A 144,179-nucleotide genomic window follows, 5' to 3' on the forward strand; every position below is an offset into this window, starting at 1 on the left:
TGTAGTTCAATGCACAGTAATCAATTGGGGTGATCTGGATGCAGGGTGTGCTCTAAGAAAGATGGGGTGCAATGCACAGTAATAATTTAGGGTGATCTGGATGTAGGGGCTTTGGCATAGAAGGAATATCTAGGGGGACAGACGTTTACAATGATCCTCACTTTAAACTCATGTTCTACAGGTAAGATGATATTTTACACTACGGAGTCAATTAGAAGAATTGGTTGTCTTATCTTCCTTAAATTGATCTTGCCCGTTGCTCTCAATTCCTACAGCCTTGTGCAGGGATTGTTATAAGGGGGATGTAGTGCGATGCATGGTGGTAATACATTCGTAACAAGACAAAATGCTCAATGGTAACAGACGTATATTGTGGGAATCACCAATCTTTATTGACAATGTGAATGAATAGTGTGCAAGCATTTAACACCAATTATAAAACATTATAATACAATATAACACAGTGCAATACAATATTACACCATCCAGAACATTCTATTATAATAAATTACAATACAATATTATACCGTACAGAACATTCTAATATAATAAATTACAATACAATATTATACTGTACTATACCATACAGAACATTCTAATACAATATGACACATTACAATACTATATTATACCATAAAAACATCATACTACAATATAACCTCGTGCAATACTATATTATACCATACAAAACATCATAATATGATATAAAACTATGCAATCCTATATTATACTGTTCTATAATATACAAAACAGTGCTATTTTAGTCTATACTTCACAGTGCAATATACAATAATATAACCGTGCAATATACAATAATATAACAGTGCAATATACAATAATATAACAGTGCAATATATAATATAACAGTGCAATATACAATATATAATAATATAACAGTGTAATACATCAAAACACGTATTTCCAGAGTAAGACCTTTATATAAAGTAGAGGGGAAATGGAAGGGGGTCGGTTATTGGGAGGGGGTCTGTTACTGGAAGGGGGTGGGTAGCACAACATTGCAAAATACTGGGAGGAACATTGACAGTGTATAAAACAAGGGGAGAGGGGGGCTGGGTGGAGCTCTGATTCTGGGAGGAAGGGGGGAGAGGGTGAGAGGGCTCTCTCTTTTAAGGACCTGGGGAGGGAGCTCTCACCCTGGGAGGACCTGGGGAGGGAGCTCTGTCTCTGTTAGGACCTTGAGAGAACCTGGAGAGGTAGCTCTGTGGGAGGAGCTGGGGTGGAGCTCTGTCTCTGTTAGGACCTGGGTAGGGAGGGAGCTCTCACCCTGGGAGGACCATACAGAACATTATAATACGCTCTGTCTCTGTTAGGACCTTGGGAGGGAGCTCTCACCCTGGGAGGACCTGGGGAGGGAGCTCTGTCTCTGTTAGGATCTGGGTAGGGAGGGAGCTCTCCCCCTGGGAGGACCAGGGGAGGGAGCTCTGTGGGAGGAGCTGGGGTGGAGCTCTGTAATCTGGGAGCGCCCAGGCTCGTCTCCTGTAATATGAGCACAGCTGATAATATAAACTGAGATTCCTCTGAAGCCGCATTCCTGGACCCAGCACCCTCAGCCATGGCGGATAACAGAGAGAGCGAGCTAAAGCACAGGACGATAACTGACTCTCAAGGTAACAGCCATCCCCCGGGCTGGGAAGGGTTAACTGGGGGGCTTCTGCTGCAACAGTTATCTCTCAGCTCCCGAGATGGATACATTGTAACCATTCACCCCCTGATCTCAGAGACAGCCCCTTCATTAAATAACCCTGGTGCCCTGAGCTGGGGTAAACATGGTTATTATTACTCTGCCCCTGATGGACACTAGAGCTCACAATACCCTCAGCCAACCTCAGTGGGAGCCAGTGCTAGTCCATAGATGCTGTAGTCTCATACTTTGTCTAAACATATGTGTGAGACTTTTTATCATATTGCTATTAACCCCTAAATGATCAGTAACATGTCACCCTTGTCAGAACATACAGGGATTTGCCTAACCGTTGGTCACTTTCAATGGATTTAGTATTTATGGTTTTTATTTTAATTTAATATTTATAATATAATCCAGTCTGTCCTGGCACTACCAGGGCATTTGATGCAAATGTATTTTATCCCCCATGGTACCTTGTGAGCGCAATAAAAGCAGATGCCCAGGAGTGGAGTTTGAGAGTGCGCCCAAAGCACGATTAGGTGATGCTATCCTGGTTAACCCCTTAAGGACCAAACTTCTGGAATAAAAGGGAATCATGACATGTCACACATGTCATGTGTCCTTAAGGGGTTAAACACCTTGTTTTTATTATTTACACAGAAGTAAGTGTGTTTTATACTTACCTCTGCTGCACTCCGCAACCCCATAAGTACGTCAATCGCATTACCTGTGGTTAAGATACAGGAACTGATTCTCGCATAGAAGTGACATTTTCGCCTTACCAATAACCTGCAGTCCTGCACCTGCTTCATACATCATCATTATTTTTATTATTGCCATTTATATGGCGCCAACAGATTTCGTAGCGCTTTAAAATATGAATGGTAGCAATCAGAAACCGTACTACTGATAAATAATAATTATAATTTAAAAGTGGAACTGTCTTTCACTGACGAGAGGACAATGGCCTCCGCTTAATATTTTTGGATAAACGTCTACATTTATTTTTTTCAAGATATCTAAATATATATATATATATACAATGTACTATCTTCATAAAGACCTAGGAGGGTCAAAACGTTGACGTAATTTAATACCATCCTGAAAATGACCAGGGAGTGCTCCTGTGTTTACTTATATACTTTTATTTATTTTGGGGGCTGGGAAGCACCCAGCTAGTTACAGTTAGCTTTGCAGCAAAGGGTAAATGGCTTTTCAAACCCTTCTTCCACAACTAAATTGATTTAAAATCGCAAAATTGAGGCTAAAATATCTATCGCTGAGTTGGAGATTTATTTATTTTTTAATCCACTATTTAGCTTAAATTTTGCCACTTTGATTTAATTAGGTAAGAGTTTTGTGAATAAATCTGGGACTGATTAATATGACTTTTTTAGTTTAGGTCATTATATGAATGGTTAAAAGATAACATTATTTGGAGATTTTACATAAATATTAGTTACATGACTGGGTTGCGAATGTGTGTTTAATTTATTTCATATAAAGCGTTAATGTGGCATATTAAGGGGTTAACACAGTATATGCTTGTAGTTTGTGGCTTCTAATTAAACATTTGCCAGCTCTAATGTTGTGGGTCTAGCTAGCATTTCATAATATTTATGCCTGTCTGGAGGTACTCTATGGTACCTGCGCTATTGCAGAGCCTGGCTGGGGTACTCTATGGTACCTGTGCTATTGCAGCGCCTGGCTGGGGTACTCTATGGTACCTGTGCTATTGCAGCGCCTGGCTGGGGTACTCTATGGTACCTGTGCTATTGTAGCGCCTGGCTGGGGTACTCTATGGTACCTGTGCTATTGCAGCGCCTGGCTGGGGTACTCTATGGTACCTGTGCTATTGCAGCGCCTGGCTGGGGTACTCTATGGTACCTGTGCTATTGCAGCGGCTGGCTGGGGTACTCTATGATAACTGTGCGATTGCAGAGCCTGGCTGGGGTACTCTATGGTAACTGTGCTATTGCAGCGCCTGGCTGGGGTACTCTATGGTAACTGTGCTATTGCAGAGCCTGGCTGGGGTACTCTATGGTAACTGTGCTATTGCAGCGCCTGGCTGGGGTACTCTATGGTACCTGCGCTATTGCAGAGCCTGGCTGGGGTACTCTATGGTACCTGTGCTATTGCAGCGCCTGGCTGGGGTACTCTATGGTACTTGTGCTATTGCAGCGCCTGGCTGGGGTATTCTATGGTACCTGCGCTATTGCAGCGCCTGGCTGGGGTACTCTATGGTACCTGTGCTATTGCAGCGCCTGGCTGGGGTACTCTATGGTACCTGTGCTATTGTAGCGCCTGGCTGGGGTACTCTATGGTACCTGCGCTATTGCAGAGCCTGGCTGGGGTACTCTATGGTAACTGTGCTATTGCAGCGCCTGGCTGGGGTACTCTATGGTACCTGTGCTATTGCAGCGCCTGGCTGGGGTACTCTATGGTAACTGTGCTCTTGCAGAGCCTGGCTGAGGTACTTTATGGTAACTGTGCTATTGCAGCGCCTGGCTGGGGTACTCTATGGTACCTGTGCTATTGCAGCGCCTGGCTGGGGTACTCTATGGTAACTGTGCTCTTGCAGAGCCTGGCTGAGGTACTTTATGGTAACTGTGCTATTGCAGAGCCTGGCTGGGGTACTCTATGGTAACTGTGCTATTGCAGAGCCTGGCTGGGGTACTTAGTTCCATTAGTGATTTAATCATGGTGTAGATAGCACCCACCTAGCAGCATGAGCCACACAGCTTGGACCATAAAAACAAGGGAATTCAGGGGTAGAGTTACATGTGAAAAGAACTCCTGCCTGGCCTCAAGCTTCCTGTTTATCTGAAAGTTTGGGCATCTCTCCAGGCCATTAATCCACTTCTGGATCCTTGCTGTCCCTTCCCATTAAATCGCTTTTAACAGCCACCACACAGTGATACGATTTGCACATTAAAAAGGCATTCTATGTATGTTCCTGTGATTTAAAGGACCAGTCACCTCAAACATAGTTTTAATATAATAACCATTTTGTCAAGCATTGAACGGAAATAGATTTTTTTTTTTTTAAATGAAGTATATGATAAAAAAAAAAAAAGAGCACTCACCTACCTTTAGTATAGGACAGGATCCTTCAGCCATATTCAGGTACCTTGGTCAGACAGTGTTTGGCGCTCCGATGACATCATGGATCGGTTTAATAAGGTTCTGTACCTTAAAATAGGAAACAAGCCCTGTCTATTTACACTTACCTGTCCTACTTATAGTTGCCCTGTTGTGGTTCTAGTTGGTCCAGTACCGCGTTCTTCTACATTCAGTTTCTCTGGTCGATTAACCACCAGGAAGTGTCTTTAGTGGCTTTAGATTGACAGCTACTAGAGGCAGAATTAGTCTTGCAACTTTTACAGACATCGTCCCAATTTCCAATTAATTGTAACTCTTATTAAACTTGCTATAGATCTCCTTCAGATCTGCAAGATATGTAGATATAGTGTCACTTTATAAATTACAATTCAACCAAGGTGACTCCTCGGGATTATTATTACCAAAAGACGCGTTTGTTTAATGAAATGTTGTAATAATATTGTTTCAACATGTTTTGTTATGTCAACATTTGTAGTTAACTAGTTCCAGTACTGTGTACTTCAGAGTAAAGTTAGCTACAACTTAGTGTTGGAGGAACACTCAATTAAATGTTTTATTACTTTTTAGTAGATACACCCACAAAGAATACATGCATGCAATTTCTTTTTCTGCAAGTTTTCTTTTGGGGGTATAAAAAAAACAACAAAAAAACGCTTGAGCTGCAGATAATGCTGTCTGTCTGTGCAGCCTTTGCAAGTTCTCTGTTTTTCCCCGACATAGAAAAAAAAAAGTTAAAAATGCATTTTTTTTATTTTTATTTTTTTGTCTTGTAACCACTAAATTTGAGCATGAGAAGGGGAGTGTGAGACGGTGGGAGGGGTAGGGGGTTGATAAATAGAAGACATCGGAATTTTTTTTAAAAATTCCTCCGTTTCGAGGTATGTTGTATAGACTTTTGTCTTTTTTTCTGAACATTGTTATTGTTTACTTAATACTGTATATATCTTATGTACGGATGTACTCAGAAAACCAAAGAAAGATTGGTAAAAAAAAACCATAATACTGATACTCCAGACAAGCTGAAATGCGTTAAACTTGTTTTAAATGTAATTATTTTAATTTATTTATTTATGTGATTATCTGTTTTGTTGAACTTTTTTTTTTTTAAATGACCTCACAATCCAGTTTATCCCTGGCACACATTTGAAAATGTCCAGGAGAAATAGAACCCCATTTTCTTTCTCCTTATCTCTATGCAGACTAATAGGTTCAAAGAGCAGAATTTATAACAATGATTGACAGCGAGTCCAGATGGCGTCACTTCATTCCAGGATAGTCGAGATAAAGAACGGAGTGAATGGATGAATGTAATTCTATTTTCAGACCTCACAAACACATGACAGGTGTATAGTCGCCATATGGGCAGTCGTAACCTAGGACAAAAACCCCACATCCCTAACCCAATAAGACGCTGACACTAGGGTATATGGGTAAAATTGTCCACAGCTTTTATTAACCATTATAACCATTTGTTTAATAATAAGTTATCATCAATAATAACAATCATAAATATAATAATAATTTAACATATAAATATGGGTCATTGCCCCCATACTCCGCCCTCGCAACCGCATCCTTCTTTTAATATAACGGGCAATGACCCCCAACATACCAACACATAAATATATCTTTAACAATTTTCAACCTTATTCCAACATAACCATTTAAGTGCCAACCATAAATAACCACGGTAGGGGTATACCCGGATACCCCTACCCCACCAGGTTCTGAGCCACCTCCAGGACTCGAAACCTACCAACCACCAGTGACCACAATTTCCATGTCCGTGACGTTCCTCATGGGAGCCTATTTCCTCCTCCTCGGCTCCCTAACCCGCCACGGGCTCAGACCTTGACCCCTTAAGCTGTCTGAGCTCCCCCACCCCGGAGAAAGAGTGCCCTTTGCATCCCCTCCTGCAGCCCCAGGTTCAGTAGGTCCCAGCCCACAGCTGACAGGTGAACGCCGTCCGGGCGATAGTACCCTGGCAAACCACCTTCCAGTTCCACGTGTCTCACCACAACTCCCCCCAACTTCCTCACGAAGTTAGCCATCAAACTATTAACTTTGCCCCTGCATCTATCCAAAGCCGCGTGGTCCCGGGCGTGCCTCCAGCGCAGCCGCGGGACCATTTCCGACCATACCAGCATGACCCCGGGAAGCAGATCGACCAGCCTGTTAAGGTCCTGCTTCATCCACTTTACTAGCCTCCGCTGCGGAATGAGGCCCAAGTCGTTGCCCCCCGCATGTAGTACCAACATGTCGGGCCTTACCCCGCTTGCCACCTTCCGCAACACCACCCCACATATATCCCTCCAGCAATATCCCCTGTACCCAAGCCATTGTATTGTCAACTGGTCCTTCGGAAAGCCCAGCTGCTGGCCTTTCGCTCGAGCTGCAGCCCTCCTGGCGGCCCAGAAGACGAAGGAATGGCCCACGATCCAAGCAACACGACCTGGGGAAGGAGGAAAAGAACAGTATAAATACCCCCCGGGCCCAACAGAGTGCCCCCACTAGCGCCCTAGCTAGCACTCCAATAAGCCTAAACGAATATAAGAGCGAAACCTGACAGACTCCCATCTCCCAATCCTCTTGACCAGGTCGTCCCCCAATCCCAGGCGCGCAGCCTCTGTGGCTGCTCCGATGCGAAATGAGTGGGTGCCGTAGGCGCTCGCACTCAACCCCAGCCGTACCAAGCCCTTCCGGAAAACTTTAGTGAATTGGAAGCGGGATAGCGACGAGCCGTCCGCATGCACCAAGAACGACCCGTCCACTATCGGCCTCCGCTCCAAGTAGTGCACCACCGCAGCCACTGGACACAAGGCCGAACCTGGCAGAGGGCCCAGGGTCACGTCCCTGCCTGCCCCTTTCACGTCAGTTTTAGACCTGGCCAGGTGCACCACCAACTTTCCCTCAAGTACACGAACCCCCGCTGCTTGTATGCCCCCAGATGCTGACCGTGAGGCACTCACCAACTCACCAATCCTGAAGGCCCCGAAAAAGGCCAGGAGGAATGCCGCCGTAAACAGAGCCACTTCAAACCCATCGAAGCAGATGTCAGGCAAGGCCCGAATCAGACCCCCCAGCACCCGTACCGACACCGGGCGCCTAGTGTCCGGCACCCTACGTCCCCTCCCGTAGCCCTTAAGAGCCTGCCGTTTAACAAAAGTTTTTGTAAGGTCCTCCCCCCCACGGAGCTTGAACCAAAAGGCCATTGCCGCCATGGTCCTGTCCACTACCGCCGGAGACGCACCGCTTGCCAACAAATGGAAGATGAACCACAGGAAGGCGTCCAGCGGCGGCTCCCCTGACGCTCGCCTCCCCAGCCCGTCCCAGGAACGCTCCCATGCACCCCAGACCTTACTGTAGGCGGCCCAGGTGGCCGGTGCGAGCGACGCTTTCACAAGTCCTCCAAGCATGACGCTCCTAACTGCCACATCTCGTTTGGGCACGCCAGGCCCACGTCCAGCGCCTCCGGGGCCACCGTCCGGAACCTGGACCACTGAAAACGAGACAAAGCATCAGCCACCTCGTTCAGGTACCCTGGTACATGTCGCGCGCGAAAGACCACATTAAGGGACATGCACAGCAAGACAAATCGCCGCAACAACGCCACCACTGGCCTAGACGCTGCGGACAGGTTGTTAACCGCATGCACCACGGACATGTTGTCCGAGAAAAAGACCACTTTCCGGTCCCGCAAGCTAGCCCCCCACAAGGCCAACGCCACCACCAACGGGAACAGCTCCAGAAAGGCCAAGTTACGCATGAGGGGGCTCTGCCCCCACGCCACCGGCCACTTTTCTGCGCACCATTGCCCGCCGAAGTAGGCCCCAAACCCCACGCTGCCCGACGCGTCAGTAAACAGCTCTAGCTCGGCTGTCGACACGCCTTCCCGCCGGAAGAACACCGTTCCGTTGAAATCCCTCAAGAAGGTGTCCCACACGCCCAAGTCAGCCCGCATGGACGAGGACACTCGTATGAAATGGTGTGGAGACCGGGCCCCAGCCGTAGCCGCTGACAAGCTGCGGCTAAACACCCTACCCATAGGGATCACCCGGCAGGCGAAGTTGAGCATCCCGATCAACGACTGCAGTTGCCGGAGCGTCACCTTACGCGCCTGCCTCACCTCACCCACTTTGGACCGTAGCGCCTCCAATTTGGACAGCGGCAGACGGCATTCCCCCAGCTCAGAATCGATCTCCAAACCCAAGAAGCTAAGGCACCCGGTCGGGCCCTCCGTCTTCTCTGCCGCTAGCGGCACCCCAAATCGGCCAGCCACCCATTCGATGGTCCTCAGCAGGTGCAGGCAAGCCGGGGAGCCAGCCGGCCCCACACAGAAAAAATCATCCAAGTAGTGTACCACCGCCCTGTCCCCCGCCTCAACCCGCACCACCCATTCAAGAAAAGAACTAAACTTTTCGAAATAGGAGCAAGAAATGGAGCATCCCATGGGGAGGCACAAATCCACATAGTAGCCCCCTTCGAAAAGACACCCCAGCAGGTGATGACACGCTGGGTGGACAGGGAGCAGCCGGAAAGCCGCTTCAATGTCAACCTTTGCCATAAGAGCCCCATGCCCAGCCTTCTTCACCAGCTCGACCGCCTGGTCGAATGATGCATAAGAGACCGAGCACAGCTCCCTATCAATGTCATCGTTAACTGACCCGCCCTTAGGGTACGACAGGTGGTGAATGAGCCGAAACTTCCCGGGCTCCTTCTTAGGGACCACACCAAGAGGGGAGACCCGAAGGCCCTCCACCGGCGGTACCGGAAACGGCCCAGCCATCCTACCCAACATAACTTCCTTACCCAGCTTGTCCCGTACCACCCCTGGAAATTCCGCCACCGATTTTAGATTACGCGGGTGCCCCATGCTCTCCCTAGCCTGGAACGGGATATAGAAACCCTGCCCGAACCCGGCCCTGAGGAGCTCGGCGTCCGCCCTACTACCGTAGCGGCTTAGCCACGGTTCCATCGCGTCTAGCCTCACTGGGGTTAGTCCCCTGGGCAGCGGAAGCCCCTCCACCGCGGACCCGGCTCCCGACCCCCCGGACTTACCTTTCTTGAAGCAGCGCTGCAGCCCATGTGCCCCCCCGCAGCCGGAGCATTCATGCTTAAATCGGCAGGAAGCACCCCATTTGCATTGGCCTTCATTGAAAAGCCAGCAGAGTCCCTTTTGCGAGGCGGCCGACGAGGCGGACTGTCCTTTCGCGCCAGCCGCATGCTGAAAGGGCTGCGCCTTCTGCGCCATCATCAGCTTCATCCAGAGAGGCAGGTCCATCTGGTCCCACCTCATACCCGGATTAGCCGCCAACCGCTGTCGGAACTGCTCGTCATACCGCCACCATGCCAGCCCGCCATAGGTGCGGTATGCCTCCCAAATCCCGTCCAAGTAGCAGAATAAGGAAGAGCAGACGCCCGGTGACTTTTCCCCTATCACGCTGGCCAAGACACAAAACGCCCTTAACCAGTTCCCAAAGGATTTCGGTATCTTGCGATACTTCTTCCGCTTCTCCTCTTCCTCCTTCTTCTCATCTTTTTTATCTTCCTCCTTGAGGTCAATAAATTCCTCCAAGGGAAGGAGAGAGAAGATCTCTAAGTACTCCCCCTTCCAGATCTTATCCTTCACCTCCTGTTTAAGGTGGACCCCGAGCGGGCCGGCAAACGAGACGTATGCGTGCTGCCTTGCCGCATCCGACACCCCCCCAGTCAGTTCCGCCCGCTCGTTCCCAGCATCCCCAGGGCCGGGTGCGGCCCCTGCCTCTACACTGTTTGCCGGCGCCGCCGGGGGCCCCGCCCCAGGCCCACTAGCCGCTACCCCTTGTGCCCACACCTGCCCAACGCTCACCCCTGAACCACCCCCCGCCCCCAATGAGTGGAGCAGTGATTGTAGTGTTTGTATTAGCGTGTCTGAGTGCAATGATCCGTTGGACTCACCGGCCAAGCCCCCGGAACCGGAAGCGCTCAGGGCTGCGATGGGAACTGCTGTGCTTCCACGAAGGGCAACGTCCACTGAAGTCCCGCCAACCGGGGAGCTCACCCGGTGCCTCCTGAACACTGATGAAGAGCGGCTCCGTGACCTGAAACGAGGAGAAGAAGTCCTGGGCAGGGTGCACTGTTCCCCAGCAGCCCTCCCGTCCCGACCCAGGGAGCGCCTGCCGACCACCAAGGCCTCCCGGCACCCGCTGTCCTGTCGCTGCTTCCCAGGGGCCACACCCCGCGGGCTACGACTCCTACTGACACCACCTAGCACCTGCCCCCGTCGACCATGCCTGGGGGACCCCCCCCTACCTCCTGCGGACCCACTAGATGAAGATCGACGTCGCCGCCTCTCGAAATGCCTACCGGCCCTAGCGCACCTAACTGGGAAGGGACTCCCACTGCTAGACCCAGAACCCAACCTAACACTGGGCCGACCCCGCCTACGCCCCCCCCTCTCAGTCCCTGAACTACTAAGGGCCCCACCCTCCTCACCCGCACTGCGCCCTGAAAAACTGCCCCTACGCTTCCCCCCCCTAACCTCCACTACCCCCTGCCCAGCCCTCCTAGCCAAACCCCCTGACCTACCAGAGGGAAGAGCCCTCTGCCTGCCCACCTCCCCTACCTCCCCTTCTCCAGCCTGCCTGCCACTGGACCCCTGTGCCACAACAGCCCGACCACCCCCTGCCACCTTCTGTCGTCGGCTAACCGGCCCCCCCTCCCCCACTACCAGTCTCTTAGGGGAAGCCCGACCCCCCTGTACTCCTACAGCCTGGGCCCTGTCCTTCCCGCGAGTACCCTTAACTCCAGCCACATCATGGGGGGCCCCTTGAGGATCCCCAGCACTTGCCTGCTGTTTCCGGCTCGCCAGGGGCCCTCTCCGGGCCGTCCTGCCCTGGGCCCCGTCCTTCCCGGCCTCCAGTGTAGTGGGTGCCCTCCCGGGCTGCATCCCAGACGGGCCAGGCCCTGGAGAGGGCCGTTCTTCAGCCGCACGCCTCCGCACGCCAGGTGCCACCCCACCCGGTCCGGAGTGCGCACCGTCAGCCTCTGCAGCCGCCACCCGCCGGGAAGCACCTCGCCTAGGCCCGGGCCGCGCCGCGGGAGGTGGGGCCTCAACCACGGGGTCCGCGGGCCTGCTGTACGTGCCGCTTCCAGTCCAGATCCAGGACTCAGACGCCGCGGAGGCCTCCTGGCCCGTTGTGGCCTCTCTCCGCCGCCATCCCTCTCCGCCGCCGCCGTCAGGATCTGGTCCAGTTGGGCCCGAACCCAGCCCGCGTCCTGTCGCAGCGCCGCCGTCCGGATTCCAGCCAGCAACCTCTCCACGTCTTCCATGGCCCTGCAGAGGAGACAAAAGGAAAAAACCTACCCAGCAAAGCAGTGAACACAAGGTGCACACAAACTCGGCTAGGTAAGAAATTAAATGTGCTCTGCCTAAAATGGCTGCCTATTTAAGTAGACCAGCCCTATTACCCACAACCACCCAGTCCTGGCCGGCTCCTCCTAAGCCCGCCTCCTAACCCCTGTCAAGGCCCTCCTCCGCTAAGCTGCGCTTTGGCTCCTTGGGGCTACATTAAATAAACATTTCATTTAAAAATCTGGCAAACTACTCGCTTTCCCTTCTAACATGTACTTTGACATTATTGTTTTTGCTCCCGTGCATTGTCTGCGTTGTCTGCCTTTGCTCTCCTTTTGCCTTATTTATTTTTTTTTTTTTAATTCTTTATTTTGGTTGTGCAGGTTGTTACAGGATATTAACAGACGCGACAACAGCGCATTTCAAGATGAACAGTAGATAGACAGTGGCATAGGAATTTGCACATTTTTTATGTTTTGGTATCATGCTTGTCTAAACAGTAAGAGTGTAAAAGGATGATTAACCCCTTAAGGACCAAACTTATGGAATAAAAGGGAATCATGACATGTCACACATGTCATGTGTCCTTAAGGGGTTAAAGGAACACTATAGTCCCCTAAATTACTTTAGCTAAATAAAGCAGTTTTAGTGTATAGATCATTCCCCTGCAATTTCACTGCTCAATTCACTGTCATTTAGGAGTTAAATCACTTTGTTTCTGTTTATGCAGCCCTAGCCACACCTCCCCTGGCTATGATTGACAGAGCCTGCATGAAAAAAAACAACTGGTTTCACTTTCAAACAGATGTAATTTACCTTAATTAATTGTATCTCAATCTCTAAATTGAACTTTAATCACATACAGGAGGCTCTTGAAGGGTCTAGCAAGCTATTAATATAGCAGAGGATAAGAAAATATTAATTAAACAGAACTTGCAATGAAGAAATAGGGCTCTCTTTACAGGAAGTGTTTATGCAAGGCTTTGCAAGTCACATGCAGGGAGGTGTGACTAGGGTTCATAAACAAAGGGATTTAACTCCTAAATAGCAGAGGATTGAGCAGTGAGGCTGCAGGGGCATGTTCTATACACCAAAACTGCTTCATTAAGCTAAAGTTGTTCAGGTGACTATAGTGTCCCTTTAATGAAAACAAAGTATGATAAACGACAATAAAACAAAATAATCAATGCTTAACATGGAGTACATCTGCATATATGGTAGGTATTCCTTTTCTTTTTTTCCACAAGTTAAATCAAGACGTGTCAGTGAATGAGTTTACATCAGGGTTGATGGAGACATGCTTTGTAGCCTGACACTGAGTGAATAAATAAAGTAAGGCAACATGCTATTGAAACATTAAACAGGTGAACTCAAGATGTATCAGCAAGAGAATATGCATAAGGGTTAATGAAGACATGCTTTGCAGCCTGACACTAAGTGAGTAAATATAAAAAGATAATACAAGGGTAGTCCCGCTTTTGTCCGATGCCTGCTCTGCTGTGTTCGAGTAGTAGGAGGCAAGTGTCCTTCAGAGCAGGCATCAGAACGTGTTTCGTTCGCATATATTCCTGCATAGTTCGCTGGGTACTTTCGAGCTGCAGCCCTGGTGTGGTGCACTCGTCCGCAAGCTGGTGTCTGCCATGTGTGAGAGCTGGGTTTTATCCGCGGGAGTCCGCCGCTTTCCGGGTGGTCCTGTTGCAGGCTGAGTGGGTGCATGGTCGGTCCTCCGGCAAAGGTGTCACGTTGGGATGATTGCTGTTTGGAGTTCCGCCCCTCCGGTGCAGCTGTGGTCTCCCGCCTGTTCAGGTCGCCCATGCCTCTAGGTGCTGGCTTGAGTGACTGCGAGGGTTGTGCTTGCCGCTTCCCTGTGTGGCGGGATCGGGAGGTGGGAGCCGTTTTTGGTGTAATCGAGAGGAGGTAGGAGGACTTCCGCTTACTGACTGCGCACATGGCGACCGCCATTTTGGAGGCAACGGCGAGCTTCTTTGCCTTAACTGTGGAGTCACGACCAGGGTGAGGACCGGGATCACCCCCCCGGTCCATAGGGGGGGGGAACTGAGCCGGACCCGCGCCGGTCTGTACCGTTGGTCTGGTTCTGTGGTGCAGGATAGTGAGGCAGCGGCCGTCTGCCCCACTCACCGCTGATGAAGGCCCGGGTTGGGGCAACTGTTTTTTCTCCCCTGGGGGACTGAAGCTCAGTGAGCCAGCCTCTCCCCAGGTCCAGCAGTCCCTCGGCTCTGGGTATCTTCGCAGTCGGTCCGGTTTGGGGTGGCAATACGTGTTTTTAGCGATTATTCATATCATGTTTCAGGAGCTGGAACGACTTGCGACCGTCCAGCTTGGCGGTCCGGCCCCGCCCCCCCTCCTTTTGCCTTATTGAGTGATAAGGTTCCATGCATTACGAGTATGCACAATATCTGGCCTATAGCTGCTCTTTTATTGGCAAAATAGTTACGCTTTGACGACGTGCCAATATTGTTATGCAAGCGGTAACATGCAGAAAAGGCGGAAGATATTACAATTGCTCAATGTAGTTTGCCACAGCAAAAAGTTTTACATTTTGTAGTATTCTCGCAGGTCCCCTAATACACAGCTCAAGGTCACATTGTCCCTTTATTTGCTGGACCTGATGAGTAGGAAGTAAATCTGTCCAGTTCCTGTCCTCGTCTTTCCATTGCAACGTGAGACGGGCAGCTGCTTCAATCCACATCCTAATTTTGAATCCCGTTTGCAGAGCGATGTTTAGTGTTTGGACAGTTTGCGGAGTTAATAATCAGTATTTTACTGAATTCTAATTACCCTGTGTACTTAAATCGTGACTGTAAATGTGTTAGCCCTTTGTGGGCTTTGCAAACATTAGGCCGGACCTCTTCCACAGTGCTATGAGTCATACATTCCGGTTATCATGGCAAAATTGGTACTATAGAGAAATAAAATAGTCCTCGTCAGGAGAGGTTACATTTGACCTGAGGGGGGATGGGGCGTCTACAAATAAATAGCCAGGGTGAGTTCAAACTAGCAAATTCCACTTTAACAGATTTAAACATTCAATATTCTAATTTGTCTAAAATGAATAAAGACCTCCCATCCAATCAATTAAGATCGACACTCTTAGAACTACAAAAACAAATTAACCTAAAGATAGAAGAAAAAATTAGAAAAACAATTAACAAACTGAGATTAAATACTTACCATCAAAGTAATAAAGCAAATAAAAAGTTAACTAAAAGATTAAAAAAGCAAAATTCAAACAATAGAGTTAATAAATTGGTTGAAAAACAAAACACATATTCTTCACCGGAAAAAATTGGACAATTGTTCAATGAATTTTATAGTAAATTATATAATCTGGATACATCCTCAGATAACAAAGATATGAAAAAATATTTGGATAATAACGATATTCCAAAAATCAACAAACAAGACTTAGCCCAACTCAATTTATGAGTTTACGGTGAATGAAGTGGAAAGAGAGATCGATAGACTTGAATTAAATAAGACCCCTGGACCAGACGGATTCAGCAATTTCTTTTATAAAATAATGAAAAAATAAATAACTGTTCCTTTAACGGCTCTTTTTTAATGAAATGGCCAAAAAGGCTAAAACCCCAAAGGAGTTGTTACAAGACAATATTCTTCCAATATTAAAACCAAATAAAGATCCCACAGACGTTAAGAATTACAGACCAATTTCTTTAATTAATACAGATATGAAAATATATGCAGAAATATTAACATGTAGATTAAAATCATTTATCGAGAGAGTCGTTCATTCTGATCAGGTTGGTTTTTTGCCAGGTAGATCTTCTGATACTTGCACCAGAAGAATAGTGAACATTTTGGATGGGGCACTCCGTCGGGGGATTCCGCTGCTGACCCTGTCGTTGGATGCCGAGAAGACCTTCGACTGGGTCAGCTGGGGCTTCCTCGGCGAGGTATTGACTTCCTTTGGATTCACCGGTTGGATCCATGATGCCATTATGGCACTTTACTCCGAACCAACAGCTAGAACTGTAAGAGTAAATATTCAATCAAGCTGGTTTAATTTACACAATGGCACACGACAGGGCTGTCCCCTGTCCCCTCTTCTTTATATTTTAACTTTAGAACCCCTAGCAATTAACATTAGGACTAATATGAATATCAGAGGCTTTCTAACTAATAACTCGGAAGCAAAAATATCACTTTATGCCAATGATATATTATTGACCCTCACTTCTCCACAATCCTCTCTCCCTCAAGTCTTATCTGCTATAAATAGTTACTCTAAGGTATCCAATTACAAACTTAACATATCTAAATCAATTGCCGTAACCACTAACATCAATATTCATAGTTTAAAAGATCTGCGAGACCATTATGATTTCGTATGGTCTAATAATGTTTTTAATTACTTGGGTGTGACAATTTCGTCTCAAGTCAATGATATTATGGAAATAAACGTATTGAATCTCCTGAAATATACAAACACAAAATTAAAAGAATGGCGCCTGACCGAATCCTCTTGGATCGGCAGGATTAACATAATCAACGCTTATATTATGCCCAAATGACTGTATCTATTCAGGATGATTCCCCTCCAAATTTCTGATATTTGGCTAACTATGATACAATCTAGTTTTCAAAAGTTTATTTGGAAAACGTCAAGCCCCAGAATAAGCTCTAAAGTTCTCTCTAGGAAACCCCAAAATGGAGGGGTAAATTACCCAAATATCAGAAAGTGTTACTATACTGATTCATTGGTCACATATATAAACTTCAGGTTGAATCGTTCAAAACAGACACATGGTACCAAATTGAATCAGAGGCGGCTGGAAAAGATAGATTAGAAATATATTTATGGCAAAAAAAACAACAACAAAAAACAACAGAATTTTTACGTAGTAAATCATTAATCCTGTCACAAATTATTACAGCTTGGGAAATTATAAAAAAACAACAAAAAATGTATAATAAAATAATTAAGTCATCACATTTGATTGTTTTAGAAGATAATATTGAGGATATCTCTTTAAATAATTGGTCCAAATTTCAATGGACGATTGGAGACATCCTCCAGGAGGACCACATTTTACCCTTTGCTGATATTCAAACCAAACTCCTTCTCCCTAACAAAGAACTCTTTTCTTATTTAAGAATTAAACATTTCTTGAATAAGTTCTTACTAAAACGTCGCCAAAAATCGATAGTCTTATTCAAACCATCTTTAGATATACTAAGGTTAACACAATGTTTTCAAAAGCTACTAAGTTGTTATCTAATTTGGATCAACAACCTCTAAAGATACTCGATAAATGGAAAAATATCCTAAATATTGACATAGCTGAGCAGGAATGGTGTACATCTCTTAAAGATACCCGTAAATATATTCACTGTCAGAACTTAGTCGAATGTCAATATAAGATGTATAAATGGTACTTGACTCCATATAAATTAAGTAAAATCTATCCAGGTCAAATTCCTCATTGTTGGCGTTGTGGCTATCCAGAGGGAACACTCGTTCATATATGGTGGCATTGTAGTCTAGTTAATAGTCTTTGGGAATGGTCTTTTGCAATACTTAAATGTTTATTCAATATTACAATCAGTGGCGGCTCTAGACTTTATGAGGCCTTAGGCGAAACTCAAACAAGAGGCCCCCAACTATCACTCATAATAAAAAAACATATAGGGGTTGCATCTTGTGTATAATGAGCTGTAGTTATAATGTATGACAGGTTTGCAGTGCTGGATACAGAGTGCTAGTCTCTGTATTCACTGTTGGGGTGAGTGTGGCACGGTTAAAGGAGAAAGTGTGACAGGGCGAGGGGAGGTGAGAGTGACAGGATGAGGGAGGGTTATGTGACAGGGTGAGTGTGGCATGTCTAGGCACAATGAGTGACAGGATAGGAGAAGTTAATGTGATAGGGTAAAGAGGGGGGGAGTTTGACAGGGTTTTGGGTTATGTGTTGAACGGCTGGAGTAGGGAGTGTGACAAGGCAAAGGGAAAGTGAGCCAGGCATGATTACGTGACAGGGCGAGTGTGGCATGGTTGGGTCCACGTGAAAGGGTTAATGTGAAAAAGGATGAGTGTGACAGGGTTGGGGGTGAGTGTGACAGTATGAGAGAAGATGAGTGTGATAGGATTAGGGGGATTAATGTGATAGGGTGAGTGTAGAAAAGCGAGGGCCAGTAATTGTGGTATGGATGGAGGGGGTGAGAACAACAAGATTAGGAGAGGTTAATGTGAGCGAGGTGAAGGGGGCATGACAGCATGTGGGGGGTGACAGTGTGTGGGGTGGCTGTATGTGTGTGTGGAATTGTGACGGTGGGTAGGTGAGAGTGTGGGAGGCAGTGTTGGAAAGGGTGACAGTGTGTGGGAGGGGGGACTGTATGTATTGGTGACATAGTGTTGGGGGCTGACAATATGGGTTGCAAGTGTGTGAAAGCGTAACAGGCTGAGAGAGCAGTGTGGAGGAATGTGACACTTTTGGGGTCAGGGTGTGAGTGGGTGGCAGTGAGGAGGAAGATGGGGGTGGGTAGTTTTGGGGCAGTGAGGGTGGGTAGTTTTGGGGCAGTGAGGGTGGGCAGTTTTGGGGCAGTGAGGGTGGGTAGTTTTGGGGCAGTGAGGGTGGGTAGTTTTGGGGCAGTGAGGGTGGGCAGTTTTGGGGCAGTGAGGGTGGGTGGGCATTTTTAGGCACAGTGTGTGTGGAGGCTGTGACAAGCCTCCACACACTAAAATACATTTTTTTATTATATAATTACCTGGTGGTCCAGTGGTTGAAATTCCCTGGTGGTCCAGTGGCAGCAGTCCCTGGTGGTCCAGTGGTTGAAATTCCCTGGTGGTCCAGTGGTTGAAATTCCCTGGTGGTCCGGTGGGATGACTGTTCTGTCTGCAGCTCCTGCAGCTCCGCGAGAGCTGCAGACCTTGTTCTCGCGAGAGCCTGTCAGAGCGTTGCCGTGGTAACCCGCGGCAACGCTCTGTAAGTCCGCGAGAACTACATTATGTGATCTGCAGCTCTGCACTCGGCGGAGCTGCAGATCAGAGGCTGGCTCTCCCTGTGGGCAGACCATGTGGAGGGGCCACCTGGCGGCATACTGGGCAAGCCGCCGAGCCCCCTCTCACTGTCGGATCCTCGGTCATTGACCGAGGACACGACAGTTCAGTCTGCCCTGAGGCAATTTAGGCGTCCGCGAGGCCCCAGCAAGCGCGAGGCCTTAGGCGGCCGCCTAAATCGCCTAATTAGAGAGCCGCCTCTGATTACAATTAAAAAAGGCCCGGATATAGCACTGTTACATTTAAATTGGAAACTTTCTTCCACTTCTTCCAAGTGTCTCACAAACCATTGCTTTTTGGCAGTAAAGATAATAATAGCAAGACAATGGAAGTCACATCTTTCTTTCCAGAGGTGTCAGCTTGTTAATCAAATCTTGTTCCAACTCCGAATGGAAAAAGATTTGCCAGTCTCCTCCTTACTTCTTACAAATAAACAAGACCAATACACTAATTGGATCCGAATTTTGGAAAACAAATGAATTATTATTATTTTTATTTTTTTATTTTTTTAGATCTTGATATCTAATTTCACCACCGTGATATTTTCTCTTTTTACGATGTTTAGACCGACCATAGCCCAAACTTATACTTATTTTTACATCAGTTCTTTAAGATAGAATTTATCCTTTATTAAGATATCCTTAGCCGTCTAGTTCAGGAATTATCTTTAAACTTAGGACTAGAACAGTTGTAACAATGCAAGTTACATGTTCTGTTATTGTCACACTTGTCTTGTATGTATATTGCACTATTTTGTTATATGTATGATAAAAATGGATAAAACTTTTTTCAATAAATAAAATAATGAAAAAAAAATTAGAATTAATACGCACTTAGAATTAAAGATATTAACTACGCAGTTCTAAATTACACATTACTAAGCAGTTATGATCAAAGGGAGAAACACAGGAGATAAGGCCAACAGCAGAAACACACAGGACATAACACCTGTTACACGATGTACTATAACTCTTGCCTAGGGGTTTATTCACTAAGCAGTGTATATATAGATAAAGTATATTATTTCAAATAGCTGACATGCTCCAAGTTAGCCAATTTTAAACAGACTGAGCATCCGGTCATCTGTAGCTTGATCCCTGGGTCAATATAGGCAAAGTGTATTATTATTCCCAACAGCTGCCAATTGGGGAAGATTTCAGAACAACTGAAAAGTGAATAGCAGATTTTAGGTTAAAATAAGAGGATTCTGAATAATAGCTGTATTGGAGAACTTTTCTATTTTGATTTGTTTGGCCTTAAATTTGCAATCTTTGGTCAACTTTGTAGGTTTAAAGCTGTCTGGATTTTTTTTAATGTTTTTTTGCCATGATTTTCTATCTCGTGACGGTTTATTTTCTTTCGTTCTATTCTGCTTCTACCCTTTTGTTCTGCGCTTTTTTCCTGAAATGATTAATGTTGTTTTAAGTGAAATTTGCGAACATCTTCAATGGAAATTGATAAACAAGCTGAATTTTATTTTGTTTTCCCCCTCGGTCGCCTTTACATCCCATTGATTAACTTTGATCACAACAAAATTTACTGCTCATGAACACACTCTCCTAAATGTTCAAAACAGACCATGAACCTGTAGTTTCCAGAACGGTTTCACTATATAATTATCTTGTTTGTTTCAGATCTGTTGTTGCAGCTATGCAGCCAAAGGATATAAAGTACCATACTGTTCTTCAGGCAGTAAATATCTTCATATATTGAGCTGGCAATGTGCCTGTGTGTATATGTATCTGTAACGTGATATTTGTGTTAGCTTGGCTTTTAAAGGCTGGAGCTGATTCCCATCTTAATAATGCATTATTTTAATAAATCGTTAAAAAGTGCAAAAGAAAAAAAGACATACCAATGGCATTCTTGTTTTTGCAGCACATCTGAGATTTGCAGCTTCTGCAGTGAGCTCTGTTAGCCAATCCTCACCTTGCTGAGAATATCCATAAACCTCTGAGCGGTTCCACTCATCAGAAAAAACCATGCGTACTCCTGCCCGAGCTTTCTCTGTGGTTCCAATCAACGCTTTTATGAATGGAACTATAGATACAACGAAGTTTATTCCCAGCTGTCTGTTATAAGTATTCGTGTAGTGACCCTTGGACGACGCTGCTATTCTCACTATATCGTATGAAAGGAATATAGGTGATTGTGGATTTTGGGTTACCTCTTTAAATACTGTGAGCAGGGCTCAAAACTTCCACTCGCCCACTACCTATTGGCACGTATAATTCAGCCGTGATGAGTGCGCCATGGAGGGTGCTTACATTGGCGAGGAACTTTTAGGCCTGTCTAGTAGCGTCGGACTTTAAATGTATGCTACCATTACTTTTGGTAATGGCTGTGCTCTTCATCTTGCGAGAATCCTATCATCCAGACAGATTTTTTTGTAAATTAAGTTTTAGTTTGTCTGTGAGTGTGAGTTTTTGGAGGTGTGAATATTGCAGATTTTACTATTTTGCTCTGTTATAACAGATCTGTAACTTTCGAGGGGTTTCTGGTTAGGATCAGGTGACTGTGGTGATTAGCTTTTACTTGCCTGAAACCATCCCTTGTGCTCACCTTCATCTTCTTCCTCTTGTTCTTCATCAGCGCCTAGTGATTCATTTGCCAGGAGCCCCATGCACAAGAGTACAACACTGAGGTTTATGAAAATCCTGCAGGAACATCGCATCTCACGATGCATGACACCACGAATGAATCCCACCGCTGTCACTTGGGACGGCTGCTGGCATTCGGCAAAAGCTGACTGCAGAGATCTCCCTTTGGTCAACTTCCGACTTGCCATAAGGCAAAGTCATCAGTCCATACTTTGTCTTACGGTATCTTTGGATTGTGTTGGAATTTCAGTAACATGTCAATGCAGTCAGCATCAGGATTTCTTAAAAAGCACATCTTTATAAAATACTGAAAAGCGTCAGATCCGCTTTAAACCTTACCCCTAGTTCTAGCATGTTAACCCAACGGCCATATTTTCGTGATAACTTTTTTGCCAACTTTTGACCTAAAACTGATTTGAAGTCAAGTGATCAACGCATGTCTTGCTTAGTGATATTAAAGTAAACCGTTCATCTACAAATTAAATGGATGACAAGTTTACCTTCAGATAGTGATTGATTAAAATGTGTATGTTTGTTTTGCTGGGAAATCTCCAGCAAATGTATAACGTTTATGACAACAAGCTAGAACTCATACGGCGGGCTTCTAAAAATCTGAATAAGGGGAGGGGGGGGGGGGGGGGAGGAATGATTTTTCTTTCTTTCTTTCATGCCGTTTGTGGTACATGTAGACTTCCTGTAAGCAAATGGCCTAATCAGAGCAATCATCTGAATTTCAAAAACCATCCTTTTTAATCTCTACTTGTGGTTTGGAAATTCACTGTGCCAGTAACATTCCGTTGTATTGCACCATATTTATACACCATTGCATGAAGATACGATTGGAGAACAATGTATACATTACGTAAGCAGTAGAGTGTTGCACGCTGGTATGCATAGCATCGGAGCTCTGTGTGTTTTCTCGATGTAAAAATTATGTAGGTGATATTAGCTTAAAAACCTCCTTCTTCAGTGGAAACATTAGCACAGTGAGTCTTTATCAAACTGTAATACAGTTTTACAGGGTGACTCATAAGTCAGGAATTAAATACTTTGTAAGACGGAAATGGTTGTGGTGGTTCTAGTGCTAAGAGTCTGGGCTGCGTTACACAGAAAAAAAAACTGTGTAGCAGCCTCTTAGGGGTACCTTTACCCAATAACCAGTACAATTAGCTATGATAGGTAAAGTGCCTCTTTTTAATGCATTTGAGATAGCCGAGGGATGATGAACATTACACTGACTGGTCTTTTACACAATCATGATGAGATCAATCCAGTTTCAAGTGTCTTACATGGATTTAGGTGGTTTCTAACTTATGACTACCCAGGTATTCCCCCAAAATTCTGTGAAACCCTTTTATCAGACTTTTGCTTTGTCTAAAGGGTCTATTATGTGCAGGTACAATAAGTAATGACTGACCTGACAGATATTGCAGAAGCCATACAATGTGCTTGTTCCCTTACAAGTTGTGACGCAACCACTGACTGTTTATTGACATTTGCACTTTTGACATTTAAGACATTTCTATTTTGTTGAGGTATGGAGGTTCTGAAATATCCTGTGGATGTTTAATTGCGCCAGTCCTATACATTCTTACACAGCTTGGAAACCACAATTCTTGTTACAGTGTGGCCTCCAAACGTTTAGTAACGAAAACGGACTTCTTGAATAATGGGTGAGGTGTGTAACAATTTATATAATCCTGATATACAAACTATAGCGGGGTTTAGTTATTCCATAAGGAATCACGGAGAATTGCAAACCTTCTTTATTGAATTTAATTCCAGATAGCCAGTACAGTTACTGTTCCTGAGTTGTAATGTACATAGCTGTTTAGATTAAAATGTATTATTTTGTATTCCCCCCTCCAGCCCCTCTGTTGTCAGTGAACAAGGATCCACTCCTCTAAGCCGTGCATGTTAGACTGCTGCCCCTGATTCAAAGCCTTAGACAGACCAATTACTGTCTGTAGATGGGAGCAATAACCAAAAACCCAATATATTTTACACTAAAAGGGTATGGACATTACACCTTAATGGAACACTGTAGGATTAGGAACATAAACATGAATTCGTTCCTAATCCACCGTTAGATCAGAGCTCCCCATCTTAATAAATAAAAAAGATTTTGCCTATTTTTTTCCAGCACCAAGACTTCCTCGGTGCTGTTGATTCTCCCCCTTCCATGACGTCATCCAGCAAACGTCACTCTCCATTGGGCACTAATGCACGGCGAGTGACGCGCACACATCCAATCAAATGCTTCGCATTGGAGAACATTGCATTTGGTCACATAACCAAGTTTAATTGGTTAATTAACCAGCACCAAAAGTCTCAATATTTTGTAATCTATAGGTCTATGAATTACAGGATTACGTTACACTGTTGCAATGTAACCTAAATGAATACAGACTCCAACATGTCAATGGACATCGATTTATGTAATCGTTCCCCTTTAACATTTCATTTATCCTTGTATTGAAAAGTCCAAAGCAGATGGTCATTTTTGTAGCTGGATAGGACCGTAGGCTCTGTAAACATTAGTGAATCCTTTCTTGCATTGAGTGATATGAATATCTGAATGAGTGGGTGAATGGGTTGCTGATTACTATGGGTTTAGTCTATATTGACGTGCAGTTTTCTCTCTTTGTATAGTTACTGTTTGCATAGATGTATTTACCTTATAGATGTGTAAAACCCACGCTTGTCTGGAGAGATCATATATCGCTCTTGTCAATATTTAGTAGAGCAGATTTAGTGCAGGTGAGAAATTGTTGTTTGCTACAAAGTCTAATCTAGTGAATAATAATAAATTAAAAATATCATTAAAACTGTCAATTCGCTGGAAACATTTATATTAATTGTTAGAATTAAAGGCACACTCCAAGCACCATAATCACTACAATACACTGTGGTGGTTATGGTGGCAGGTATCTTGTAAGTAGTCAAACTATTTTACAAATGTTTTTCTTCTTATCTATTACCGGGTACCGCTCTTCACCTCCTCTCCGTTACCTGGACACAAGCTATTAGCTTCCGTTAGCTCTGCTGAGCCAGTTCATTGGCTGAGCCCATCCACATATTGATCTCAGCCAATGAGCTTAACCCAGCGCCAGACTACAGAGAAGACCGGGAGCAGTCACTCCAGGTAAGAAGTCAATGTGTTCACAAGCGGTTTGACTGCTTACATAGCGCCAGGTTACTCTTGACACCACAACCACTACAGTGCGCTGAAGTAGTTATAGTGCTTGGAGTGTTCTTTTTAAAATGTTCTATTTAGAAGTGGGGGAAAATATTTCTAACATTAAATGGAGAAGAAAAGGGCACAGTAATGATTTATCTTACTTACACTTAAGAAAAAAAATGTAAAATATTTGTTCCCTCTATTTAACCCCTTAAGGACCAAACTTCTGGAATAAAAGGGAATTATGACATGTCACACATGTCCTGTGTCCTTAAGGGGTTAAAGGGACTCTCCAGTGCCAGGAAAACAAACCAGTTTTCCTGGCATGCAGAATCCTGCAGTGCCCCTCTCCCTCCCACCCCCCATCCCATGTCGCTGAAGGGGTTAAAACCCCTTCAGCTACTCACCTGAATCCAGCACCGATGTCCCTCGGCGCTGGGTCAGGCTCCGCCCACGCTTCTCCCCTGCCGATGTTAGCTGGGGGGGAAGACCTAATGCACATGCAATGGCGGGGCGTGCGCCTTAGACCTCCCCATAGGAAATTATTCAATGCTTTCCTATGGGGAAGATTTGACGCTGGAGGTTCGTGAGGATGTCCAGCGTCAGATAACCGACCAAAGGTCGGTTTGGATTCCGGAAGCCCTCAGAAGGCAGACTTGATCTAAAATAGAGTTAGTACAAATAAAAGTTTTATTAAAAATTCTGCTGGACTCTGTGATCTTCTATCTAGAGTTAAGCTTTGCCGTTAGAATTTCTCTGTGTAATCGAGTGTATCCTCGGTGGAATAAGTGCTTGTTCCCGTCAACAATATATACACCCCACTGGGAATTCTAACTGGAACGTTCTCATGCCCTGGGAGTTCATTATTGGCTTTCTCTGTTTATTCTCTGTCAGATTACTGAAAATTCATTCTGCGTATCTTCATTTCCTCCAGGGTCCCAAAGATAACTGCTATAATTAATACGCGCTGCCTAATAATGGTAGGCGTTGCACTCCCAGGTAGAAGTCACAATTCAGTCTCCCTGTCGTTATTCATATGCTTCTAAAAAATAAATACAAAAATAAGGCACTGGGGGAAATGTATCAAAATGTAGTAATCTGAAAAGTGGGGCAATGGGGGGGGGGGCAAATAAAATCAGGCTCCTCCGTCCAGCACACGAGAGGTTATTGTGAAGTGATATAACAATTTTTATTTATGCCCTTGTTATCTATCTACACATTTAAAAAAAAAAAAAAATGTCATTCTGGTTGAACTCAATGCCCTTTACTGGTATATGGTTTTATTAGCATTTTAACCCCTTAAGGACACATGACATGTGTGACATGTCATGATTCCCTTTTATTCCAGACGTTTGGTCCTTAAGGGGTTAAATGTAAATCCTTGCTCATTCCCAAGTCCAGTGATACCAGCGTTTTGAAACTCTGTGTCCCACGTGTCACAATGGATGAAATTCAGCGTTGCCTAATCTGTTGAGTGATTACAAAAACGAACACATTTACGGTAGTTGTCCAAACGTGCAATGCTGGGGGGATTTAATCACATATCCTGCCATGTGATTTCCTTTATTTTGGTGGAATTGATGAGAAATTGTTGTAATTAATTTGCTGCAGAGTATTTTGAAAACGTTCCTCTGATTAACTTTTCCTGTGTACTATCAACAACTGGACAAAGTTATACATTTGCACGTTACTTACCCTTCTACTGCTCTCAAAGTCACAGAAAATATTGGTTTAACCCTTTGTGTTCCAGCGGTGTGCCCGAACACTCGACAGAGCAGTTTGCTGGACACACCACTGGCTCTCAAATGAGTAATTGGGTGTCCAAAGTTAAATTATGGTAAACTTATTGGTGTCCCTGGAAGCCTAAGATTTATAGGAGTAACTTTATTCCTTTAATTGTATATAAAAGACAGAAGGAAAAGGATATCTGGCACCATAACCACTTAAATAAACTGACATGTTAGTGTTGCCTTGAGTATCCCTTTAATCAATCTTGTTAAAAAACAAACAAAAAAAAACAACCTGATATTAAACTCCCCCTGCATAATCCTTGCAGTTCTTCATTAGAGTTTTGTATCTTGTTTGTTTTTACCAGGCAGTAGAATGATTTGCAAAGAAAATGTGACTTCGTAGTAGTTTATCATTTACCCCACACAAGCCTTACTTTTTTTCCATGTAATTATCTAAAATTGTAACCATGTTGGCAGGTACCGGTCTGTGCTAACACTGTGTAACACTGGTTGAAGTCCGTCTGCAAACTGTATCCAGGTAGGGAGAGAGCCTGTTGTGTAGAAACGTTTTCCAGGAGCCCCGGACCAGGTCCTTCACACTATCTCCTTAAACCCCAGCTGATCAGCTATTATACAGGGAAAAGGATTGACACGTACAAATTTACAACACTGTAATGGCTACTCCCCTAAAGTTAAAGGACCACTATAGGCACCCAGACCACTTCAGCTCAATGAATTGGTCTGGGTGCCAGGTCCCTCTAGTGTTAACCCTGCAGCTGTAAACATAGCAGTTTCACTGAGGGTTAATCCAGCCTCTGGTGGCTGCCTCACTGACAGCCGCTAGAGGCGCTTCCGCGATTCTCACTGTGAAAATCACAGTAAGAAGAAGATGCTGGACGTCCATAGGAATGCATTGAGTAATTCTTTCCTATGGACTGTTTGAATGCACGCGCGGCTCTTGCCACGCATGCGCATTCGGCAGTGACGTCGGCAGATGGAGGAGAGTTCCCCAGCGCAGAGGGAGCCCAGCGCTGGAGAAAGGTAAGTGTTTAACCCCTTCAGCCCCCTCCAGCCCAGTGGAAGTGGGACCCTGAGGGTGGGGGGCCTAAAGATCCTATAGTGCTAGGAAAATGAGTTTGTTTTCCTGGCACTATAGTGGTCCTTTAATTCCAATACTGCTCCCATAGAGATGGTAAATTCAAGTCATGCACCCATCACACTGTCTCGGCCGCTTCACCAATCCTTTAACTGCTGTGCCTGCTGATAACATATTACGTGGTTTATGCTAAATGCAAAATTATTCCAATTGCTCCTTTCCAAATAAGTAACTCTCTGGATGCTGACTGTCAGTTCTTCAGTCATGTGCATTGGTTCTGTCCAAAGATGCCCGTTTAGTTTGAGAGAACAAACAATATTTGAAGGCCAGAAGATATGACGGTTTGCAATGTTTGCACCTATTTATGATGATCATTAAGTAACTTATTATATCCAAATAACTCTGCGCAGTGAAGCAGGCCTCAACTTGCATCAATGAACACAAAGATTAGAAATAAATTAAAACATATAAATGATCACTGGGACAGGTCATGGCAGCTCACACAACTGACCTTCACTTCTATATGTGCAGCAGTTAGAGGATTAATCTAAGCATTATAGTATTTTGTAGTGGTTATAGTGCCAGGAGTAACCTAGCTTGGTTCTACAGGAATGAGGCTAAGTGTTAAGCTACAGTTTGCCCTTTAAACTGGGTCCCCACTGTGCTCTAAGGGCTCCTAGCTCTACTGCTGATGGGCTTCCTTCTTCTGCAGATCCAGCCACCATTCACTGTCAGAGCGCGTCAGCCGACCACTTTCAGCCAATAAATGACTCACTGTGCAGAAAAATGAAATGTGCACAGAATTGACATTAGCCAACCCGGAATTCTTTTTCCAGGCAGCTGCCTGATGCCCCATGATGCTGGCAGAAGTATGGTCACACCTCTGGCAGCTAAGGGATTATGTTCCATATGTGCAGAGTTTCGAAACAATGTGCTTACAGACTGCAGGCATCATCACTACTTACAACTGCAGTTGGTGTGGTGCTTTTTAATAACCCTTTTAGAATGATGTCCAAAAATTGTTTAATGGCAGAATTTTCCGCTTTAACATTTAATGGCATTGGCATTTAACATTTAATTGATGTGTGACATGTCATTATTCCCTTTTATTCCAGAAGTTTGGTCCTTAAGGGGTTAAAAAGTGATGTGCATCCATGTTGGATGTTTCCTGATTTTGATCTGAAAAGCTTTCCTCGGCTGTGCCCCAAACTAAACATCATCTCCCACCGCTTCTCTGAGGCTCTTCTGGATTCTTTTGTAATGTTTACATACCCTATATCTTACCAGATTTTAGTTTGTTTTGTTTTTATATGAACCAAGAAACTAGATGCCAAAATACTAGCCTAGCTCAGCAGGAAAGGGGCTCAAAATTCCCAATTCGCAATGGGTGGGAGGTATGATACTGTAAGCTTCTGTGAACGTCGTCACCATTGGTTCCTGACCAAAATGTGCATGCCATCCATTAGAGCAGCAGAATATTAAAGTTGTCACATTTAATTGAAGATTTAAGCACATTGCTTTGGTGCTCATGGGAAAACGATTCTGTATTTTCAGTTCCCTGGGATACAGATTTGCCTTGAATGTAGGTAGTGTTACATAATGTTCTAATCACAGTGCTTAGTCAGAGGCATTGTGTAACTCTACAAACACAACATATTTGCATCTTATGACTAGTCACGGGACTTTAGAAACCAATGTTTCCAATGGGGAAAATGAATTAAATAATTATGTTTAGGTCTTCCTATTAGGCAGGGGACTATTACATAGTATATAAAGGTGTGTTTTTGTTATTGAGCCATCAGGAAACTGGGAAACCCTCATTTAGGAAAGAGACACCTGACCGGTTTAATTATTTCATAACCTTGTAAAAATTCCTACGGCAAGAAATGTGACGTTTCAAAGAAATGGGATGGTGATGAATTGATTTCGAAGCCGGAGTGTAGCTCTGGTTATCTAGGTTCCATTACTTATCTTAATCAATGAGTAATAGAGCTATGTTATCATTCAGTGTTTGTGCAATGAGCTCTTAGCAAGAAACGTATCCTTTTACAGAGAGGGAAAATGAATGGAATTATGTACACATGGTGTATTTATTGACTGCTGTAAACCATGATCCTACGTCCTAAGTATAGCCGATTGTTGTGGATGGAGAGGCACTGTGAATGTGCGATACATTATAGTCTGTAACACGTTTTCTATCATGCTGGCAATGATAGGTAATCACACTCAAAAGTAATATGAAAAGACACAGTGTGAAGGTAAAAATAAATATAATATACCTATATGGTAATATTCCAAACTGTAGAAGCAATAAAAAGGTCTCCTCTTAGTCCTCACAACCTATATAGAAAATAGAATGGATCTACAGTGCGAGAAAAAAAGAACTCATAGTGTAGTATCATAAATACACCAAATAGTGGTATTCAAAGATAGCTCTCACAAACGATTATTGCTTGCAGGCACATCAATTATTAAAGTTGGCACAAGGTCTTCCCCACGTGAATGGGCATGTAAGAGAGGATATAAAGAAATAATAAGTGCAGACTGTTGTTAACCTGGTTGTGTGCTTTAGTTAGAAACATTTACAAGATCGTAGTGATATATATGCATATCAAATCCCAGGATGTTCTAATCATCAGCAGCAGTCTGCAGGTTGTCTCAATGGAGGAAAGGAGAAAAACACTTCCTTAACTGGCAGAACAATTTATTAAATGTAAAAAAAACAAAATTTAAACCAAAATAAAAATATATCTAAACAAATGGAAAAGGCAAAACTCTCTGCAATAACCCAACCCTACGCGTTTCGTCCGATAAAGTTCGGACTTCCCCAGGGGTAAAAATAAATGTCCAGTCTCCTGTGCCGTAATCTCTGTTTACCGTCCGGCTTCGTTTTTAAATCCATAGATGTTCCTCCCACGGATGCCATCAGCCCATATGTGATGGGAGGCTACAGGTGTTGCTCGTTTCTCTTCCAGTGTGTTCCGAGCCTCGCTTCAGTCAGCCGTGCGGTCACGTGTACGTTCCACATGGAACGTGTGCGTTCCCCAACTATAGAGACCAGTAGAAGGGCACGTGTTCCATCTCAAGCGCTATCGTATTGTGGATTCTTAAATGCCAACTTTATTAAGAGTCCATATAATACTCGATATTGCATGTAAAGCAAAAAATAAATGTATCATAATCCTAAATTACAAAATATGCAATAAACGTATTACACAATTTCTAAATCCATTCAAAGAAAAAAAACTGCAACAGATAAATAAACAGAGATAAGGTCAGAAGGATTCAAAGTGTATCTGTAAGAGAATTTAAATATGAAAGTGTCCCTTTAATCCTTCCAGCTAGGCAAATCTCTTTTGATCCTTGATCTTTTTCACTGGTAGGTCATGTGTAATGAAGGGGTTAAAGACCAAGTAGCTTTAACGATGCAAACAATATTTAAGAGTGGACCTGTAATATATTTGCTGTTTCTTTCTCTATTCAGTAAAACGATTATGTGTTTGTTTAGATCCAGGCCCACGCTTGAATAAAACAAACAGACGGTGCTCTGACAAGTCTTCTTCTTTGTGGTTGGATGGGCCATAAAGGGGATAACTTCTTGAGGACCAGTGACTTTTTAAAAAAATGTTAGGTTAAAATATTGCTTGCCAACATTGAGGGAATAAATGAAAAGCAAAATTCAGCATTGTATCCCCCCCCCCCCCCCGTAGTATACTCTCTATGTTCAAAGACCACCGTCCTTCACTGCTAGAATGTGACCATGAAGTTTATCCTGCAATGCTTGCTGTACAGTTTTGGAAGGACGTGCCATGTATTCTCCTGATACAGAAGGACAGGTGCAAATGTAAATTAGGCCTCTCTATACACATGGCTAGGAGAGATAAGGGCAGGTCAGGGCATGTAACACATTTGAGAATTGTTGGCAACAGGTCTGTTTGTATGCGGGGTTTTTTGAGCCAGGGAATCCCATTAAAGACTTGTGTGCAATGCACGTCACGTGTACTTGGATACTAAACAAACTGTACACAAACCTGGTCTCCAACAACTCATATGATCTTTTCTCACTCTGCAAAGCCATTCTGTTTAGCTTATTATATTTTACATCAAAGGCCCCAGAGTGCAGCCATCAGGTACAACACCACCTTGGAGATCTGTGACGAACGCCATGGGCACGTTTATTAAACACAGCAAATCGCTCTTATTGGAAATCTCACCTGGAGTAAAAACAGTTTAACTGAATGTGGATGGGTCCCTTTTAAAGGGGGAACTACATCTTTAAATAAACCATTGAAATGACCTATTACATGTTTTAACCTCCGATACGTGTAGATTTAACACATTTCCAATTAGATTTCAAACCTCAAAAAAACTAATTTGCTAAATCTAGGAATAAGAAGTAAACATGATATTAAAAATCCTGTTTTTTATTTATTTTAAATGTATTTCTTTTGTCGTTCCCCCTTTAATTGCCAACTGCCCTCATTTTCTAAATTTCTTTTTTGTAAATCTTTATTTTTCGAATGTGAAGATGATAAACATAAGTGTAAGGTCACAAAAGCCTGTTCATATCGAAACAGTAAATAACATGTGCATGGATGACTAGAATCTCTTCACAAACATTTTATAATTACAGTTGGTCTCAATGTTATAATGAGTAATACAAGTCTTGTAATTGGTATGTTAAAGGGTACCTATTTGCTAGTGTCACCCCTAGTATTTTAGGGTTGCGAGCTGCGGGGAGAGGGTGGGAATGACTAGGACTGAGTGCTATGTCTAACGTCTTGCCCTATGTCCCGAGGATGTGGGTTTATGATGTGGCCCTTCTGCGCTTAAGTCTAGGAATAGACCATGATGGTCGTTGGGTCCCTCTGTGGGTGTCCCTTCTAGTTCTGGGTCCGCTCTCGTGTTCATACCTGACTAAAGTTATTAGGTGCACCCGTGTGCATGGCATGTAAGGAGTCTTAAGGTGCCCTTTTTTTTTTCCTATTGATGGCTGCGTGTAGTCGCTAAATCTGTTCACAGCTACGGCTGGTATGTCTAGGTGGTGCCAGGTCGCTACAATATGACAGGATCAGGTCGAACCTGTGTGGTTCCAGGTTATGGTTAACAACCTATTCGACTTGCCTGACGCCGGTCCGTGTGGTTATGTCGCCCTTGCTATCAGTTCCCTATAACCCCAGGGAGGGGGGGGGGAGGTGTCGTCAGAGCAAAGGTGGTTGGCTCTGGCGAGCCTCATTCGTACTGCAACAGTTGTGAGAACGAGAAAAATAGAGAACGATATATGATTTTAAAAAACAGGGTTAGTCACACAAAACAATTAAGAGGTATAAAGTGTTCGAACTGAAGCCTATTCGCCTTACGGACTAATTATGTCTCTCAGGTCTTGGGTTTAGCACCCCTGCCTCTTCCAAGAGTCGCGGTTATGTCAGCTTCGGAAGTCTCAGGCTGAAGGTCTATTGGTGTCCCCATAGTCGCTGCGGTGTTTGGTAATCCCAGGGCAGTCATCAGTGCTGTTGCCTCCGTGGGTTCAGGGGCCTTGAAGTGCTTGTCGTCCTTGGTGATCCCGAGAGTTCCTGGGGTCGCCCATCTATAGGCTATACCTGCCGCTTGGAGTTGCTTGGTGATCGGGTGCATGCTTTTGCGCCATTGTAGTGTGGCTCTGCTCAAGTCCTGGAAGAAGGAAATTTTGCATGTTTCGAAGTCGAATGGGGTCTGCCCTTGTATTGTTGCCATTAGTCTCAATTTGTCCGCCATTGATTGGCATCTTAGTATTACATCCCGAGGAGCTGAGGTGGGTGCTTGTGGGGACTTAGCTATCCTATAGATCCCGTCAAATCGGAATGTTTTTGCCTGCTTGGCTGGTAAAAGTGTGGCCGCCAGGTGTCTAGCGAAGTGTGGCAGTTCTTCCAGGGGCACTGATTCTGACACCCCACGGATTTTTATATTTTTGCGGCGCCCTCTGTCATCCAGGAGATTAACTTGCCTGGCCATTGTCAATTGTGCGGTGTGTAAGTGCCGCACTTTCTCCCCTAGGGCTAGGTAGTTCTCCCTCAGTCCCTTGACCTCTACTTCGATTGCCTGTGTGCGCGTTGACACCGCGTGTACGTCCAATTTGAGTGCTGCTAGATCTGCTTCCCACATGTGTCTGAGATTTTGCTGGAGGCCTGTCAGCATGGCCTGTATGTCACTTTTGGAGGCCGGTGCGCTAGTGTCCGATATCCATGTGGGTGTTGGGTGCTGGGGACTGGGTTGTGGATTGTCCTGTGTTTCCCCTTCCTCTGAGGGCTGTGGGGACGTGTCTCTGGGAGTTTGGGCCTTTACTGCGTTTGAGGCCTGCAGCATTTGGCCTATATCACGCTGTGGCTTTGTGGTGTTTTGGGGCGTGTTTTGCATCTTGCGGCCCATCTCACCTGAGCTCAGTGTGTCGGAGTACCAGTCCTCAAAGTCTGGGACGTTCCAGGGCCAGTGTGCTCCCGAAAGGGTCTGAGGTTGCCCTCTCGTCCTGCAGGCCTTGCCGCCCCGGCGTTTAGTTTTGGAGCCGGGTGTCAGGAGGAACGGCATCGGCGGGTCGGTGTGGTACTCCGAGGTCAGTGCTCGGTTGTGTGGCTGTGGGTCATGTGGATTTCCCCCGGATTCTGCAGATTGCAGTAGATTGTACCGGAGCTCCGGTAATGTGCGGCCGCTCCGGTCCGTGTCAGGCTCCGCCCCCCCATTTTCTAAATGTCAAACCTTTTTGAGTGTACGACAAAGAATGTTCTAGTAGTTTTGTTGACATTTCTGGTTTTATATCCTACCATTCCTTTTAATTAAGGATATTTCTAGCGAAATATTCTGCAGAACCACATACCGGGTTTTATTATTACGATGTGAAATAAAATTAGCAGCCGGCAGATAGTTTGTCAAGATTTGGTTGAAGAAATTGTTTAGGTAAAGGCTCCTGACTGCCTTCTGCAAAGGCCAAATCTGAGCATTGTTCCGGACTGTGATTTATTTATAGGGTTTAATTGTCTGGGTTTCCATAATAAAACAAGATTGATAATCATCTGCCTATGTTATTTGATTTCTTTCCTCTTCTGGTTTTTACCTGTAATTTACAAATGCCCTAAATTAAATTAAATATTGTAAAAAAATAAACATGCTTAGACTGCATTACAAGTAAAATCCTGTTCCTTTTGAGCTAAATGTTGAACTTTTCACGTCAGTGCAAACACCCCAAAAAAAAAAAAAAAAAAAAATATATATATATATATATATATATTACAAGCAGTGTTGCACTCACTGTAAAAAATGTTCACTGCTGGGTGCTTATCTGGCGAGGATATAGAAGTAAAGGTAGATAGCACTCCACGGACTCAATCTTCAAGTAAAAATTAACTTTCAATGCTCCAAGTTAAAAATCAACGTTTCAGTCTGGACAATCCGACTTTCATCAGGACAGGTGTATGTATATATTTGTGTACGGGATTATGGAAGGGGCGCACATTAAAGTGTGTGTAGTTTTATATATAAAAGTCGGTTGAGGTGTGCCGAAACCGACGCGAGGTTAGGCCTGTAAAAAGAGGGCCCACCCAGATATAATGATATATAAAGAGGGTGTGGTGGGAGGGAATTTCCGAAATCGTCGAAGACAGGTGAGTAAGGGTTTGCTGGGTTTAAATAGGCATAAAATCCCTCCCACAACTTCAGGCATACGCCTTCTATTTGTGTACGGGATTATGGAAGGGGCGCACATTAAAGTGTGTGTAGTTTTATATATAAAAGTCGGTTGAGGTGTGCCGAAACCGACGCGAGGTTAGGCCTGTAAAAAGAGGGCCAAAAAGTATGTAACATTTATTTATCACAACAACATCATTTAGACATATTATAGAAAGCGAGCCTGATTACTGCTCTGGATTTGGAACGTACCGGTTGTAAGCCGAGGACTTCGAGCGTCCCATCTTCTTCTACAACACGAGTTGGAACTTGACAATTTGAGGCTGCAGTGGCGGCCCCAAAACAGAAAGTATGTCCCTAGTGGGAATTTGGATTGAGGCCTGTATAGCATGAAACTGTTTGAGAGATGTGGCAAAAATTGTACGAGCAACCATTATAATCGGAACGCATGTATTATCTTGAACCACATATAATACTTACACATATGGTATGCCGTAGAGTACGTTTGCTTAGTATTATTGGACAAATCTTACCTGCGAAGACTCTAACTCCAGGCATGACCGATACCTCTTTTGACCTGCAGAGGAAATCTGGGCTGCGTGTTCTTTCATCTCAACCGTTACATTTAAGCAAGGTCCGACTTCAGGACTTCGGAAGTGGCTAAAGCGGAGGATACTGCGGGGGACTTGAGACGACAGGGTTAGCGTTTATTAAAGATAATACGAAACCTGGAGCTAGTTGTTGTAGCGTGCTGTGAGGAGGAAGGAAACGTAAAAAGTTAAAAGTATGCAAGACTCAGATGCCCATTGAAATTCTCGTGTAGTAGAGCTGCTAGCTAATGGGAATCAATAGGCGAAGATAAGGACTATCCCGTAAGAGTTGAGGCCGTGCCAGTAGCCCTGTGTTTGAGAGAGGCCCTACCTATGAATTGGCCAAGTGGATCTGTACCAACTACGCGTGGCAGGGTATTAACCTCTTGTGGACGAGCGTTAACCTGACCGTACACGTGTGATTACCTGCAGTAAACCAAAGCAAAAAGGACTGTAACAGGCACCTAATGAAACTGTCGTGATGTGAACCGAAGAATAGAATGCAGAGCCGTGACTCCCGTAGGGAAATATCTGCACAGGAGAGGAACCTGAAAAGGAGCTTCGATTGTAGTATAAAATTCGAAGACGATATGTGTTTGTACAGCAAGTACCCTATAACAGTTACTTGGTAGGCGCGAGATCATAAAAGTATGTATTATAGGATGCGTAAGGTGTTACAACTTAAATCGAAACATCCAGCATGACCGAAAGTAACTCCTGATGGACTTTTTAAACTCAAAAAGTGAAACGTGAACAACATCAAATGTGTGATGAATGAATTGAATGCGCATGGGGGACCCTGTGAACGCCCAGCGCGCAGATAAGTCCCTAATTAGTAGATTAAGGATTTGAATGGCATTCGATTGTCGAAATGGAGGCAGAGTGATGCCTCGATGTTTGATATGAAACAAGTGGGAACTCTGTTTACCCGGTCCAATCGAATTGCTAACGCTTATCCTGCATTGCTTGTATAAGTGACTTAGACGTGAAAATTAAGTGATAGTATAAGTCGATGAATGATAATTTAGAATTCAATGTACCAAATGCCCCCCAATATGTTGTGAAGTAACAAATAGTATAACTAATACATGAGTCTGGAAGCAGTCACTGTATGTATGTCAGCGTCTGGAGGACCTGACGATGGTCCAATGCAAGGCCAAACCTGTACGACGTGTAGCGTGAAAGGCAACGTGAGACCCAACATACGTATGTAACCGAATATATGTAAGAAAAGCCTGAGACAAGTTGTTGGAGTAACCGCTGGTCATGGTGTCTGCTAGCTTGGCCTGGGCACGTAGTGTATGTGGTACCTAAGGATCACCAGCGAGTGACAGGTTGGGGTAATATGTATATTGGTATCCTCGTACTGCTATAACTAAGTACCTAGCGGACCCTTAGCCCGTAAGAGATAACGTATTGAAAGCACAGGATTAGCCTAGTACGGCAGTTCTGACGAACTGTTTGTATCACTGTAAGAGTATTTAACTCACCATTGAAACTAAAGCGGGAAAAAGTGCCAGGATACCTGACTTGGATATAGGATCGAAAACACAGTGATTATGCGTGACGGGTCTGCAGCGTGCCGTTCCCCCCAGCTTACTAGGAGTGCGAGTGTGAGTGTGCGTGCGTGCTGGCTGACTAGCTAGTGCCGCAAAGCGGCGAAACGATTACTCTAGGTAGGTGACAGGTGAGGCCCTGCTATTTGCCAAGCGGCTTGAGAGGCTCTATCTATGCGTTGGCGCGAGGGGGCAGTGTGGCCACTGAACGTTGTGGCGGGGTGTCGGCCTCTCGGTGAAAGTTAAACATAAGATAGAATGGGAGTGACAGATGAGGCCCTCTCTATGCCACAATGCGAGGCGACTAACTATGATTTGGCCCGAGGGGCGTAGTACCTCCAAGTATGAGGATGGGTGTTGGCCTCGCGGGACCACTAACCTATGGCAAAGAAGCCAGGGGGAACAATAACTAGTGGATACCTAGGAACCTGACAGCCAGCCGTTGCTAACTAAGAGGGAAGGTCAGTTAGTGAGAGGGTATACCACGGAACGAAACGTGGGCGGAAATGAGTTAGGATCGTACAGCTTGACCAAAACTGGAGTGCCCTGTGAGCATGTCGGGGTCCAGACGGTCGGGACGTATGAACTAGAATGCGTGTATGATTGTATGCATGGCCCTCGGGGCTCGTGGTGCCACGTCGTAGCCTTGTTTTGTAATGTAATAAGAGTTTTTTTTTTTTTGTTTTTTTTACGGATCTCATTCATAGTACTGTTAAAAACGCGTACATGCCTTTGCCGTGGCTTGTTCACCAGAACCGCAGTGTGAACCTAAATGTACTTGTCTGGTAACATATGTGCTTGTCTGCGCAGGTGTACAAGGCAAGGGAAACAGGCAACGATAGGACTTAATGCAACGCTGAAAACGTCAGGACCTTTAAATAGGTTTAGTAATGTAATGCGCGGCATAATTGTCAAGTATGCATAGCTGTGTTCCTTCAAGCGTGAGCTGATGAATGTAAGATGTGCATAACAGACGGGGCATCTGCGTTTATACTGAGATATTGTAGAAAAGAGTAGTAAATAACAAAGATATCGAGCTGGTGTCAAGAATGCTTTTCCTGGTACCTAGATGGATGACAAACTTGTGAGTTGGAAGGAAGAGTTAAATGTACTACCTTTGAAACAATTGCGTGATTGTTCACCAACCCTGGTACTACAGTTTTCGTGAACTACATTACCCATAATGCTCACACAGCTTGTACTGCTGAGCAACTATGTAACAACAACACAGCAAGTAGCAATCCTAAAAATGAACACTTCTCTTTCACCTTACCAAATGTACATACAGCGTAATACTATAATCATTGGATATACCGTAGTTATTGGTTACTATAAATGCAACATATTCTGTAGCACTGTGCAACATGAAAATGACGTCTGCGGATCGTAGCGAGAAAACAAGTAAAACAATTTAAACAAGAAGCGAAAACTATTCACATGAGCTTACACTGTATAGAAAGTGATATTTAGTTATAGCACTGGTAATCAAACAAAATAACCAAAAGAAACATTGATAGTACTGTTACTAACGCTATTCAGTATCTGCATAAATGTGAAAATTGTGAAAAAGTGGGGTAGGAAAATGAAGAGCGTGTAGAAATTGTGTATGAAGATATTAGGTACACTGTAAAATGGAGAGCTGTTAAACGTCCCTAAAGTTGGCAGTTCCAAGCTATATATGTGTGGACATGTTATAGATCATCATTCATGTTGGTTATTTGGAATAAGACATTCACATACACAGAAGGTAGCCTCATTAAAACCATCTCTGTACCACGATCTGATGATAAGCCATGGGAACAGCCACTGCGATGTGCTTCTAGTGACTGCTGGCGGGTTGTGAATGGAAGCTGGGACCGTCGTGACTTCAGACTGCCTCTTTCCTGACACCGCTCGGCGTGGGGGAGCTTCAAGGACCCCAGCTTACCCAATTAATTAACCACCTCAGGGCCGGGGTCAGAAAACCCCTTGTTACTGTGACAGCTCTGACACAATGTTGCCCTGAAGTGGTTAACACGTTTAATACCACTGCAATAATTTGCACTCGGAAAATTCAGTCATTATTTCATATTTGTGTAGCAGCGGGACGGCCATACTAGGTGAAATGGTCTGGACGAAGTGTCAGCTAAACGACTAAAACAAATGAATGTAAACGTATGCGTAATCGTAAGATGTAGCCGAAAAGAAGTTGTCAGATTTACAATTGTGTGGAAACCGCCGACTAGCCCGTTCGTTTGTTCAAACTTACAAATTCCCGCGTGAAGCTGCTGACCGTCGGTTTAGGCGCGTCGCGGAAATCTGACGTCAGAGGTCTGCGTGCACCGGAAGCGGAAAGGGAATTTCAGAAATCGTCGAAGACAGGTGAGTAAGGGTTTGCTGGGTTTAAATAGGCATAAAATCCCTCCCACAACTTCAGGCATACGCCTTCTATATATATATATATCATGTATTGTTGAAACTGTGGGGTTTTTTTTGTGGTTTTTTTTTTACATATTTTACATAAGTGTTATGCCGCCATTTTTAGGATATATGTTTAATAGGGGGGGGGGATCATATGAAATAAAATGTCTGCATTGTTTAAAGGGAGGCTGTCACCCCCTTACAAACAACACTTGCTCTTTTTAAAGAACATTACATTTCACCTATACCAAACCATTTGCAAATTTATATATTGGGAGAGAAAAAACATTTTAACATCGGTTTATCTCCCACATGTCAATCAATTCTTCAGCATAGACTCTGTGCCAAAGAATTGATTAACAAGGGGAGCAGAAGAGACCTCACGCGGTGCATGCGCTGTGGTTACTATGGTAACCCCCCTAGCCGGTGCTGACTAGGGAGCATTGAAATAGACTCTCCATTCACACGGGGACATGGAGAAGGTTTGCCATGGTCGGTGAAGCTTCCCCAAGCAAGGCAAGTCAGTGACGAGGGAGCGCGGACTGGAGGGAAGTGTTACAGAAGTGACAACCATCTCTGTAAGGAGATTACAGTGTGAGAGACACGCCCCAGGCACGCACACATCCGATGCAATAGTTGGGTTACGTCACAGTGCTATGTGTGTGGAGTGTTTTTTTTTGTTTTTTTGTTTTTTTTAAATTCTTTATTTTTAGTTGTGCATGACATAACAACGAGCTTACGTAGCCACGACAGCTGACGCAGGCGGCAACAGTCAAAACAATGTATACATGGCATAGAAAACATATTGCACAATTTTATATTTTGGTGAAAGAAAAAGCATAGACAGCGGGTAAGTATGACCTTCTGTAATTGAGTCTTCCTGGCCTACCTGCCCCTTTATTTATTTATGCAGTTAGTGTTTCTTATCGGCAGACCAAGGGCGACTCCCCTAGCATACACAGGTAGCATTAACATAACTAGATCTGTAAACATGAGCTATAAAGGTGGTCAATAACAACCCACTCTCGTATCTGAGGCTGTTGTAGTGATCTCCCGAGAACTGGTTGGTAATGCCAGCAGCCGTTTGTCAACTCGGGTTCCGAGGTTTTGCAGAAATAATCAGAACGCTACATGAAGTCAGAGGTATATCATGCATCTTCAGTGCATATGGGCATAAGAGCAGCAGTAGCGCGTGCCCTCCCCCAGCAAGGAGGCCCCTGTGGTAAGTGGGGCCCTCTATAGGGCCTAGCCCGCGGGCACAACTGTAGTGACTACATCTCTCGGGTAGCTCCCTCCCAACAGCCTCTGGCAAATATATGCTAACCATATTAAAAAAAAAAACAAAAAAAAAAAACAAGAAAGAGAGGTCAAAGAGAGTGGGGTAGGGTGGGGGGTGGGGCGGGGAGGGAGTCATCAGGGACCCTCATTCGTCCGTCTAAATAAGTATCAGTTCTCGGTACCGCTGCTAGTCCTAACACAAGGGGCTATTTTCCCAGGGCGCCCAAATTTTTGGGAATTGTGTCTGTGTTCCTCTAGTTTTGTTTGTTTTTAATTTGCTTTGCCACGCCCAGAAGCCCACCATTTCTGCTCCCTCCACCTCCAAGTTTGTTTTAAATATTTTTATTGTTTTCAAAATATAAACGCATATCTCAAACTGTTTTGTGGTAAAGCAAGTAGTTGCCCACGCAGGGGCATAAGTATCAGTATATAAAGGTGCAAGCATTTTTTTCGCCTACGCAGAGGCGGAGTTGTCATAGCCCGTATAACGTAACATATTGGTTCATAATCGTTTGCATAGCCTTGATTATAGTTTTTTGAGTGATTAGGCTTTTTCTCAGGGTTACATTAGCAGTGCATTGAATATATCCTATTCCTCTGCTGTTAGCCTTTTAGCTACGTCTCCGCTATTTAAGTTCGTATCGGGCATTAAGCTTTGTGTTACTGTGCGTTATTGCATGTGGTGTTAAGCAGTGTGAACGAAGACCTCATGGTTGCGGTATTTGGCTAATTGATATTAGATGATATTACGGTTTCTTATTTTACTAGCTGACCCTGTTGGGTGCGTGTTCGCCTGTGCCGCAACTTTTTTGTCAACTGATCTATGCTTTTAAATTGGGTTACGGCTATATGTTGTTATAACTTAGTCGTCGTTTCAGTATCTAGTGTCCATCGCTCAGTGTTTTCTTGTATGTACTCTGCAAGGAATTTCGCAATACAGGTGAATTAATATTTACACGGGCAAATGTTCTTTCATAACAAAATAATCCTCTTATAATTTACGGTCTGATGTAGGCTGATGCTAATGATGCAGTTCTGGTAAAAGGGTATACCTACTACCACATTATTTACCATGTTGTACTCAGTATAGTTAACCGTGTAAAACGTAAGACTGTCGTATGGTGCGGTAAGCATATATAGCAGAAGCAGTGCATTAGTCAGGCATCGTGAGGCAATAGTAAGTCATAGTTGTTAGCATTATAACAATGTCTTATTAATTGCACCATAGGCATGCTATGAAATAAATGTATACAAATTAAAAATAAAAGCTTTCAAACTGTTAACATAAGGGGCATATTCGTTTTTAAGCTGCGGTGTAATATTATACAATGGAGCAATCCGGTTATTACGTATGCAGTTATAAACGACTTTACAGCCTATTAGCAGCAGTTAGTTATTATGTACGCAGCAATAAACAGCATCAATCTTTGGCCCCTAGGGGCATTATAGCATGAACTGCGTGTTCCTTTGGCATTTTAAACTAACATGGTAAAAATGAACCAACATTAAATTTCAAAATACATAAAAACTTAATATGCATAAAGAACCGTTTCTAAGACGAATTACAAGGAACCTTCCCTTTGTTCTTGTCTAGCTTTGTTGTTTTATCTGCTCTTTGCTTGGTAAAGCTTTTAGGTGGAGTAAAACTTGGTACCAGAGTTATTTAGGCAAGCTTTGTTATTTAATAGCGTCTTTACATGGTGCAGACTGAGCGAAGCAATATCCGTTACACCAAGCGAGGGCCGACCCCACGCCTGCTGTTGTGGGCCCTTCAGGCCGCCTATCCTCCATCAGTCCTCCTGAGGTCGTATCCAGCTTCCCCGCAAGATGCCCTGTGGCACTGTGGGCACCCAGAGTCCGGACCAGTCTTTCAGACTCCCCGCCAAGAGTCCTTGTCTCGTCTGTCTCCTGCACCTCCCCAGCACCACATATGCATCTGTGAAGCATCTGGGCCCTCTCGCCCCACTGAGTGCCGTCCCACAGGATTCACGGTGTCGGGGGTTCCTCTGGGCCACCCCCGAACCCAAAGGAAGGGTCTGTGTCTTCTCTCAGGGGGCTGGTTGCCCAGAGATCCTTCCATACGACAGCAGCTGTCGGGGTCCCCAGAGCGGCGCCAGATCGTTTCCCCACCCGAGTGAACGGAGGCCCCTCTCCGTGTCTGCTGGCGGGCTGTGTTTCAGGCAGCCTTTGCCAGTTCAGGTGGTCCGCTTGGAACCAACGCGGGAGCTCCCGCCATTGTGTGGGCCACCGTCATGCGGCGGGATGACCCCCGCCGGCCGAGGGGGGGAAGCGGGGGCCGAGCCCCGGGCCGAAGCTGGTCCCCGTGGGTGCCGGTTTCTCTCGCGGGGTGTCCGGCTCTCACCCCGGTGTTTCATCCGGATGTGTCTCTGAGTCGTCTGTATGTTCTTGGCGGCCGCATGTATGTAGGCTTATGGCGGCTAGTAGGCCGAGGGTAGCTGTTTTAGCTCATCCGGGTTGCTACAGGCGTCTTCCAGGTATCTGGTTAAAGCTGAGGTTGTTCTCCATTGAATGGCGACGGATAGTCCGACCTTGGAACGATCGGTAATGTCTTTTTATGTTGTTTTAATAATCTCGGTGCTGAAGCCCAAGCGAATGGCTTCCAGTCGGCCCGGCCCCCCACCTCCAAGTTTGCAGTGTTTATACTTTTTTTTTTTTTTTGTAGCAAAAATACTGCTGTGATGTCAAGACTTAGATTTCTGGGAGTTGTAGTTCAGCGGTTGACTTTCTACAATTGAACTGCAACTCTATTGGCTGGTTAGAGCTAACATCAATAACTTGCTCTAATAACTCCCAGAACCCTTTTCTGTGCGTGGTGCCAATAAGCATCTTGTTATGGGATTAGTTCCTCAGAGATATAGAACGTTACGCGAGCAGTCTAATTGCTAGATTTCAGTCATCCGTGTAGAATTCTGGCAATCTGCCTACATTTTAGATTTCATTTTGAGAGTTTACACAATGACCTTGTTTTACCATTTTGTAGACGTATATGACATGTTAACACCACCAATATCAAGCCTGTTTGACCATGAATATAGCATTAAACCATCTAACCTCAATGTATGTGTATTTTCACAGCGTCTCTGGACCCAGGACTTGGATGTTGCGGATGGGTAATTGTAATCATCTCGACTCTTCTCATGATTCTCACTTTCCCCATAACAATATGGATGTGTATAAAGGTAAGATATTGGCTTACAATATTACAAAATACTTACAATCCACTGTCCGTTGAAAACATAATTGTCACTGATACCGATGTCCTTTTAATAACCACATAGCAGAGTTATGCGTGTGTATATATAAAAATATATATAAAATAATGTGTGTGTATTTGTATAATATATTCAGCGCTGTGGAATATATTGGCGCTTTAATAATGCCAGTAATAAATAAATAAATATTCGTGTGTCTTTTAACTAAAATTTCATGTAATTTACAATTTGTGTATCACTAATTAAACCAACGACTATATATCCGCATTTTGTGTAGGTATTATTTCAAGAGGCGGAAAAAACAAGCTATTGAATAGATAAACTGCAGGTATTAACATACCACCCAAGTGTCCCTGCTTAGGAAGGACAGTCTCTATTTTGTGCACAAATCCCTCTCTCTCTTTTCTATTCTAATCTTTCTCTTGTCTATGAGCACAGAAAATAAAAGCTTCATGGGGTAATAGCTTGCTTTCCAATCAAAACATTTTTGCTTTTTTTGGTGTGATTTGTCAAATATGTGAGATGTTGATTGTATGTTTTTATTTACTTCATTAATTCCAGATTGTAAAAGAATATGAAAGAGCCATCATTTTCAGACTTGGTCGCATCCTGCGAGGAGGAGCAAAAGGCCCAGGTAAGTAATTTGTCACTAATTATTGAGTAACATTCTAATGAAAACCATTGTTCCTGCTGCAATACTTCTGGACATTTAGACTTAGAATTTTTTGTTTTTTATACTCCGAAAAATAAAATGCCAACAAGCAGGCCAGAGGTGGTATAAATTGAAACATTTTATAAATAAACTTAATATTACCAGTTATGTACTCTGCCACCAGCTTAAGCTGTATTGTAATTCCGTCACTGACAGAACGGTCCTGTGATCCTGTAAGATGATAGGACGTATACTGTACTTTTTAGGTATTTTTTTTATTTTTTTTATTTAAAAAAGGTTTTGAGAAGTCATTTTGTAATGAGTCATTCAACTGTGACCTCTGTGTACATTCCTGACCCTCCCTTTTAGATTTTTACTCTTTGATCATACATTTATTTTCTTCTTTATAATTACTGTCACCAACTGTGTCCCCTCCACAGGTCTGTTCTTTGTTCTGCCCTGCACAGACAGTTTTACGAAAGTTGACATGAGGACCATCTCGTTTGACATTCCACCCCAAGAGGTAACGTAAACCACAATAAACACACCTTTGTTAGTTCAATGCTGGCTTCTCAGCTGTTCCCATGTAGTTCAGCTATGGATTAGATGGTGCATTACAGCATTATTTAAAAAATTTAAAGGTCTCTTTTTTATTTTTTTTAAATAAAGTATTTTTTTCCTCTTTATTACTATCCAACGCGGCCAAATTTAATATATGGAAACACAGAGTTTCTTCCTCAGTAAGAACGTAAAGACTACCGCACCAATTATATATCAAATTCGGTGACAGGGCGGCCCTCGGTGGTAACAGCCAGCGAATAACAGACAGGTTAAGAAAGTTGACGCATTCTTTGGCCATTGTTTGGTCCTTTAGGGCATTGAATTTGCCAACGTCACCTCCTGGTAAAAGGAGGTGGCATGAAAAGACGAAGGGGGTACAAAACCACTTAAACAGGTAGTTCCAACGTGTGTCGTCGAAGTGGAGAATAAGCATCATAAGGTGGGAACAGTAAAAATAAACACAAAGGAGAGGTGTAGGGAATCGGTTATAGGGGGTGACGTCAGCATCTTTAGTTTGTAAAGGCCCCAACATTTCTGATTGGGTGCGGGGACGAGTAATAGGCTAGAAACAAGGCTGTGATCGTGAGAACATCAATGGAGAAAAGTTAACACTGATAGAGACTAATCTACAAATATATTATTTAACCACTTCAACCCTGAAAGGGTAAATATTTCCTATGGAAAATGTTAGTTATGCTCTTATCGAGATGTTGGAGATAAAGAACCAGGATTATGAAAGAGAGGAGAGTCGAAGTTCAAAGTCATTATCTCGGTAGTTCCATGAACAATAGGTGTTAATAACTAACCCTTCACTCAGATGTGCACGGATCTAGAAAGAAATCCACAAATTGCTGGGTTAATGCTAATTAAATCTAAATAGGCCTGTGGTTCGTTAAAACTTCCCAATCACATATTGTTATATCATCATCTTATTAATATATTAAACTGATTTATGCATTTCATAGTGAGGTTTCCCTATTATAATATTTTAGTTTTTTTTAATGATTTTTAAATGTTTTGGTTGGGTAAAAATGTGGTACCATACTATTAAACCATCTCTGATGTCAGTGTTTTATCAATAAACCCTGTTGGATTTTACAGATTTCTTCTTGAATACTTGTTAGATGTTAAGTGTGAATTGTCAGGGAGGGATTTTCAAAACCTGGGCCAATTTATTTAAGGGGTTAAACTGAAAACATTGCTAACCTGGAGAATTTCTTTGCATTTGAGATTTTTATGGGCTAAAATTTGAAATTCACTTTGATTTCCCGACAATTCACATGTTTGTTAATAACCCTATCAAAATAAAAAATATATACTTTTAAAATACCACTAAATAAAGAAAATTATCTAAATCTGGAGAGGATTCAAATCTTACACAAGCAAAAAACATTTAAAATGTACTATGTTGCTATTTCATTCATTCCCAAAGTGAATTCCCATCTGAATGGCAAAAGTTTTAGCTAAAATAATAAAACTGTAACTATAGTAGAGTTGAAGAATTTTCCCAAATTGGCTATTTTTGTCTAAATTTGCAATTCTGTTTCCAACTCACTGTATCTCCTTGATTAAGGAGTAAGCCTGGTTTATCCTCAATTGACTCCCAGCTACCTTCTTCTGTAGAATGTTATGTTCAGAACATTCCTGTTGAGATTATTGTACACACTTTATTTTTAAATTATAATTTTTTTTTCACGGAAAATGATTGTCCTTTTTCTGCATCCTATTTTTATGTCGTGTAAAAAAAAAAACAAAAAAAAAACATAACACATCAGAAATCCTTCCACTTACTGGAAATCTTTGGCTTTCTCCCAAATAGCTACTCTGATTGGTGTTTTTACTTATTTTTTTTTTTTTTAATCTATGTTTTTCTGGAAAGCAATTACTGCTTTCAGTCCTCGTTATTTGAAGAAGGAAAAAAATGAAAACCTATTCCAACTAATGGGATAAGCGTTAGCATGAAGTCCGTGGGCTTCGAGCTATGCACGCTGTTAACAAGCAATACCTAGCTATTCCTCTTTACATAGCGCAGATCTGGTGCGTTGTCTGGTAGGTCTCGATATAGAAGCACTCTTCCTTCCTGTAAACAGACACAGTAGCTTCACAGAATATTGGTTTTTTTTTTTTCTTCTCCTGGGCGTATTATTGATTTAATTGCTCTCTAAGAGGTTGCGTCAATGAGCGCTACACCTTTCTTTCTTGCATCATTTTCCATCAACTCTCCTCCTTTTCATCTAGACAATAATAAACCTTACAAGAAAGTTTGGCATTTCGAGCTGTTACAGTGCGCTGTAGTGGTGATGGTGCTATGAGTGTCATAGAATTTGTCTCGCATGTCTTCCCATCAACAAAAGTCCTACCCCATCCATCTTTATTAATTCTCCTCTTCTTTTTATTCTGTCTGCTCATTCTCTTCCTTACATACCTCCCAAGTGTCCCCATTAAGGAGGGACAGTCCTAATGTCCCTCTTTTCCAGGAGCTCCATATTGTTATTGTGTCTGAGTGTATAACAGAGCTCCACAGCAATAATACTCCCAATAATGTGTCTGAGTGTATAACAGAGCTCCACAGCAATAATACTCCCAATAATGTGTCTGAGTGTATAACAGAGCTCCACAGCAATAATACTCCCAGTAATGTGTCTGGGTGTATAACAGAGCTCCACAGCAATAATACTCCCAGTAATGTGTCTGGGTGTATAACAGAGCTCCACAGCAATAATACTCCCAGTAATGTGTCTGAGTGTATAACAGAGCCCCACAGCAATAATACTCCCAGTAATGTGTGTGAGTGTATAACAGAGCTCCGCAGCAATAATACTCCCAGTAATGTGTCTGAGTGTATAACAGAGCTCCACAGCAATAATACTCCCAGTAATGTGTCTGTGTGTATAACAGAGCTCCACAGCAATAATACTCCCAGTAATGTGTCTGAGTGTATAACAGAGCTCCACAGCAATAATACTCCCAGTAATGTGTCTGAGTGTATAACAGAGCTCCTCAGCAATAATACTTCCAGTAATGTGTCTGAGTGTATAACAGAGCTCCACAGCAATAATACTCCCAGTAATGTGTCTGTGTGTATAACAGAGCTCCACAGCAATAATGCTCCCAGTAATGTGTCTGAGTGTATAACAGAGCTCCACAGCAATAATACTCCCAGTAACGTGTGAGTGTATAACAGAGCTCCACAGCAATAATACTCCCAGTAATGTGTCTGAGTGTATAACAGAGCTCCACAGCAATAATACTCCCAGTAATGTGTCTGAATGTATAACAGAGCTCCACAGCAATAATACTCCCAGTAATGTGTCTGAGTGTATAACAGAGCTTCACAGCAATAACACTCCCAGTAATGTGTCTGAGTGTATAACAGAGCTCCACCGCAATAATACTCCCAGTAATGTGTGTGAGTGTATAACAGAGCCCCACAGCAAAAATACTCTCAGTAATGTGTCTTTAAACTACAATGAATGTGTTTAGAAATCAGTCTGTGTAAATAAGATACATTGTTCTTCTTCTAAGTACTAATAATTTTTGGAACTAAAATGTAACTCAACTAAAATTTCTCAGAACTGACCGCACCTGCTTACACCCTTTATCCGAAAGCGTCCCTCTGGGAGAGATGTTCTTATTCCTTCCCCTACTTTTTCCATAGTCCCTTTGTTTCAGTTTCCTCCTCATGTTCCCCATTTCTCTCTTAGAGCCGTCACTGCTAATGCACAATCCCAATAGTGGGAGAACATGGAACTACACCACAACTACTGATGGTGCCAGGTTGTCAACAGTTGTGCCAGTCACTTGGCCAGTACCATGAAAATTTGTATTAAAAAAACCAAAACATTTTAATGCTTGATAGCCACAGGCCACTATCAAGAGCCCAGTGTGCAGCCAGCTGGACAGGAAGTCCTCAATGATACCATTAAAGAAAAATAATAATAATAATAATAATTCGGTTGTAGTTTAAATACATTTATTTAAATTTTTTAACTTGATTCCATTTTGTCTTCTCAGATCTTGACAAAAGACTCCGTAACGGTTAGTGTGGACGGCGTTGTCTATTATCGTGTCCAAAATGCCACCCTGGCTGTAGCCAACATTACAAATGCCGATTCTGCTACCCGCCTGCTGGCTCAGACCACACTGAGGAACGTACTGGGAACCAAGAACCTGTCTCAGATCCTCTCTGACCGAGAAGAGATTGCCCACAGCATGCAGGTAAGGAGACTTCTCATAACCATTCACAATGGGTTAAAAGCAGATTGTCTCTTTTCATGTCAGTGGTACAGACACTGAGCTAAAACGACCAATTTCACCTATGTTTCCGTATATTAATCTTTTCATCAAGTTTTGAAAGGAAATTAATTATTTCAATTTTTTTTTAATTTTTTTTTTTAATAAAGTGTATAATTATTTTTTATTTTAAAGAAAAATCCATCCTTCCTTTCAGCATATGACAGGATCATTCAGACATATACATGCACCTCGGGTAAGTCAGTCTCTATGGCCTTCCCTGCTTCACTTCGTGCACAGACGCAGGTAAGAGACCATAGAGACTACCTGTCTGTTTCCCAACACTGTCTGACCCAATGTGCATGTATATGGCTGAAGTATAATACGGGATGAAAGGATTATAATATTAAAATTGGTTTTGAGGTGACCGCTGTCCTTTCCAATCAGGATTTTGGGGAGGTGTAAAGATTAATTTAGTTTTTTTTTTTTTTTGTTCCGGAATAGGGATGCTAATTTGAGTTGGTTTCTTTTAACGGTTTGCAGAATTATTCGCCGTTTAACACCATTTTTCAATTGCAGTCCACTCTGGATGTCGCCACAGACGACTGGGGTATCAAAGTTGAGCGTGTGGAGATTAAGGATGTCAAGCTGCCCGTCCAGTTGCAAAGAGCAATGGCCGCTGAAGCCGAGGCAGCACGTGAAGCTAGAGCCAAGGTAATGTTGTAGTAACGCTTACTGTGCGCCGAGTCGCAATAACTATTATGCAATATGTGGTCTGTGTCACGTCTGCCTGTGGTCTATATTATGTGTGTACGTGTCTATGTACATCCATATTTATATTCTCACATATATTGTATTCCATTTGTTTTTGTTTTGTTTGTATTTAAAAAATATATATATATAATTGATTTATTTCGAATTCTAATGTAAATACTGTCAGAACTGTAGAGGTGCGCATTGCGTTGCTGGTCTCGCCCAGGTGATTCGGCCTTGTTTTGAGTTGTTCTTATCACCCTCTCCTGCTTGGCTTCTTGTGTTGAGATTCTCAGTCGTTCGTGGTGTCTGCACATGTGTGTAACACCTGCCTTTATACCGAGATGCATGGCCCGGGACCATTATCACAAGATAAGTCACAGCACAGGCAGGTAGGCGAGTGCCGATTAATGGGACAGTCACCAGGAGGTACGGATTATAGAGACTTTCTGTGTGTTTCCACATCCGTGCACAGCCAGCTGCCAACATTAACGCTTCCTGCGCCACTTTCTGTAATTGTTCCCATTTATTAAATAAATAGTGGATTGTTATTTTCTGGAATTAACTATTTAGTCAGATTTTTTTTTTTCTTATCACATGATTTATAAGCTTCCTCTTGTGTTATTTTTTGTAATTTTTATTTTGGGAGAGAGGTAATGGCCTCCTTTAATCCTCGGGCATAAGTATATAAGTGTACACTCTTTTTTTTGCAACCAAATCAATGATAACTGAAATTGCATCCCTGCAACAAAGCACCAATAGGTATCCCAGCACACACCTCACAATTCCTGCCAGCCCTAAGGGGCAGAGGGCAGAGGGCGAGAAGCTGCGCTGAAGAATGACGGCAGTCATGTCACACGTTCCAGAGCCTTGGGTTTGCTTCTGTTCCAGTTAAATTCACCCCAGAATTATTCTCATAGACCTCTCTGCAGAAAAATCACTGCTTTACTTTTCAAATAGTTTTTATTAAAGACTTATTAACTTTTGTTTGAAAACAAACAAGTCCCTAATTTGCAAGCGATAGGTTTTTTCCCCATATTGTCTTTCTCACTCATTCCAATAATATTTTAGTTCATCCCATAATGGTAACGGTTGTCTGAGGTACACTTCCCAAGACTTCCTAATTTTAGAACCTCCTTAACAGAAGGAAGATGTGGCGGCTATAAGAATGTGACCTGTGGTTTGTCTTATCAACCTTGTTTATGGAAACTTTTTAAATACTTCTAATTCAGAAGGGAAGGTAGCGGTGGAAGTTTTGGTTAATTTATGGATATCACTCCAATACCCCGATCCCTGCATTTATAAATTATAATAATGGCTTTTAGTGCAGGCGGCTCTGTGGATATCTTGTTGCTCAGTTGGAATGTGAAATTTATGGGATTGAGCCAGGAAACCTTCCCTCTTTTGCCCTAGTTGTGAAATGTTGGCAGACCTGCAGGATATGCCGGTGGTTTATAAAGAATAATAACTGCAGTCTGTTACTCATACATAATTCTTTGTGCACCCAAACTGTAAAATAAGCATTGCGATGGCACTTAAGATGAGCCAACAAGGAAGCCAGATACTTATTTACTAATTCCAGGCGTCTAAAATGGCACTTCAGGCGGCCACGCATGCTAGGTGCGTTATTCAGGGTTATGATACAATTAAGTTTGCTGATTTTCTTTTTTTATTTTAATTCTGTTCTCTACGCTTCTCCCTTGTTGCTCACAAAATACTGCTGTATGAGATTCAATAACATTTTTACTTTCAGCTAACTGGCTTTCTACAATATCTAACATTTAAAATACAACTCCCACAAACCTTTGCTTTGCCACTGAACAGGGGCTTATGGGATAATCTCAGGAGTGTCATAGAAAGTTAACCGATGATCGACATTGACTGATTTATTTCCTGGTTTGAGTGAGAGCAGAAACTCGGAAAATAAGTTGGCATTTACAGGGAATTTTTGTTTTATTTATTTTTATATTTAGAATGCATTATTTATATAATGCATTTAAAAAAAATGGGTCAACTCCATCTCGGCTCCAAATCGGGTCCTGTGATGATTTGACAACAGACTGCTCAGCAAATAAGTGTCTGCCCTGAAAACAATGATGTTGTCCGTGATTTGTGACTTGTCCCATGTGATTGCATTGTGACATATGTTGCTAGCTCGATACTTTGGACGTTCCAAATACTATAATTAGATTGTCAGTAAGAGGTTTTACATGTCTCAGATTAGAAACACAGTGTTGTGTGTGCGTCTCTTCCTGCTAAATAATGCTAATTATTTCATTTCCCCTACTAAGCATCTAATACATTCACCTCTGATTACTACATGATAAGTTATGGCTCCCTTAAACCATTTGATTCCGTAGCGCTTTACAATATTATGAGAGGGGGGATTTAACTATAAATAGGACAATTACAATAAAACTTACAGGAACGATAGGTTGAAGAGGACCCTGCTCAAACGAGCTTACAGTCTATAGGAGGTGGGGTATAAAACATATTTAGGACAGGCAATAGCAATCTAATAAGGTGGGAGTGAAGCAGAGCTGGAGGAGAGGGTAAAATGCTGCCCTTTAGGAGAGAGCAAGAGACAGGTATGTAAGGTAGCGGTTACTCTGGGAGGCCATAAGCTTTCCTAAAGAGATGGGTTATAAGGCACTTCTTAAACAATTGAAGACTAAGGGAGAGTCTGATGGCGGTAGGCAGGCTATTCCACAGGAAGGGAGCCGCCCGCGAGAAGTCCTGCAAGCGTGAGTTGGCCATACGGGTGCGAGCAGTGGACAGGAGAAGGTCACTGGCAGAGACCGAGAAGGGGCATACCTATGGATCTGTGAAGACATATGAGGGGCTAGAATTGTTCAGTGCTTTATAGGTATGGGTTAGCACTTTGAATTGACTCCTATAGGATACAGGAAACCAATGTAAGTACTGACAGAGGGGTGAGGTGTGAGAGGAGCGACTGGAGAGGAAAATCAGTCTGGTGGCAGCATTAATTATAGACTGTAGCTGGGCAAAATGGCTTTTGGGAAGACCAATTAGGAGAGGGTTACAATAATCCATGCGGGATATTACTAGAGCATTGACAAGTACCATGTTGCTTAACAAAGGGGCGGATGTGGGCAATGTTTTTAAGGTGGAATCTACAGGATTTGGTAACATATTGGATGTGAGGCAAGAATTAAGTATGACGCCAAGACAGCGCGCTTGCAAGGATGGACTTATGTGGATACCACTAACTTAAAAGGAGAGTGAAAGAGGAGGAGGAAAGACAAGCTCAGTTTTAGAGATATTTAGTTTCAGAAATCGGGAGGACATCCAGTCAGAGAAGGGGGGGAAAAAAAAAAAAAAAAAAAGGCAAGCAGTGACACGTTGCAGGATGGCAGGGGAGAGATCCGAGGAGGAGAGATATACCCGAGTGTTATTAGCATACAGGTGGTAGTGGAATCCAAATGAGGCAATAAGTTTGCCAAGAGAGGCAGTGGTCACGGCTCCCCCTTATTCTGCCGGTGTCGCCGCACATAAACTAAGCAACCACGCCGACAGGGATATTGTATACTTATCTTGGTCGCGGCAAACCGCTGCCCGACCTCCTTCCATTCCGGTCCCCAACGAGTACGACGTTCCTAGAGCTGCAGTTCCAGTTTTAATAGGAAACTCACCTTCGCCCACATCAAAGATGGTGCCAACGTGCATGCGACGTCACATCATAGACGCGCACGCACGTTTTAGGGTCAGAGACCAGAGACAACCAATTACAGCCTCAAGAGGGTTACCCAAATTACCTTTTTGTCAGTGCCCTGTGATGGTTTCCACTAGCTGGTTATCTGAGAGTGTGTTCCTGATTGCGTTTTTCTGGTATTTGACTTTGTTTTGACTTCCCTGTTTTTTTGGTATTCTTGACTTCTGGCTTTCCTGAACGTTGTGTCACATTCTGTGTCCCTGACCTTGGCAAGTATTTTGACTATTCTGCGGTACGTTAAGTCCGGCCATTCTAAGGTCCGATTAAACGTTCTCCTTAGTCCTAGGTGTGATACTATTCTGCGTGCTGTATCAATTATAAACCTGACAGCAGTATAAAGAGAAAATAGAAGGGGACCAAGGACAGAGCCTCGGGGGACTCCAACTGAGACAGAACGAAGGGAGGAGGTATCATTAGAAAAGGAGACACTGAATGAGCGTTGGGAGAGATAAGAGAAAAACCATGAGAGGTCAGAGTCACTGAGATGGAGTGATAGAATGGGAGTGGTTGCCTGGACACACAATCTGGAAAACCCTTCAGATTCTTTTTATTATTCCTTTATTTTTTCTGGATCCAGGCGGTCTCTTCCTGCACAAATTAGACCTGTTTCCAGGTGCACTTCCCACACCTAAAGAAGGGGTGGGATTTCATGGACTGAAGCTTTTGCAATCCAGTTTTAGATACACAATAAAAAAAATGCAAAATTAAAAAAACATACAGAAAAGAAAAGTCTCTTGGTAAAATAAAGAAATCCAGCTGCGGTTTCTTGATTCTTTATACTTGGGGATGTGAAGGGTCTGGGTCTTCTCAGTCTCCGTATGTGGAAAAAGAAAAGACAGAGCGACCCTACACAGTTGGTGTGTAATGCCAGGGAAAAAAAAAATCTGTTTAAGTAAATTATTGAAATAAGATCGTGAATTGTAATAACACCAAAAATCCTTTATTCAATATAAAAAAAATATAAAAAATGGATCAAAAACAGACAACCTGGCAAATAGGGTTTATATAGGGGAAAGGGTAGTTTAAAAGTGGCTTACCCACTATCTCCTTATTTCAATAATTTACTTAAAATGCCAGGAAAAAAAATCTGTTTATTTTTAACCTGAAGATTGGTTCTCTACTCTCAAGAACATTCTAGGTGGGGATTATACCCCTAACGCGGTCATCACTGAGCAGTGAGTCTGCTCCACGTTTGTGAGTAATATTCTGCTTATTTTATTCACTTGAATTATATTACTGAGAGCAGTATCTGTGGCTCTCTCCTTCTCTGAGCACCTAGACAACCATCTGCTGTGAAAGACGACCAATATATCCCATAAGTGGTGGATTATACCACTGTATGCGATATTCACTAGAGCTGGTCATAGCTCTTGTTCATGTGAGTGCAATATTTGTATTTCTTAAGAGTTGTCCGTCTAGCCCAGACATATTGCATCAGGTCGCTCTGTCTTCTTTTTCCACAGAGACTAAGACCCAGACTCTTCACGTCCCCCAAGTATAAAGAGTCAAGAAACCACAGCTGGACTTATTTATTTTACCAAGAGACCATTTTATTTTGTATATCGTATTTTACTGGGATAATATTTTAGGACGTTTCTGTGGTGCAACCCTTCTCCATCGGTTTTCTTTTCTGTATTTTATTCTGAAGGGTTCAGAGTGATCCCCTTAGGGTTGCTGCCTTATTTTACTTTTGTTATTTAGCACTGACCCTTTTTGTTTTTATATAAAATTAAATACATACCTGTTTTCATTAGGTGTATATCTACTAAATAGTGATTTCATTTATAAACCAAGCTAGAAAATACAAAGAAATTCAACATTACCAAGTTGAGTTAATTTTTAAACTGATTCAGAGACAGTAAAAATTAGGAAGTACCTAATTTTGCTTTGGTGGCACTTCCACCCTTCTGTCTCCCCCCACAAATGTAAAAACAGTGAAGAAAAAAAAAAGTGAAACATTTAAATGGAACAAAAATGCAGAGGACAAGTGTTTTTCCAAGAGCTTTCATGTTAACCCCTTAAGGACCAAACTTCTGGAATAAAAGGGAATCATGACGTGTCACACATGTCATGTGTCCTTAAGGGGTTAAACAAAAGTACAGATTTTGAAAACTTTTGAACTTCCCCCTATTTAAGGTTTTAAAAGAATGTAGAACTGGTGCAGAACAAATATTTTCTTTTGAATGGTTGATGAATCAGTGATACAACCAGGAGTGGTTGATGAATCAGTGATACACATTTAAGAAAAAAAAAGCTGAAACCAACTTATTCTAGGCAGTCACCTATGGCCCTAGCTCACACACAACCGTTCCAGCCACAGATAACCCAATTAAATGCCAAAGTTCGTTCCTGACAGTGTTGGCTTGGACAGAAGTCACTAGCCAGGTTTCTGCTCATGTTAGAGGCCTGGCTTTTAGACATTTTAGACTCAATGGAAATAGGCCACCATATTGTATCCAGCCAATAGGCAAGACCTCATCACTTCTTCCCTAGGAAATCCTGAGCAGCAGTTAGAGCTCTATACACAGAAATTAGCTCTGCTGGGGGATTAACTCTGGGGTATGTTGCATAGAACTCTTTACAAATGGCTCCAGTCAATGATTGTAAGGTGTTTTGGTGAGCTTTTTGGTACAGTAGACATTAAGTGTTATGGGAACTAGATATGGACCACAGTTTCCTTTAAATCACATTTTGGGATTTTATTTCATGAGTTTTCTACATGTTTAGCAGTTTTGTAGAGACCTTTCTGCTATGCATAGGTTTAACATTTTTTAGCCATTTTAATTTCAGTGACTATTTCCCTCTGTATGAATTAAATCCTATTTTTCTACCAAGGTGATTGCTGCTGAAGGAGAAATGAACGCCTCTCGGGCTTTGAAAGAAGCCGCGATTGTAATCTCAGAGTCACCGGCTGCCCTACAGCTTCGTTACCTGCAAACCCTGACCACCATCGCAGCAGAGAAAAATTCTACAATTGTCTTCCCTCTGCCCATGGACCTGCTGCAGGGCCTAATAGCAAGGAAGTAAAATGTGGCATGGCCAAAATTTAAAATTAAATTAAGTTGTACGGTGTCATTTCTGAACTATTGAGACATTTTATCAAATAGCTTCATCAATAAGCATTCACTCCTACGGTGCGTTAGTTGTGGCTTAAAATTTAGGTCTAGTTCAGATATTTATCAGGAATCTTAACTACACAAGAGGTCACTTATTTGTTGCAGCCAGTCAGCTGTGTTGATTCAGTAATGAGAATTGCAGAGAACCAATGACAAAATTCCCCAGCTGGCTTTTTGGGCTGCAAAATGTGAAGTTTGTACATTGTATGGATGAACCCAGCTTTTTTTTTACCTCAAACCACAGCAGCCGATTTTAGTCTGAATTTTTCTTCCTTATGATAAATCAACATAATATTCTACAATCAAACAGGTGTTAGGACAGCACCAATTTACAGTAGAGAAATTAAATTAGGTTATTTTAAAAAAAAAGATGCACCACATTCTATTGCAGGAACAGCTCCACATTCAAAGTGACCCAGCTGCATTTGTAAAATTAAATAAACGTACCCAGATTAAATAATTAACTAAGCCATGAATTTAGGTTGACTGGCAAGTTTTACTTTTTAGGCTAATATTTATTGGAAAATTGCGTGCCAACTTACCATCTTGGCCAAGATTGCCATTTGCTTCAAGGTGTTTCAATTTGAGCAGAAACATTGGCATGCATCAACAGGAAAGGGACATTGGACTCCTACACTAGAGGCACTTCCTGGGTCAGTGCCGCACAGACGTTCAGAGTCTCCCAAGCTGTGCATGGAGGCACCGAACATTCCTCAGAGATTCAACGCATGTGAGATGCCAGTTGGTGCAGCAAAGCTTTTTGCTGCGTCAACATATCAACGCATTACATATTGACGGTCAGTGACCATTACTGATGAAGACTGCAGATAAGGTGAGCAGCCAGGAGTGATTTGTAGACTAGCCCCAGCTTTTCACTGTGCAGCAAATTCTCAGAATTCCAAGTTCTATGTGTACAAACGTGCAGAGAGCTAATTAAAACAAATTATTCTATAGCTAGTTTTGGCTTGCTTAGATTGTATTGCCAGAAACAGACGTATCATACACCCATCAAGACTACGATATATTTAGTGCCAGTTGCCTGTTCCATGTAAATGGTATCTCAGTCTGAATAAAAAGCCATTTAATCCTGGGAAGGCCTATCCTTCTTGGCAATGAGATGAATGCCATGTTTGGCGGTATTGCAACCACTCCAACGTGGAAATGCTAGCTAAATGAATGTACAAAGCCAGTGTGTTTTACATGACGGTCAGGAAATCCATCCCAGAAAGATGGGAGTTAATTTTTTTTTTTTTAAAAGCACTGTATCTAGCTTTTCATATTCTTACATTAAATTAATATTTGTTAATGCAAAATATCCGTCTGATTTTCTACAGTTCATTTCTACTCAGTCTTTTTTTTTGAATCATCAAAATTGTATTTCAATAAAAATACTGCAGTTTGTGTTGGTTATCTGTGTGGATTTATATTTTCTTCAAGCCAATTTATGGAGTACATTGCATACATCTAGAGCTGTCATTTGCAATTGGGCAGCTATATCACTTTAAGTGACAAATTATGCAGTGAAGTCTATTGAAGAAACACTAGGGTCTGGAACACAAACTTGTATTCCAGACCCTATAATGTTAAGGCTACCCTTCTAGCTTGCGTCCCCACACCCCCAAAAAAAAAAAAAAAAAAAAAAAAAAGTGGAGACAGTCAGTGCAGCACTGACACAGGAAGCACCTTTAGTGGCAGTCTAAGGAGTGGCCACTGGCAGTGTCCCTATGCTGTATGTAAAAGGCAGGGCTTACAGCAAAAAGTGTATGGGAACCAACTATACTCACCAGAACTACATTAAACTAATTGCTCTAGTGACTAGTCTAGTAATAGTCCAGTACCTGTGCATACATTGCTTTGTCTCCCTCTCCAAATGCAAATTAACTTAACCAAACTGTGGGTATAACCCACAAGACTACAGAAAATCTCTTTTCAAGCTTTTTATTTGCTTTTAAATATTCAAAGGTACAACTTGAAAGAAAAAAAAAATGTATAAACTGGAACAAACGTTTTGGTTATTGCACAGCTAGTGGGGCTATGAAAAGTCTCTAGCAGGTTAGAGTGGCTCTCATAGGCAGTGAAGGCACGGGAACTGCAGGACACAACTTGCTCGGAGATCACATTTCCAGCTCAGCCAAGGCCTTCTGCAGGGGATCAACAGCCCAGAAGTCATTATCCCAACCAAGGAACCAGCCAGTGAAGGTGGGTGGCTCGAACCCTTGCTTGATAGTTGCAATGGGTGTTCTCTTATCTCTGTTGGCAGGATCGCTTTCAATATATTTGGAAGCTGGGGGAGAGAAAACGCCAAGTGGTTAGTTTACTGATACTTTGCGTCACCCAATCCAGATTTAAAACAGAGGATGATGGAAGCAGTTTATGGAAGACCCAAGTAGAATTAGATTGATGGTCTGCAGTATATAGCCAACCATTATCTTAACCTTACTTTTACTGCCTTGTGCAGTCCCATATTAGTGGAGGTGGGCAAGAGACCATTCAGGAAGAAGTTTCTAATAAAAAAATGAAACCCTACCCAATTGGTGTGCAATACAGAAGGTTACTGCCTCGGCAAACACTCATTATGCTTACTGCAGACCAATCAGGTGAGAGTAGAGTGGCTCTGGGATACAATTTGCTGGCAACATTACTAGCAAAGTCTCCTTACCAGATGCCAAAGCCTCTTTCTTTTCATCATCATGGGCTTCGTTACCAATCCAGACAAATACCTGCAACAAGAGATGTTCATTTAAAAAAAAAAAAAAAAAAAACTTCTAAAGCAGGTTTAAGCATCTGACAAAGTTCAATATACAGAAATTTAAAAAGATTACTTTTTTAGTTACACAGGAGGCTCCTGCAAGGTCTAGCAGGCGATGAACTTTACACTTTGTTCCACTCTGTTGAATTTAAACATCTCACACAGCCTTCCTACAAACTTCCTGTAAAGCAAGTCACATGCAGGGAGATGTGACTAGGGCTGCATAAACAAACTTCTAAAATGGCAGAGAATTGAGCAGCGAGATTGCAGGTGCAAATTATTATTTATTTTTATTATTAGAGGCAGGCACTGTGGGCAGATCTGGGTGTGGGCCACAGTCTACACACAAACTGCATCATTAAGCTGAAGTTGTTTTGATACCTATTCATTCCTTTCAACTACTCTGGCCTTAAAATGTGAAATTCACATTCAATTCTCACTATAGTGAATAACCCTGTAAGTTCTTGCAGCGAGCAGGACCAACAAGGAAGAGGTCCATAAAATTAGCCTCGGTGAGAAAATTCCTGTTTACAGGCAGGAAATCATGGACCTAAATATTCTCAGATTGTTTGTGTTACCTGATCCCAGGTATCCAGAAGCATCACATCATCGGGTGCTAGATCGTCCTGTGTGATTTCTCCCGGTACTTCTTCAATCTATGAAAGAAGGAAGGGTATTAAAACCAAAAGTATTAACTCAGACTAGCATAGCTGAAATAAAGTTAGACATTGCCAAGCTTCTCATTCATCCCCAGACTACGTACAATAAAGCGTCCAGTTTTATTGGAGCAAGCAAACAGCCGTGGTGGGTGAGCATTGAGTTTGTCCTTCAGACGTGGAGAGGTGCGGTATGGAGCTTTACCACCCAGGTGTTCCCAGAAGTCATCTGAAAAAAAAAATACAAGTTTAACTATCATTTTTTGTACTTTTCATGCCAGCTGTTATGGTGTATTTCCTCCAATAGCCAGGTAGACGGCCACTAGAGGTGGAATTAACCCGCAGATGAAATTATTGCAGTTTCTAAGAAACGGTAATAATGATCACTGTGTTTAAGGGACATTGCACCCATTTAGTAGTGTGGTGAAGCATCTTCTGTATACTCTACCCAGTCTGCAAGGAAGCTGATGAGCACTTCCTGTCAAACCAGCCAAGGATACAGAAGACCCTGCCGTCTGCTCGGCCACGCTGCATCCGCTTTGCCCTCAAAATTCTGCACCCTGGTACAGTTCCACTATTCAATGAGATGAAACCGTTACAAAGCCTACAGTATCCCTTAAGGATAGCGAGACTCAAACCACATATATCAGTTTAAAAATACATGCAGACTAAACTGTCTTGCTATAGCCCAGCAGATTGAGGCACTCTGCAGGCTCTACATTAATAAGCAGTCTGCAGACAGTTTATTGCGTAGTACATACCAGGTTCCCTTCCTTCTGCAATCTGAGACCCGGACACTCCTAGAATATTCAGCAATTCTTGGCCACCTCGTTTCTCTGCCTCACTGGAGCCTTGGCCGACCCACAGGTAGGTAGCAGAAGGAGTCTTCAACACGAACGTGTCGTTGGAATTCAAATGACTTGCCGCAACATCGATCTAAAATGGTTAAAGGAGGAGGAATTAAATTGTATTCTAAAAGCAGGATTCTTCGAAGACTAAAGGAATGCTAGCTTGCTTTAGTCTTAAGCATTCTGCATAAACCATTAGCGGCACTGACAAGAGCACGGCCAATTGAAATAAAGTATTGTCAGTCTGCATAACCCTCCTAAATATTCCTATTAAAGAGTGCGTACCTCAAATGCTCTACTGAATCCAGATGAAGATGCACGGACTTGGAAGAGACGAGTGTCTGCCTCTGCTGTCTGACCGCCTTCTCTGGACGTTCCTCCTTTGTAGACAACGAGTGGTTTTCCACCGAACAGACTCAGCAGATGAGCAGGCTCTTTGCCCTGCACTACACGGACCTACAGTTCAAACAATATACAGATTTATACATTCCTTAAGAGGTCACTTGGAAGTCTCCAGAAATACAGGCTAATAAAATAGTGGTCCAAAACTATTGCTTCAGAGGCATTTTGTTCATGCTGTACCATTGTTTAGATTCAGTAAGTTTATATAAACCAGTATTTTTGGGGCACAAAACTGTGTGCAGATGTTGCTACAGACAATATTCAGTTTCAAGACAAATCCAAGCCACAATCCAAAACCCATTTCCAGACTAACAATGCAGAAGTAGAGAGTGAAAGGGTGACCAAAAAATTAAGTTATAGCCTTGGAAAATGTTAGGGCCATGGTCATTCAACTCTGGGTGGTTTCACTTCTCTATTTTGGCAAAAAGGGGGAGAAAGTCATATATCGTGATCAGATCAAAAGACCGGCTCTAAAAAAATATTTTAGACAGTTTAGTTTCTAGAGGTCATAAAATGCAAAGGCAGAAGAGGGCTATAACTAAAGTGCAAATCTCTTGAAAAATTTTCACAGGTTCGATTGTGTGGTTTAGGCACTAATAAAAATAAAATCCAGGTCAAAATTATAGATTAACAAAAAAAATAAATAAAAATCCATATGTCTTTCTGGAGAGACCGTGACAGCTGTAATCTGCAGACAATGTTACAATACACTAATGCAATAAAATTTTAAAGACCAAGATACATACTACAGAATTCTAGAGTTTAGCTCACTAGCTCAAACCACATTAACACAAAAAAAAATAAGCGATACCATTTCCTGTATTTGTCATCTTAATCCATGAGAATTAGGGGCCGCCTCCAGTCCCACCACATTGATTTCAGTCAAACATTTGTCAACACCTAAACCTCAAGCAGACAAGCTCATTGTTCTCCAAAGTAGTGGGCCCTGACCTACATTAGAACAGGATTTAGCTCACACTCAATAAAACATCAGCCCGACACATATTGGAAGGTTTCAGCTCTATATAAATACCAATTCAATTTTAGTGGGGATACGGAGAATACTTTGACTGTAGGGGTGCCAGGGTTGATTGCCTAGGAGTCACTGATCTAGACAATTCTTCACTTATTGGGATCCAAAGACATTCAGTAAAATTAATGTAGGTTAGCTTCTCTCCCCCCAGTTAGCTGTAACTATGACCATCCAAGTTCTGCAAAGGATCTGGACCATTCTAAACGTGTAACATTGTGACAGAAAACCTATGCAGTCGCAAGCAGTGAGGATGTAGTCAGATAATGCACAAACATCTGAGCAACTATGAACTCTGAATTCATTCACAGCAACATTGCGACCAAATAGATTTTTTTTTCTGTTCCAAAAAAAGCGCCATAAAAATCCAGAATGTGCTTGCTAAAAAGGTTACCCAGAAATTTGTAGTCAAGTGCAGAATTAGTCAGGTCCCTGAGGTTAAACTATGAATTTCATATAAGAGTTTGGAAAATATAAATTCCCTTTTAGTTGACTGTACAATGCACATCTGTTAAAGAAAGCATCCTCCTGTGCTAGAACAAATCGTGCCATGTATGCAATAGTCAGAACGGAATGGGTTGGTTTCTCCTTAGCTCTGGGGGAAGTGGTGACAGTTTCACATTGAACTTTTAAGCCCAGCAGAGATTTGTGAAGTCAGTTTTCCCACTCGGTTGAGATACTGACCAAACCGTTCAAGAAATGTCATTTTTATAGCAACAAGGACAATTTAGCTTGCAGAGCCTTGTGTTCTACATCCCAGTGTGTCAAACATTGGTTTGGCAAAAACCTCCCAGTCACTGTGACGAAACCGACCTTGCCACGTGTCCTTGGATGGGGCTGCTTGCCCGCCTCTTTCCTTCTGACTATGGCCCGGGAAGAAGTGGCCCTTTAATTACAAGATTTGGGCATAATGGATTTTTGGTGTGTTGCTGCTGGCCCTTTAACTTCCAGAGAAAAGGGTTTGTACTTTTAAATTGGCACTTCGAATGCCGTCGAAGTGCCGAAGTAGTCGAACTGGCCGCCATTGGACAAACGAACACGTGGCAGTGGCCATCTTTGTTCATTCCATGCGGTCAGCAGTATGTGTAGCCAAATTCATGTAACTGAAATCAGCTACACAGTTCTGCGAACACTGCTGAGCCTTGCCTTCTCCCACAATGATTTTGCAGCCACAGAGACCAAGTCCTGTTCGAAGATTCGAACGCTCGTTCGAATGGGACTTAGTCATTTTTTTCACCTTGAAATAGACCGACCGCACAGCCCAAATCTATGGAACGGTTTTGGGCAGGAAAATGTGCTTGCGGTCGGTCATAAAGGACTTCCATCTAACTTTTTAACCGCTGAACCGATTGCTCTGATTTTTGAGTATGTGTTTATTTCCCGCATGCTGATTATGAAAGTGTTTTAGGTTTGTAGCATGTATATTTTAGAAGTTATAAATATTGTGTAAAAACTATTCCTCTGCCTGTGATAATGAGATTACCCATCGTGTTCAGTAATCATATCACAGGCAGAGGGGAGGATTTTGTGTGGGAGTGTGTGTGTATTGTATGGATTGATTGGTTGTTCTGTAAAACCCTGTGGGCTGTACTGTGGTTGTGGATTGGGAATAAAATAGACCATGTGCCAGGACAGTCAGATTCTGCTTGACCCTCAAAACGAAGTGTCATCTCGTTATTGGGGGAATTTGATTGTATGTTGACTGCAAGGAGTGTAAACCTTTCGTATGGTTTTTCCTGTTCAGCTGTTTCCAGGTTGTGTAGTTTGCAGTTTGGGAGATTGGTGTTTACAGTAGCTGCCTGTGTATCTGGAAAGGGGGATATCGCCTAAACGGTTTAACCTCTTGTGTGCAAAACGGTCCGTTACAGTCACCTACAGGCCCTGTCCCATTCAAAGGGGACTCTAAGCCTTTGAAGTGTTTCAAATTTCATTCTGCAGAAAAGCAATATTGTCAGGTGCAGGGTTTAAACTACAGGGACACGGCACCCAGACCACTTCAGTGAGAGAATGTAGTCTTGGTGCCAAGAAAGTCCCTTTAACTATAACTCCTCTGGGTGACCAGGCATAAGGGAAGAATAAGGTCTATATTCTCACAGCTATCTGCCAATGACATCGAACTGAGAAATGGGATAAAGACACGTAATGAAACAACCGGCAAAGTAGCCCAGTATGTTTTGAGAGTTGTCCTTTAACCTGGCAACAATGTCCCTGTGTTAAGGACAATTAAAATAACCAGGGAAATGAGTTAAGAGCCCTTTGTATAAGAGGCTCATTTATCCCTTCGGCTTACTAAGAAGGGATGTTCTCTTCAGTTTTGTAGAAGAGGTATTGTAAGAAGATTCTTAAAAACGGCCTCCACAAGCTACCCTTTACTATGCTAAAACTTGTCTTTAAGAGGTTACAATGTAATCTCCCTGCTGAAGGCTAAACAATTTGTAATCTCCCAATTGAATAGCAGTCACCTGGGTCACTGAAACTCATCTAAGACTGAGAATGAAGCCTGATGCTACCATAGAGTTTTTAAAAGCCAAGAGGTAGATATGGACTCAGGTTTTTATTTTATTTATTCTTAAATGTGATTGCCTAGTAAGTTTTAATTTAAAAAACAAAACCAGAACTAGCGGTTTAATTACACAAGATTAGACAGCTTTACTCCCAATTATTTTTGGGGGGCTGCCTGCATCCCATAGTGGGGCACAGAGCTGGGATCTGAAGGCAGAGCAGCAGACACCTGCACCAGATTAAGTAATTATATTATTTTAAACAGCAAAGAGTTTACAAAAGGGAACCTATAGTCTACAGGAGAGAAAATAAGAAAATGAAAAAAAATAAAATAAACACTGTCAGGTGTGTAGGTTCCCCTCAATGCTGGAACTTTAAAGACACACAACACTAATCACTGAAGATTTGAATTATTTAGCCACAAATTACTGAAATCACCTGTACTGGTCCACCACCAAGATCTGCATCCAGCTGGGCACTCAGGAACGCGGAAGCTGTGATCTCGTCCACGCTGGACTCACCTCCCTGCCTGAAGATTTAAAAAAAAACAAAAAAAAACAAAAAAAAAAACTAAATGCGCAGAACATTGATTGCAAGTTGGTACTCAAAGCAGGGTGTGTCAGCCTAACAATATTAGCCATTGATTGCCTGTTCTAGAGAATGATGGCTGTCCCAGGGCAACAGGTGTTGTGGGTTATGTTTCCCATTAGGTCAGGCTTCTAGTCAATCCCAGAGTAGATTTAAAAGTAATCACTTGCACCTTTCTCCTAGTTACAGTAGCGGGGCAACCCTTAAATATATTTATTGCAGATTGCGTTATAGACATGGCTATACACACCAAAACCTGTTTTTTGGCAATTTGTGTACCACAGTAGCGCCATCTACTGGCAATAGAGCAGGAATTCAGCCCAACAATTCTTTACCATCACCACCCCTATTGCAATACACAAGTGACAAATACAAAAATTTGAGTTGGGGAGTGGGTGGTGTTTTGGACATTGATCAAGTCTGCTGGATTGCAATATCAGACATTTGCGTTAGATCGCCGCCAGATGTTAAACCCAACAAAATAAAAATTAATTTAGGCCCATTACTTTTTGGAAGTTGAAAGGAATATCTACAAGGAGTCTGGTCTTGGTACATGTTGGGAGTTCTAACTGCGGTAAATTGCCATTAGTCTTAGATCTCCAGTTATATAGATCTGCGGGTTTAAGCAGGTCTTGCACCCCAACACAGATTTTACACAGATCAATCTGCTCCAAATGTGCCTTGCATCTATACCTGCATGATGCAGTAATTGTTTCTAAAAGCATAATGGTCAATAAAGATTGAGGTAAAAAAAAAAAAAAAAAAAAAAAAAAAGCTACTATGTAGACATCCATCAATAAACGTTGCCACTAGGGGGAGCCCTAGCACCATTTGTCAGAACATAGCACCCACTAAAATCTATCTTTGGAAGGGGAAACAGATACAGGCCTTGTGGACATTAAATGAAGATCATCAATACAACAGTGAAAGGCTTTATTGCACAGCTATTTAAACCTTTTCCAGTTAGGATGTCTACATAGCACCCATATTTGGGAGGGGGTGGGCAGCCCCCTCAATCCAAATTCTACAGCAGCTGTGCCCACGTGCAATATTGTGATGGATAAGATAGTTAAGCCAACATTATACATTAGAGACTCCTTCCTTTCCTCCCTTCCCACCCCCCTGACACTTTCTGTAATGCGCCAGAATAAATCTGCCCGTTTATTCTTGTTTTACCAAAATGCCACCCCCCTTACAAACAAAAACACACCACTGCACCTAGACAGACACCTTAACTTTGATTTTTTTCTACATAATGAGAGCACAATTCAATCTCCACAATAAATGAAAATAAAATACCATGATCTCAGTTCAATAATAAAAGATCGGTGATAGATCGCTCATGCTCGTACCTTGCCCTACTGATCATTCACATAAGGAATACTCAGCAAGTCAAGGTAGATCACTTCCTCTCAAGAGGCGAATGAAAGTTATAAAAATGCGTCTATTTACCAGGTGTAAATAATCTGTCCTTGTCGCCCACTGGAGTTGTAGTGGTATAGAATTATGTAACTGTCTCCTCCGTAGAATTGGCCGTAATTGGATTCGTTTACCGGCACTTTCTCAGATGCTTCTATGCGCCAGATCTAACGAGGGAAATCGGAAAATACTTTTAAATAAAACAATTTGTACAAATCCCACAAACAGAACCAATGCATTTTACACAACATTCAGAAGATTTGCACAAGGATACCCCAAAGTAATCTGGAAACGTACAATAGATGCATTAGGTAGATACAATTAACTAAGTTCAGAAAGGCAAAGACTCACCAACGATTTAAGCAAATTAAACTGGAAAAACAGTTTAGTTAATAACCATGAGTGTTATCAGAAAGCAACAGGTTCCCCAGAACAAGAATACATGAGATACGACACATACAGATAAAATAAACTCAGTTAAGTAAAAAAAAAAAAATGAACATTACTAGAGCAGAACAAGCCATACTTAAATATTGAAAATTAAAATGCTGCATTTAGGGAGTCTCACTAAACGCAGATGTGACCTCAATGGAGACTATAGTCATCAAAACAACTTTAGCTTAATGAAGCAGTTTTGGTGTATAGAACATGCCCCTGCAGCCTCACTGCTCAATCCTCTGCTATTTAGGAGTTAAATCCCTTTGTTTATGAACCCTAGTCACACCTTCCTGCATGTGACTTGCACAGCCTTCCATAAACACTTCCTGTAAAGAGAGCCCTATTTAGGCTTTTATTGCAAGTTCTGTTTAATTAAGATTTTCTTATCCCCTGCTATGTTAATAGCTTGCTAGATCCTGCAAGAGCCTCCTGTATGTGATTACAGTTCAATAGATTAAATGGTTTGAGGTCAATTACATCTGATTGAAAGTGAAACCATTTTTTTCCCCATGCAGGCTGTGTCAGAGTCAGGGGGAGGTGTGGCAAGGGCTGCATAAACAGAAACAAAGTGATTTAACTCCTAAATGACAGTGAAACCAGAGAAGCGAGATCTATACACCAAACTGCTTCATTTAGCTAAAGTTGTTTAAGTGACTATAGTGTTCCTTTAAGAATTTAAAGTAAACTTAGCCTAACATGAGATGTTTTACAGGTTCGCTGTGCTTTCAGTTTAGCTACGCTGACCTCAAATCTCGGTTATTCACCAATGTGAGTCACGATTTGACGATCATTCCAACAGATGCCACAAGTGGTCCCTTGTAGCCCAAAATAGTAACAGAACTTTGCTTGGCAGGCAGTTCCCAGAATGATCATCTCACAATAAAAATGAAGGGACTATTTTGTAACATTGGATTCATTCTACATTCTTTGTAAAAAATAACTGCAAGACAAAGTCGCCCCAACAGGAGACACAAGAGTCAATACAATGGACCTCTCAATAGAGATATTCCCTTTAGACTCCGCTCCAATGAAAGGAAGAGCTGGTTTGGGCACAACTTACCTCTTTCTTGCCTGTGCCATTATCCACCATACCGTGTTGAGCTGCCATTGCTGGGGAGTCGTGGAGAGTGCTGACATCAAATGGCACATCATCAATTTTGGCGATGTGGTTGGGAACATAGGCAATACCCATCCCTTCGGTTTGGTCCTTATCGCGCCAGTTCTTGAAGAACTGTTTGAACAGTGGGGTCTCACCACCATCGGGCAGAATTTGGACCTGGAAGAGACAGAAAAGCAAAGCAATTTAAACTGAATTTTCTTTGTCAACATTGGAAGATGCTGTAGATCTAGCGTTTAGTGAACTAGTGGTTAAACCAAGACCTTTTTTTGCTCATACCTGTGTTTGTTTTGGGTAGCCCATTTTGGAGATGAATTCTGTGGCAGTTTTCAAAGCAGCCTTTCGTTCCTCCAAGTTGGCATTCTTTCCTGGAAGAGAACAGTAGTTTAGCAAAGTTACCAGCCAGATTAGTTTATATTCAGTTCAACAAGGGTGAGGGAGGAGCTTGAAGTGTCAAGAGAAGAGTGAATTTCTATTAGTCTCGTTACATATCTGACCCATGTCCCAGGTATTCAGCAACCTAGGACTGTCTGAGAGTCCATTATCCAACATAATCCCATGGGGATACCAAGAGGTCAAGTACATCACTAAACCTGATTACAGAGGTCTATCAAAGCTGTGCATGCGCACTGATCTGGCAATCTCAGTAACTGAAATAGAAACAAGTGAGTGGAATCTAGTGATTAAGATGGTTAAGCCATCATTTTAAAAATGATTTTACTTCTGATTAGATTAAAGATTACTAGAGTCATACAGACCACATCTCAATTAAGTTTTTTTCCCATTGCAAGGTAAGACACTAATGGTTTTCTTCCCAAAAAAAATTAGAAGAGCTTCTACTGCATTGTCCGAGTAAGACGGTCACGTGAAGTTGCAACTCACGGGAAAGTCCTGAATAAAATGGTTTATGAGAACTATTGGTGTGAGCAGGGCACGCAGTGTACATGCGCATTATGTGCACAGTGCTCCTGTATAAGCCTTGGAATGGCCAGCAGCGAATTAAGACTCCTCCACAATGCCGTTGCACAAGGCAGACATGAGCTGAGCAAAGTGTGCCCTGCATCCAATTGGTGACACCAAGCGTTCAAAATGCAAACTTGTACAACCGCCAGAGTGACACATTAAGTCTGTCCAGAGCAACCAAATATTGTAAACATAAATTTAAAGTTTTTTTTATTTTTGGCAGAAGTATTTTTTTTTAATCCACACCGATTACATAGCTTATCTTTACCCATTAGAAAATGCTTTCGGTGTAGTAACATTACGTCTCTAAACCCATTGTTTGAACTATATGTAAATATTGTTGCATTTAGTTAGCCGTTTATAGCCCCCCTCACCCCTCTTTAAATAAAAGAGGGAAAAAAAAACAAGAAAAAAAAACCCTACCTTACCCACACGAGTCAGTGGAGTTTGTAAACTCTCAAGTGTTTTAGCCAGTCCATGGTTTGGCAATAATTACTTTGAGATGAGTAAATTCATAGTTAGAAATCCTCCCGCAATGATCTAGATCAGGGGTTCTCAACCCAGTCCTCAGGACCCCCTACCAGTCCAGGGATTACCTGGGTGTGTCGAAGGGGTTTAGAAAAAAAAAAACAAAAAAAAAAACCCCACCTTAGAGTCGAAGCAGAGGGATAGGCACGGACCACAGAATTCACGTTATTTGGTACTAACCTTTCCATACAAATATCTTTCCATCTGAGCCATGATCCAAGACAAAACAGTCATCGGAGTTCAGGGCGGACTGGGTGAATGGATTTTCGTCAGCCACCAGAGACACGGACATGGGACCAGATCCATTTGAAACCTTTATGAAGGGAAGCGTTAGTTGCACTCAATATTCAAATAAATAAAATAAATCTTACGGTTACATTGTTAGAACATTGAGATTTCAAATAGATAGCATTCCAAACTCTAAAGCAAGGACTGCAGACCAGACAAAAAAAAAAAAAAAAAAGTAAATAACTTACTCAGCACCAGAGGAGAGATCACATTGATTATAAACAGAATTATTCTTCATTCACTATGAATTTAATTACTTGAGATTTCATTGGTGAGCATTTGAATATTAATTCAACAGAATATGGTAAAACATGTCAGTGACTTTCTGACCAAGTCAAGGCAGATTATAAGTCGGGTTTTGGATTTTATCAACTCTGCCACCAGGCTTTATTTGAATCATAGATGGAGTGTATTTTTTGGTTTATGTACATCAGGACTCCCATTAACCATCGGCCCCTCTTTTCAAGAAGCTCCATATTGTTTGTGTGTCTGAGTGTATAACAGAGCTCCACAGCAATAATACTCCCAGTAATGTGTGTGAGTGTATAACAGAGCTCCACAGCAATAACACAGATACATTGTTCTGGTTACATTTTAGTTTCAGAAAGTAAAATCACCCAAAAAGATAATAGAAGTGGCCACAACCCCACTCACGCCTGAAATGACCGTGTCCTTTGTCCATTTGAAGTGTTAGGAGGCAAGCATACATCAGAGCGATCTAATATTTGTAAATTCATTACCCTGTAAAGCTTTGCAAGTTTCCGGTTTGAGGAATCTGCTTTGACGTCATCAGCTGTCCCATCTGGTAAGTCTGGCTTTGGTCCTAGAACCTAGAAGGAAAGAAACCTTAAAATGTTAGTGTATTCTAGTAGAGTTTATTGCACATTTATTAATCTTCTGTAGCTACATGGTCACTGACAGACAATTAGGGAATATGTTAAAAAGAACCTGTACTTCTAAAGTAAAACACAGTGTACTGTTCGATCTGATTGAAAAGGAAACATTTTTCATGCAGGCTGTGCAAGTCACAGCCATGGGGGTGTGGCTAGGGCTGCATAAACCAAAACAAATGGCAGAGAATGTATCAGTAAGAGTACAGATTGTAGAAATTTGGAAGAGCAGGTGTCCAGTGAGGAACATGTGAGCATCTTCCATTTTAGGTTTCTTACAGACACCTTGACCTAACTTGACGTGCGTCTAATATGCAGTTAGACAGGTTCTGTGGCTCTGCAGTCTATTTCTCCATTGCAAAACACAAACAAAAATGATGTAAGGTTTATACTCTAACTACACTGCAGGTAACTGAAAACTGTATGTGACATTTAGTGATCAAATTACATCATGATGACCAAAAAAAAAAAAGGAGCCAAAGTAGCCAGTTTGCTCAAGTCTCCAGTTTGACAGAATTTTTGTGAACTAAAAACTGAGCCAAACAAGGATTATACATTTGTGACCACAGCAAATATTAACACTTAATATAAAAAAAAAAGTCACCTCAATCATTTTCTCACGTTCCATGCCTTCATCCATGACATACACCTTGGCGCGCCCATGTCTCTCATTGTCCCGAATATCTTTGGCAATACTTGTGGCTTTCAGCTTCTCAAAGCGGTTTGCATTTGACCCGCACCATTGGAAGATATCCTGTAATGAAGGATAGTTCCAGGTTTAGACAATTTTGTTACCAATTTATACAGAATGCAGTTCTCATTTCTGGAGAGGTAGCAGTGATCCACATATCCTAGTAAGCAGTTGCCATTTATTATGTGTTAATATATTCATTACTTGCCCTGACTACATGATTCAGATTTCTGAAGTCTGGTTATTTTTGGTATAAAAAAAAATAATATTCACCATTGGACCTCTTTCTGAGAGTAATTGGAATGATAAAGGATCAAACTTACATCACCGAGATCGAGAATGAAGCAATCTCCTGTGTTAAAGCTCTCCCAGCCAACAGGAACCTCAGTGGCTCGGGCCAGACGTCGACCTTTGACCTGTAGGAGGCGCTTGATGTCCACATTATTAGGAACTACATGTGTAAAGCCTGAAGCCACGCCACCAGTCTAAAACAAAAAGAACAAACAGCATTAGAGAGGCATTACTACAACATACTCTGAATGGTCTCATGGGGCAGACTCCTGGTCTTCAGATCATGTTTGTGGGGCCAGACATTTTCCTTTTAGACAATGCCTGATACCTTGTATTTGATTCCAGATTTGAAGTATCCCAGGAAAGTATTGGATTCAAACCCCTGAACTTCCCGATTCTGGATTGGCTGTCCTCCGAGGTGATCGTCCATTTGGACAGTGAAGATGGCTGCCGCCCCGCTTTCATCTTGGGTTGTCTCATTACCTGGAGAAGGCAATCAAGTTTCATGTAAATTTATATAAACATAAATAAAACCATACACATACCACAAACAGTTCTGGCACCCAAAGCTTAACATATTTGAAGCCATTAAGATAATGCAGGAGGCTGGTGTCAGCTTTAAACATGAATTCCTGTGTTCTCCCTAGAAAGATGCAGGACAGACTCACTCAGAGCTCCATTCATTCCTCCTGCAGTGTCTTCTAGGAGACTGGATTATTCTCAGAAAAGAATTGGGGACGAGAGGAGATGCATATGCCCTTATTCCATTCCAGTATTGAGGCAAAGTTCTCCCTCCAGGGAGAACAGCCACTAGAGGCACTAATACACTACCATTCTATAGAACAGCAGGTTTTAGGGGAATTATTTGTCAACAAACACCATACCAGAGGCACAGGTAAGGTACACAAACTTCCTTGTGTCCCATCACTTTGTGCTTACCATATGGTGTCTAAATGAAGAAAAAATGCACATGGGAGAATAATCCTCTTGAAACAAATTATTACACTGGAACAAGACCAGGATGGATCGTGGCAAGATATGAAGGGCAGGCACATTTAATGCCATTATTACACTAGAGATTTATTTATTTAATTTTTTTTATTTTTTGGAAGGCTGGGCACAGAACAGGGATGGAAGCACTTACCCAGCCAGAAGTGGAGGTCATACTGAAGGTTGCCAGATTTGGTTTTCACTGTATTTAGGACCAAATAAGAATCACCCGTGAAGAAAGAGCCATACTGATTCTGTGGAACAGCCACTAGATCAAATTTCTCCACCCTCCAGATCTGGAGCCCTGGAGCCTTTCCGGCCTTCTCAAACTCTGGGTGATCAACCACCATTTCGGAAGGCTGAATGGGAGATACATTTATGAGAAGGGAAAAAACAAAAACAGCATGTCTCACCCACCCCCAATTCCACAAAACTGTTCATCTACCCCCTTGCTTTTTTTCCCTAAAACACGAAGGGCTATTGTGAATTCAAATGGAATTTCAAGACTAAAGTAGCCAAACTGGAAAGATTTTTTTAAAGTCAGCTATGCATCCAAATTGACTTCTTTGGCCTTAAATGTGAAAGAAACTTTGAATTCCCTGAACACTAATAACCTCGAGTGCATTTAGATGTAATCCCACCATGGTGCACAATGCAGAATATCTATAAAAATGTTGATTTGGCTCTGTAGGTGTTAAATATGTAGCATCTCCCATAGCAATACATTACTGGATGCATTGGGTCTATAGAAGGTAGAGAGATTTAAAGATTTGTGTGATGTTCAGGCTAGTTGCAGCCAGTGAGCAGCTGCAGTAACAAGAATCCCCAGACATTTGTGAGCCGCAGTCTGCTGCTTACACAGCTGAAACCATTGTACGCCCAACAAAAGCAGATAATCTCACATCTACCATGACATGGGGTAGGCCCCAAACACCAGAAAATAAGACCAATGTTTGTAAAGTAAAAGCCAGGATTTGCTCCATTTAACTGGACACAAAGCTAAAAATCAGTTCTACCGCTTAGTTTCTTATTCTGGAAAAAAAAAAAAAAAACCACTAAGTAGAATGGCATGTTTCTTTTATTTAGAACCCCACAATTCAGTCATCTCCCAGTTCTCATCCTCTTAGGCTACAGACAAAACCAGAGCAGCTTTTTGTGCTGCAAGTACAGGGTTTGAGGACCACCAAGATGACACGTGATTAGCCAGCATCACCCACACTTCTCTGAAACAACTAGCTGATTAGAAAAGGCACTCGTCTAACATTACAATATGTTACGAGGGATGGAAAGAACCATGGAGTCAGCAGTACAGGCAGCCACCCTTTCTGTATTTAGACCTTTCCTTTCTATATAAAAAGAAAGCCACGGTATCTGCTGTGGCAGACGTTTCCTGTTGCTGAGTTTGCCATAGTCCTTGATGCAGCTATACAGTTTGCTGGAACGGATTCAATATAGCAGAGTTTAACATTTAAAGAGTCTCCCTGCGTCAGAATAGTATAAGAGTATATGCACCAGTCACAGAATGCTCGTGTCTAGTGAGACTGGAGATCTCCCATTGCTTGAGAATGAGTCATGCAAAAAAAAAAAGCCATAATAACCACCTTCAGGAAAACAGGAAAAACTAAATTAAAGACATCGACATAAGCAACATAGAAATCCTGGGAGGGTGTACATGTAGTAGAAATCGGTGATTTTATAGCCCTAGGAAACAGACAATTTAACAACGTGACCATTAATTAAAAATGTAAAGAAAAATAAGATCCTTTTAAAACAGAGCTGACGTCTGCATAAGTCAAATGATGCTGTAATATACAAGGTCTCACTTAAAGGCTATATTTGATACATGCCATAGTATTAAATCACACTGATTGCCACATTCTGCTGCTATGTTCACCATTGCCAGTAGAGGGCGTCCCTCAAACTTAATATTCTGGATTTGTACACAGCCATAAATATGTAGTTATATTTAGACTGACTGCACTCTGAAGAGTGCCCTGATGGCCTTAGTAATGAAGTTTCTGGGTTTGGTAAATGAACACGACTCTGGGAGTTTGGTTCTGCCTACACCCCATACAGAAAAGTGAGGAGTTTTGGTTCTTGACCCCTTTACACAGGGATACTGTTAAGTGTTTCTCCCCTGGCGGGCTGGTCTTGCCACAGCCACCAGCCTCACAGGTGGAGATCAGTCCAGACTGGAGGCTAGTGTGCATGCACATCCAAGTTTCCTCATAGTTAGCGTATCTATGGTGAGCATTCAGAGTCTCCATGCAGGGAGTGGAAACACTGAGCATCAGTCGTGCAATCTGCAAAAAGAGATCAGGGTGCCCCTCTAATGACTTTCAACTACGGCGTTAGGTGGCAGTTTAACATTGCCTTTTCTCAGATACTGTCCCTGCAGCCTCATTAGTGCAAGAGCTGCCCTTTCTACGACACAGAACCACTACATTTAGAGGTAGCATTTCTGGTGCCTATAGTCTGAGACCTGACTTACAGAGGCCAGCTGTCCAGGCCAATAAAATGATCCACTGAAAACCACAGGAGCCCCTTTGACAAAGGTACAAACCCCAAAAGCAGTGAAACATTCTCATACTGTGTCTAGAGTCAACTGGGTAGGTTTTGGGTACTGATAAGTCTTTTATCAAGCCAGAAGTACAGCACCCATAGAGACTGAGCCATAACAGTAAGCTGTGGTGGTTATAGTGCTTGGAGTGTCCCTTTGATGGCATATTGTGATGTTAAGTGTCAAGTGGAAGCCATCGTAAGTGTCACTCCCATATAATTACATAATGGAACCATCGCAGTGTCAACTCCCTAGATGAAGCCCCAGGCAATCTCCAATTGTTATAGAAAGATGTTGCCATAGAAGTGGCTGTTCAGAAATAGATCAGTGGCCTCCACGGAAAATAAAGTTAAACTGAAAGAAAACAGCTGTCCCAGCATGAATAAAGCCCCTTCGGCTGCAGAAAACAAAATAAAAGCCACAATAAAAAAACCAAACATTCCTGTAACAGGAATTACTCCAACAAAATACCCATTAATAGAAATCTGAATTAGCCTGAGGACAGACTGTATGTTGTGTAAGACAAGGAAGGGGGGGGGGGAAGGAAGTGATAAAATCAATATCTAGCACACAGTCTACATGTACATCGCTCAATATTTACCGTTTGACTTCTGCCAATCTAAATGGAGTCCCTCTAACATGTGTGGCATGTACAGCGTTACAAGTTGGAATAATTAAAAAAAACTAAACAAAAAAAACCTTGCAAGAGCCATTTTAAAATATGCCTACTGGGCATTATTCACTAGGTACCCCCTTATAATCCTGCAAATTAAAGAAAATAAAAAGTAAATCCCAGTGAGGCGAGGAGGTAGCGTTAGACCAAGGCTGCGAAGCAAGGGAGCAACTCATCCAGCCAGTTACCAGCAAACTGATGACAATAGGCAGCATGGACCTGGGGTCCAAGTCATGGGCTAGTTACCACGGGTGTAACCAGCCCATGGCAGAACAGTGCAGATTTCTCTGTACTTGCAGTGTTTTACACAGAACTGCTGCACATACAGACCACCACGACCACTTCTTAAATATAACTCACTGACATTCTAGAACAGGGATAGGCAACCTTCGGCACTCCAGATGTTGTGGACTACATCCCCCATAATGCTCTTACACCCATAATTCTGGCAAAGCATCATGGGAGGTGTAATTCAAAACATCTGGAGTGCCGAAGGTTGCCTACGCCTGTTCTAGAAATATCTGTCAGCCCACAATCAGAATGGAATTTTAAAAAGGAGTAACGGTTCCTCGTGGGGTGTTTGCATTGTTGACCAACCCCCAACCATGAGAGGACATGTCCATCCCTATGGTGGAACCAGTGAGAGGGGATGTGGGTAAAGTCTTCATACAACCATTTACTTTGAATCCTCACATTAACGTAGTGCTTCCTGGGCCTTTCCAGGTATAAAGTGTAATCCTGTTTTTTGTTTTTTTTTAATATACATGAATGAAAATTAGCTATAATTACAATATTTGGATTTTGTCACAAGTGGAAGATCAAAGATTGACTCACTGTATTCCTGTGGCCAACTTCAGGACTGGTTCTGAAAATCAGATACTTTCACAGTCTGCACACCATGGAGTATGCCTTGTGCTGATCACAGGGACTTTCAATAAACAGCAAGCCGATCACAAAAATTGGGGGATGGAGAGGGTGAATACAAATACAGATCGCTACAAGAGGAACACTTGTAATTTTATCAATTAACTCCACAATCCTGTTTTCATATCAATTATGGCTTCTCATGCAATATCTCATAATTATACAATTTCTTCATGGTTTGGGTAATCACAAGGTAAAAAAGGTATTACGTTCCACCTACCTCCTGCTTTATTAAAAAAAAAAAAAAAAAAAGCGCATCTCGCAGAGCAGCAATGTATCGCCTTTTACAACCAATGACAGTCTAGGGAATTATGAGCATGCTCTTCTAAGTACAGAGAGTCATTGAACGGCTGGACTGTATAGAACTGTGCAGGACAGTGATATTCCATATCACCATAAGGTTTTGCAAACAATTAAAATGGATCGTCAAAGAAGGGGGTTAAAAAAATTATTTTTTATTTTTATTTTTTTTAAACCCACCTTTCCCCCGCAGTAACATTAGTGATGCATCTAGAATAAATAGGTGTGCTAAAATCCATATTAATAAACACACCTATTGATCCAAACATGACAAGCAAGGCAAGGCAGAGAAGCCACCTTGAGCACACATTATGGCCCAAGCCAAGTAAATATAACCTAAAAACAGAAACATCACAAGATATAAGAATACAGTATAACGCTGGATCCCATGTAACTTCAGAGAATTTGCAACATGGTTTGACCAAGTTTTGGGAAGGTGCCTTGGCACTATAAGCACAACATGATTATGGTGCCTTAGGCGTTCATTAACTAGAAATTGGCAAAAAGCAATTTAGTGAATAAACACCTTGTAGCGGAATGCAGTGAGCCTGTCCTGCAAAATGCCTGTGTGACTGTGTTCGTATATGTTTTCCCTATGTTGAAATTGCTATTCGTTTGTGTATTATGTGAATTGTATGGTATTCGGTAGTTTCCATCCGTACTATATACTTATGGAAACTACCGAACGGAGGGACCACCCCAGAGAGAAGTGTGCCAGCTATTAAAGTTCACATTCTTTCCAACCGCAAGTTAACCGGCTCATTAACATTGTATCTGGGTGGCCGCCATTCGGCATGCGTACACGTGGCGGCGGCCATCTTACGCATGAAAATCCCAGCGGTGTTTGGTCGTCGAGTGCCTGGAACTCAAATCGGACACTCAAACAACCAAACACCGCTGAGACCTCCAGAGCTCCGTAACTGCCGAACGGAGAAACATAACGAATCCCCATTCGGTAGTAATAAAGTACCGAATGAGGGAATCACTATCTAGGTGAATGTAAATGTGGATGGCAATTATAAATGTCTGTTTTAACTGCCGAACGGAGACCGACCGCAGGGCCCATTCTCATGGAACCCTTTTCGGATACCAACTCGTGTGCGGTCGGTCAAACTTCACCTGCCTGTAACTACCGAACCCCTGGTCCGATCTGGGTGAATTTTGGATATTATATTCACCCAGATCAGGGCTACCTAGCGGTACCCTGATATTAAGGATATGTGATGGTTTAGGGGTACATCCAAGTTTGGGGTAAAGTACTGCACAACCTAAGGGGATTATGACTCACTCTGAGGGGAGGAGATGTGTGGGAGGTAACAAGAATGGTATTGGTTACTGTCATAATTACTGTAGTCCCCTCCCTTGCATGGGAGCAGGCTTTATAAGAAACCTTGGAATAAACGATTGTCAGTTCTACTCCTGAAACTGTGTGTCGTCCAGTTATTGGGAGTGCTGTGGGGATTTCGCTGTACCTTTTTACCTGCTGGAAACTCTGCTGTGGATTTACTAATGACTTGTTCCTGAGCCTTCCTTGGATCTAAAGTGGAGAATAGCTGCGAGAAATCAGCTCTCCGCTACACACCTTTTGCGTTTTATTTCCTTGCAGTAAAGATGCAAACGTTACACCCTGTTCTAGAGGAATTATATCTAAAATGGCAAGCTTCAGGCTAAGGCACTAGAGCAGATTGAGAATTTTTCAAGATACTACTTTGGCCTAAAATTTGCCATTTATATTTAACACTACCTGAAAGAAGATTTGTTTTATACACATCCATGGTTATCCATTAACTGCGCCCTGGAAATTAGCCATTAAATATTCTCCAGGTCAGTTATATCTCCAGCTCAGCTACTGGGTCTTACACTCACAGCTCCCTGGCGAATTGCAGACAGTGCTCTGTTTATTGAATAACCCTGATCCAGATTTACTACCCATGCCTGGCAGGAGGGTGGGGGGGGGGGAGGAGATCAGAAACCGGGATGTCCGTCACTGGTCAATGGCATTGCTACACGCCTCAATGCTGGCACAAGTGTGAGAATGGTGTTGGGAACCCACCTTTCAAAGCACCAAATGCAGGTAAATGCCTACCTGGTAAGGATTTTTCCCCACAAGAGGTTTCCTGCAGGGGATAAAGGGCCATGTGAAAGCCAAATAAAAGATAACACCAAGAACAGGCAGAAACATCACTGCTTGTCCTTAGTCCGCACTCATTTCCCCCCACCACCCCCAAAAATAAATATATAAAAATAAAGTTCCATACACACTTTCTTCAACATGATATATTGTTAGAACAGTTTTAGCATCTCCAAGTCTAACAAATTGACAAAGAAAAAAAAATTATATATATTTTAAGAAAAGCCACACTTGTTCCAGCGATGACTCACTTTCCCCAGCATAGCTTGCTAACAAAACCACAAAAGGTTTTCATGTTTAGCCTCAATTTATAGTAACCATATGCCACATATCAAAATACTTTGCACGCTGCCAACAATTCAAAAACATTCACAGTGAACTGGTTACTGTAGCAGCATAGACTTCCTAAATGCTGTGAGAAGCCCCTTACACTGGGGAAAGTACTAAAACCCTTGCAGAATTAAAAGGTTCTGCCAAGCACCATGACCACTTCACTGGTTGTATGGGCAGCGTCACTACGAAACTCTGCAAAGAGTTTAACCCCTCTGCGGCCAGAACTGTAACCCCTCCTCTGGCAGCATTACCAGTGTATCATAATTCATCCCCGGGACAAAGTGTTCCAGGTGACCAATGTGAATGCTGTGTTAATTGGTCACCTGCCATCACATGCTGGTGATAAGCGTCCAACCACAAGGAGAACATTTCCTTTGCGCTGTAATATAGGCAAGTTTTATTGTATTTTACTTTGGATGGGGCAGACCATAGAAACATAGAATGTGACGGCAGATAAGAACCATTTGGCCCATCTAGTCTGCCCAATTTTCTAAATACTTTCATTAGTCCCTGGCCTTATCTTATAGTTAGGATAGCCTTATGCCTATCCCACGCATGCTTAAAGGACCACTCTAGTGCCAGGAAAACATACTCATTTTCCTGGCACTAGAGTACCCTGAGGGTGCCCCCACCCTCAGGGACCCCCTCCTGCCAGGCTCTGGAGAGAGGAAGGGGTTAAACTTACCTCTTTTTCCAGCGCCGGGCGGGGAGCTTTCCTCCTCCTCTCCATCTTGATCGCGACGTCATCGGCTGAATGCGCATGCTCGCATTCAGCCGGTCGCATAGGAAAGCATTCATAATGCTTTCCTATGGACGCTTGCGTGCTCTCACTGTGATTTTCACAGTGCGAAGCACGCAAGCGCCTCTAGCGGCTGTCAGTGAGACAGCCACTAGAGGATTTGGAGGCTGGATTAACCCTCATTATAAACATAGCAGTTTCTCTGAAACTGCTATGTTTATAAAAAAAAAAAAAAAGGGGTTAATCCTAGAGGTACCTGGCACCCAGACCACTTCATTAAGCTGAAGTCTTCTGGGTGCCTAGAGTGGTCCTTTAAACTCACTCCCTGTGTTAACCTCTACCACTTCAGCTGGAAGGCTATTCCTTGCATCCACTACCCTCTCAGTAAATTAATACTTCCTGATATTTTTAAACATTTGCCAAGACTGTCTTCTTGTTGTGGTAGTTTTTGTTCTTTTAAATAGAGTTTCCTTTACAGTGGTGATTCCCTTTATGTCCCTATATTCCCTTTATTTGAAAAAAGACCAGCGCAGTTTTTGGTTGGAGTAGCCCTTGAGTTTTTTCGCACACTCCACATGTGCAATATGGACAAGGTTAACGTCCAAGGGAATTCTAGCAGAGACATGCACCCCATGAAACAGAGCCCCCCCCCCGAGCAGCAGAAGTGGTCTGATTTGATGAAGACACCCGTCATACAGGACCTACTGGTTAGTTTATTTTTGGACCATGGATCTGTCACTATAGGGCTTTTCCCTGTAGTACTAGGTTTTAAAGAGGATTTCTCCTTTAACTAGAGAAAGATCGAGAGGACGTCACATCTGACCAGAATAGTAACCATTAAGAACAGGGAAGAGTTACTAGCCCCAATGCATTGAGAGGTTTAAAAATAGCAAAACCACATTGTACCTGGAGAATAGATCATGTTAAACAATTTTTTTTAAAGGAAGAGGAAAAAAAAAAAAAAACACAAAAACACGACACTTTAAAGCAGGCTTCCCAGCCCTCAAGATGTTGAACTACAACTCCCATGATTCTATGAAATGAATGGGCTGAGAGTTGTAGTTCAGCAACATCTGGAAGGCTTGAGTTTGGAGAAGCCTGCCAACACTCCAGCACTGCGCAAGACGTAAACAAAAAAATAAAAAATAATTCTGTATTGAGAGATTCAATTTCTCAGCTGAGACACCTGGCAACTGAGGTACACCCTCTTCTAAATGGGAGGACTGTGCAATGTGAACATGCCAACTGCAGACAGAATGAGATTATGTAGGGCAATAACTGCTTGATCCAAGGATAAATCTGACGGCCACTCTGGGGTCAAGAAGGAATTTTTTCCTAGCTTGTTGCAAAATTGGAAGTGCTTCAAACTGGGGTTTTTGCCTTCTTTTGTATCAACAGCAAAAAACAAATGTGAGGAAGGCTGAACTTGATGGATGCATGGAACTATCCTTTACCCAGAGAGTATACACACACTACATCTGGACCGCAAGCTCAGCTTTTTGCAGCTGGTGGCAACTCCTCACAAGGAGACCACAATGGACGACCTGAGAAATTAGCAGACATGGTGAACATTGCCAATCACATGTTCTTCTGTCAACCCCAAAGTCATATTTGCCTTGGAGGGAATTCTGATCCCTTGCTACAGATCGAGTCTTCAACTTCAGACTTAAAATATCACTGCACACAGAGCAGTCACCTCACCATCACGTGAGGCCGAAACCAAACAGAGGATTCTAGAATTGGTTTAACATGACAAAGCAAGGCATTATGGACCCTCGTCTCTCTTCTAGTTGGGAGTGACTTTGTCCTATGTCACAAATCATGGAAAGAAAACAAAATTTACATATAGCAAAGGAAAACACGGTTTGAAATAGCACAGATCACATGAACCGCATACATTAAAGTGAGGTAGAAGGAGCCTGATACAGTTCCCTAATGGTCACTGGAAACCATTTAAAGATGAATGGTATCTTTAGAAAAAAAAAATAAAAAAAATAAATAAAAAAATGCTTCCGGTAGCTTCGCACAATACTTACATCCTCCTGTAGCCACATGTTGCCAAAACATACTTTAATGAATCACTTTCCCCCCACACAAATTTGTAGAGTGATTTGTTATGGCAACAAAACTTTGTTAAGTGTCTTTTTGAAATGCTAAAAAGCACAAAGCAAGAAAGGTGCTATATGGGTGCAGATGACTAAATGTGGAGATATTCTGCACCTTGCATCAGAATAGCAAGCGTTTCTAATCGGGATCAAGTCTCCCCCAGTATTCTTCCAATGCCTCAAAGTGATCATGCAGGAACACATTTTATTAAAAAGAAATAAAAATTAATAAACCCATAAGGAAGAAGCATTCGAACAGCGTTTACATGGGGCTGGCAGGGATCTGTGCTAAGCACAGGACAGTCAGTAATGCCAGAATATATTCTTTTATAGAGAAATTGTTTAACAGGATGCTAAGAGAACAGATTGAGAGACTTTATGCCAGTGTTTGCCAAACCAGTCCAGGATTTAGGGATTACCCAGTGGTGTCTAAAATGCTTTCTCCCCCCTCCTTCTCCTCACACCCCCCCCCCCCCCCCCCCCCCAAACAAAGAATTAAAATAAAAAACCCTTACCCACAACTGGGTTATCCCTAAATCCTGGACTGGAAGGCGTGCCTTGATCTGTGTGCTACAAGATATACAGGCATATGCACCAGATACAAAGTTATATCTGAATGAAATTGGAATAGCAAAGTATAGGCGTAAAATTCGCTATGGTAACATCTTGGCTATTTAACCCTACAATTTGCTCTTTGGATTTCAATTCTTTATAATAATTTGGCGATTATTGAACTTATATTTAGGCATTACTGTCCCATTATGTAAACCTTAACCCATCAGTGAAGCAATTAAAAGAAGGATTCACACACCATTGGTACACAGCAAGCTGTTGTAGATTTCTTGTTCCCCATTTTTAGCAGTTACGCATGCCCGATGGCGAGGAATAGTTCTTGGACGTGCACGTCTGTGCGAGGTGAAAAACGTGATCTTCTGTCACTTTATCTTGGAGACATCCAAGTGCACACCAAGCCCTGGGCGTGATCCCACTAATGCATGCAGCAAAACACAAGGCAGTAGTATCTACAGAATTACAAACTATGCAATGCCAGTCAGAGGTTAATGTGGTTATGATCTTCACAGATTTCGACAGAAATTAGGGTGGATCAATTGGATTCTAGTTTAAACTGTGAATGTTACAGTGCAGCAGGTTAATGTGATCAAAACCATTCACTAGTTTAAAAAAAAAAAAAAAAAAAACTAAATTTCACAATAGAAACCTATAATTTGAGGATTTCGCAGTATAAATGTATAGGCAGCCACGTATGGAAGTAAAGAACCATCTGCTTAGTTTACAAGTCCCCTTATTCTGCAGGACATGATTTCTCTTTCTATAATCTCCCTGTTACCCAGCAAGATAACTTTTAAAGCTTTCATAGTTAAATTGACATGGTCTCTACTTTTGTTAAAAAAAATAAAAATAAACACAATTCCAGATATTAAAGCCCTTTATTCTTATCGGGTGTATTAAAGGACCACTATAGGAACCCAGACCACTTCAGCTTAATGAACGTTTTGATATATGATTTGTGCAGGTGGACCGTGGGCTTGAAAATGGAGTGGTGGCAGTTTAGAAATCATGTCCTGATTTTTCAGCTTTTGCCAGCTCCCACTCTAGCTTTGAACATTTCGCCATTCATTCCTATGGGACCAATTTCGCCACAAAAATGACAATATTTCATGAACCATTCGGCAAAACGTTCCACAAAGTAATAGCACACCGATCGGGAACAATCCACATGTTTCGGTATATGTAATGTAAACTGTGGGAGGAGTTAGGGTGGTAAATTTGGCAATAATAAGAATATATGCGAGATAATAGTAAGTGGTCTTGCCATGCAAGAACACTTAATTCTGGGTTTCTCTGGGTGTGCAACGATTAGTTTTGGATGCCCAGTCTAATGATCACCTCCACTAAAAATGTAGTCCAATTTATTAAAGGACCACTATAGGCACCCAGACCACTTCAGCTTAATGAAGTGGTCTGGATGCCTGGTCCAACTAGGATTAACCCTTTTTAATCCAGCCTCTAGTGGCTGTCTCATTGACAGCCGCTAGAGACGCTTGCGTGCTTCTCACTGAAAATCACATGCTTTCCTATGAGACTGGCTGAATGCTCGCGGCTCTTGCCTCGCATGCACATTCAGCCGAGGAGGAGAGCTCCCAGCCCAGCGCTGGAGAAAGCAGTAAGTTTAACCCCTTCCTCCCCCTAGAGCCCTGCGGGAGGGGGCACCCTCAGGGCACTATAGTGCCAGGAAAACAAGTACCGGTATGTTTTCCTGGCACTATAGTGGTCCTTTAATGACTTCTCAAGTAATATGATCATAGGAGCTGCTTTTATGGAAACTGGTGGCAAGTCACCTGCCAGTTTCCACTAGCCACTGGAGTGTGAATGGGCCAAAGAGTAGCAGACATTAAGCCCTGCCATGGTTCCTCTAGGCCCTTACTAGTGTCCTAGTAACATAGGACATTACATTTTAAGTCTGTATCAGGTGACAAAGCTACATTAAACACAATGGAGGTTTAAGGGGTTACTTTATGCATCTTAACCACTGAAGTCCACTGTAGTAGTTATGATGTCAATGACTGACATTCTGTGTAATAAAAAGTTGCACAGAATTGACATTAGCAAGCCCGGGACTCTAGTTCCAGGTTGGCTAATGACACACACACCTACTCAGAGGTACATGTCCGACAGTAAAAGGGTTAAACTCTGTATGTGCAGCATTTTGTAGCCAAGAAGCTGCACATACAGACTCCAGGCACCATGACCACTACAAATCACTGAAGAGGTCATAATGCTTGGAGTAGCCCTTTAAGGGTAACTAAGCTTTTATTTTACAGATCAATATCATTCATACCAAGATTTATTTTTTATTTTTTTTTATTTTTTTTATCATTTACTATGGGACAGGAAAGTTTAAAAAAAAAAAATTAAAGTCAAGTTAAATAAATAAAGTTACTAGCCAAACCCCTTTTTAAGAGTTACAGTTGTAATAAATTACAAAACTGCATTTACATGAATGCTATTTGGGAAGTATATGAAAGATTGAAATCACGCATCAGAAAATATATTTTTGGAAATAAAAAAAAAAAAAAAAAAACCACCCATAAAACCTACCAACAGTTAGATGTGGCTGCCTACACATTTATTGACTCATCAGGAGACAAGCAAAACATTTATTATCATATTTAGTTTTAGACCATTAATGCTACACTTGGAGAACAGGAGCAGTCAGAATTCTGAATATCTGATTTGTTTTACTCTACAAGTGGCTTGTGTTTAGCACTCGCTCACTAAAAATAAAAAAAATGGAGCCAAAGCATGATTGATGCTTTTAACAGTAGTCAATGAGTCAGGAAATAGGATTGGCCCAGAGGCTGCAGATTAAACAAGCAAGATATCAGTATAGGTTTTAATAATAGCTTTTCAAAAGGGCTATTCAATAAGCAATTTTACATTTGTCAGAACAGTCAAACTGGAAAAAAAAAAAAAAAAAAAAAAAGTCTAAAAAGTTACTATTCACTTGGATCTTGGCAAGTAAATATCCCAATTACAGCGAACAAGTGGATATATAAACACAAGCAGTGCATATTTAAAAAGATAACATTTTTCTGAGTTTATATAATTTATAGCAATAAAAGTGGTCAGTATTAAATAAGATAATAAATGTTAGGACATCATCCTTCACCACACAGGAGATATACATATTTAACACAAGCATGCATCAGGAGAGATAGGGGGGTCATTAGACAAAAATTAAAATAAAAAATTACAAAGATATATATGTTATACTAAACTAGTTTCTAAATAGCACAGTTTCCTTTAAATGCTGGTAGGATATTATTTATAGCACCAGAAATGCTTAGAATTGCAATGTCTGCCTCTTTGTGGTTTTAGAATAACAGCAATTGTGCCAGTGATACAATACAGAAAGTTTTGTGTTACTGAAGGATTGGACTTGCACATTACACAGAAAGCACTTACAGATGATCAGCAGACAGCACAGGCAGCGTGGGTGTTAGTAACACAATGAATCAAGCTATATCAAACATGCACCGCATGTGATGCATTTTAAGGGGAAGGTGCAGGCATCACCAATTACGCTCATACAAACCCGATTAGTGTTAGATTGATGGGGTAACACCCCTTCCTGGGACTAAAAGGAGACTGTTCTAATTTAGGACTGTCAGATTCACCACATCTTCTTAGACAAACATCCCTTTACAATGCTGTTGGGCAATGCATGAAAAATGATCCACTCTAAGTATATGTGTATACATTACTGTAGCGGTATATCAGCCATCACCAATTCTTTATAGAAACACTACAGGCACTACAATAAATACTGCCTGCTGTAGTGGTTATGTTGCTAGGAGTGTCCTGGAGCCCTCTCCAAATGTAAGTAGTCAAACAGTTTCTAATGGTTTGACTTCTTATTTGGGGTCCGCTGGGGGCACCGCTGCCTGGATCTTTACTGGCTCATTGGCTGAGAGTTTCAGCTTAATTGCTCTCGGCCAATGAGCTAAATCCTACACTGTCAGGCTAAGCTCCATAAGGAGAGTTTTCGGCTGTAAGGAGTCAAATTGCGGCAGACACCGGACCTCTGGTTAGAATTTTTTTTTACTACTTCCATGGGAAGCGCCTGGGTAATTATTATTATTATTTTATTATTTACATAGCGCCATCAGATTACGTATCGCTGTACAATGGGTGGACTAACATACATGTAATTGTAACCAGACAACTGGACGTACAGGAACAGTGGGGGTGGAGGGCCCTGCTCAATGAGCTTACATGCAGAGTCCTGGCACCATAACCACAACAGCGTACTGCAGTGTTTCTGATGCCTGAAGTGTTCCTTTAAGTGTCGGTTTTATTAAGTTACTGTAATTATGGATACAGAGTCTAATGAAGTATTCGCCATATGGAAATGCACACTGCAAGGCTACAATAATGCCATGCTGCATGTATTTTCTATAAGAATTTGTCATTTAAAGGCAGTATGGTCACTTTAGCTATTGTGAGTGGGGTAAGGACACTTAATAACTTATTCACTTAAAGGGATACTATAGTGCCATGAATACAAAGCTGTGTATTCTTTAACATCCAGGAAGTGCCTCCAGTGGCTGTCTAGGGGCAGTGCTGCTATGTATGCACTGCAGTTTCTCTAAAACCTCAATGTTTTACATTGCAGCACTAAGTGCAATAGGGACACTGTACCCACAGCACTTCAATGAGCTGAAGTGGTCTGGGTGCCTATAGTGTCCCTATAAGTGAGAATTATCAACAATTCAAAGTGAATTTCAAATGTAAGGCCAAATTAGCAGAAAAGCAGTGCTTCCCGTTCAGCTACTGTGGCCTTAAATATGAAATCACTTTGAATTCCTGATCATTCTAATTTTTTGTGAATCATCCTGTCATGGAATTCTGGGACTGACATTGCGCCAGAGTTTGAAGAAGATTTATATTACTGTATAAAACAAACACTGTAGCAAAGTTCTAAAAGTTAAACAGTCTCTTTTTAAAACAATGGTATCTTCTGTTTGGTTCCGTTAATTTCACAGCGAAAGCACTACTTCTATAAACCTGCCCCATTTTTTGGGGGGCAAAAATGATAAATTTTCGCAACATCACTGTTTAATATTTGACATTTCACAAGAAAAGCAATAATCATTTAGTTCCAGTTCCATGCAAAGCAAATAAATAAAGAAGGGCCGGGTTCACATCAGCACAAAAAGTATGTTTATCTAAGCTTCCCATCAGATGCACAGCGACAATGATAAATATACCCCTTGAAATATGTTGGCAGCACTACTTGGCCCGCAACCGAAGGCCTGACGTTAACAGCTGGTCTTAATGCAGCCTCGTATCCTAATAACACATGGGTGGGAGACTGGACGAAGAATCCCAGGGGACACCACCCTTCCCTGCAGCTTCAAAAATAATAACCTAAACTAAATAACAATATCTATATGTATTGAATCGGTAAACATGGACGGCACAGCTATCAATCACTGCTCTGCTTCACAAAGCCGTCTCCATGAATGGCTTATTAAAGGGTTAACAGTTTAATGCAACCTACAGGGTTATTCAGTAAATAGAGAATTATCTGGAGTTCGAAATTCATTTCAAAGTAGCCAGACCGGAAGCCGTTTACGTGAACATTTTTCAAGCTTGGCTACCTTGGCCTTAAATTTGAAATTCTCTTTAAATATCTGATAAATCTAATTTTTTTAAACAAACCTGTAAGTCTCATACATACATAAAACAAGTGGAGCTTTTAGATTTCAGCAGGCGTTCTGTAAAAGTAAAATACATACAGAAAATAGTGCAATATGTCTATAACACAGTATATAGAAAAGGGTTAAAATATTTGTCAAACTCACAAGCCTGGAGTCATACCCTCATATGACTCTGGTGGTATAAGCCTCTGGACCATTTGGGGGTTGTCCAGACCCTTCTTTGGCAGCGTGCTGGATGTTGAGTAATTCCTTTGGTGTCTTTCTGACTGGTTTCCAAAATAGGAGTAAGTACCCAGTGTGTCAGGATTTAAAAAACGATTTATTCCAAAGAAATATAAAAACAAGATATATATATAATAAAAAATACTTATCCCAGGTAATACTGGGTAGACTCAATAGTCTCAAGTTCAAGTAGATAGTCCAAAACGCGTTTCGCCTTCTCATAAGGCTTCCTCAGTTGGCTGTTCTGTGTTCCGTCTGTTCCAGTGGCTTTTTAAATGCCTTGTTTGCCGGTTTCACAAATGTTGTCGTTTACTTCCGGTTTCGGCACTTCCGGTTTCGGCACTTCCGGTTTCGGCCCTTCCGGTTTCGGCACTTCCGGTTTGCGTCCTTTTGGAACGCAACGTGCGTTCCAACATCAGTTTCGTCGTTGGACTTCCGTGTGTGGGCAATTCGACAAGCTTTATTGACATAAGGAAGTGTCCATGTGCGAGAAATACTTCATATAGGAATAATTTAAGTAGAGAAGTTCGTATATTCAGAAAATTGGTACAGTATGGACTCATATATATAATATAATATTCATACTAATAAAAAATTAATTTAAAAGGTGGTTCTTTGCATTTTTGATAAGTGGACAAGCTGGGTCTACTAAAAAAAAAGGGATACACATATAAAGGAGGTAAAAGCATAATAAATACTAAAATGCATATTAATTCATAAAGTGACATAGTTCAAAATCTTTGTTTAGCCCATATGGTATCATGGTATTAAAATTGAAGATAAATTTCATTTCCTCCTTCCCTATCTTTCTAATATAGTCTCCTCCTCTCCAATCTTTTGATACTTGCTTTATTGCACTAAAGAACATTCCTTCAGGGTTTTTTTGGTGTATGATTCTGAAGTGATTGGAGACGCTATGTGACTCCAATCCATTTTTAATATTTCTTGTGTGTTCAGCCACCCTAATCTTAAGGCTTCGAATTGTACGGCCTATGTAGAGGAGGTTGCAGGGACATTTTAAAACGTAAATCACCCCCTTAGAGTGGCACGTGAGGTGATCTTTTATGGTAAATTTCCTATTAATAAAGGGTTCTAGGTCTGTTATGTGTCTTTTTTTATTTTTAGTGTTCTTGCACGCTAGGCATTGCCCGCATCCATAGAATCCTTTATTCATTGTGAAAAAGTTTTTCTTTATTTTTGTTTCTCTATTGCAACTTTGTACTAAGGTATTTTTTAGATTCTTGGCTCCCCTGAAAATTATTTTTGGTTTATCGGGCAGGATATTCTTGAGGACTGGATCGTCTCGTAAGATATGCCAGTGCTTATTTATAATTTTATTAATTTTCTTGTTGTTACCATTAAAATTGCATATAAAAGGAATGTTATTACTACTCCATTTAGGGTCTTTCTTTTTGTTTTTGTATACCAGAAGTTCCTTCCTCGGTATTTTTAGGACATTTTCTAGGGCTGCCTGTAGTGAAGAATCCTCATAGCCTTTTTGTAAAAATTGAATTTTGATCTTATTGGCTTGTCTTAAATAATCTTGGTCACTCGAACAGTTCCTTCTAATTCTTAGGAACTGTCCTCTGGGTGCATTGGTTAACCAAGGAGTGTGGTGACAACTTTCCTTGCGAATGTAGCCGTTCGCATCTACTTCTTTAAAGTGATTTTTGGTTGCAATCTTCATGTCTGTTATATGAATATCTAGATCTAAATAATTGATGTGTTGAGTGTTGATCTGTGCCGTCAGAACTAAGTTCCATTCGTTAGTGTTTAAATAGGAAATGAAGGAGTTGAGGTCCATAGCATTTCCTGTCCAGATAAAAAATATGTCGTCTATATAACGGCGATAGTTCACCAAGTTCGATCCCCATGGGTGTCCTTGATATACGTGCTGTTCTTCCCAATACGCCATGAACAGGTTCGCATAGCTGGGGGCGAACTTGGTGCCCATCGCCGTCCCCCTAACCTGTAGGTAAAAAACTTCATTGAACCAAAAAAAATTGTTGGTTAAAATAAGGTGTATACCTTCTAAAATGAATAAAACTTGTTCTCTTTTAAAATTGTGTTTTTCTAAAAAATATTGCACGGCTTCCAATCCCTTTTCGTGAGGTATTATGCTGTATAACGAAGTCACATCACATGTGACTAAAAAATTCCCTTCCTTCCAAGGTGTCTCCTCTAAAATTCGTAAAATATGGATAGTGTCTTTTAAATAAGCGGGATTTTGGATGACCAGAGGTTGCAATAGATGGTCTAAATATTCAGAGATTTTAGCAGAGATGGAGTCTATTCCAGATATAATGGGCCTCCCTGGAGGATTGTCTCTATTCTTGTGTATTTTGGGGAGGTGGTAATATACAGGGATTTTGGGGTAAGGGGTGGATAAATAGTCTGCTTCTTGTTCGGTCAATATTTCCTTTTCTAAACCTTTCTTGATGAACTCATCAAATTTCTTTTTAATGTCCTCACTAGGGTTCTTGTCCAATATTTTATATGTCTCTGGGTCTGACAATATTCTTTCTGCTTCTTGCAGATACTTACTCTTTGTAGTGACAACTACCCCTCCTCCTTTGTCCGCTGGTTTAATAACAATTTCTTTGTTGTGTTGTAATTGTTCTACTGCTTTTCTTTCTTTGATAGACAAATTCTGGGAATATTTATTCAATGGTTTTATTTTCTTAATTTCTTTCATTACCATTATTTCAAACGTTTTTATTTCATCCGAAATGAGGTATTTAGGAAAGAATTCTGATTTTGTTTTGAGGTTAGTGTGTATGTACTCTGATATTGCCTCCTCATCTGATTTATTCTCTTTGTCAAAGAAGAATTTTTTTAGGCAGAGATGCCTGATGAATTTGTTGATGTCTATATAGAAATCAAACTTATTGAGGTCTGCAGTAGGGGCAGACCTCAATAAGTTTGATTTCTATATAGACATCAACAAATTCATCAGGCATCTCTGCCTAAAAAAATTCTTCTTTGACAAAGAGAATAAATCAGATGAGGAGGCAATATCAGAGTACATACACACTAACCTCAAAACAAAATCAGAATTCTTTCCTAAATACCTCATTTCGGATGAAATAAAAACGTTTGAAATAATGGTAATGAAAGAAATTAAGAAAATAAAACCATTGAATAAATATTCCCAGAATTTGTCTATCAAAGAAAGAAAAGCAGTAGAACAATTACAACACAACAAAGAAATTGTTATTAAACCAGCGGACAAAGGAGGAGGGGTAGTTGTCACTACAAAGAGTAAGTATCTGCAAGAAGCAGAAAGAATATTGTCAGACCCAGAGACATATAAAATATTGGACAAGAACCCTAGTGAGGACATTAAAAAGAAATTTGATGAGTTCATCAAGAAAGGTTTAGAAAAGGAAATATTGACCGAACAAGAAGCAGACTATTTATCCACCCCTTACCCCAAAATCCCTGTATATTACCACCTCCCCAAAATACACAAGAATAGAGACAATCCTCCAGGGAGGCCCATTATATCTGGAATAGACTCCATCTCTGCTAAAATCTCTGAATATTTAGACCATCTATTGCAACCTCTGGTCATCCAAAATCCCGCTTATTTAAAAGACACTATCCATATTTTACGAATTTTAGAGGAGACACCTTGGAAGGAAGGGAATTTTTTAGTCACATGTGATGTGACTTCGTTATACAGCATAATACCTCACGAAAAGGGATTGGAAGCCGTGCAATATTTTTTAGAAAAACACAATTTTAAAAGAGAACAAGTTTTATTCATTTTAGAAGGTATACACCTTATTTTAACCAACAATTTTTTTTGGTTCAATGAAGTTTTTTACCTACAGGTTAGGGGGACGGCGATGGGCACCAAGTTCGCCCCCAGCTATGCGAACCTGTTCATGGCGTATTGGGAAGAACAGCACGTATATCAAGGACACCCATGGGGATCGAACTTGGTGAACTATCGCCGTTATATAGACGACATATTTTTTATCTGGACAGGAAATGCTATGGACCTCAACTCCTTCATTTCCTATTTAAACACTAACGAATGGAACTTAGTTCTGACGGCACAGATCAACACTCAACACATCAATTATTTAGATCTAGATATTCATATAACAGACATGAAGATTGCAACCAAAAATCACTTTAAAGAAGTAGATGCGAACGGCTACATTCGCAAGGAAAGTTGTCACCACACTCCTTGGTTAACCAATGCACCCAGAGGACAGTTCCTAAGAATTAGAAGGAACTGTTCGAGTGACCAAGATTATTTAAGACAAGCCAATAAGATCAAAATTCAATTTTTACAAAAAGGCTATGAGGATTCTTCACTACAGGCAGCCCTAGAAAATGTCCTAAAAATACCGAGGAAGGAACTTCTGGTATACAAAAACAAAAAGAAAGACCCTAAATGGAGTAGTAATAACATTCCTTTTATATGCAATTTTAATGGTAACAACAAGAAAATTAATAAAATTATAAATAAGCACTGGCATATCTTACGAGACGATCCAGTCCTCAAGAATATCCTGCCCGATAAACCAAAAATAATTTTCAGGGGAGCCAAGAATCTAAAAAATACCTTAGTACAAAGTTGCAATAGAGAAACAAAAATAAAGAAAAACTTTTTCACAATGAATAAAGGATTCTATGGATGCGGGCAATGCCTAGCGTGCAAGAACACTAAAAATAAAAAAAGACACATAACAGACCTAGAACCCTTTATTAATAGGAAATTTACCATAAAAGATCACCTCACGTGCCACTCTAAGGGGGTGATTTACGTTTTAAAATGTCCCTGCAACCTCCTCTACATAGGCCGTACAATTCGAAGCCTTAAGATTAGGGTGGCTGAACACACAAGAAATATTAAAAATGGATTGGAGTCACATAGCGTCTCCAATCACTTCAGAATCATACACCAAAAAAACCCTGAAGGAATGTTCTTTAGTGCAATAAAGCAAGTATCAAAAGATTGGAGAGGAGGAGACTATATTAGAAAGATAGGGAAGGAGGAAATGAAATTTATCTTCAATTTTAATACCATGATACCATATGGGCTAAACAAAGATTTTGAACTATGTCACTTTATGAATTAATATGCATTTTAGTATTTATTATGCTTTTACCTCCTTTATATGTGTATCCCTTTTTTTTTAGTAGACCCAGCTTGTCCACTTATCAAAAATGCAAAGAACCACCTTTTAAATTAATTTTTTATTAGTATGAATATTATATTATATATATGAGTCCATACTGTACCAATTTTCTGAATATACGAACTTCTCTACTTAAATTATTCCTATATGAAGTATTTCTCGCACATGGACACTTCCTTATGTCAATAAAGCTTGTCGAATTGCCCACACACGGAAGTCCAACGACGAAACTGATGTTGGAACGCACGTTGCGTTCCAAAAGGACGCAAACCGGAAGTGCCGAAACCGGAAGGGCCGAAACCGGAAGTGCCGAAACCGGAAGTGCCGAAACCGGAAGTAAACGACAACATTTGTGAAACCGGCAAACAAGGCATTTAAAAAGCCACTGGAACAGACGGAACACAGAACAGCCAACTGAGGAAGCCTTATGAGAAGGCGAAACGCGTTTTGGACTATCTACTTGAACTTGAGACTATTGAGTCTACCCAGTATTACCTGGGATAAGTATTTTTTATTATATATATATCTTGTTTTTATATTTCTTTGGAATAAATCGTTTTTTAAATCCTGACACACTGGGTACTTACTCCTATTTTGGAAACCAGTCAGAAAGACACCAAAGGAATTACTCAACATCCAGCACGCTGCCAAAGAAGGGTCTGGACAACCCCCAAATGGTCCAGAGGCTTATACCACCAGAGTCATATGAGGGTATGACTCCAGGCTTGTGAGTTTGACAAATATTTTAACCCTTTTCTATATACTGTGTTATAGACATATTGCACTATTTTCTGTATGTATTTTACTTTTACAGAACGCCTGCTGAAATCTAAAAGCTCCACTTGTTTTATGTATGTATAATTCTATGTTTTAAGTGGTGTAGGGGATACCACTTTACAGGTGTTTTTGAGCTAGTACACTATACCTACTTCCACGTTGTGCATATTTTCTGTTGTAAAACCTGTAAGTCTCAGCTGAGACATATTGGACCTAAGGAGAAATTACCATTTTAACGTAAAACTTGCACAAAAAGAATGTCATATTCCGGGTTTCTGTCCAATAAATCACTTTGCAAAAAGCACAACCAAATCACTGAACAATTCTTTTCAACTTCATTGTGTGCGTTCATTTAAGGAGGTTTTTGTCCTCTCATTCTATATATTTGAGCATGCAATCGATTATTACATAAGTTATGGTGCAAGGAGGTTCCATTTTACTGGTTCCCTGTGCACAATGGCCTATAACAAGGTTCCCCAAAAGGTTGATCATCTACGGCTCGCTGGCCTTGGTCAATCGGTTTAGACCACGATGCTTGTAACCGTGGGAGAGAAGGAAGCCAGCAGAGGCTCCAGGAACAGAGTATCAGCCACAAAATATGAGTGCAGCCGCATTCACACACTCGAAAACTATGAGCAGGAGCAGGTCACACAAGTCTGGGTGCCCCTTGCTTATGAATTTGGAGGTTTGCAAATATCGTACAACTCTAAACTTTCAACTTCTCTCTCTGACGTCGAAGGAGGCCATCCAAATCTGTCCATATTGTGTGTACAGCCAGTGTACATGCGTGGTTTGCGGTTCAGGAAAACGCGGTATATAGTCCATTACACAAAACTACTAGCAGGCCCTTCAATTTACTGATAACCGCCACGGTGTGGCCACAGTCAGCTTACCCAGCATTGCCACTCATCCAATGTGCTCAAAGTAACTGCAGCTATATATTGTACAACACTGCGGTATTTGTTGGCGGTTTATAAATAATAACAACAGATCCCATAAACCATCTGCTGTTAAAGAGACCGCATTAACCAGAATGGCAGGATTCTGATTGGTGAATCCTCTTCCTGGTTTGAGGTGGTGATATCTGCTGTTGTAACTTGTCAGTGCAAATGCAGCAACTCTAGTTACAATAAATGGACTGTGGTTTTTGCTTTGTTTTTTAAATTAGTTTGCATATTTTTTAACCCCTTAAGGACACATGACATGTATGACATGTCATGATTCCCTTTTACTCCAGAAGTTTGGTCCTTAAGGGGTTAAGATAACAGCTTTATAACGCATTACCGATATGGAATCAATACATGGAACAATGGAAGCAATACGATGCTGGGGAACTTTGGTAGTTTAATATAGTTTAAAAAAAAAATAATAATTTAATTTAAGTATTTTTTTATTGTAGCATTGTTACATTGTTAAATATGGATTGTTGCCCCTATGGATTATATATTTTGCCCATCCACGTTGTGTTATAGTTTGTATTATGTAAGAATGATGTAAAATAAATAAGCATGCACATTTTTCTTTTTAAAATGATTATATTTTAGTTATATTTTATTTAAAAATTAGATTCCAATGCAAAAAGATGAACCCCTCTCAAGCGGCCTAGAAGCTGTCAGACAGCACTGTTCCTGTAATGACAGCGAGTCAAGGTGTGGTTTCTCAGTCACATTCTGAAATCACCTGGGGCTCTGCCCAAATCCCGAGACTTCAAACCTTGCGCAAAGCAGTGCCTCAGGAGGTCTGATTAGAATTAGACCTATTCAGAGTAACCACTGAGCTTGAATACTTTATACCAGGGCCGGTTAATCGTTGGCGTTGGCATTCCAGCTGGCTGGCTGAGAATGTCAATCATAGACAGACGTATCCTAAGTGCTGGCTGAGCATTTTGTGAGTGGCAGTTCACAACACTGGCGACTTTTATTCGTAGTCGACAAAATATCTATAGTTCTGCTGTATTTAAACCCCATGCATGATTTATCAGAGTTACATAACATGTCGCCGCTTTATAAACAAACAAAAAAAAAATCTAACAATGTTTATAGCCAGAAGGAGCCCATTTACAGTACACGGTTATAAACGAATTCACCAAGGACCTGGATTTTTAGGGTCAAAATAGATAAAAAAGAAACATAACTGTCTGGAAGAATTTTACCAAGTTGGCTATTTTAGCTCCCAATGAATTCCTAGCTATTCACTATTTCAGTTAAATACCCCGGTTAGTTTTTGCTATTTAATCATTTTATAATTATCTGCCGAGCTATGTGTTGCTCGCCTACCTGCCACTTACAGGATTAAATAAACTCAGGATTTATAACTCCTCCCATGCATATAATAAATAATGACAGTAAATACAAACAGAATTAATTAAAAAAAAAATTATGTTATCCCAATACCACACTGGTTTTATTTATTTTTTTAGCAAGCGAAAGCTACTGCAGACCCTCTTGGTGAATCTGACTGCTGGGTGTCATTCCATTGTATAATGTGCTGTGGTTTTGGTTTCAATCCAGCTGCTACCTCAAAGAAGAGGTGTTGCAGCAGCTTAGTTACAAAGTGACTGTGGCTATTTAGAGTTTGAAGCAGAGGTTGCCACCTCCCCCTATCTGCCCAGTGAGTGTGATGGAGCATTGGGGTCCATGAGATTAGAGGCCAGTGCCCACCCTCTTCCTGGCACATGCCACACACACACAGACTTCACATGCAGAGTTTTAAAGTAACCATGCAACAGTGGCAACTGGTATCACATCAGCAGTAGCAGCAGGATATGAATTCATGCCTATATATGGATTAAATGTAGTGATTATAAAAAAAGGCAATGCTTCTTTACACTTTTAATTTCACAAGAAAGGTTCATCTAATTCTGTTTATTATAAAGGATTCTGGACCCTGTGCCCCTCCTCCCCTCCTCTCAGGGACCACAAAGACTGCTTATTCTGCATGCACTGTCCCTTTAAAGATTAGTGCATGCAATAACTGTGCAGGATGCAATGTATCCAGATTATTCCTCTCCTTATCTCACATAATCCATGCCCCATGTTACAGTGTGGCTGTGACTGGCTGTGCAATTATAAAAAAAAAAAAGCAGAGATTCACCCTCCTCCTGTCCATGAAGGTGGGTGAGGGATGCAAATACACCATGGAGAAACAATGGAGGGTTTAGCAAAGGGCACCTACCTGATGATCTACCTCTGTGCAGAGAGACTGGGATCCTGCAGATGTAGCAAAGCAGAGACAGTACTGAGGCTTCAGCTCACTGTGCTCAAAGCAATAAAATTAGAGCCACCACCCACTGATTCACCAGTTTACTACAGTGCGCCTCTGCTGGTGGCACAGGGGTACTGCACTCTGGGGAGTGGCAGCTGTCGTTTTGCTACATTTTAGTTCCAAAGGAAGTCTGGAGTTGGAACTATAATTATTTATATAGCGCCAACATATTCCGCAGCGCAGAGTTGAGAAATTATGGGTGTGGTTTCACATGGTCTTAGAGAGTGGGTAAAATACTTTTCTGGTATTAATTATCGGGCTGCTAGTAGCCTGGGTTGGACAAGAATAAACAGATGTGGCATAACCAACTGCAATTGGCAAAAAAAAAGAATGAGTCACCACCAGGGATTTCCACTGACAATTTCTGGGGGGGGGGGGGGGTCAAAGCCACAATTAAATGAAAGGGAATGCAAAGTGGGGTGCAACTGGCACATGCCCACTTTTGCCTTACTTTGGTGCCTCTTAACTGAATTAAACCTTAACATCCCAAGAGGTTCTGTGACAGTCTTACTAAAAATGAAATCTGTATGTGTAAGTTTATGGGTTACATATATATTAACCCCTTAAGGACTGATGACGGTTCAGGACCATCATCGGTAACATCTCTTGATACCCGGTGACGGTCCTGAACCATCATCACGGAAAACGAGCACCCGCTTCCGCCGAAATCCCGCTGTTACTATCTGCCAGGCATGCCAGGCAGATAGTAACATCTAATTATGCCGTGTGAGCGACACGCGGTCGCTCACAATTGGCTGCTGTCAAAATGGGTGATACAAACACTCACTTTGACAGTGATCTCTGCCCCTCTCTCCTCTGTAGCGTTTTGTGAGGGAGAGAGAAGGAGATCAGTGCGTGATAGTTTGTAGCCAGTTTCTTCAGGTGTTGCCAAAGTGCCAGAACCTGTGAAAAAGTTAAATAAAAATAATTTTTAACCTCTTCCCTGCCAACTCCTGTTACAGCAGTGCATTTGTACTGTCTGTATTTTTTTTTTTTTTTCTTTTTTTTGCCCTTAAGGTTTTTTTTTTTTTGTGTGAAAAAGCTGTGTTTTAGTTTGTTTTTTTATAAGCGGCAAATTTGAGTCAGTCAGTTTCCTTCCCCCAAATCTCCATTAGATTCTTTTTGGGGGAGTTAGTTTGGGGATTGCCGCTAAATGACGTTTTAGTCTGTTTTAGTCGATTAAAATAAATAATAAATAAATAAATATAAACTTACAAATAAATTGTGTGTTAGTAATTTGCTAGTTTTGTGACAGGTAGTGTGTTGGTGAAACATGCAGCGCTTGTACAGTTTGGAGGGGGCATATGCCTTCTTGGTGTCAGACTCTGACGCCTCTGACACTGCGTACGCTTTTGACCCAGGTCAGTTTTCTGACACGTCTAGTGACACGTCATCTGTGTGTGAGCCGACTGCAAAAAGAAGCTGTGCTTCCCCTGCTACGCCAAATGCGGAGGAGGAGTGGGTACCTCCACAGTTAGCTGAGCCCAACATCCCCCCTTTTAGTGCCAACGCAGGCATTAATGTCAATGAGCATGACTTCCCCCATTGCAATATATGGAGCTATTTTTAGGCGATACCATCTGGTAGGAGATTGTTTCCCAGACTAATTTATATGCTACCCGATTTATTAATACCAATCCAGGTAGCTATACAGTCAGGGAGCATGGCTGGCATCCCAAAGTTGTCCCTGAACTTAAAAAATTCTGGGCTCTTACAATGCTCATGGGGATTATAAAGAAGCCATCAATTCGCTCTTAGTGGAGTACCAACCCTATCTGTTGTAGACCAGTGTGCTCCCAAACCATGTCTAGAGCAAGATATGAGTTGCTGCTGAGATATTTACTTTTTAATGACAATACCCTCTGTCACCCCAGAGATCACCCCCAATATGATAGGCTCAGGGCCGGTGCCAGGATTTTTGCCGCCCTAGGCAGAAGAAACATTTGCCGCCCCCCCCCCCTATGTGACATCACAATGCCCCACCCATATGATCTGCCATATGAACTAACGCCAGTGCTGCACACTGTGTATACATTAAAAAGTCTGCAGGCACAGGCTATAGACACCGGAACCACTTCATTAAGCTGCAGTGGTTCTGGGGACTATAGTGTCCCTTTAATGTGAGGTTAAAGGACCACTCTAGTGCCAGGAAAGCATACTCGTTTTCCTGGCACTAGAGTGCCCTGAGGGTGCCCCCACCCTCAGGGACCCCCTCCCGCCCGGCTCTGGAAAGGGGAAAGGGGTAAAAACTTACCTTTTTCCAGCGCTGGGCGGAGAGCTCTCCTCCTCCTCTCCGCCTCCGATCCTCCCCGTCGGCTGAATGCGCACGCGCGGCAAGAGCTGCGCGCGCATTCAGCCGGTCACATAGGAAAGCATTCATAATGCTTTCCTATGGACGCTTGCGTGCTCTCACTGTGATTTTCACAGTGAGAATCACGCAAGCGCCTCTAGCGACTGTCAGTGAGACAGCCACTAGAGGATTAGGGGGAAGGCTTAACTAATTGATAAACATAGCAGTTTCTCTGAAACTGCTATGTTTATAAAACAATTAGTTAACCCTAGCTGGACCTGGCACCCAGACCACTTCATTAAGCTGAAGTGGTCTGGGTGCCTAGAGTGGTCCTTTAATTATAGATTAGTGTCACTAATAACATACTAGATTGCCTACTTACAACCAGATGAAGATGGTGATGGGCACTGGCTGCATTTTGGCTCCACTGGTCTGGTGTAGAACCGGATCTCTGGAGGCTGTTTGTAACTGCGGTCACAAAATTCAATGTTCTGGGAGAACAAGAAGCAGCTCCATTTTTTGAGGCCCCTTACACAGCTCAAGGTCTGGGCCCCCAGGGCCTGACGGTGAGTATGCCCATAAGGCCCACCCATAAGTCCACCTATATGTTCCACCCATTAAATTCGCTCACAGGGAGTGCAGTGTGCAGGGGATGTGTTATGTGTTATTGTAGAGGATCTAATGTGTGTGCTTATGGAATGTAGTGTATAGACATACCAGTTTGTGTAGGTGATGCAGTGTGTTTGTGTGTAGTGGAAGCAGTGTGTGTTTGTGGTTGTCTGTAAGGGATCCATTGTGTGAATCTGTGTTTGTATACATAAGGGATGCAAGGTGTGTGTCTGTAAGTGTGTGCATTGAGTGTGTGTAAGAAATGCATTGTTTATGTGTGTATGTAAGAGAAGCAGTGTGTGTGTGTGTTTGCATGTGTATGTAAGGGATGCATTGTGTGTTTCTGTGTATGTATAGGGATGCATTGTGTGTGTGCGTGTAGTGTGAAAGAGCTCTCCCTTCTGTCCCTTAGAGCTCTCCCCTGCCCCTTAGTGGTCTCTCCTCTCCCCCCACCCTCCCCTGGGGGTCTCTTCTCACACCCACCCACCCTCCCTGTGTTTTCCTCACCTCCCCTTCTCCTCATTTCCACTTCTCCTCACCCCCTCTCCTGTGTTCTTCTCACCTCCCCCTGTGTCTTCTCACCTCCCCCCGTGTTCTCCTCACCTCCCCTTCTCCTCACCCCCTCTCCCTGTGTTCTTCTCACTCCCCCCTCCCTGTGTTCTTCTCACTCCCCCCTCCCGGTGTTCTTCTCACCTCCCCCTCTCCTCACCCCCCCTCCCTGTGTTCTTCTCACTCCCCCCTCCCTGTGTTCTTCTCACCTCCCCCTCTCCTTACCCCCCTCCCTGTGTTCTTATTACTCCCCCTCCCCTCTTCTTCTTACTCCCCCTCCCCCTCCCCCTTTCTTCTTACTCCCCTCTCCCCCCTTTCTTCTTACTCCCTCCTCCCCCTCTTCTTCTTCTTATTCCCCCCTCCCCTCTTCTTCTTACTCCCCCCTCCCCTCTTCTTCTTACGCCCCCCTCCACTTGTCTTCTTCTTACTCCCCCTCCCCCTTTCTTCTTACTCCCCCCTTTCTTCTTACTCCCCCCTTTCTTCTTACTCCCCCCTTTCTTCTTACTCCCCCCTCCCCTCTTCTTCTTACTCCCCCCCACCCCTCTTCTTCTTACTCCCCCACCCCTCTTCTTACTCCTCCTCCCCCTTCTTACCCCCCTTCACTTGTCTTCTTCTTACTCCCCCCCCCACTTGTCTTCTTCTTACTCCCCCACCTTCCCTCTTCTTCTTACCCCTCTCCCCTCGTTCTTCTTACCCCCCTCCCTTCCCCTCCCCCAGTTCTTCTTACCCCCCCTCCCCCAGTTCTCCTCCTAACCTCACCTCCCCTGTAGCGTGGCCGAGCTCCTCTCCGGTCCGCGGTACAGGAGTTTCAGTTTCCTGTACCTGGCTGGACTGACAGGAAGTGCACACTCGGTGTGCACTTCCTGTCAGTCCGGCCGGGTCGTGGACCGGAGAGGAGCTCGGCCACGCTACAGGGAAGGGAGGTGAGGCATTGCGGCAGCCGCCTGAGCGGTCTTTTTAGAGCGCTCAGGCGGCTACAGCATTTAAAGGGCCGGCGATGGCGGCGCATGGTGCCCCCTCCTATATGGCGCCCTAGGCGGCTGCCTAGTTCGCCTTATAGGGATCGCCGGCCCTGGATAGGCTTCATAAAATACATCCACTGGACCATCAACAGCACAAATTTTCAGAAGTTTATACTCCCCAACAAAATATATCAACTGATTAATCCTTAATGAAATATAAAGGGAGATTAGGATTCAAACAATACATCCCCTCAAAGCGCTCTAGATATGGCATAAAATTGGACAAACTGTGCTAGAGCGAAAGTGGCTATACGTTTGCCTTTCGTGTATATGAGGGGAAATATGGTCGATTGGACCCTCCTGGCTGTCCTGACTCTCTGGGGACAAGTGGGAAACTTGTTTGGGACCTACTGATCCCCTTGTTCAATAAAGGTTTATGTGGACAATTTTTATAGCATTGTCCGTTTGTTTAAAACTCTTTATGGTTTGCAGGCACTGGCCTGCGGCACTGTGAGAAAAAATTCCAAAGATTTCCCCAGACCTCTCATAGAGGCCAAATAAAATAAAGGTGAATTTAAAGCTCTGCGCAAAGCTGACGTGCTTGCAATAAAATTTAAGGACAGGAAGGATGTTAACATGCTAACCACCATCCCAGACGAAAGCAGGTCAGACGTCACTGTCCGAGGCAGAGTACAGGCCAAACCTGTTTGCATCAGGGCTTATAACAGGCACGTGGGGGTGTAGATTTGGCTGATCAGCTGATGCAGCCATACCTTATTTTAAGAAAACCAAAAGCCTGGTATAAAAAGGTGGATATCTATCTGATGCAAGTAGCAACCCACAATTCATTTTTACTTTTTAAAAACATGAATCCTGGAAAAAACACTTTTCTCCAATTTCAGCCCAAGCTGGTTTCCACAATAATTTATGGAGATGGTCAAGTTGCAACAACGGTGCCAGAGGAATCCAGAATTGGTGCTACACATTTTATTTTTAAGATAACGCCAACTGCAAAATAAACAAATCCCCAGAAATGTTGCCGGGTCTGTTATAAAAAAGGGAAAAGGACAGACATCCCCTTTCACTGGCCCGATTGCCCTTCAAAACCTGGACTGTGTATTGGACATGTTTTAAGCTCTACCACACAGAACATACCTTTTTGCAATACTTATTCCCTTATGATTTGTATGGGAACAGTAAACGAGAGAGAAATTACTGCTTAAATTACTGCTTAAAACAGCTCTGGTCTTTAACGTACAACATGGCCAAAACACCTGAAGGGGTTAAAGTAGGAGACATTTGCACTCTGGATGCGAAATTGCAATTACCCGGAATTTAGATATTATAATGCAGAAAAAATGAGATATCGCTCAAGGATTTCATTTTATAAGGAAAGACTTCTTCAATTAATCTGAAAAGTTGAATAAAATTTACATTTAATTTTTAAAGAGATCCTTAAATCCTTGAGTGCTATCCTATATATAAATATATATTTATAGTAAATACATTGTTAAACACAGAAATCCCACATTTGCAGCGATGTTACTATCACAAAGGATTCTGGGTGGATATATGCAAATTAACAAAGAATCACCTTTTTGCCTCATTCCATTTTAAACATGGATTCCTTTGTAGTTTATGTTTGCTGTATACAACAGCTTTGAAGTTTGTGTTTGCTGTATACAACAGGGAGACACTCATGGACAGCTGTTTCATTGTTAATGCAACTCATCAGCATGAGGTTGATTATTGGCTTGCTAGTGAGGCTTGGCGTTAGAGCCGTGGATGAGAAACCAATAAATTTATGGCGGGGGAAAAAGTGATTGAAAACACATCCCTTCTGAAGTCAGTGGGTATAAATATGAAACCAGGGGGCTGCACTCACCTGAACATACATAAATAGGGTGCTGCTGGAGTCCAATTTATACAATACACAAGATCCAGCTCACTCATCTATCCACTAAGCAGCAACTTGTTGACAGATGTTATTAGTTTTATTTAAAAACACCTAATCTAGGCAAAAATAATGGGGGTCTAGTTACATTATATAATCATACATTGCATAAGCCTGCCACAACGTCAATGTACCCCATCTTTTGATATTGACGTTGTGGTAGGCTTATGGAACGTATGATCATATAATGTAACTAAACCCCCATTATTTTTGCCAATACTGGATTGGGGAACATTATAAACAGTGTACACAACAAGGGGTGTGTAGACCTGTAAAATGGCAGCATATTTTTTATCTATTAAATGTCTTTACAGAACTATCATTGGACCTAATGGATCGCACACTATGCCTACCTTTACTGTCATGGGTCCCCCCACTATATCTAGCAGCTGACAGGACACATTGAATTGAATGTATCCTTTGGCTTTCTCAGAAGTTAACTTTGCTGGATGATATGGTAAAAGAAAGATTCTATTCATATTCCGTCCATATTCTGTTATGCCAGTGAATTCTGATTTTCTGCTCATAAAACCAAGTTATAAGCCTCATACATAGATATTGTGCGCAAATGAATTCCAAATAGACGTTCTACTATACATATTAGCTTTGTGAAGTTCACAGGACCATGTTTTTTGCTTTTTTTAAAACTGTTTTGTGTTTTATCACGCACATTTGTCATAGTAGTTATAGTGCAAGGAGTTTTCGGGTTGAGTTTCTACAATATTTGCCAACATGTGTTCAATCTCCTTCGGCACCCAAAGCTCTCCTTCTCCGCTACCACCAAGATGACAGAGAAGCTATTCACTCCAAACGTAGACGGTAATAATTTTGTAGGGGGTGTAGAGCTAAGTCACCATCCAAATTTGGGTAATGCAGAATGGATACTTCCCCATTATCTCAGTGATGGCTGAGCGGCAGGGCATTGGGTAGCAGATATTAGAGGGACAATATGCAAAAACAGTGGGGGGGGAAGGAACTGCACATAAAGACTCCTTACACAATAACCACTGCAATTATATGTTGTTGTTATGGTGCTTTGGGTCTCATTTAAAACTTTTTGTCCAACCCTGTGTATATGTATGTAGTGAAAAACCTGCTGGATTGCATTTCTAAAGAATTTTCACTGAATGTATTTTCTCTTGCTTAAAATGTTTTATTTTTTTGTTTGTTTTTGAAGAAAAGTGATTTATAGAGAATTCTGGATTACAGCAATAAACAAGTATTAATTTCCATATTGAGAAAAAAATATATAATTTGTTTGTTTGTGCGTGGTGTCCAAATAAAAATCACTATAGTTTCTGGAAAAGCTATGTATTCATTGTTCTAACATGCTGTCTCTAGGGAAAGTACTACATATACACTAAAAAAACAAAACAACATACGGTAATATAAAAAAAAAAAAAAGAGGAACAATGACTGTGACAACTCCAACCTCCTGTTATTTCTGGTTCTAGTTTCTTAAACATTGTGATTCATCTTGATAAACAATTCAATCTATGCTTTGTTTTAACGGTTACTTCACATGGAATATACTTCCTGGATTTATCCCTGTCTGCAGGTATTTTCCTGTGAAACTTTTAGAAATATGAATTTAATAAAATAAATCCTAAAAAGGTTTGATGACATTTATTAAGGTGACCCTGTCATGGCAAGAAAACTTCAAAGGAAAACTAGTTTTAGGAATACAAAGTTGTATTCCTAACACTAGAGTGGCATCTGTACCACCTTCCCTGTTGCTTACCCCCCGCCCTCGTTGGCGCTGGTTCGCGCACCGCCTCCTAAAACATAATCCGATGGGGGGGATCCAGGGCCAGATTGAGAGTCCAGTGGGCCTGGTGCTGACACTTATGATGGGGCCTAATTACAGAATCTTATCGACCAAAAACACTAAAACAGTCCTACCTCTCAAGCGTCATGTATCTGATGGAGTTGGTGTTGGAGGGAAACTCAAAGGATGCAGCTATAAGAAAACATACTCTATGCTAATCTCTTTATCTAATTTATGCATTAATCTTTCAAGTAAATCCATATGCCCTAACAGCAGTGTCCAGTGAAGCAGGAAGTCAATGGGCAGGGTAAAAGAGTGGGCCCCTGACGCAAAGCACGTGACCAGAACTGCAAAAAGGGCGAATATGCCCAAAAAGGGGGCATGTCTGTCCAACGAATTGGAAGGCCAGCCTGGCATCAGTGTCCCTATGTATCACAGTGTCAGTGCCCCCATGTCGCTCAGTCCCCTAGTCTTCCAGTGTCTGTGTCCCCATTACTCCCAATGTCCCCATGTCTCAGTGTGTCCACTGACACTAGGATACTAGGAGACACTCAGAGACATGGGGACACTGAGAGACCCAGGGACACTGAGAGACCCAGGGACACTGAGACGCTTGGGTACACTGGGAGACATGGGGGCCCTGAGACACTTGGGGACACTGGGAGACATGGGGGCACTTGTGGATACAGACATGGAGACACTGTGAGACATGGGGACACAGACATTTGGGGACACTGGGAGAAATGGGGTCCTAGACACTAGGGACACAGAGACATGGGGACACAGACACTGGGAGACATGGGGACACAGACATTTGGGAAAACTAAGACACTAAGGACACAGAGACATGGGAACACAGACACTGGGAGACTAGGGGACACTGGGAGACATGAGGACACAGACACTAGAGACACTGGCTGGGAGGCACGGGGACACAGACACTTATGGTCACTGGGAGACATGGGGGCACTTATGGACATAGGCATGGGGACACAATAGGGACACAGAGACATGGGGACATGGACACTAGGGACACTGGCTGGGAGACATAGGGACACTGAGAGACATGGGGACACTGAGACACTGGCTGGGAGACATGTGGACACTGCTCCCAGTGGGGACACAGACACTAGAGACACTGGCTGGGAGGCATGGGGACACAGACACTTGGGGACACTGGGAGACATGGGGGCACTTATGCACATAGACATGGGGACACTGAGACATTTGGGGACACTGGGGACACAGACATGGGGACACAGACACAGGAAGACATGGGGACACTGGCTGGGAGACATAGGGACACTGAGACACTGGCTGGGAGACACGTGGACACATTATGTATATAATATGTGATGTGAAGATGGCTGTATATAATATGTGATGTGAAGATGGCTGTATATAATATGTGATGTGAAGATGGCTGTATATAATATGTGATGTGAAGATGGATGTATATAATATGTGATGTGAAGATGGCTGTATATAATATGTGATGTGAAGATGGCTGTATATAATATGTGATGTGAAGATGGCTGTATATAATATGTGATGTGAAGATGGCTGTATATAATATGTGATGTGAAGATGTCTGTATATAATATGTGATGTGAAGATGGCTGTATATAATATGTGATGTGAAGATGGATGTGTATAATATGTGATGGGAAGATGGCTGTATATAATATGTGATGTGAAGATGGCTGTATATAATATGTGATGTGAAGATGGCTGTATATAATATGTGATGTGAAGATGAATGTATATAATATGTGATGTGAAGATGGCTGTATATAATATGTGATGTGAAGATGGCTGTATATAATATGTGATGTGAAGATGGATGTATATAATATGTGATGTGAAGATGGCTGTATATAATATGTGATGTGAAGATGGCTGTATATAATATGTGATGTGAAGATGAATGTATATAATATGTGATGTGAAGATGGCTGTATATAATATGTGATGTGAAGATGGATGTATATAATATGTGATGTGAAGATGGATGTATATAATATGTGATGTGAAGATGGCTGTATATAATATGTGATGTGAAGATGGCTGTATATAATATGTGATGTGAAGATGGCTGTATATAATATGTGATGTGAAGATGGCTGTATATAATATGTGATGTGAAGATGGATGTATATAATATGTGATGTGAAGATGGCTGTATATAATATGTGATGTGAAGATGGCTGTATATAATATGTGATGTGAAGATGGATGTATATAATATGTGATGTGAAGATGGCTGTATATAATATGTGATGTGAAGATGGATGTATATAATATGTGATGTGAAGATGGCTGTATATAATATGTGATGTGAAGATGGCTGTATATAATATGTGATGTGAAGATGGCTGTATATAATATGTGATGTGAAGATGGCTGTATATAATATGTGATGTGAAGATGGATGTATATAATATGTGATGTGAAGATGGATGTATATGATATGTGATGTGAAGATGGCTGTATATAATATGTGATGTGAAGATGGATGTATATAATATGTGATGTGAAGATGGCTGTATATAATATGTGATGTGAAGATGGCTGTATATAATATGTGATGGGAAGATGGATGTATATAATATGTGATGTGAAGATGGATGTATATAATATGTGATGTGAAGATGGATGTATATAATATGTGATGTGAAGATGGCTGTATATAATATGTGATGTGAAGATGGCTGTATATAATATGTGATGTGAAGATGGATGTATATAATATGTGATGTGAAGATGGATGTATATAATATGTGATGTGAAGATGGATGTATGTAATATGTGATGTGAAGATGGCTGTATATAATATGTGATGTGAAGATGGCTGTATATAATATGTGATGTGAAGATGGATGTATATAATATGTGATGTGAAGATGGATGTATATGATATGTGATGTGAAGATGGCTGTATATAATATGTGATGTGAAGATGGATGTATATAATATGTGATGTGAAGATGGCTGTATATAATATGTGATGTGAAGATGGCTGTATATAATATGTGATGTGAAGATGGATGTATATAATATGTGATGTGAAGATGGATGTATATAATATGTGATGTGAAGATGGATGTATATAATATGTGATGTGAAGATGGATGTATATAATATGTGATGTGAAGATGGCTGTATATAATATGTGATGTGAAGATTGCTGTATATAATATGTGATGTGAAGATGGCTGTATATAATATGTGATGTGAAGATAGCTGTATATAATATGTGATGTGAAGATGGCTGTATATAATATGTGATGTGAAGATGGCTGTATATAATATGTGATGTGAAGATGGATGTATATAATATGTGATGTGAAGATGGCTGTATATAATATGTGATGTGAAGATGGCTGTATATGATATGTGATGTGAAGATGGATGTATATAATATGTGATGTGAAGATGGCTGTATTAAATATGTGATGTGAAGATGGATGTATATAATATGTGATGTGAAGATGGATGTATATAATATGTGATGTGAAGATGGCTGTATATGATATGTGATGTGAAGATGGCTGTATATAATATGTGATGTGAAGATGGCTGTATATAATATGTGATGTGAAGATGGATGTATATAATATGTGATGTGAAGATGGATGTATATAATATGTGATGTGAAGATGGATGTATATGATATGTGATGTGAAGATGGATGTATATAATATGTGATGTGAAGATGGCTGTATATAATATGTGATGTGAAGATGGATGTATATGATATGTGATGTGAAGATGGATGTATATAATATGTGATGTGAAGATGGCTGTATATAATATGTGATGTGAAGATGTCTGTATATAATATGTGATGTGAAGATGGATGTATATAATATGTGATGTGAAGATGGATGTATATAATATGTGATGTGAAGATGGCTGTATATAATATGTGATGTGAAGATGGCTGTATATAATATGTGATGTGAAGATGGATGTATATAATATGTGATGTGAAGATGGATGTATATAATATGTGATGTGAAGATGGATGTATATAATATGTGATGTGAAGATGGCTGTATATAATATGTGATGTGAAGATGGATGTATATAATATGTGATGTGAAGATGGCTGTATATAATATGTGATGTGAAGATGGATGCATATAATATGTGATGTGAAGATGGATGTATATAATATGTGATGTGAAGATGGCTGTATATAATATGTGATGTGAAGATGGCTGTATATAATATGTGATGTGAAGATGGATGTATATAATATGTGATGTGAAGATGGCTGTATATAATATGTGATGTGAAGATGGATGTATATAATATGTGATGTGAAGATGGATGTATATAATATGTGATGTGAAGATGGCTGTATATAATATGTGATGTGAAGATGGATGTATATAATATGTGATGTGAAGATGGATGTATATAATATGTGATGTGAAGATGGCTGTATATAATATGTGATGTGAAGATGGATGTATATAATATGTGATGTGAAGATGGATGTATATAATATGTGATGTGAAGATAGCTGTATATAATATGTGATGTGAAGATGGATGTATATAATATGTGATGTGAAGATGGCTGTATATAATATGTGATGTGAAGATGGATGTGTATAATATGTGATGTGAAGATGGCTGTATATAATATGTGATGTGAAGATGGCTGTATATAATATGTGATGTGAAGATGGATGTATATAATATGTGATGTGAAGATGGCTGTATATAATATGTGATGTGAAGATGGATGTATATAATATGTGATGTGAAGATGGATGTATATAATGTGTGATGTGAAGATGGCTGTATATAATATGTAATGTGAAGATGGCTGTATATAATATGTGATGTGAAGATGGCTGTATATAATATGTGATGTGAAGATGGATGTATATAATATGTGATGTGAAGATGGCTGTATATAATATATGATGTGAAGATGGCTGTATATAATATGTGATGTGAAGATGGATGTATATAATATGTGATGTGAAGATGGCTGTATATGATATGTGATGTGAAGATGGCTGTATATAATATGTTATGTGAAGAAGGATGTATATAATATGTGATGTGAAGATGGATGTATATAATATGTGATGTGAAGATGGCTTTATTATGTGTTATTTCATAATAGTTTTATGGCTGCAAAATGTAGTTGCTAACGGACACCAGAAGCCCACATTAAAAGTATTTATTTAGGCCCAATCACGTAAGTTTCAGCTCGAGGCCAGTGAAGCCCCTATTCCAGCACTGGTCATCGCCCCTTTCTGGCCATATGTTGCTTTGCGTCCATCTCTTGGTTTAAAAACACACAATCTCTGGGGGACATGCAGTTGGAGACGTGCAGTGCTGCTTTCGACTTTCTTCAAATGCTGACTAAACCCGCTGTCCTAATGTTCTAATATCCCACTTATACCCCCTCCCCCCCCCGACTAGAAGCCGAGGGAGGCGATTGCATTCCTGTGATTCATGCCAAGCTTGCGTTAGCTGCATGCATGAGTTCCACATTATCCTGTTGCAGGCCTAGTCACGAGGCCCTTCTGCGTAGTTATATTTAGCACAAATCTTACTAAAGTGAGAATTGTTGAGAATTCAAACCGAATACAAAATTAAGGCCAAAGTAGGCGAACTGGAACCATAGTTTATTTAGATCATATTTTCCAATTTGTCTACTTTGGCCTTAAATTTTAAATTCACTTTGAATTCAAGAATTTCCAACATTTCTCACTCTAGTAAGTAACCCTGCAGGTTTCTCTCCTGCATATATTCTGCATGAGTGTTCGTGCAAAATCTTCGTGGAACTACCGCAAGTGCAAAGGGTCCTAATTATTTTTTTTAATATATACTGTATATATGTACTCTTAGCTTGCACTTCAAATGCTAAACCAGCATGTTTTTGACAATAAACACACTTCAGCTGGGGAATTAAATATTTGCCATTATTTTGGGGATGTTTACCTTAAAAAAAGACTTTAGAGTCTGTGTATATATAATCATTCAAGACCTCTTCTGCTTATAGAACTATTCGTATTCTTCGTTTATGACACAGATGTTTATCAAATGGACACATCTGGGACAGTAATTGTTTTCTCACTGTTTACAGCCGATTACTATTACTATAATTTTTGTTTCTTAACTTTCTTTTTGTCAATACCACCTCTCTGCCACCTTCGAATCCTTGTTGACACTCCCAATTTTTACTCACTCCCTTCTCTACATTCATACCGCGCGTACATTCATGTCGATTGGTATATGTGCGTGCATTTACGTGCATTTTTCAAACATCCATTGCAAGCGCAGTAAAGTGCCATTTGCAGGAAAACCGAAGAAATTCTGTAGGTGAATTGAATCTCAGGCTGTGCATACATAACCAAATCCATATATATATATATATATATATATATATATATATATATATTAAAGGGACACTATAGTCACCAAATAAACTTAATGATGCATACTGAAAGTGCCATCTGAGTGCATGCCCTTCCTGCCATCCTGCCCGCACAGCTAAATGCAAATTAAAATCATTTATATTGAATTCTGGTACACAGCGTAAATAAAACATTAGCTCTATGAAATGTATTGCTTTTTTATAAAGCACAACCCATACCTAACTTATAGCTAGTTACCCGATTGTGCAAAAATAACAAAGTGCTTAAAAAGGGACACTATAGTCACCAGAACAACTACAGTTTATTAAATTTGTTCTGGTGAGTAGAATCATTACATTCAGGCTTTTTGTAGTGTTTACATTACAGCCTAGTGATAACTTCACTGGCCACTCCTCAGATGGCTGTTAGAGATCCTTCCTGGGTCATGGTTGCCTAAAATGCATCCGTACATTCAGCATCTCCTCCCTCTGCATGCAGACACTTAACTTTCCTCGTAGAGATTCATTGATTCAATTCATCTCTATGAGGATATGCTGATTGGCCAGGGCTGTGTTTGAATCATGCTGGCTCTGCCCCTGATCTGCCTCTTAGTCTCAGCCAATCCTATGGGGGAATCATTGTGATTGGATTAGGCTACCACTTCTGATGATGTCAGCACACTGCTTGTTTTACTGAGTCTAACAGCATGCAGACTTACACCTTCAAGCTTGAATGCAGTAAGATTTTTACTATATTTATGGAGGCATGAGGGGCCCAGGTGGGCTAGATGGTAGTTTTAACACTATAGAGTCAGAAATACATGTGTTCCTAACCCTATAGTGATTCTTTAACAAAAACCTGAGAGGTTAAAACCTAAAACAAGCAAAGTACAATTAATAGCTTTATATTTTGGAAGATACCACTTAGAATGTGCTGTTACTTCCAAATGACACTGCCTCATTCACTCACCTTCAGCAAATCCTATTAAAGTAGTGAGCAGCGTTGCAGAGGTAAGTATAAAATACACTTACTTTAGAGAACTTCCCTGATCAAGGTGACATCATGTTAAAAAGAAGGAAAAAAAAGTCACAACTTGCCGGGAAAAAAAGTTACAGAAAGAAAAGGTAATGTTTCAATTTAAATACCATAATAGGTAGATCCCCAGATGCTTCGTCATTCTAAAGACATTCTCAAAGCATGCAAAGCATCATCGGAGTTGTAGTTCTACAACATCTGGAGATCAACCTTTTGGGCACCCCTGCCCTAAACAAACTATTTAAAAAAACACAACTTCACATTGATGCCCCCCATGAAGCTCTGGGCAGCGAAATGAACGCACACGTGACAATTCTCTTTAAACGTTTTGTTTTGGGTTTGAGAAAAGACTGCTTTATATACAATAGAGCAGTGTGGGCTCCTGACGTCTGGAATGGCCAGAAATATTTTTCCTTGAATGTATTCTTGGCATCAACAATCTACCAGTTTTCCCTGAGCAATAATCTCAGTTCCCTGAGACGAGAGACTTTTATTACTCATCTGGTCTGACTGTGCTTTATTATAGATAAAACAGAAACCGTTCTGAGTATTCGCGCTGCCCTCCTTTCCAATTGGACGTCACGGTGAGATTCAGATATTTAACCAGAAACAGACGTTCTCTGACTGTAAAATTAACAGACGGTGTTGCTGAAGTTTTGCATCCGAGGAAACAGCAAGCCCGGAAACCAGCTGTATGGGAATAATAATCTACTCCCTTCCCAAAAAATATCCTGACTGCATTGTCATTTGTCACTTGTGCTGTAAACTGGCATTTAATGACTAATTGGATGTAATGACAAGGACTGACAACCCGTTAGAGTTAGAGCCATGTATATTTCTCATTAAACCTTTGCTTTTGATTTATTATTATTTTTTTTTTTTTTAAAGATGCAAAAGTATAAAAAAAAAATTAAAAATAATACATTCACAGATCAGTCACTATTCTGTAAATGTTTTGAAATTTGATCAAGGAAATGCAAACTTTACGACAAAATAAGCAAACTCGCCGATTTTTTCCGACTTGTCTATTTTGTCAAGGCATCACATGGCGTAAAATGCAAATCACTGTGACTCCCACAATGCATTGCACATATCTCCCCCCCTCAACCAACATTTTAAATTGACTTAGTTTTAAGGGTGTGGACAGGGGGAGGGATTGCTCTGAGAAACGTGACTAACTAATAACAATAACAGACAGCAGCTAAAATTTAGTTTAAAACAAGTACGCAGTCTGATTTCTAAACACATTTATTGTAGTTTAAAGACACATTACTGGGAGTATTGTTGCTGTGGAGCTCTGTGATACACTCAGACACATTACTGGGAGTATTATTGCTGTGGAGCTCTGTTATACACTCAGATACATTACTGGGAGTATTATTGCTGTGGAGCTCTGTTATACACACAGACACATTACTGGGAGTATTATTACTGTGGAGCTCTGTTATACACTCAGACACATTACTGGGAGTATTATTGCTGTGGAGCTCTGTTATACACACAGACACATTACTGGGAGTATTATTGCTGTGGAGCTCTGTTATACACACAGACACATTACTGGGAGTATTATTACTGTGGAGCTCTGTTATACACTCAGACACATTACTGGGAGTATTATTGCTGTGGAGCTCTGTTATACACACAGACACATTACTGGGAGTATTATTACTGTGGAGCTCTGTTATACACTCAGACACATTACTGGGAGTATTATTGCTGTGGAGCTCTGTTATACACTCAGACACATTACTGGGAGTATTATTGCTGTGGAGCTCTGTTATACACTGACACATTACTGGGAGTATTATTGCTGTAGAGGGACACATTATGCGATGGTGGTAGTGGTATTGCTGTAGAAGGACACATTATGCAATGGTGGTAGGGATAGCACATGGCATAATATGTTACGGTCCCCTGCACCCCCACGAAAGCAGAGCCTTCAATAGAATTTAGTGGATTGAGGGAAAGATGAACTGATATTCACAATGATCAGGAAAATGTTAGTTCCTCTTTAACTATGTGTTTGCAGAAGGAAGTGATTTAATAGAGGTGAGTCAGTCTTTTTTCACCCCCTCCTAGTGAAAGCCAGGGATATGTTTAAAGGGACAGTGTAGGCACTATAACCATGTTATCTCACTGAATTGCGTATAGTGCAAGGTCGCTGTCTTGGTGTCATCATTGATTCTGAAAACTTGTCGATTCCACCTCTCAAAAATTGCCCGCGTCCACCCCTTCCTTACACAACATGCTGCCAAGGAGATCTCCCAATTGGTCACCCCAGAAGCTGTACTGCTTCACTGCAGTGTGCAATGAATGCTGCCGTCAGGCGGATTTTTCTCTCCTGTTGCTCCTCACACACCTCGCCCCTCTGTCGATCCTTACACCAGTTTTCTGTATCCTATGGGAGTCAATTAAAAAGAGTCAGACACCTTGTTTTGGGAAAACTCACAGCTTTAATAATGTAATAAAGATAAACATATAACATTTTAATTGTCAACATACTTAAACATTACATATCAACCCCAATTCCTTTAACAATTCTACCCCAGACAATGATAATTGATACAACATTAAAACATATAACTAACATATAAAACATAAACCATTGCCACAGAGGGCATGATTCTGCAGGTTTCACAATGTTGGGGTATACCGAGATACATCCTACACACCAGGCTACCAACGAGCTCGAACCTACCAATACCATTCCAAACCTAACTGTTAGCAAACTAAAACTATTCTACATATGAACGACCTACACCCCAACTTTTCTATCTATCCCCCGCTGCCCTGACCAAACGGGAGCTAAAACAAAGGGAGGGAGGGTGGGACAACAACAGGTAAGTGAGGATTAATTAAGATGGCCCCTAATCATTTCTTCACCTCAGTAAATGCCATTGCAGTGCTTACTGTGGGAAGGGGTGTAGAGGAGGTAAGGAAAATATGCACAATACCTCTAAGGCACTTCTGCGTTCAGAGCGATAGAGCCCCGTGACGCTCAAGGCATGATAATACGAACTGAGTTATCTGCAAAAGATGCAATTTTATGTATCTACAGTTCCAGGTAGTTGTTATGGTGCTAAAAGGTTATGGGCGCCATTTAACTATTTACTGTCAATTATATTAGAGTTTTTATTTTACTGAAAATCGCAACATTCCAACGCCCATAGCCTTTCTTCATGCGCAGTGATAATGTTGAAATTACATTCACGCATTATGACGTGTGGCTCCGTCCAACCTTGGATATCAGTGATAGGTTGAGAGGATTGGGCAAAACTGCCCACCACACTCTGAGCCTGTCATTGCTGCCCATGGTTGGACAGAGTAACACTTTATAACCTGGAAGTTAAAAAAAATCACCAATATTCCAGTTTGCCTTCTCTGGCCTTTAAGGCACAGTTTAGTCACCTTGAGGCACCATAACAGCCTAATCTAAATTAAATTGCTATGGTGCCAGAAGGTCCCTGGTGCACTCTTATCCATAGGCGTGCGCAGCCTATTGCATTAGGGTGTGCACCCTAAAGCACAAGCACACGCGGCGTGTGTATATATATATATATATATATATATATATATACACACATATACACACACACACACACACACACACAGCTGTGTGTGTGCTGTGTGAGGGTGCTGTTAGTGTGATGTGTGTGTGAGGGTGCTGGTAGTGAACTATGTGGGTGGGGGTGTTTGTGTGTGCGTGCTTGTGAGGGTGCTGTGAATGTACTGTGTGTCAGGGTGCTGTTTGTGTGTGTGTGTGCACTTGTGAGGGTGCTGTAAATGTACTGTGTGTGAGGGTGCTGGTAGTGTACTGTGTGTGTGTTTGCTAGGGTTCTGTTTGTGTTTGTGATGGTACTGTTAGTGTGCTGTGTGAGTGTGAGGGTGCTGTGTGTTTGTGAGGGTTCTGTGTGTGTGGGTGCTGTATGTGTGTGTGGGTGCTGTATGTGTGTGTGGGTGCTGTGTATGTGTGTTGGTGCTGTGTATGTGTGTGGGTGATGTGTATGTGCGTGGGTGCTGTGTATGTCTGTGGGTGCTGTATGTGTGTAGGTGCTGTGTATGCCTGTGGGTGCTGAATGTGTGTTGGTGCTGTGTATGTCTGTGGGTGCTGAATGTGTGTGGGTGCTGTATGTGTGTGGGTGCTGTATGTGTGTGGGTGCTGTGTATGTGTGTGGGTGCTGTGTATGCTGTGTATGTGTGTGTGTGCTGTGTATGTGTGTGTGTGCTGTGTATGTGTGTGTGTGCTGTGTATGTATGTGGGTGCTGTGTATGTGTGTGGGTGCTGTGTATGTGTGTGGGTGATTGTGGGGGGTGGAGGTGGGGGTACATTACTTAATATCCCCCCTCCCTTCTTACTTTATGTAGGGAGGGCGGATCCTTCCTTGCTGCCTTCCCTGGTGGTCCAGTGGAGGTGGGGGCAGATCAGTTATCCCCCCTCCCTTCTTACCTTATGCCTGGGAGGGGGGATCCTGCTGCTGCCATCCCTGGTGGTCCAGTGGAGAGTGAACTCTAGCCCCGCAGGGCTAGAGTTCACTCACGCGAGATCTAAGCGTTGCCGCGGCAACGCTCAGATCTCGCGAGAGGAAACCGGCTGTCATGCCTTAATTACGGTATTCCCTTACTTCCTGGTTCCACGGAGCCTAGCCACACCTCTTTATGACACGGTCTGCCTATTTAATCTGACCGCACCAGCTGATCGACGCTGGATTATTAAACTACGTTCCGTACCTACCAACCGGTACAACTTCGTTGTGAAAGCCTCTGCTACCAGACCGGACTGAAAGACTCTGCAAAGTTCCCTTCACCTCTCCTCATCCACGACTAAAGCTTAAATACTCTTCATCCGCCTCTGAGGAGATCTCGGGAACCAGTGTTCTATGTGCCGGAAGCTAAGTAAAACCAATGTGATAAGCGTTGCATCTAAAAGCTGTTATTACCTGTCTCCAAAGTCCTTCGGTAAAACCAACCCCGTTACAGCTAACTTCAACTCATACTTCATATCAGTTATCTGCATCAGTCTTGCTTCAGTTAAAGTTATGGAACAGCTATTGTAACTACTTATCACCTAAACCGTTAATTCTACTAAGAGACTTTATTTGATTCAGTATCTGCAATTTACTATCGTTTACTCCTTAAAGCTACAGTGCCTATAATTGTGGACTTCAGTTATCGTTTACTCCTTAAAGCTACAGTGCCTATAATTGTGGACTTCAGTTATCGTTTACTACTTAAAGCTACAGTGCCTATAATTGTGGACTTCAGTTATCGTTTACTACTTAAAGCTACAGTGCCTATAATTGTGGACTTTAGTTATCGTTTATTACTTAAAGCTACAGTACCTGTAAATTGGAATTAAAGTCAATACCTTTTACTTTTTATAATAAATATTCAAACTATAAGAAATCTGCAGTTGTGTTCCTTCATAACAAATGTTTAGACGTGACACCGGCGGAGCTGCTGGCAATAGCTCCGCCGGTCCTCTCCTGCCTCCCTCACTGCCTGTGAGCCGGTGAGGGGAGGCTGAGAGCAGAGCCGGCGCTCGGATAGCGCCGGCTCTGCATGAGCCGGCAGGGGAGATCCTGAGATCTCCCCTGCCGGTCTCACTCCATAGGCGTGCCGCGGGGATTAGGGTGTGCCCAGGCACACCCGGCACACCCCGTGCGCACGCCTATGCTCTTATCTTAAGGGGTTAAACTGTTCTCGAATAGTTTAAACCCAAAGCCGATCTCCAGTCCCCCATCCGGCCCTGAAATTTCAGTTTCAGTATGCGGGGAGTACCCTTGGGCTGGGTCGCTGCTGATTGGCTGAGAGTGGTGAGCTGGCGCTCTTTGTCAATCAGTGACTCCCCACTCACAAAACTGGGACAATTCTCACTTTAGTGAATAATCCTGCCTGACCATATTTTGGGGGGGATTCACTTATATTTTTAAGTCGATACTTATTAGTAAATGTATTCATATAAGGGCATTTTCAGCATTTACAAAGTGTTTGAGATCTCTCACACTATCTAATGTCAGGCACAGTTGCATAATGTTTAACTGTTACCACTGTAGTTATTCAAATTCCTCAATAAATTGGAAACCTCTGTTCTGTAACCTACGGCTTGGCAGAGACTGGCTAGGTAATGAAACTATGTCTGTGTACTGCACATGAATAAGGGCATTGATAGATTTTGTTACCACCGCAGGATAGAATCAGGATAGAATGTTGCTTTTTCATGAAATAAAATACTTTCACATTGTCATCAAGAAACTAAACAATAAAAAATCACCTAATTCAGATTTCAATGGGTCAAACTGAGAGTTAAAGGGACACAAAGTAAAACAAAAAGATCATCCTAAATCAGCATGGAGATTGTGGCACCAATTAACCCATTATAGTCAACAGAACTTCAATTTGGCTTACTCAATGAAACAGGCTGAGTGCACGTTGTATCTACCACTGGCGGATCCAGGGGGGGGGGGCAACGGGGCAATTGCCCCCCCCCCCCCGAGATTCTCCCCTGGCATTGTCCAAGTGCCAGCCCTGCAACGTGCCTGCGGACCGGGGATCTCCCTCCCCGGTCCGCAGGCACTGTGCTGGCAGCCTGTAGGGGAGGGAGAGGGAGGAGAGAGGACCTGGGAGCTCAGCCTGCAGCTGCTCCGGGTCCTCCTCTCGCGAGCTTAGAGCGTTGCCGCGGTTACCACAGCAACGCTCCAAATCTCACGAGAGTGAACTCTAGCCCTGGAGCGCAGGCTAGAGTTCACTGAAACCACTGGTCCCCACTGGGACCACCAGGGAACGAAATATGCCCCCCCCCCCTCACCCCAATAAAGGTAAGAAGGGAGGGGGGACATAAAGTATATTTTTATTTTTATTAAAAAAAAATTAAAAAGCCTCCCTACCCTCCTTCCCCCCCCCCATACACACACTACACAAACTGCCCCACAAACACTGCTCCCCATACATACACTATACACACTGTCCCACAAACACTGCCCCCATACATACACTATACACACTGCCCCACAAACACTGCCCCCCATACATACACTATACACACTGCCCCACAAACACTGCCCCCATACATACACTATACACACTGCCCCACAAACACTGCCCCCCATACATACACTATACACACTGCCCCACAAACAAACACTGCCCCCCCATACATACACTATACACACTGCCCCACAAACACTGCCCCCCCATACATACACTATACACACTGCCCCACAAACACTGCCCCCCATACATACACTATACACACCGCCCCACAAACACTGCCCCCATACATACACTATACACACTGCCCCACAAACACTGCCCCATACATACACTATACACACTGCCCCACAAACAAACACTGCCCCCCCATACATACACTATACAAACTGCCCCACAAACACTGCCCCCCCATACATACACTATACACACTGCCCCACAAACACTGCCCCCCATACATACACTATACACACTGCCCCACAAACACTGCCCCCCATACATACACTATACACACTGCCCCACAAAGACTGCCCCCATACATACACTATACACACTGCCCCACAAACGCTGCCCCCCATACATACACTATTCACACTGCCCCACAAACACTGCCCCCCATGCATACACTATACACACTGCCCCACAAACACTGCCCCATACATACACTATACACACTGCCCCACAAACAAACACTGCCCCCCCATACATACACTATACACACAGCCCCACAAACAAACACTGCCCCCCCATACATACACTATACACACTGCCCCACAAACACTGCCCCCCATACATACACTATATACACTGCCCCACAAACACTGCCCCCCATACATACACTATACACACTGCCCCACAAACACTGCCCCCCATACATACACTATATACACTGCCCCACAAACACTGCCCCCATACATACACTATACACACTGCCCCACAAACACTGCCCCCCATACATACACTATACACACTGCCCCACAAACACTTCCCTGCCATACATACACTATACACACTGCCCCACAAACAAACACTGCCCCCCCATACATACACTCTACACGCTGCCCCACAAACAAACACTGTCCCCCAAACATACACTATACACACTGACCCACAAACAAACACTGCCCCCCCATACATACACTATACACACTGCCCCACAAACAATAACCCCCATACATACACTATACACACTGCCCCCCCATACATACACTATACACACTGCCCCACAAACAAACACTGCCCCCCATACATACACTATACACACTGCCCCACAAACAAACACTGCCCCCCCATACATACACTATACACACTGCCCCCCATACATACACTATACACACTGCCCCACAAACAAACACTGTCCCCATACATACACTATACACACTGCCCCACACAAACTGCCCCCATACACACACTACACACACTGCCCCCACACACACTACACACACTCCCCCACAAACACTGCCCCCCATACACACACTGCCCTACAAACACTGCCCCCATGCACACACTGTCCTACAAACACTGCCCCCCATAAACACACTGCCCCAAACACACACACACTGCCACCCTCACATACACACACTGCCCCACACATACACTGCCCCCTAACACACACACTGCAACCCTGACAAACACTTCCGCCCTCACGCACTCGCGCACACACACTTCACTACTCACACACACTGCACCTTTCACACACACACTTCACCCCTAACACATACCACTGCTCCTATGCCCTATATGCCAGCAGACCCCAGGTAAGTTGTCAAACTGTTCTTAAACGGTTTGACTACTTAATCTGGGATGGGATCCTGGCACTACTGGCGCCATAATACTACACTGAGCTGTAGTGGTTATTGTGCCTGGATTATTTATTTAAATAATCTACAAGTGCCCCTCCCGAGATCAGGCTCTGGATCTGCCACTGGTATCTACCATCTTCAGTTTCACTCCATACAAGGTGTCCCGAATCTCATCACATCCAAGTGTCATGGCTTTTATTTATTTTATTTTGACATAAATCAAATATGTTGCCAAATTCTGACAATTTTTTTTACGTATTTGGCTTTTTTCCTGGTTCCTTCAAAATGGCAGCTGTAACTCCGCCTCTCAAAAAACAATCCTGCGATCCTGCCATACCTACTAGCTTCTGAACAATCTCATTCCTCCCCTACTTTCCAAGCTCTTGGAGAGTGTTGTCCACAAACAGCTGTTTACCTTCATGTGCTCCCATGATATTTTCCCGACCATCCAATCTGGCTTTTGGCTTGCCTACTCAACTGAAACTGCACTCCTTTCCATTCATAATTTCTTTGCCCAATCTCAGCATTCCAAGATCCCTTACACCCTCATTCTCCTTAATCTCTTTGATATGTATGATACAGTCGATCATCCTACCTTTCTGCCTACCTCGACAAACCTTGGATTTAATGGTACTGCCCAATTCTTTGCAGATGATATGAAGGTCTCCTTCTCTTTCCCTTCCCTCACATGTGACCTCTCCTGTTGCATTTCTGACATTGACTCATGAATGTCTTCATTCCTCAGCATCTTTTTCAACCACCCTTCCACCACCTTCTATCCTCTTCAATACCCTGACCATGTCCTCCTCCCCCACAGCCCGCAACCTAGGAATCATCTTAGACTCTTCCCTCGTCTTCCAAAAACGTATAGCGGCTATTACAGGCGGTGGAGCTAGCTGCAAAACCGAGCGCTTACATTCTCTCAAGCTCTGTACTAATGCTCTTAAATATTGCGATAATAAGGCAGAATTGGTGCCAGGATCCGACAGCAAACTATCACTCTACTGCCTAAGGGTGCAATGGGTCAGAAAAATAAGAAACAGTGGGCAGACAAAGGCCCCATCAGCTGAGACATCGGAGAATTGCTGCGGGGCTCCCAAAAGCCTGCATGGGACAAAATGGCGCTGGGAGATGAGAGCTACTCTTACTCTTACAAAGATCTTTCCTATGATCCTGGTGAGGAGGCCTCGTTTGACCCGCCAGCAGTGCCAAAAGCCAAGCCACCGGCTGCTGGAGACCCGGTCACAGCAGCCCAACTCAAAGACACGCTCTCCGAACTGAGAGCGCACATTGCGGCTGACATGGTCTATTATAAAGACACCATAAAAGGGGCCTTGACTAGGATAACCCTCCTGGAGGTAACGGTGAGCACACACGTCACTAGGCTCACCTCAGTGGAATGCAAACTGGCAGAACTCCAACAGAAACAGAACGCTACAGCAAAAGAACCGATGCTTTGGAAGATCAAAGATGGCATTACAATTTAAAAGTGAGCTTGACCGACCTGCATGCGCCGCCTGCTAAACACGCTACTACCACTGAAACAAGCTAAAGCAGTGAAGATCGATGGGCATGTTCTGACTGCCTAAACCAGCGTCAGCACCATCAGAGGCGACAGCAGACCTGATAATCAGGTTCCAAGCCCTGCAGAACAAAACCTTAATTTGAGCAGCTGTTCGTGGACACGCTCCCTTGATGTTTGAAGAGTCTGCCCTGTCACTGTTCCCGAGCCCTTACCAAAGGCACTATCGCATGGCGCAAGGCCCTGCAGCCGCTACTGCTGATCTTACGAGCTAAGGACATACCCTACCGCTGGGGATTTCTGAACGCGCTGTCCTTTACACACCAGGGCTCGACATACAATGCTTTGAGTTACCAAGAGCTGGAATCTCACCTACAAAGCATGGGCCTGCCTGGACCGGTGGGGAAAGCAACAACAGGTCTGGCGTGTCTAGACCCCTCCACTATACAGGAGTTCTTCCCCCCGCTCAACTCAGCGCAATGTGCATGCCAGGGAAGAAACCTGAACAACACCACCCCAGAAGTCGGACATCCAAACTCCTGAAGGGTCTACCAAATAACACTACCGTGAACCGCATTTATATTTAAGTTGCCACAGGCTGTTTTTAAACTGTTTAAATATGTTCTTACATATGGTTAATGATTGTTTTAAGTTTCCCTTTATGCCCACTCATAATGCCCTTAGTCACTAGGGAACGTGTCGGAAGCCTTTCTCCTGCTTGACTTCCCTCAACACCCAATCACTCAAGTAAGATGAAGTGGTCTGGGTGACTATAATGTCCCTTTAAATATTCTACCTAACTATATTGCAATTTAATGACTGTATCAAAATGTAATATACACTCTTTGTGTAATTTGTTAATCTATGTCAGAGGTAGGCAACCTTGGGCACTCCAGATGTTGTGGATTACATCTCCCATAACGACCATGCATCCATAATGCCGGGAAAGCATCATGCATGGGACATGTAGTCCCCAACATCTAAAGTGTTGAAAGTTGCCTACCCCTGATCCATGTAAAGCACTGTGGATAAGGAAGTTATATAAGAACAGTTAAATAAAACAAAATATTTATTGAATATGGTATTAGTTCCTGTTTTAAACTTGAGTAAATGTAGGAACTAATTAAAACGAGGGACTTCCCTTTCTATTATATTGATGCCATCATACTACCATATGTTAACTGGCTTTCCCTACAGAGTAACTTGATTGTCAGTCAATGGATAAGACACTCATGGTGAGTTGTGACAAAGTATGGAAGTAGGTTTTAAGGGGTACTTTATAATGATTATATTGACCCATGTGTTAATGCATTTTATATTAAGTGACATACAAATATCTAAAATAATAAATAAAAATTAGTAACATTTGGTGAAAATTCCCACAGTTTATAGCAGATATAGAGCTCTTACCAGACCAGGAAGTGACACAGCCAATTACGATGCTCACATAAAGTTTGATACCATACGCAGCGCTTCATTAGACCAGAAAGGGCTTGAGGACTTGTAGTTCAAGTGTCCCCTTGCTATTGAGGCTAGTCGAATTTTTTTTTTTTAATTATTTAAAAAGAAATATATTAAATTGGGTAATAGTAACATCCCCTGGAGATACTTAAAAGCCAGAGTAATCTGAATGTACCTTTCCTGGTTAAATATTTTCTTATTATTAGATATATGTATGTATGTATGTATGTATGTATGTGTGTGTGTGTGTGTGTGTGTGTTCATATTTTAGTAGTGTAACACAGAAAACATCTAAAAATCAAGTTATTCATTCACATACACCATATAAATGAACTAAATAAAAAAGCAAGACTTACAAGGTATTGTCACATGGTATTGGTAGCATATAAATATTTTCTTGGCAGCTAGAATACTCAATATGTATTGCATTTTTCAGAGAGGCCTCTTTGGGAATAAAAGAAATTGTCAGAAATTAAATTTTCGTCCCCCCGTGGGATAATTAAAGGAAGTAAGGAAACAATCCAAGATGACATTACAAAGAAACCCAAACAAACAAAATCGTAACCCACCCATTGCTCTTAGTGTACGGGTGTCTGGATTGCTCCTTTAAGAAGACTTCAAATGACAAGGACACCTTTCGCCTACTCATCAGGCTGCAATATTGATCTGTTTGTACACTGCAATTCCATCCGTTCGGGCACGAATGCGACATGAGGCTTATTCACTAAATTGCAAACTATGCAGAATTGAAAACCTGAACTTGCAAAGTTTAGACCCAAATCAGCAAACCTTAAAAATGATCTATGTTAACTAAAGACATCTTGACTTTTTTTAAGTGTGCATTTCTCAAATGTAATTCACTATTCGCCCCAGCTCGTTGTTTCATGTGTAAACACACTTTGTCTGTTTTCCTTTCTCTTTACTGTAGTTTAGTTCACATTAAATGTAGAAATCTTAGCAAAATAACCACTACATCTCTTTGCAGTGGTTATGGTGTAAGGAGTCTTTGTAAAGAGCCATTCTGATTATTGTAAAGGTACAGTACTTCCTACGCAAGATACCAGAGAACTTGGGGATCCCCCATGGTGCACTATTATATTCATACTAAATACATTATGGAAATCCTTTTCATTGGTCAACATTATAGATGATGTAGGATATAAATGTGTGTGAACAAGCGCTGGAGTTAACATGCATGAGATCCCAAATCTGTTTTGTTCAGAGGACTCGGGGGCGGGGGGATGGGAAAAGGGGGGGGGGGAGTCATGGGATTTGTACACAATTAAAGAAACTGACTCTTGGAGAATACAGAGCAAGAAAGGAAACAGTTATACGCCTTGGCAGCAGGAACTGGAAAAATATTTGTGGACATCGAAATAAATCTATAAGAGGAGTAATCAGATTTCCATTAATGGCCGGGTTAGTCATTGTTAAGTCCACGTGGTGCAGCTGTGGTTTTCTTGGAGGAAGAGGAGTTTTTTACTAAAACCAGGGCTGAGAATTAAACTCTACTGCAGACTAATGGCAGTATTACAATATATCAAAAAGTTTTGTAGTGTGTGACTGCCCCCTGGTAACATAAATGCAGAACGTCATGGCAAAGAGAGGAAGCTACACGGTTTGTTCAATAAAGTACCAATAGAGTTATTCACTGAACTGAGGATTCCAAATGAATTTTAAATTGAAGGCCAAAGTAGATGTAATGGTAGCATAGCTGAGTTGGAGAATGTTACCAATTCAGCAATTCTGTCCTTAAATTTTAAATTCACTTTGAATTGCTGTCAATTCACTCATTTTATGGAATAACTGCAAACTGTAGTGAACTGAAATGCAAAAATATGGAGAAAAAAGTTACTTGCGCGGTAGGTGGGGCCATAAATTACAATGGGGGGGACCTACTGTCCTCCCCCAGCCCACCACCCCTGCGCGTTGGGTGGGGGCCCTAAATTACAATGGGGGGACCTACTATATTCTCCCCCCCCGCCCCCACCCTTAAGCAATGAGGGGGGGGGAACTACAGATAAAGATAATGAGGGGGGGAACCTACTGTCCTCCCCCCACCGGCTCCCACCCCTGTGCGGTGGGTGGGGGCCATAAATTACAATGGGGGGACCTACTATCCTCCCCCCCAGCCCCCATCCTTGAGCGGTGAGTGGGGGCCATTAAGGTAATGAGTGGGGGGACCTACAGTCCTCCACCCCCTCCCCCCGCCCACCACCCCTGCGCGGTGGGTGGGGGCAATAAAGATAATGAGGGGGGGCCTACTGTCCTCCCCGCGGCCCCCACTCCTGGGCGGCGGGTGGGGGCCCTAAGACAAATCCCCCCCCATCAAAGGTGACTAGGGGTCACCGAGCCCCTAGTTTCACACCCCCCACCCCAAAAAAAAGTTACCCCCTACCTACCCCCCTCACCCTAAAAAATAGTGAGGGGGGGGGGATAAAATAACTAACCTGTGAAGAAAAATTAAACTTACCATTTGACGTCTTCTTTTTTCTAAAAATGTTCAGCCCCAAAAAAGGGCAAATAAAAATCATACCCGTCGAACTTAAAATAAAATAAAAAACCTGAGTGCAAAAAAAAAAAAAACGACAAATTAATTTTTCTGGCTGCTCACTGTTTACTAGACATGCCCCTACTCGCGGTGTAGCGAGTAGGGGCAGATCATTTACTAATACCAAGTAATCTTTATTTAGGTCTTTCAGCCTTTTGGAAGATAGCTCCCTAATACCTTAGGAATTAGGGAGTTATCTACTAAGCGGCTGCAAGATGCAGCCGTGGCACAAATTGAATTAGAGTTTCATTCATTCTAATGAAATTCCGATACGAACAAAGTGCCGAATTGAGTTCTAAAAGAAACGAACATACTGTTCTCATTCAGTTAGAACGCAATTCGGCAGTTTAGTCTAAAATGACAGGAAGCATCGCGAGATCACAGAGGAAAGGTAAGAATTATGGGAAAATGAAGCACACTTTGCTCCTCCGCTGGTCAAAGCTGGTCAAGTGGAGGAAACCTCCATTAGGCAAAGAGTCCCTACTTTGTCTTACGATTTTAAAGAAAACTAAAGAAGACAGGAATAAAAGAAGAACAGATCCTGAGAGAGGGGGAGAAGAGGAAGAGACTGAGGAAAGGTAAGTTCGGCATGACAGTGCCGCTTTAATATTTGTTTGGCTACATTTTGCAATTCACTTTTCAGTTCAGTAGAATTTGATGTTTATTGTACGAATGTCGTGATATGAAAAACAAACGAGTTTCCCCCTCCTCCCCCCGGTATCCTTTTCTTTGTCTATTGTATGTGAAAAATTGATGGACACAGCCATACGAAGACTCTACAAACCATAATACCTTTAAGCTTTACAGAACCAAGGAGATTTGTAATACCTATTCTGGTATACCTCTCCACTGCTACATAATGTGCTTATGTACCTGATCTTGCTGTGTGGTGTTAATTTGAAACACTGCAGAACCAGAGTAATTAGCACTTTTCTGCCGGGGGCTAGTTGCGCACCCAGCAGTCAAATGTCAATTATGCAGCATTTAGCCGACATACATAATGTGATACCCTTCTTACAGACAGAGGCTGTAAGGGTAGTCCTGTGTGTCCCCTCCACCCTGTCCTCTTCCTTTATGTGTTTTTTTTAAACTTCATCTACACTCCCTGTCAAAACATCAAATTGGATGTACTTCAACTGCTGGGATGTCAGAAGCAAGCATTGAAAGCAGGGCCAGGAGTTTACGCGAAGCTCGATTACGGAAAGTTAAACTTCTATAAAAACTAGTATTAGAGCAATCAAGAGGTGGGTCCTTAAACACCTAGTACGTCCGCGGTATTCCTTAGTACTTACTTGTGCTCAATTGGATTCAGGTCTGGAGAACGGGCGGGCCAGTCCATAGCATCAATGCATTTGTCTTGCAGGAACTGCTGACACACTCCAGCCACATGAGGTCTAGCATTGTCTTGCATTAGGAGGAACCCAGGGCCAACCGCACCAGCATATGGTCTCACAAGGGGTCTGAGGATCTCATCTCGGTACCTAATGGCAGTCAGGCTACCTCTGGCGAGCACATGGAGGGCTGTGCGGGCCCCCAAAGAAATGCAACCCCACACCATTACTGACCCACTGCCAAACCGGTCATGCTGGAGGATGTTGCAGGCAGCAGAAAGTTCTCCACGGCGTCTCCAGACTCTCTCACGTCTGTCACATGTGCTCAGTGTAAACCTGCTTTCATCTGTGAAGAGCACAGGGCACCAGTGGCGAATTTACCAATCTTGGTGTTCTCTGGCAAATGCCAAACGTCCTGCACGGTAAGCACAACCCCCACCTGTGGACGTCGGGCCCTCATACCACACTCATGGAGTCTGTTTCTGACCGTTTGAGCAGACACATGCACATTTGTGGCCTGCTGGAGGTCATTTTGCAGGGTTCTGGCAGTGCTCCTCCTGTTCCTCCTTGCACAAAGGCGGAGGTAGCGGTCCTGCTGCTGGGTTGTTGCCCTCCTACGGCCTCATCCACGTCTCCTGATGTACTGTCCTGTCTCCTGGTAGCGCCTCCATGCTCTGGACACTAAGCTGACGGACACAGCAAACCTTCTTGCCACAGCTCGCATTGATGTGCCATCCTGGATGAGCTGCTCTACCTGAGCCACCTGTGTGGGTTGTAGACTCAGTCTCATGCTACCACTAGAGTGGAAGCACCGCCAGCATTCAAAAGTGACCAAAACATCAGCCAGGAAGCATAGGAACTGAGAAGGGGTCTGTGGTCACCACCTGCAGAACCACTCCTTTATTGGGGTTGTCTTGCTAATTGCCTATAATTTCTACCTGTTGTCTATCCCATTTGAACAACAGCATGTGAAATTGATTGTCACTCAGTGTTGCTTCCTAAGTGGACAGTTTGATTTCACAGAAGTGTGATTGACTTGGAGTTACATTGTGTTCTTTAAGTGTTCCCTTTATTTTTTTGAGCAGTGTATATATATATATATATATCCATAATTACATAAATAATTTCATAAATATATATCTTGTAATACCTTTTTTATTGGACTAACAGAATTTCTTAATTACAAGCTTTCGGGAGAATCTTCCTTTCTCAAGTCTGAAACATTTCTGAGCAAGACAACACATATGTCAGGATCGGGACAGGGATCCAACACGCAGAGTACAAACAGGTACAGGGTACGTATACCGGACCTTAGAATGGCCGGACTAACGTAAGGAGTAAGCAAAGAATAGTCTAGAGACAAGCCGAGGTCGAGGGAACGAGAGAGCAGGTAAGCGAGAGACAAGCCGAGTCAAAGGGTAATAGAGGTAAGCGAGGAGAACAGACAAGCCGGGTCAAAACCAAAGAGACTGACAAATAACAAGAGCACTGAGTGACTAGACAAGCTAGAACCACGACAGGGCAATGAACCAATGTCGGAAGCCCTATTTTATACCCTGGTCCCAAGCCGGTAATCACGCCCCCGACGAGTCCTCATTCGTGCTCGGGGCTTGATTGACAGGTCGGGTCGGGTTGGGTTGTCGTCATGACGTCGGCTACTGAGCGCCGCGTCATAAAAGAAAGGAGATCCCTCGCGGCCGGCTTGTAAACGACCGAGGGAACCGCGAGGAACGAGTGATTCAACCCTTTTGCGAGGAAGAACGTCCAAGTGTCTCACCTCCACAGAGGTAGAGACAACAGGTACCCTGACAGTACCCCCCCTCTCAGAAACGCCCACCGGGCGGAAGGAACCGAGACGAGAGGGAAAACGGGAGTGAAAAGCCCTGCGGAGGCGAGGCGCATGCACATCCTCCAAGTAGGAAAGGTAAAGTTGTATCGGGGTGAACTAAAATTGGTGCAGAAGCAAAAAGTTCCTTAAGTGTCTTGAAGGCAACGAGAGCTTCAGTAGACCAAGTCTTAGTGTCAGCCCCCTGTCTGGTCATATTGGTAATAGGAGCAATAATGGAAGAGTATCCTTTAATGAAGCGCCTATAATAATTGGAGAATCCAATAAACCTCTGAATGGCCTTGAGACCCCTAGGTAATGGCCACTCTAAAATAGACTGGAGTTTATCCGGATCCATCTTAAAGCCTTCCCCAGAAATCACGTAACCAAGAAAGTTTATCTGAGATTGGTCAAAACTACATTTCTCGGGGGGCGTGGTTTGCAGCCGAGCGAGCTGGACGTGTCCGGGTAGAGCTCTGCTGCGACCGCGGTGCCAATAGCCTGTATTAGCGGAGACAGACCCCGAAAATTGCTACATTAGTTGGGGACACCGAGATGGACAAGAAAGCCCCACGAAGACAGACGAAAAAGGTAACGGAGGTCTTTGTACCTGAAATGTTCGCGGCCTCTCGCGCTGTGCGACCGAGCACACAAGATGGCGGACGTGAAGGCCCGGGTACACCCCGTTCGCCTTCGAGCCCAGCGGGCGGAGGGGCAGTGGGGTCTCCGGACTCCGATACCAGCCAGATTCTGACTAAGCTGGCTGAAGTGCGTAGCTATTTAGCCACGGAGATTGTCCTACCACGACGGAAGTTAAGGCCGAGATTCAGGCTTTGGGGGTAAGGACGGCGGCCCTCGAACAGCGGGTGGAGTCTACAGTTGTGGCCCACAATGCAGCCGCGGCCCAAATTAATCACCTCACCTCCCAATTGTCGTTTGCTCACTCTGCTATAGATGATCTGGGGAATCGATCGCGGCGAAATAATGTCCGCCTACGGGGGTTGCCGGAACAGGCTGGGGAAGGAGCCCTCAGCGAGGTGGTCTTGGGTATTTTTAAACCGCTTCTCCCCGATATTCCTGACTATCTCTGGCATATTGAAAGGGCGCATAGAGCGCTCCGTGCTAAGAGGGCGGACGACCGGCGCCCCAGAGATGTTATCATCAAGTTCCTATCATTCCAAACGAAAGAGGCCTTGATGCGATATGGCAGGGACCACCCGATTACTCACAATGGGGCAGACCTTGCTCTTTACCAGGACTTGACCCCTCAGACCCTGCAGAGACGGCGGGAATGGCGCCCTCTTACCGAACTGTTGCAGCACCACTCTATCAAGTATGCCTGGGGTCATCCATTTCGGCTGCTGGCCTTCAAAGACGGGCGTACGAAAGTCTTGTTTCCTGATGGCGATCCAGCGAAGTTCTTGAATGAGCTGGGGATCCGTCCCCCCGACGACTTCGTGATCCCGACGGTGCAGGCGGAGGTCCTTAGTGCCCTTCCCCGTGAATGGTATTCGGCAGAGGACTGAGGTGATGTGCTGTCTCGGTCTCTACTATCGGGCGGCTAGCGGATGTCCCGGATGGTAAGGCCCTGCGGGTGGGATATCTTGTTTGGGTGGGGGATGTTGGGCCCTTCATTGGGGGTTCTTTCTTTCCCCACCCCCCCCCCCCCTTTTTTTTTTGTTATGGGCGCTGGCATCCGAGACCTTCGATGCGGCCTTCCTGGGCCTATGGGGCGCATTTTCGCGGGTGGGTCCGCTGATGTTGGGGAGGGTTAGGGTTGATCGTTTGTCCCAATCCTGGCCTCGACTCCCTTTTTTGCCTCGTGGACATGGACTAATGCTTCCCCACTGTATGGTGAGCTTCACCGCTCTACTTCTGCATTTTCAGCTGAACATCAGTGGATTGTTGACAATTATGTATTGGGTACATGTTATGGCCGGGATCGGAAATCGGGATGGGGCGGTGGGCGGCGGGGGCTCGAGGTGGTTATCGTTTTTATGTGTTTTTATTCATCTATCCCGCACGTATACTTAGCTTGCTTTAACAGTGTTTTTTGTTTTTTTTTGTTTTTGTGTGTTACTTAATTGATAGGCTGGATAGGCCCCCTCTTTGCCTTCGGACTCGACAAGCTCCGCCACCCGGTTATTATGGGGGTTTTTCCTTGCTGGGCTGATGGGGGCTGGGGTCATCTGTATATTGTTGTTATGTAATGATGATCAGGCGGGAGCGCTGCGGGGCGGCGGGCGGCGGGCACGGCTTCTGGGTGTTCCATTTTTTGATTGCATTTTGCTACGTGTTTTTCTATTATCTCCCCGGGCCTGAAGTTATGTTTTGCCTTTCTGTTGTAGCAGGTCTTATCCTTGCCCCGGGGCCCATCGATTCGGGAGGGTGTGCTTGGGGGAGGGGGAGGCGGTGTATATTGCCCCTTTTGGTAACCCGGAATCGGATAATCTATCACTCCCCCCCTTCGCTATATTGGGATATGCAATATGTACATATTCGCCCGTTCTCTGCCCTCCACAATCGGTTCCCCCACAGGCTGCTTAAATAACCATTTCTATGTACCCCTTAAAGTAGTTCTATGTTCAGACAATATGTTTCACAATCACCATGTGGGGTACCGAATTGAAACACTTGAAATTATGGTTCACCTACATTATGGTTGATAACTAGCTACTTGTATAAATGATGTTCATAGTTAAGCATACCCAATGATGTGTGGATAGGCCTTTTACAGATAATGTGTTTAGCCTCCCCCTGTTTGTATACTATACCGGAGGCTGTGGGGAGGTGACAATGTTTCACTGCCCTCCCCTGATTGCTTTGGTCGGCACATCCTTGGGTTGGGTCGTACAATCCGCCCAATTGTAGCCCCCCCCCCCCCCCCTGACGTTTATAAAGCAGTTTTATTGTTCCCCACTGACTACGAGTTGCTGTCCTGTCTCCATATTGGTTGTGATTGGCACCCTTGAGGTGCTCTTCCTGATTGGTCTGTGTTCATGCCGATCTGGGGTCCATTTGGTGCCCTAGAGGGGCGTCAACATATACCCCGTATTGTCCTGGCAACAGGTAAGACCAGGCACAAGTTCTTTTCATTATTACTCTCTCTATTCTTCCTTCTCTCGCCCTATTCTACTTTCCCTAGTTCCGCCCTACCCCCATCCCGTTACCCTCCTTATGCCCTACTGGGAGGGGTGGTCGCTGTGCCCGTTACGCAGCTATTATGTCGACCCTCTGCGGGTTCGACTAATAACATCAGCTTGCCTCTTGACTCACCGATATGCCTCTAAAGATCTTATCTTTAAATGTTAAGGGACTCAATGCTCCAAGAAAACGACGCCTTATGTTTAGGGAACTCAAGCGCCTTAATCCTGACATAGCATTTTTGCAGGAGACACATGTACCAAAGACCGCGAAGTTTGCCTTGAGGGACCACACATATAGAACAGTACATGAGGCGAGGGCTTTAAACAAGAGGAATGGTGTGGCGGTACTTGTGCACCATAGATGCCCCCTCCGGATAGGGACGGTGACAGCTGATCCGGCGGGTCGCTTCTTAGTGATTTCGGGGAGTTTGTACTCCCATACGATCCATCTCCTCAACATTTACGCTCCCAATGACCCCTCTGCTGCATTCTGGGACACTATGGCCCAAACGGTTAATGATCTACCGCATGGCTTGATTGTTGTGGGAGGAGATCTTAACGCCACCCCATGTCCAGCTGTAGACCGGAGCCAGGGGGGCGGGTTGCCAAGATCGCACGGGAGGGGGGGACAGGATAAATTGCTCCGTTTATTCATCCAACGCACAGGCCTATTAGACATCTGGAGAGCTCACCATCCTGATGATCGAGACTACACCTTTTATTCCGCTCCTCACGGTACATATTCTAGGATTGACTTATTCCTGGTTAACTCACACTTAGCGGCAAAAACTTTGAAATCCACGATCGGATCCATCACGTGGTCGGACCATGCTGAGATCACGCTATCTCTAGATAAGTTGTGCACAACATCGCCGTGGTCCTGGAAGTTAAATACTTCTCTGCTGCAGGATCCGGCCGTGGTGGAGACGATCCGGACGGAACTGTCCGATTATTTCGGAAGGAATGTGGCTCCCGACATTCGCCCAGCAACCGTGTGGGCCGCTCATAAAGCGGTTATACGGGGCATATTTATCCGCGAAGCCACCTTAAAGAAGAAACGTAAAATGCAGCTACTGTCGTCTCTCTTGGAGGCTTTGGGCAAGGCTGAGGAGAGACACAAAACCGCCCCATCCGCCGACACTTTGGCGGATGTCCAGAAGTTACGCACCTCGGTGCGTGAGACACTTATCGATGATACGGCCAGAGCAATGGTTTGGTCCAGGAGGACATACTATGAAAAGTCCAATAAAATGGACACACTGCTGGCTCGTTCGCTTCGCCCGAGACAGGGTCATTCCCATGTCACTAGAATCAGGGACTCCGCTGGGGTGTACCGCACTGACCCCACGGACATCGCAAAGGTTTTCTCTGATTATTATGCAGCGTTATATAACCACTCCGGGATAGTAGGCAGTGACCAACTAAGCCGTGAGACTGACGAAACCAGACAATTCTTGGAGCACCTGGCACTGCCCAAGCTGGGTTCAGGGGACACCGCTGTTCTGGGAGCGCGAATTACGGCGGATGAAATAGACGCGGCAATCTCCACGTTGAAAGGCAATAGGGCCCCCGGACCGGATGGGTTCGAGGGGGGTTATTACAAAATCTTTCGGGAAACGTTAACGCCTCATCTGGAGACGTTGTTTAACGATCTCATGGAGGGGGGGAGGCCGGACAAGGACATGTCGCTGGCCGACATAGTTCTCCTGCCGAAGCCGGGCAGAGACGACTCGTTTCCCGAAAACTTCCGCCCGATCTCGCTGATAAATCATGACTCTAAAATATTAGCTAAGATCTTGGCGACCCGCCTGAACCCACATCTAAAACACCTAATCCATCCCGACCAAGTGGGTTTTATACCCGGCAGACAACTGTATGAAAATACTCGGCGCAACATCGATCTAATATGGAGGCAGGCGACGGAGGGGATCCCAACCTTGATCCTCTCGCTCGATGCGGAGAAGGCCTTCGATAGAGTTAAATGGCCCTATCTTTTTGAGGTCCTTCGGCATTTTGGCTTACCGGAATCCTTTGTCACTGCAATTAGGGCTCTGTATACGGATGTTCAAGCTCGGGTACGGATAGCGGGAGCAAAGGCTCTACCATTCACTTTGGGCAATGGCACCAGACAAGGCTGCCCTCTGTCCCCGCTGCTCTTCGCCCTATCGCTGGAACCCCTGCTACAGAAGGTACGTATCACTCCCGAAATTCGGGGAATATCGATAGGGGACAAACGATACGTGGTTTCCGCCTTTGCAGACGACGTCCTATTGACTCTGACACATCCGCCGGAGTCGATGGACGCGCTAGCAGCGGTGCTGGAATCCTATGGTCAATTAGCAGGTTACAAGGTGAACCTACCTAAATCATGTGCACTCCCTATTTGCATGCGCGATTCCGACGTTGCCTACGTAGGGAGTATGCATGATGTTCGAATAGAGAAACACCACATCAAATACCTGGGAATATGTCTGACGGCAGATCCTGCTCAGCTCTTCAAGCAGAATTACGCCCCATTGATTCGCTCTTTGATATCGGACATGGAACACTGGCAGGATAAACCAATCTCATGGATTGGTAGGATCCATGCAGTTAAAATGAATGTGCTCCCTAGGATTTTATTTTTTTTTCAAGCCCTTCCGGTTAAGCTGACTAAGTCCGACCTGGGGGTACTCCAACAGGCGGTAGGGAGGTTTATCTGGCAGAATAGGAAACACCGGGTGTCCCGCAATATCCTGTACAGAGCACGGTCGAGGGGAGGTTTAGGATTACCCAATTTTTATTTCTATTATCTGGCGGCCCAGCTAGCGCAAGTCGCTTATTGGCATTCTCCCCCGGAGGAGAGAAGGTGGGTGGATCTGGAATCCTCTCTCTTGGGTCCGGACCTCCCTCAGTTCTATATTTGGGTCCCTCGGGACCATAGACCGAGGACGCAGGTTGTTTGTCCAGCCATAGCGAACTCAGTGAAAATCTGGGACGCAACATCGGTTAAATACGGGCTAACCTCCCAGGAGTCCCCGCTGACCCCCTATCTGAGGAACAAAGCCTTCACCCCAGGTCTGGAAGCTAGGGACTTTAAAGGAATAGAGGGCACGGGCGTTCAGCGCTTGTGTCAACTTTATGAGGGCGGTACATTCCTTAGGTTTGAAGAATTACAAACTAGAGCTGTTCTACGTCCGTCGGATTTTTTTAGGTATGTCCAACTTAGGGACTACGCACAGACTCCGGTGAATAAGCGGTGTGCGCTGAAACCCCTTACATACTTTGAAACCCTATGCCTTGAGGAAAGGTTCCCAAGAGGCCTCATCACGAAATTATACACGCACTTGAGTGCGTCTACCTCAGAATGGGGAGAGCTTACCTATATAGCCCAATGGGAAGCTGACCTCGGCGAAGAACTGGAAGGGGTGGATTGGCAGGAGATTTGGGAGGCAGCAGCGACTTCCTCCATATGTGTAACCATGCAGGAGCAAGCTTATAAAACTATGTTTCGGTGGTACACCACGCCGGTAAAGCTTTGCAGAATGCATAGGTTATCTTCAGATGTATGCTGGAGAGGCTGTGGACAAAAAGGAACATATTTGCACATGTGGTGGGAATGTCCTGTGGCCCAGGATTTTTGGAGGCAAGTGGCGGGGTTATTAAAGGATCTCTTTGGCAGGGAGATAAAGCTGGACCCGTGGGTGTTCCTCCTGGCCAGGCCACTCGAGGACTGGACCAGGACTGAACAGAAGCTGGTACATAGGGTGAACTTAGCGGCGAGGAGGGCCCTCGCACAAGTTTGGCTTCAGGCCTCGGCGCCATCGCTTCAGGTTTTAATGCAAAAGATTAAAGATAACTTCCTCATGGATAAACTGACTGCGAGGGTCAGGGGCACAAATGCGAAATTTGAGAAAATCTGGACACCTTGGGTAGAGAGCGGCATGGGCGATTAGGAGCAGCGGGCACACACATCCCCTCCCTTCCTCCCCCCCTCCCCCCCCCCCCCCCCAAATTCCACCCCTATCCCTGATCTTTTTCGACCCCTACTTTCCTACGTCTCTCTTATTCTCCCTTCTTCTTCTCCTTTTCTATTTTCACTCGCTTTTTCATCTGAATGGCTTCATGTTATACTCCAAAGTCTCCTGAGCCCCGGATCTGGTATGCTGGGTGAGGGGCACCGCGACGTGAAACGTTTCTGGTTTCGTGTGGTGGGCCCGCTGGGTATCGTTGATACCGGGGTTGGGGGGGGATCTAAGATAGCATGAAGGTTATGTCACCACGTAAGTGTAATTCTTCTACTAGATCCCCGACTACAGGCATCATAGCCATTTCGGATTTCTTTGTATTTTATGTATATTTTAAAAATTGGGAGATCACCATCTTCATATCTGGACACTTTAGAGACGATTTCCTAATGATACAACGGATACAGTCGCACTTGTGGGCTTTATTCTACAAGATATACGATTTATGTGTCTAAACATGTGAATATGTCCGATATGCGGTATTTCTATTGATTTTGTTTGTATTGATGGTGTTCAACCTTGTTATAAATAAAGAATTTAAAAAAAAAAAAAACTACATTTCTCCAATTTGCAGTACAACCCATGTTGTAGAAGTTTGCGCAATACCCTTCTGACTTGTCTGTGGTGGGTCTCAATCTCTCTAGAGTGTATTAGTATATCATCCAAATATACAATAACACAATCGTGTTGAAATTCTCTAAGAACTTCATTGATCAGATCCTGAAATACTGCCGGTGCATTACAGAGCCCAAAAGGCATTACCGTGTACTCATAGTGCCCATAACGAGTATTGAACGCTGTTTTCCACTCGTCACCCTGCTGAATTCTCACCAAGTTATACGCCCCTCTGAGATCTAACTTGGTGAAAATCTTGGAACCCTTTAGACGATCAAAGAGCTCAGTAATCAAAGGGATTGGATAGGCATTTCTAATGGTTATTTTATTCAAACCTCGGTAATCAATGCAAGGCCTTAGCGTGCCATCCTTCTTATTCACAAAAAAAAAACCCGCCCCAGCAGGCGAGGATGATCTCCTAATGAATCCCTTGTCTAGATTCTCACGGATATACTCCTCTAAGACTAAGTTCTCCTTAGTGGATAAAGGATATACATTGCCCCTCGGCGGCATAGTACCAGGTAGGAGATTAATCTTGCAATCAAAGGACCTGTGTGGGGGTAAAGTATCAGCATTCTTCTTGTCAAAGACTGCCTTTAAATCCAGATACAGAGACGGTATTTGTAAGTCTGTAGAGTAGGTGGAGTTAACCGGTGTATTACCTACGCAAAGTGGTGAGACTTTCTGTAAACACCTGTTCTGGCAACCCTGACCCCATGAGGTTATCTCCCCTAGCTTCCAATCAATAATAGGGTTATGTTTCTTTAACCATGGATACCCCAGAACTATAGGAACAGAAGGAGACGAGATAAGCATAAGGGATATACCCTCCTCGTGTAAGATACCAACAGTCAAAATAACAGGTATAGTCTCATGAGAAATAACAGGTTCAGATAATGGTCTACCATCTATGGCCTCAACGGCCAAGGGGGTGTCTCTTAGCTGGGATGGGATAGAGTGTTTAGAAACAAAAACTTGGTCAATAAAGCTCTCAGCAGCTCCGGAGTCTATCAATGCCATAGTCTTTATTACTCCCTTCTCCCATGCTAAAGAAACAGGTAGCAGAAGCCTGTGATCTTTATAATTGTGTATAGAGGACAAAATAGAAACACCCAAGGCCTGTCCTCTAGAGAAACTTAGGTGCGAGCATTTCCCGGCCGATTAGGACAATTTAGGCGTAGGTGCCCTCTTACTCCACAATACATACACAACCCCTCCCTTCTCCTGTATTGTCTCTCTTCTTCTGAGAGGCGAGTATTGCCTATCTGCATAGGTTCAGAAAAAACTGGAATAGTGGTTTGAGGACTTTGAAATAAAGGAGCCAGTTTAAAGGGAGGTCTACGAGTACTATCTCGAGTGTTCTGTCTCTCTCTTAAACGTTCATCAATACGAGAAATGAAAGAAATTAAATCCTCCAAATTTTCAGGAAGCTCTCTAGTAGCCACCTCGTCTAGAATTACATCTGATAATCCGTTTAAAAATACGTCTATATAGGCCTGTTCATTCCACTTAACTTCTGCCGCCAATGACCTGAACTCTAGTGCATAATCCACAAGGGTTCGGTTATCTTGTCTAAGGCGCAACAGTAATCTAGCTGCATTGACCTTTCTACCTGGAGGGTCAAAAGTTCTTCTAAAAGCAGCGACAAAGGCAATATAATTATAGACTAACGGGTTATCATTCTCCCACAGAGGATTGGCCCATCTCATAGCCTTATCAATGAGGAGTGTGATAATGAATCCAACCTTTGCTCTATCTGTAGGGTAAGAGCGAGGTTGTAATTCAAAATGGATACCAATTTGGTTTAAGAAACCACGGCACCTCTCCGGAGAACCACCATAACGTACAGGAGGTGTAATACGGGAGGAAGCACCTACAGTGGCTACTTCTAGACCTGAACTTACAGGGGAGATGGACGTGGCTCGCATCTCTTCCGGTGGATTACTAGAACGAGATAATAAAGCTTGCAGCGCTAGAGCCATCTGGTCCATTCTGTGATCCATGGCATCAAATCTAGAGTCGGAAGAACCAACCTGAGTGTTTGTACCTGCAGGATCCATTGAACCTGTCGTAATGTCAGGATCGGGACAGGGATCCAACACGCAGAGTACAAACAGGTACAGGGTACGTATACCGGACCTTAGAATGGCCGGACTAACGTAAGGAGTAAGCAAAGAATAGTCTAGAGACAAGCCGAGGTCGAGGGAACGAGAGAGCAGGTAAGCGAGAGACAAGCCGAGTCAAAGGGTAATAGAGGTAAGCGAGGAGAACAGACAAGCCGGGTCAAAACCAAAGAGACTGACAAATAACAAGAGCACTGAGTGACTAGACAAGCTAGAACCACGACAGGGCAATGAACCAATGTCGGAAGCCCTATTTTATACCCTGGTCCCAAGCCGGTAATCACGCCCCCGACGAGTCCTCATTCGTGCTCGGGGCTTGATTGACAGGTCGGGTCGGGTTGGGTTGTCGTCATGACGTCGGCTACTGAGCGCCGCGTCATAAAAGGAAGTAGACCCCTCGCGGCCGGCTTGTAAACGACCGAGGGAACCGCGAGGAACGAGTGATTCAACCCTTTTGCGAGGAATAACGTCCAAGTGTCTCACCTCCACAGAGGTAGAGACAACAGGTACCCTGACAACATATAATTCAAAGTTGAGTTGTGATACTGTAGCCCATGGAGCAGCGCAGCTAAGTAGAATGGGCCTTGACATGGCTAGGAGCCAGGCATAGGAGGTGTTAATGTGGGGGTTTGGCTATAGAAAGATGGGGTGGGGTTACGGATTATGGGAGTATATACAGCTGCCATTTTAGATCAAGGGCCATCTTAATTAATCCTCACCTGTTTTGTGGCAGGTCTGTGTGGTGTCTCATTTTTCTATCTTTCAGGTGCTGCTATCTTGAGGAATAGAAGAGTGGCTGGTTGGTGTGTGTGCTGTGGTCCAGCAGAGGGGTGTTGCTTGGCTCCAGGAATGGTTAGGAGAGGCCCTGGTCCCATCTGGGCCTACTGCTGCAGGGTCCACCACGACGGCTGACGAGAGGCCTGGACGACCGCCACAATGCCTGAGCCCTGGTGAAGGATCCACTGGGTGAACCCATCGCTGGCAGCCAGGTCAGAGGCTATGGTTGAGTCGTCACATTCGGGCCGCGAATGACCTGGATGTTCGGCCCGCGAACAGGCATTGGCGGAAAGTGGTGAACAGTCGGGCCGCGAACAGGAGCGTGGGGAGGTAGATGAACATTCGGGCAGTGACCAAGCACTTCAGAAGCGAGAGGACATTAGGGCCGCGAACAGGTGACGGCTGGAAGTGGCGAACGGGCAGGCTGTGAGCAGGCAAATGTGAAATGTGTCCAACGTTCTGGCCGCGAACAGGTGAATGCTGGTTCCAGCAAATGTGATGGGTGTGCACAGGTACGACAGAAATCTGCCGAATGTTCGGGCCGTGCATGGAAGGACCATTCGTGCCTCGAACAGGATCGTACGGATGCAGGTGCAGGTTCGGCTCGCAAATCCAGGTTGGCGCATGCTACTGTCAAGTCGGACCGTGTGTGCAGGACATCTAAGGCGACCAGGAGATCCACGGCAGGCTCTGCAGCAGGCGGGAGAGGCGGTGGGAGTGCTGTTGGTCACGGAGGAGTGGCAGCTGGTTTTGTACTCGATGAGTCGCCCCCCCATCCTGTCGGGTCAACAGTAACAGGGCAGCGGGCGGGCAGAGCGTGCCCTAGCATTAGGTGCCCAGGCAAAGGCGGGGTCCCCTGTTGCTAGTGGGCATGTTTCCCTTCCCCTCGACAAGTCTCGGGAGCAGATTATCTCCCCAGGGTCACCTCCCAGGTCGCTGTCAGGGATGCCGGGCGGGAGCGGGGGTAGCCCACAGTGGGAGATGAGGGCAGAGGACCGAAGCCAGGAATTGGGCAGAAGGGCATCTACACCTCGTAGGGCGCAGGACAGGCAGTCTAACTTATTTCCCACACGGATGGGCTATTAGCGCTGCACTCAGGACAGACACATTGGGCCCAAAGGGGGCGCTGGCAGCCACGGGATGCAGGATAGGTCTT

The 144,179-nt window shown here is 42.9% G+C and overlaps 2 protein-coding genes across 4 annotated transcripts; one reads left to right on the forward strand and one right to left on the reverse strand.

Annotated features, from left to right (window-relative positions):
• The first annotated feature begins 1,431 nt into the window (after positions 1-1,431).
• On the forward strand, positions 1,432-57,448 carry STOM (stomatin). Its single transcript, XM_063432824.1, has 7 exons — positions 1,432-1,628; positions 44,318-44,421; positions 45,016-45,088; positions 45,547-45,629; positions 49,682-49,885; positions 50,480-50,614; positions 57,222-57,448. The coding sequence occupies exons 1-7, from the start codon at positions 1,574-1,576 to the stop codon at positions 57,411-57,413; spliced, it is 846 nt and encodes a 281-aa protein (XP_063288894.1). The 5' UTR covers positions 1,432-1,573; the 3' UTR covers positions 57,414-57,448.
• Positions 57,449-59,424: 1,976 nt separating this feature from the next.
• GSN (gelsolin) lies at positions 59,425-99,340 on the reverse strand. Of its 3 annotated transcripts, none has more exons than XM_063432821.1 (18): positions 99,232-99,319; positions 84,469-84,645; positions 74,047-74,251; positions 73,231-73,385; positions 72,935-73,096; positions 72,525-72,674; positions 71,771-71,860; positions 70,923-71,055; positions 69,531-69,619; positions 69,195-69,410; positions 67,730-67,863; positions 66,128-66,218; positions 62,041-62,211; positions 61,669-61,843; positions 61,015-61,136; positions 60,830-60,907; positions 60,162-60,222; positions 59,425-59,786 (listed from the first exon to the last, which is right to left on the reverse strand). In XM_063432821.1, exons 2-18 carry the CDS (start codon positions 84,508-84,510, stop codon positions 59,617-59,619), a joined length of 2,244 nt encoding a protein of 747 aa, XP_063288891.1. In that variant the 5' UTR covers positions 84,511-84,645; positions 99,232-99,319; the 3' UTR covers positions 59,425-59,616. The 3 variants fall into 3 exon arrangements, with proteins under 3 accessions (XP_063288891.1, XP_063288892.1, XP_063288893.1); XM_063432822.1 differs by lacking the exon at positions 99,232-99,319 and adding an exon at positions 87,645-87,695; XM_063432823.1 differs by lacking the exon at positions 84,469-84,645 and having other exon boundaries at positions 99,232-99,340.
• Positions 99,341-144,179: the final 44,839 nt, after the last annotated feature.

The sequence above is a fragment of the Pelobates fuscus genome, chromosome 9, assembly GCF_036172605.1.
Source record: "Pelobates fuscus isolate aPelFus1 chromosome 9, aPelFus1.pri, whole genome shotgun sequence".
Lineage (NCBI taxonomy): Eukaryota > Metazoa > Chordata > Amphibia > Anura > Pelobatidae > Pelobates > Pelobates fuscus.

Coding starts and splice junctions, on each gene's coding strand:
- STOM (XM_063432824.1), top strand. CDS start 1,574: ATGGCGGATAACAGAGAGAGCGAGCTAAAGCACAGGACGATAACTGAC. Junction 1,629..44,317: donor GACGATAACTGACTCTCAAG/GTAACAGCCATC, acceptor GTATTTTCACAG/CGTCTCTGGACCCAGGACTT. Junction 44,422..45,015: donor CAATATGGATGTGTATAAAG/GTAAGATATTGG, acceptor CATTAATTCCAG/ATTGTAAAAGAATATGAAAG.
- GSN (XM_063432821.1), bottom strand. CDS start 84,510: ATGGGGAACAAGAAATCTACAACAGCTTGCTGTGTACCAATG. Junction 71,056..71,770: donor AACTTGCAAAGCTTTACAGG/GTAATGAATTTA, acceptor CCCTTCATAAAG/GTTTCAAATGGATCTGGTCC. Junction 60,908..61,014: donor ATAAAACTGGACGCTTTATT/GTACGTAGTCTG, acceptor CTTCTTTCATAG/ATTGAAGAAGTACCGGGAGA.